General features: G+C 47.7%; 3 protein-coding genes and 1 long non-coding RNA gene across 6 annotated transcripts; 2 read left to right on the top strand and 2 right to left on the bottom strand.

The window, feature by feature from the left end:
- Positions 1–22184: 22184 nt before the first annotated feature.
- Positions 22185–32561, bottom strand: LOC122898628. Its single transcript, XR_006383015.1, has 3 exons — positions 32476–32561; positions 31936–32072; positions 22185–22324 (listed from the first exon to the last, which is right to left on the bottom strand). It is a non-coding gene; the product is annotated as an uncharacterized LOC122898628 (long non-coding RNA).
- A 458-nt stretch (positions 32562–33019) lies between these two features.
- WASF2 (WASP family member 2) lies at positions 33020–104127 on the top strand. Of its 2 annotated transcripts, none has more exons than XM_044237541.1 (9): positions 33020–33180; positions 81913–82085; positions 89559–89693; positions 90209–90362; positions 92483–92600; positions 93607–93737; positions 95881–96036; positions 98516–99030; positions 100134–104127. In XM_044237541.1, the coding sequence occupies exons 2-9, from the start codon at positions 81956–81958 to the stop codon at positions 100289–100291; spliced, it is 1497 nt and encodes a 498-aa protein (XP_044093476.1). In that variant the 5' UTR covers positions 33020–33180; positions 81913–81955; the 3' UTR covers positions 100292–104127. The 2 variants fall into 2 exon arrangements, with proteins under 2 accessions (XP_044093476.1, XP_044093477.1); XM_044237542.1 differs by lacking the exon at positions 33020–33180 and adding an exon at positions 80642–80699.
- A 7937-nt stretch (positions 104128–112064) lies between these two features.
- GPR3 (G protein-coupled receptor 3) lies at positions 112065–115224 on the bottom strand. The gene is made up of 2 exons (XM_044236343.1): positions 115166–115224; positions 112065–114088 (listed from the first exon to the last, which is right to left on the bottom strand). The coding sequence occupies exon 2, from the start codon at positions 114081–114083 to the stop codon at positions 113091–113093; it is 993 nt and encodes a 330-aa protein (XP_044092278.1). The 5' UTR covers positions 114084–114088; positions 115166–115224; the 3' UTR covers positions 112065–113090.
- A 6036-nt stretch (positions 115225–121260) lies between these two features.
- On the top strand, positions 121261–125931 carry CD164L2 (CD164 molecule like 2). Of its 2 annotated transcripts, XM_044236341.1 has the most exons (6): positions 121261–121348; positions 121812–121979; positions 122080–122151; positions 122694–122738; positions 124825–124969; positions 125348–125931. In XM_044236341.1, the coding sequence occupies exons 1-6, from the start codon at positions 121261–121263 to the stop codon at positions 125880–125882; spliced, it is 1053 nt and encodes a 350-aa protein (XP_044092276.1). In that variant the 3' UTR covers positions 125883–125931. The 2 variants fall into 2 exon arrangements, with proteins under 2 accessions (XP_044092276.1, XP_044092277.1); XM_044236342.1 differs by lacking the exon at positions 121261–121348 and having other exon boundaries at positions 121758–121979; positions 125521–125606.
- Positions 125932–127342: the final 1411 nt, after the last annotated feature.

Genomic DNA, 127342 nt, shown 5'->3' with positions numbered 1-127342 from the left:
TGGGGATTCACTGCAAAGAGTAGAGCTACAGTTTCTGGGCTGGGAGAAAGAGTTGGAGAGGGAGCTCCTGGAAAGTGAAGTTGGGGGGGCTGAGGAGAGAACAGGAGCTCAGGGAAAGGAGGGGGCTCAGTCTGTGGCTTAGTAAGGGGTGAGGAAGGCAGAGGTGCATCTTGGAGAGCAGACTTGAGAGATCTGCCAGGACCAAGGGCCCAGCCTTTGGGATGGAAGGCTCTCTGACCCTGTCCAGGTGGGTGGGGCAGGGATGGGGGGTGTCACCCTATTCTGATCTGTTCTTTCAGAAATTTCAGCCTTACCACAGCCACAGCCCTACACCTGATTGCAAAAAGCATCAAGACAATGTGGGTCCCAGATGTTTGGGTTTCACCACCATTAGTAAATACTTCCCTGTTTTTATTCCTTAAAACAATCCTTGAGGTAGAGAAGATACTCATCCCATTTATAGATGAGAAGACAGGTTCAGAGACCTGGAGTAAGTGACTTGTCCAAGATCACATGGGAAGTGGGAAGTAGTCTGAGCCTTCCTCTTTCATAACAATTTAAAGAAAAAATCCTGCTGAAAAAATTCACACAGAAAAAAGATTCGCTTAAAGGTTAAGTAAAAAACAAGAATAGGAAATCATTTCTTTAATTATGTGCCAGGTACTATTCTAAACTATATAAAATTCATGCCGTCTCCACAACAATTCTATGATAAGGCTTTATTGTAATTATTCTCCTGTTTTACAGACCGGAAACTCAACTCATAGAGAGGTAATTTACAAAGACCACTCATTGTGATAAGAGGAGAGTTCAAACCCAAATAATTTGTTGTGGAGTCTGCTTGCTTTGCTGTCCTGTTAAAAGTGAAAACCCACTCTACCCACATCCCTGGTAATAACCCACATGTCTACATTTTCAGGTCCATTCATGGAGATCAGTGGTTCTCAGTCCAGAAGTTCTGATTTCATTGGGCTGGGTGGGGTCTGGGCGATGAAATTTTTAAAAGCTTACACTGATGGTTCTGATGTGCCAAGTGGAGAACCACTAACCCAGCTATTGTGCTGAGTGTTTACACACAAGCAGCCACCTGTGTGCAAACACCTATATTTAATGTGTTATCCTAGGTGTTCAGGTGTTTGTAAGATGCTTTTCTTGTGTATGCACTGTGGTATCCATTAGTGCTTTTCACCGAGTGGCTGTAAATTACTATGGGTTTTCCGAGTGACTGTTAGAGGCACTGAAAAACACATTCATTCAACAAATATTTCTTAAGCACCTACAGGATTCCAGGCAATAGCCCAGGCACTTGGGGATGCAACAGTGAACAAAACAGATGGGGTGTCTGCCTTTGAGTGTATCATCTTTTGGAATTGACAGACTGGTCTTTTCTCTTTGCCTATGTGTGGCAGGGGGATAGCTGCCCTTGGAGGTTGCTGAAGGGTGAATGTCTAGCTGGGAGATCTTAGGAGGGTGAGACATGCTGGTTGTTATGTGCTTGGGGTGGGGGGTGGCCGGGGGCCTCTGGCCCTACTTGTAGATGTGTTAGAGAAGGAGACCTAGGGCATGTTTCTAACTTTGAATGCGTGTGGCTGCCTATGTGGCATGTGTGTAAAGAAGTGCATGAGCTAGACCTATGAAAAGGTAGACAACAGGATGAAGGGGTGTGATGGGGAAGGGCTGTGCACAAGGTAGGCACCAGCGCACATGCACACACACAAACACACATACAGCCAGCTGCTGCAAGGAGGATTCTGGTTTCCAGTCCCAGGGCACCGACTCCCAGGGCCAGGAGAACTCTGCTTCTGCTCCGGGTATGTGGAGGAGGCACAGCTGGCGCTGGAAACTCCAGAGTGGGAGGAAGGGAGGGAGAGCAAGGGAGGGAGGCTGGGGAGCCACATCCTTGATCTCTGGTCTGTTTCAGCAGTTCCGGACTTGGTGCTCTGGGTCTCTGTGTGACTCTGGGTCTCCCTCTCTCTGATGTCCGGATATTGGCATTCTCTTTCTTTCTTCTGGGTCTTGGGCTTGGAGGCTGATCACATGACTCTGGGTCACCACCTCTCCAGCCTACTTGGCTCTCTGTCCCCACTCTAAGTCTGTCTCTGCCTCCATGTCTGACTCTGTCTCCGTGTCCTTCCTTGTCCTTGCCAGGTGGGGGGAAGGGGCCCAGTGCTCAGGGAGCAGGTGTCAGCTCACTCAGGCAGCAGGGAGTGAAGCCAAGGAGGGCACAGAGCCAGCAGCCCCTGGACACACAGCCACACTCCAGGACACACTGGGGTCGCTCACAGGAACGCACAATGACATACATGGAGAGATGGGTTCTCAGGGACATATACACAGGTGCGCAGTTCAACACACTGCTAAGCCCAGAAACCCAAGGGTGCCAGACAGAGGGTCACATGCAGATACCAAGGGGTCATGAACACACAAACTGATGAAAACTTATTCAGGCACACACCAAAACAGTCACAGGCACAATCAGTGCATTTTTCTAGAGGAAAACCCAGAGCCATGGGCACACAAATGGAAACAAACATACGTACACTTTCAGTCTTGGGCAGACACACAGGCTTAAAGATAGCAGACACAATCACTCACTGGAACACAGATGTCCAAAGGCCCAGGTACACTCTGTTACACCTGAGCTATCAACATCCAGAGCCACATATATTCAGGATAGGGACGCAAATAAGCACAGACAGGCAAATACCCTCAAGGACAACAAGAACCAGGGCAAGACAGGCGCACTGAGGGACACGCCCAGCACAGGCGGAACATCCTCAGGTACACAACCCCCCTTGGGGCTCGCTCGGGAGCACCTGGGGACACGCCCACAGGCGGCGGGAGCCTGGAGTGGGGAGCAGCGCGGCCCCAGCGCACCTGGCGCCCACGGCGAGCCCCCAGGCGCCCCGAGTGTGCGTGCCCGTGCGTGCGTGCGTGCGTGCGTGCGTACCCGCCCGTGCGCGCCGCCACCTGTGGGAGGAGAGGTGCGCACTGCGCCCGGGGCTGCCCGGCTGGCTCGGCGCGGATTGCGGGGGGAGCTGTTGCCATGGAGCGCAGAGCGCGGCAGCATACTAATGGGTCGGCCAGGGGCGCTGCCCCCTGGCCAGCCGGGCTCCCTCCTCCCGCTCCTTCGTCCTGTTCCTCCGAAGTCACTCCGGGCCCGCGGCCCGGCCGTCGACCCCCACTCCAAAAGGCCGGAGCCCTGGGGGACGGTCAGGAGACCTGGCTCCCCGGACGCTTGCGGCCTCGACTTCCCGGGAGAAGGCCCAGACCCGTGGTGCGAAGCAGTGCGAGGGCGGAGCGAGGGCCTGGGATACTGCAGGGGCTGCCCCGCCTGGGCCTGGGCGCGGGCACCAAACAGGCGAGGCAGCTGGGAGCGCAGGTGCTGCCTTGGAATGGGGGTGGCTATCCTGGGAGGGTGGGAAATGAAGGGGGGAACGTAACCCTTTTGTCGCCAGAGGGCCCATCAATCTGTTGTCCTTAGGCTTGGCTGGGGGTGGGGGGAGAGCCACAAAGACACTTGACCAATCTTAGTAGTAGTACAATCCATACCCCTCTCTCCATTTTCATTGCTCCAGTGTTGGCTTGACCTGCAGGAGAGGAGGGCATCAGTTCCCAACACTTCAGTTCTGCCTGTAGTCTGCCTGGTGATGCAGTGTGCGCTGAGGACTGAGGGGACGGGGGCAGAGGCACTGGAATGGTTAACACCTCCCCATACCTCGATCCCAGTCCCAGAGTCCCCCTTTCATACAGCCTTGACCCGTGCCCCCTTAGCCCCACTCTTTTAATTGGCATGGAGGGGCAGGGTGGTACCCTGGCGATGGTACCCTGGCGGCGGGGGAGGGAGCCAGCAGAGGGTTTGCAGGTAGAGAAAGTGGGAGGGGGGCCTAATGGGGGGGAAAACCAGGCGGTTGCCTAGCAACCCCACAGCTGTCTGTTGACCTAGAAGAAGCTGCGCTGTCTTGACACAGCTGGTGTTTACATGTAACCGAGGCTCTGGCTTAGCACTTGCTTGGAGGAAAGCTGAGGCAGGGCCCTCATGGCCGCCTGGCCCTGGCCCCCGGTTGCGGGTGGGCTCCGTGCCTGCCTGCCCTCTTTGCTTCAGCTCCCACCTCAAGTCCAACCAGGAGAGAGTGGGAGGGCAGATCTCAGACCTGGAGGCTTTGGAGCTGGGGAAAGTTGATGGACACACACACACACACAACCACACACACATACTCAACCTGAGGTCTTGAACACAGAAAGGATGGGAGACTAAGAAAGGGACTAGGGAGGAGGGTGCCCAGTTTGTGCACAGATTTCAACCGGCACAGAGAACACCAACATTCTCAGGGACATGTGAACATACAGACCCACAAAATTAAACTGACTTAGGCACTCACACACACATGGGCACAGAGATGCCCACTGACACCATGATACCCAGACAGACACACCAACACAGAGAAACAAAGTAATCAAGTGGTTGAAACCCAGACACACCGACATCTTGATACAGAGGATAAACAGGTACCGACCATCCAGCGGGGACGCCTGGGTGGCTCAGTCGGTTAAGCATCTGCCTTTGGCTCAGGTCATGATCTCAGGCTCCTGGGATTGAGCCCCACATTAGGCAGGGAGCCTGCTTCTCCCCCCTGCTCCCCCTGCTTGTGCTCTCTCTCCCTCTCTCTCTTTCTCTCTCTGACAAATAAAATTTTAAAAACAAACAAACACATGACATGTATACAGTGTGTATATATACATGTATACAGAACCCCCCTCCATGTGTTCACACCAGCAACTGTCCCACGAACCCAGTTTATCCCAGCTAGAGTGTGCTGGTCTACGTCAGGGCCCCCGCATACAGAGTCACCCACACGGACACAGCGCACAGAAACCCGCAACTCTTCAAAGCTTTATTGATTGCCCAAGGCAGACAGTCACTGACACTACTGACAGAGGCAAAGACACACCCAGGAGCCCGACACGTGAAAAGGCACAGGTCCCTGAAAGACCACGGGCCCTGACTTGTCCCACCCGCTCCCACACAAATACTGTAGCACAAACACATGCCGGCCCAGGGTGTGGGCAGAGCAGAGACTCCTCCCGGCCCTGAGCGTCAGCGGCTGTGCCTTGGGGTCAGAGAGCCCAAGTGGCCCCAGGACAACTGCCAGATGAGCCCATGTGTCCTGTGCCCTGTCCCCTGACCCTCAGCTCTAGGGAGAAAACCACCAGCTCTTTTACTAGGAGCCCCCAGACGGAGGGAAAAGATCACGCTCACCACCACCACCCCCCCGCTCCACCCTGGGAGCCCCTATCTAAAGCGACGTCCTCCGGAATCCCTGGACAAAAGAGGCACTGTCCTGCTCAGATGAGCTCCTGTCTGATGGAGGCCATATCTCTCTCCCAGGCAGCTCTGGACACCACAGATAGACGGACACACACACACACGCACACGCATGCACGTGTGAGAGAGCATGTGGCAGCTCCTGGGGGGTTCTCGAGGGCCTCCTGATGGAGGTGAGCCTGGGACCTGACTTTGGAAGTCAGGGGAAGGAGTGAGCTGAAGAGAGAGCCTCCTTTTCTTACCCCAGACCCCGCCCCTCATCCAGCAGTTTCTGCTCCCCCCAGGGCCCCAGGGGCCGGCCAGGCCCCACAGCCCCAGCAGCCCAAGCAGTGAGCAGAGGAGGAGAGCGGATATTTTTAGCTTCTCTGCCACTGACATTTCGCAGCAGGCGACCTGGGGTGAAGCTGAGTGAGTGCTGAAGGCTGGGAGCAGCCGACAGCGCCTTCCCGCCCCCATGCACAAGCACACACAACTGTGCACACACACAGCCCTGTCCCCCAACACCGCCGTGCTCACATGAGGGCCGCAGCTTCAAGCCCACAGTCACACACCTAGACACACACGTGTGCACCTATGCACACACTTGGTTCACAGGCCTAAGACCTCACACACCTAGACACAACACGTGTCTATTCACACACCCAGATACACACACAGTTCATACCTAGAACCCACTTCCCACACCTGGCCAAGTGTACACACACTCCTTTGTCATTCAGTCAAGAAGGCAGATCTGGTGACGACTGAGTTTTGGCACTCTTCTAAACGCCAGGGAGACTGTGAGCGAATTCAGCAAAAATTCTCCATCCCTCGCGGAGTTTATGTTATGTTCCCGTGAGGGAAGTAGGAAGTTTGACAACAAACAAAAAACAAATAAGCAAAGTATTGCTTCAGGAACCACATGTATAACCCAATCCCCCAAAATATACAACCATACATGTGAATGGCTCCCTAACATTCGCTCCCTGACAAATACACACAACAGCACACACAGCCCGTGGCCAAGACTCACACAGACAACTCCACACCTACCTCACAACAGTCACCAACACGCACACTCTGCCACACACATCTGCAGTTACACGCTTCACAAACACTCATGCAACTCGAACACCTGACACAGGGCACAAACGTAGCCACACACACAGTGTGCAGAGCTGGACACGTTCCTTACCCACCTACGTGGAATAGAGCCTCCACAAGAGCCCATAAGTGCAGGATCACACAACTATGCCCCCCACACACACACGTGCACACCATTCCTTCAGGTCAAATTTCTCCCTCTGCCTATCGCTAACGTACACATGCACACATTCCCATAATCCTGCTCCAACCCAGTGAAGTCCAGGTCTGCTTGCCACACGCTCATGGGTAAACACAGGGACTCCTGGCACACTCACGACTCAGACACAGACACACCCCACCTGCACACTCTAAAGAGGCTACGTACCCTAAGTCAACATAGACCCGATCTCCCACCCACAGTCCCTCCCTCATTTCTCATGAGGTGATTGTGGTCACTGCAGATCACACATGAACCCAGAACACCTCCAAGACTCTGATCCTGCTGTCTCCACACCAGTCCCCAAGGGGCTCAGCGTTTGCCCCTGGTGCCCAGGCTAGAGGTGGAGGCAAAGGAGAAGCAATGCTTCTCAGATCGACTCCCTGCTCCCTCCTTCCATGTCCCTCCCCTCCTTCCTTGCTCCTTGAGTTTCTTTCCTTCTACTTCTCCATCTCCCCATCCCACCTCCCCAGTAGTCCTTGGCCCAAAACCAAATTTTCTTCTCTTCCAGGTTCTGCTGCCCTAGAAGACAATTTTTTTTTTTTTAAAGGCAAAAAAGCAAGAGTCATTGTCAAATCCTGAAGTCCTGAGAGGAAGAAAGAAAGAATGTGCCAAGGGAAGGAAGGATAGGACCAACCGGCCCATGGGCTAGCATGCACAGCTGGGAGAAGCAGCCCTGTGTGTTCCCGGGTCTGCTGTGTTACCCTGGGTCAGTGGCTATTCCTCTCTGGGTCTCCCTTCTGCCTCTGTACAAAGAGGGAGTTGCAGGGGATGATTCTGAGGCAGTGAGATTCTCAGAGGCACTCAGTGGCGGTATAAATAGGGAGAAGGCCTGGAGCCTTGGGAGTCTGATTAGAGCAAAGAAAGCCCCCTCCCCAGAGCTCCCCAACCAGAACAGCCTCCTCCTTCAGGGCCTGGTTTCTGAGAGGCCAACAGCACCCCCTGCCCCCCTAACACATATAAACACATGAGCTCCCCTCAACCCTTGGCCATGTCCTCTGCCCTCTCTGGACCTTTGGCATCCAGGCTTGTGTATCTGGGGCTCACATTTGGGCTCTGTGCCGGTGAGCCAGTCTATGTGTGCACTGTCTGTCTGTCTGTCTGGTTGCCAGCAGCCTTCAGGCGCCAGGAGGGGAGGCAGCAGTCGGGGAGGTGGGGGTGGGGAAGGAGGTAGCGTTGACAAGTTCCAATGTCTGGCTTTCCCTCCTGGAAACCCCGAGCTGGGGCTGGCCCCCCCTTCCCTTCCTGTCTCTCTCGCTCAAGCACGTCCCTTCTAAGAGCCCCTCTCTGCAGACACCCCCAGTGGAACCAAGCCCAGATCTGCTGCCAAGAAGGCCGACATTTCTTAGACTTGCCACGTTAAAGGGGCCTGCACAGGCACGCACTCCAATCCCCCCTCTGTGTCCTCCTCCTGTGCACATTCAGACGACCCGAAACACACAAAGACACGGTTGGACACAGCGGCCACCTGTGCACACAGGAGGTAGCACGTGGAGCACATCTGACCCCGGGCTCCCAGACAAGTACAAACACAGCCACGTCCTCCCCCTCCTTCCCACACTCAGCTTACCACCGACTCAGAAGCACACACGGTTCCCAGCACACGGTGCTCACAGACACTCACAAACATGATCACACACAGGGCCTCGTTGTACAGAGAAACCAATGCAAACCCATAGCATATTGTCTCCCTGCACAGCGCCCACAGCCGCCGCCGCCACCACCGTGCCCACCACCGCCATTGCCACCCCAGGCAGACGCAGCCCGGTGGCATGACGTCTGTGCCCGGTACACGCGGCCCAGCATGTCAATCCCACACAGCAGCAATCCCCTGCCTTGCTTTAGGTAACCGCTCTGACAAAGGCCACTGGGCGCAGAGACACAGCAGAGCCACACCAGGGACGTTTGGAGGAGCCCACACAGTCATGGACACATGCACACACTCACAACTACGTACGGCTTCCTCTGGGCACGCACAGCCACTGCCCCCTGGGCACAGGCAGATGAGCTTCGACTCACAATTGTGTCATTAACCTCTTGTTGACAACAACAAATTCGCAGGGGCCCCAAACACACCCAGACGGGACGTGCGTGAACTCAGGCACACGTACTGACCCTTCAGCACACACGCGGATTCCTCGTCACTCGCAGTTGGCTTCCACGTGCACACACTGCTAGACACAGCATCTCTGGGAACACAGGCATGTGTTCAGACTCAGAACACATGTAGCTTCTCCTGGTGCTTACACAGATACACAGTGACCCCCTGTGTACGCACGAGCCAGCACAAACACACACACACACACACACACACACACACACACGGCAGCATCTGTGCACGCCGAGGCAAACCCAGACTCACAAATCGCCCCCACATGCTCTTCTCTGTGTACGAAAGTATGCGTGCTCCCCACCAGACAGACCCAGCTCTCTGAAACTCACACAAGGACCCTCCAGCCCTCTGGCTCCCCACCCTAGGCTCCTGACTCCCTCCCTCGGCTGGTGAGGGTGAAGAAGGACCGGGAAGGCTGGGGGGCTGGCTCGGCCCTTGTTCCCTCCCTCTGCCGGCTGGCTCGCTCCCTCCTGTCTGGCAGAGTCGGCCAACCCAGCCCCGGCTCCAGCAGCCCTGGCTGTTCTGGGCAAACTCTCGGCGGGTTGGTCTCGGCTGATGCCGCCGCCGCCGCCGCAGCAGCAGCAGCAGCAGCAGGGGCGAGAAGGGTGCAGGCGGCTGCCAACGTGGCAGACGGCGGGCAGGGCGGCAGGAAGGAAGCTGGGCCTGTTCTGCGCCCACTCACTGGGGGAGACAAAACCAAGGGGGCTGGATGAGCAAGCGATGCAGCTGGGCAGGGGGACCCTGTGCCCAGCCTGGGCTCTGGGCCACACTGGCCCCAGATTCACTGGGTGACCTTGGGCAGCTTGCTCCCCCTCTCTGGTCCTGTTTCCTCCTTCAGTGAATAGTCTGGACTGGACACTTCTTTCATCTCCCAGACCTTGTATCCAATTCATCGCAGCAGGGAGCTCGTAGGAGGGAGACTGAGTTCACTCTGTGGCCTCAGGCGGGTCCCTCCCCACCTCGGAAACTTAGCCTTTCAGTCCAACAGTAAAAATTCCTGAAATCTATACAGTTCTCACTGTTGACAAACCATTTTCATGCTACAAAGGTAGTACCATTTTACAGATAAGCAAACTAAGGTTCAGAGAGGCCAAATGATGCACCCAAGGCTCCCCAGCAAGTGACTGGCAGAGCTGGGACAGGAGCTGGCCTTAGGAGTTTGCCTCTAAAGATCAAGGCTGCTTCCTCATCTTTCAGTCATCCCACGCCCCCACTGGTATCTGGGCTGGCCCCCCCTGAGGCTCCCCACCTCCCAGCCCTGGACCCCACCAGCGCCACCTGGTTCTGCCCTGGGGAGTGAGGGTTCAAAGGCCAGACAGGCCTCCCACCAGCATTCCAGCTGCCACTGGGAACACAGCTGTCAGCAGGGCCAAGAGAGCCAAAAGCCGCCTCCTAAGCAGACCCACATAATTGGTACATTGTCAACTCAAAAACGGAGATGCTGTGGGATCCTGGGCAAGCCACAGTCCTCTCTGGGCCTTAGTTTCTTCATCTGGCCACGGTCGATTGGACTAGACGAGTTCCAGGGGCCCTTTTGGCTTGGACGGTTGCCCAGGGAGTGACCAAGGAGAAACACAGTGGGGAGAGGCAGCTGTACCGAGGTTCCCGGTAGGCCATGGGTGTGTCTCAGGTGTCTGGACCCAAGAATCTGGCCTCTGCCTCACTTGTAGGCTGCGTTCACATCTGAGTCCTCTCTGAAGTCCCACTCAGAGAGTGTTTGCAAGATGGATGCATGGGCAGACAAGTGGACAAACAAAGGTATGAAAGACAGAAGGGAGCGGAAGCCCTCAACCAGTGTCCTAGGGGCAAAGCACCCCCTGAGGAGGAAAGAGGACAAAAGGCAGAGGGAGGCTCTCAGACTACCTACCTCCTTTGTTTATTGGACAAACCTCTCTTGAAGGTCACTCTGTCCCACCCTGCAGGGCAGTCTTTGGGGAGGACAAATGTGGGGCAGCTAGAGGAGGGTGGTCAATGCGGAGGGAGCAGTCCCTGGACTTGTGGAGGAGGCTCCTGGCTCATCTGGGAGGGGGAAGAAAAGCCTCTGGGAGCCGAGGAGTTGAGGTGTTGAGTGCAGGCTTCCAGGAGCAGTCGGAGCAAGACCTGGGAAGGGAGCGCGCTCCAGTATGTGTCCAAGTGGGTGCAATTACACTCCCATTTTGCGGATGGGGAAATCAATTCTCAGGAGCAGAGGGACAGAGCCAGGCAGTATGTCCAGGCCCGCCTGACTGCAAAGCCAGTATTTTTTTGTGCTATGCCACGCTGCCTCCCGAAGGAGTGAATTGCTAATGGTGGCATTTCAGATTTCAGATGTAGTGACAGCAAACTAGGGAAGAGGTTCTGGACAGATGGTTCCCAATCGGGTCCCTGCCTCGGGCTAGCAGAGCAGAGGGTTGTCAGGGCAAGCGAAGCGCCCGCCCCTCCATTCCTCTTGTGTGTGGGATGCAAACGGGTCCCCCCCCTCCACACTCTGCTCACCATCCCCCTCCAGCCCTTTGGCCCTGCCGGGGTGACCTGCATGAGCTCAGCTTCCCAGCAGCCCTGCGGAGGAGTCAGCCGGGGCAGAGGCTGCCTCTGCCCTCTCACGGCTTGGCAGTGCCAAGGGAGGCGGGGCCGAGGAGGGGCGGGGGAGGGGGAGCCTCGCCGCCACTAGACCTCTGGTCCTGTCCCCCAACTCAGGCGCCCCTGGGGTTTGCTGCAGAGGCCCAGCCTGGGACAGGTGGTGCGGGGCTGGGACATGCCGGTCAGGCCTGTCCCCGTTGCTGCAGCCTTGTTGAGCTGCCATTAACAAGTGGCCGGAGGTTGCCGTGTCTCCATGGAGACCAGACAGTCAGTGCGGCTCCGGGGTGAGGGCCGTGATTAGTGAGTGTCAGCTTTGCCAGCTCTGCTCTTCCCACCGCCCGCTGCTGGGCTCAGAGACAACAGGCCTGGCCCCGGGGGTGGGGGGGGTGGGGAAGCACTCCCAAGCCCGGGCCCAGGTGCTGTGTCTTTGTCTCCCCCAGTGGCTCCTCAATTCCCCCTGCCTTCCCTCCCAATCAATCTTCCACACAGCCCCCAGGGGGGGAGGCTTCTAAAACACCAGCTGAATCCTGACCTGGCCTTCCTTAAGAACTTTCCATGGCTCCTCATTCCCTCCAGGCCAAGAGTCAAATTCCTTCTCACAGCCTTCAAGGCCTTCATTCATTCATTTCTTCATTCGCTCACTCATTCCTGCAACAAATCTGGTTTGGCCCATCTGCTATGTGCCCGAGAGACTGCCAGGTACACACGGGCAGTAAAGCCAGCAAGATCCCTGCCGTCCTGAAACTTCCAATCTTGGGAGGAAGACACACTCTAGACAAAATACAAATCAATAGATACTTGATTACAGGCATGGCAAGGACTGGGAAGAAATGGAGAGGATGTGCGGGCAGAGATTAATGCAGAGGGGGCTGGCCTACCTAGGACGGTCAGCGTGACTTCCTGCGAGGGAAGCAATCCACCAGTGGGGACACGGAGGAAGAGCTTTCCAGGGAAGAGCCTGGGCCAGCACCCCAGTCTCTCTCCCGGGCCTGCTCCTCTCCCCACCCCCACCCCCATGTTTCCCTTTCTTTTTTTTTTTTTTAAGGTTTTTATTTATTTATTTGAGAGAGAGAGTATGAGTGAGGTGGGGAGGAGCAGAGGGAGAGGGAGAAGCATACTCCCCGCTGAGCAGGGAGTTGAGCAGGGAGCCTGATGCAGGGCTCAATCCCAGGACCCCAGGATTATGACCTGAGCTCAAAGCAGATGTTTATCCCACAGGCGTTTCCCCCCACCTCCCCGCCATGTCTCCTGTCTTGGTTAAAGCATCAGGCTTACTCAAGGAAGAGACCTGCAAGTTAGGGCCAATTTTGTCTCCTCATTGCTACTTCGGACCCCATCCTTTTCACCCCAATCACACCTGCCCCCTAAGGAGTTTATCCATTCACTGGCTAGTTCCTTTGTCGCTCTGATCATGCGTTGAGCGCCCCCTATGTGCTGGGCCGGAGGCTGGGCCTTGCAGATGCACCGGTGAGCAGGAAGCACACAGTCCCTGAGTCTCGTCCAGGAGACGGGCAAGTCCACAGCAGTAGGAGTAGGAGGACCTAATCTGGGACAGGGGTGCCTAGAAGAGCTTTCCAAGAGAAAGTGGCTAAACAGAGACCTGAGGGAGGGTGAGGAATTTGCTGCAGAAAGAGAAGGGGAAGGTAGCCCACGCGGAGGAAAGAGCACGTGGGCAGGCCATGTGGGCAGGCAGAAGTAAGAGAGTCAGAGTCTCCTGTGCAGGCTGGAGGGGGCCACTGGGGGACTTGAACCCACAGGGGCGCACCCTCAGATCTGCTATCCATTTCACTCCATAAGCTTTGGCTAGAATCATCTTTCTACGGTTGGCACAACCATGCCCCTTCCCAGCTCTTAAAATCCTGCTCTGTCCACAGTCTTTTAAAGTCCAAACCTTGAGGAGCAAGTGACTTGAGGCCCTGGAAACCCTCACTCCGCCTCATTTCCTCCTATCGCTTCTCCTGCCACTCCTCCTGCTGGCAGACTCTGCTCAGCCACACCCCAACAGGTCAGATCCTTTCCTGGCTCTGGGCCTTTGTCCTTGGAGTCCTTGTCCTTTGTCCTTGGAGTGCTCCCCTCCCCGAACGCCCTCCCCCACTTCTCCAGGTGAAGTTTTCATACTTTGGGGACCCAACCCAGATGGGCCTCCTCCCCAAAGCCTCTCCTGACCCCTGTCCCCAGCAAGAGTAAGTTTCTCCTCTTTGCCCCCATCACTTAATGACAGAGAGCTAATATTCAGTGGATGCTGTTTCCTCTCTGTTAGGCTTTACAGAAGTACTTCATGCTCACGATATTCTTTAGGAACGTGTCTTATCATCAGCCCCATTTTACTCATGTGAAACTGGGGCTCAGAAACTTGAAGGGACTAACCTAGTTTCCAAAGTGACAGAGGAGGGACTCAACCCCAGGCGGCTGACTGCCACAGCTCATGTGCTTAATCCCTAGGCCCCCTCACCCTCTAATAAGGTTTTCTAGCAACGTATGTGCCTTCCTGAGCAGACTAGCAGCACGTGGAGGTCAGCGTCCAAGTCCAATTCATCTAGGCTCCCCGGGATCCAGCATATGGCTCTACACACAGGAACAGGTTCAAATGTGTGTAGAGCGAATAAAAAATGAGCTAGAAGGCTACTATAGGGCTGCGCTCTGGGCACACAGACAGCTTTCCTTTTTCTTTTCTTTCTTTTTTTTTTTTTTTTAAAGATTTTATTTATTTATTTGACAGAGAGAGATCACAAGCAGGCAGAGAGGCAGGCAGAGAGAGAAGGGAAGGGAAACAGGCTCCCTGCTGAGCAGAAAGCCTGACGCGGGGCTCGATCCCAGGACCCTGAGATCATGACCTGAGCCGGAGGCAGAGGCCTAACCCACTGAGCCACCCAGGCGCCCCTCTTTTTTTTTTTTTTAAAGATTTATTTATTTATTTTGGAGAGAGAGAAAGAGAGCACATTTTGGAGAAAGAGAAAGAGGGATAGAGGGAGAGGAGAGAGAATCTCAAGCAGACTCCCTCCTGAGACCATGACCCAAGTCTAAACCAAGAGTCAGACATTCAATCGACTGAGCCACCAGGCACCCCCAAAGACAGCTTTCTGAGGATGGGTTAGACCCCTTTGTCCTGTGTGGGTCTGGTCATCATCCTGGGACAGACACTGAGCCCAGTCCAGTACCTAGCTCCTGGCCCAAAGCCAATAAGGGTCTGCTGGTGACCTCGAGATTCCCATCCCTTAGGGGACAGCCCCTTTGGAATCAGATGGATCCAGCTCTGAATCTCAGCTCTGATTTTTTTTTTTTTTTAAGATTTTATTTATTTATTTGACAGAGAGAGACACAGCAAGAGAGGGAACACAAGCAGGGGAGCAGCAGAGAGAGAGGGAGAAGCAGGCTTCTCGCCGAGCAAGGAACCCTATGCAGGGCTCGATCCCAGGACTCTGGGATCATGACCTGAGCCGAAGGCATATGCTTAACGATTGAGCCACCCAGACGCCCCACATATAGCTGTGTTACCCCAAACAAATGGCTTACCTCTCTGAGTCTCAGTTCCTTCATCTTCAAAATGGGCTCAGTAGTGCCACTTTTATTTTAATTTTTTTAAGATTTCATTTATTTATTTGAGAGAGAGAGAGACAGCATGAGGGGGGGAAGGTCAGAGGGAGAAGAAGACTCCCCATGGAGCTGGACCCTGATGCGAGACTCAATCCCGCAACTCCGGGATCATTACCTGAGCCGAAGGCAGTTGCTTAACTACTGAGCCACCCAGGTGCCCAGCAGTGGCTGCTTTTAAATGTTGGTGGTGAAGATAATGAATGGCAGCCTTTCTTATTATTCCCCACGTGTCTACTATGTGCTGTGCGGGGCTTTGTCATTTATTCTTGAGTAGTGTGACCCTTAAGCCAGGCAAATGGGGAGGCAGGAGCCCCTGCATTTCAGAGCCCACTCTGGCCCTCCTCTGCTGGGCCCTTCCCTGTGGAGCCAGGAGTCAGAGGGGGCAAGAGGCCACACCCACCTCTACCCACTTCTAAACCATCTCTGGGTTCCCAGATCCCATAATCCTTTGAGCTAGCTTCCCAGGGCCTGGATTGGTCCTTGCTGAATCCAAACCTCATTGCCAGTGTAGATTTCCTGGGCTGAGGGGTGACCAAGGGACAGCTGGTTGCTGGGAGTGGGTGAGTAGACCTTGAACTTGCTGGGGGTAGAGCATGGATGGAGTGGAGGAGAAGAAGGGCCTCTGGTACACTCTCATTAGGGACCAGCTTGCCCTTACTGATCTTTACAAATGCCCCCAAAGGAAGGAATTCCTGGTGCCATTGTAGAGAAGAAGAAACTGAGGCTCAGACTGGAGGAATGACTCCAAAGCCTGTTCATTGGCTTGGCCCTGAGGCAGCCATGCTTTATGTCTCTCATCTCACTTCATCCTCATGACAACCTTGCTGATAAAGCAATATTGGCATCCCACACTACAGATGAGGAAACTGGGGCACAGAAGGATTAGGGGACTTGTCTGAAGCCATGCAGCTTGGAAGTGCCAGAGCTGGGGGTTGAATCTTGGCAGTCCAGCTCTTAACGTTGAGCTCTTCTATCTTACCATTACCAGAGTTATAACTGGTTTCCTTAACTTGGCTGGCCACCACTCTGCCTCAGTTATCTGTCTGAGGAATGGGTACGGTAAAAATGCCTCCCACCTCCAGGCCATAAAGCCAGGAAGAGGCAGAGATGGGATCCAGGCTGAAGGGGGCCCATATGGCAGCTGCTGGGGGAGTGGGGCTTACCTCTGCTCCTCACCCCCCTGCCCTGCAGGCCCAGAATAGCTGAGCATGGCCCTGGGGGTGGCTCAGAGAGAGGCTCCTCTGGCTTGGGCTCACTACTGTGCCCTCCCTCCCAGCCTGTGGCCAGAGAACATGGAGTTTTCTCAGGGCCAGAGGCAGAGGAGGCAGCCCCCCTCTTCCTCCCCAAAGCCCAGCTGTGGGGCGGCTGCCCAAGCTCCCACCAGCCCCGCCTCTCCTACTCCCCAGCCAAGTTGCTGCTCTGTGGTCACCTGGACCCAATTTCCTCCTTCCTGCCTCCTCCCATCCCTGGGAAGCGCCCCTGGGCTGCCCTGCCAATTTCCAAAGTCTTCTCCCCCAGGAAGCCTTCTCTATCCTCCCCCCACCCCCACCCCCAGGTCTCCTACCCCTACTTGGAACACTCCAGCTCCTCTCCCTTCAGCCCCACACACAGAGAATCATCTGGACCATGAGCCCATTTTCCATTTGGTTCCTGGCTGAACATTGGGTCTCCTTGGCCAGACTGCGAGTTCTCTTCCCCAAGGCGGTTATCACATCGTGTGCTTCCCTCTCCCCCCACAGTGCCAGGTAGGGAGGAGCCCAGGGCCAGAGTGGCCCATACCCTAGGAGCTGAACCTTGGTGCTCAGATACCTGAAACCAGCATCACTGTTAAGCTTTTGAGATCTAAGTACCCCTCCTCTTAGGTGAAGAAACCTTGAAGGTGCAGGGAGGAGAAGGGACTTGCCCAAGGTCACCCAGAGGCTAGGCCAGTACTCAAACCCAGGTCTTCTGGCTCTCAGGTTTCTGACACTCGACCTGACCTGAAGCAAGTTTCTAATCCTCCCGGGTCCTCATTTTCAGGCAGGAGACCAAAAGAGTTCCCAACGATGTATTATCAGAACCTGGGGCGTTAATTCCGCCTCACTTGCCAGATCTGGAAAAGTCCCAAATCCAACCTCTCTCTATCTACCTTCATTTCATAAACAAGCAAACTGAGACCCCAATAGCAGAAGGGACCTCCTCAAGGTCACACCAAGTTGGGGCTAGAGTCAAGACTGGATTCTATGTCAAGTTCCTTGAAGAAAAATTAAGTATCACCAACTAATCCATTGATTCCACAAAGGGGTTTTGTGTGTGTGTGTGTGTGTGTGTGTGTGTGTGTGTATTTTGAGAGTCTAATAATGCTAGGCTCTATGCCGGTTGCTAAGAATATAAGGGTAAAAAAGACAGTCAAAGCTGGTAGGGATATGAGGGGGCTCCTGGGCAGGAAATGTTCTGCATCTTGATCTGGGTACATGCTACATGGGTGTGTTCAGTTTGTGAAAATTCATTGAGCTGTACATTTTGGTATGTGCACTCTTCTGAATGTATATTTCAAATAAAATTTTTTTAAGATTTTATTTATTCATTTGAGACAGATACAGAGAGAAAAAGAGAGAGCACAAGCAATGGGAGAGGCAGAGGGAGAGGGAGAAGCAGACTCTCCTCGGAGCAGGGAGTCTGATGTGGGACTTGATCCCAGGACCTGGAGATCATGACCTGAGCTGAAGGCAGATGCCCAACCATCTGAGCCACCCAGGTGCCCTTAAAAACATTAAAAAAAAAAAAAAAACAGTCACAAGCATTGAGTTTACAGAGCTACAGTATAGTAGAGGAGGTGAGATGTTAACTAATTACACCAATAATTGGTTAATTATAATTGTGACAAGCGCAACAATGAAAGTGGAGGGTGCTAAGTGCTGTGGAGTAGCCCTTAGCTCACGTCGGGGTCGTCAGGGAAGGTGTCTCAAAGGAAGTGAGGGATAAGCTGAACTGTACAGAGTGACCAGGAATTTAGAGAATAGGAATGATTCCCAACCCCTACCTTACACCACCCAAAAATTAATTCAAGATGGGGCGCCTGGCTGGCTCAGCGGTAGAGCGTGCGACTCTTGATCTTGGGGTCGTGAGTTTGAGCCCACACTGGGTGTAGTGCTTACTTAAAAAAATAAGAATTCAAGATGAATCACAAACCTAAATGTGTTAACACTATAAAACTTCTAGAAAAAGATGTATGGGAATATCTCCATGATCTTGGGATAAGCAAAAATTTCCTAGGGATCAAAAATACTAAACATAAAACAGAATTGTCAGGGGATGGGGAAAAGCATTCAAGACACAGAAAACAATGTGTGAAGGCCCAGAGGAAGGAAGAGGCAAGATATGTTAGAAAAACTGAGAAAAGGCCAGAAGCAAAGGCAGGGGAGAGTGAAGTGTGAGAGAATCCAAGAGGAGGTAGGGATCCAAGCCAGGGCCAGGGCGTTATAAGCTGGGTTAGGAACTAGAAGTTTATCCTGACAGTGGCAGGCAGGCAGAGAAGGGTTTTTTAAAGTTTCTTTTTTTCTTTTTTCTTTTCTTTCTTTTTTAATTCAAGTCATCTCTACACCCAATATGGGGCTTGAACTCACGACCCTGAGATCAAGCATCCCATGCCCTTTTGACTAAGCCAACCCGGGCATTCCAAGAGAAGGGTTTTTAGTAGGGGGAGTGGCAGGAGCAGCAATTGAAACAACAGTTAGGGATAATATGACCGTCACCTGGGTTTGCAAAATCAAGAATTACCTTATTTGATGTGCCCAGGACTACAAGATATGGTCTATGTAGAACCACGAATGAAAGGGAACATCCCCCTTTCTCCCTGCTCAGCAACAAGACAAAGCCAGGCCTGGGTTTTGCTTCCTTGCAAATCAAGATGTAGTTTTACAACTTGAAAAGTCACTTAATCCAGGTGCCAGGATGAGGCGGGGTATGGCAGGCGGGGACTTGGGGTGAGAGGCCCTGTCCTGCCAGGCCCAGCCCGGGTCTTAGAAGAGCTGGAGTCTGCCAGCTCCCACCCACACCCCAGCTCTTGCTACAGCCCCACCCACCTCACCCCTGCTCAGCACCTGGACCTACTCATATCTTCTTCCCTCTTTCCCTTCCTTGGAGGACCAAAGGGTCTCACCCGGAAGAGCCCAGAGGTCAGGAGTTTCCTTCGCCCCCTCTGCCTGCCACTCCCTGCCACCAGTATCCCCAGCACCAGGCCCCCGCAGACTCCAGCTGTCTCACCACTCAGGCCTTCTCCCTGCAAGGTGGTCACCAAGCCACGGTGACCCCCTTCAATTCAACCAACATTTACTGAGCACCTGCTGCGTGCTGGGCAGGGCCTTAAGGAAAACGGTATTTATTCCTCCTCTCCAGGAAATCTTGGGATAAGGGGGGAAAGAGAGAGCAAAATTTACAAGGGCTTTATAGAAGAGCAAATGCAAGCAAGTATAGAAAGTGAGACTGACTTCACCTGCGGAACAGGGTGTGAATATCAAGAAAAATTTCCTCTAAGAGGTGACATTTGAGCTGGGTCATAAAGAATAAGTAAAACAAACAAAAAGAAATGCTCTTTGTGACAGTGGAGAGTATAAGAATTATAGTGACCATTGTGGATGTCAGATACTGGGCTCAGCCAATACCTTCTGTATTCATTGACTCCTTACAATGACTCTGTGAAGTAGGTATTAGAAATATGCCCATTTTCTAGATGCAGTAACTCAAGGCTTAGAGAGGGGAAGTGATTTATTTACAGACTCTCACGGCTGTACTGGCAGAACCAAGACTTGAACCCGGGTCTCTCTGCTTCTGTGTTGTTGTTGTTGTTTTCCAAAGATTTTGTGTATTTATTTATTTGACAGAGAGAAAGAGATCACAAGTAGGCAGAGAGGCAGGCAGAGAGGGGGAAGCAGGCTCCCTGCTGAGCAGAGAGCCCAATGTGGGGCTCAATCCCAGGACCCTGAGATCACTACCGGAAGGCAGAGGTTTAACCCACTGAGCCACCAAGGCACCCCTGCTTCTGCGCTCTTTAACATCTACTACATAGAGTGGCTTGAACGGAGGACATGTGGAGGAGGGGGGTAGGGGGGAAAACTGGAGGGGTGGAGGCAGGGCTTGGTGGCAGAAGTCTTGGTGAGAAGTATGGGCTTTATCCAGAGAGCCGTGAGGCCAGGGAAGGCTCATTAGTGAAGGAGGGGGTAAAGAGGGACAGCACCCGCACTCAGCTTTCTACACTGAGAGCCCACTTTGAAGGAGGAGAAGTTAGAGATGGAGAAACTGGTAAAGCAGTTGCTACAAAAATCCAGGAAAAGGGGGCCTGGCTGGTTCAGTCAGTAGAGCATGTGCCTCTTGTTCTCCGGGTCATGAGTTCAATCTCCACATTGGGTAGAGAGCTTACTAAAAAAAAAATCCAAGAAAGAGATGAGGGTTGAGGGATGGAGAAGAGGAGGTACACTGAGGAGAAACCAAGCAGAACTTGGGGATGAGATGGAAGGAGTTATCAAAGATGGCCACTGGGGCTTCTGGCCCAAGTGTGCCCTCCAGAGGGAAGCCCAATAATTGGTCTTTCACAATTTATTGGGCACCCCGTTCCCCAACCATGGCTCAGCTCCACACTTGGCACCTGCAAAACTCACTCCTGGAAGGTGCTTTGTTTTTCTCCAAAATGTATCTTCCTCATCTGTTTGTGTATTCATTCACACTGAGCACCTACTGTATACTGGCTGTTCTGGGAGCTGGGGAGGAGCCGGGAACAAGCTCAGCCTGCCTTATTCGAGGGGTAATGGTTACAGCCTGGGGTCTGGATTTGAATCCCAGTTCTGCAACTCTGGTTCTCTGTCCTGGACGAACCTCCAGCTGGCTGTGACTTCAGGTAAGTCACCGAACCTCTCATTGTCTCAGGTGGCTCATCCATAAGACAGGGGAACGGACAGTCCCTGCCACAGGGACTCAGTGGGCTGGTAAGTGTAAGGTCCCCGGTACTGGGTAAGTATTGGGTGTCAGCTATTACTTGAATTCACATTGTAGTGGGGAGACAGATCCAATTACACAATTAATTATTTAATTACAACAGTGATAAATACCCTGAAGGAGCAGTGCGGTCTGGTGGTGAGGGAAGGCTTCCTAGAGCAAGGGAGGGTCCTGCTGAGCCGAGCTGAATGAGTTGGGGCTGGCCAGGTGAAGCTCGAGGAAGGAGGGAGGGTCAGGTGAGGCAGAGGGCTGTCTGAGTAGGCAGACCCTCAGGCAGAAGGAGGCGCCGAGAGAGGTCTGTATTTCTGTAACTTTACCTCTTTGGAGCCCCCACATAATGTTGAGAAGTAGGTCAGGCAAATCCTTGGCTCCCATTTTCTAGAAAGGGCACTATGGCCCAGAGAGGGACGGCGACTTAGCTGGTCTGTAACCAAGCCTCTGGGTCGATGCTCTGCCCCCACTGATCCAGGGAGCTGGAGGGGATCAGCCTGAGAAGAGGCCTTTGTCCCCGCGCCCACTGGGGTGGGAGCGGCAGGAGCGGGGGCTGCAGCTGGCCACCAGCGGCTGTGGCGGCCAGAGCTGCATTCCTTCCCCTGCCAACAGAGCAAGTCCAGGCTCATGGCAGGGGCCTGGAACGTTCTTTTTGTCTTAAAAAAAAAAAGAGAGAGAGAGAGAGAGAGAAAGAGAAAGAAGGAAAAGGAAAAGAAAAGCAACATTAAGTCTGGACTTCAAAGGACATAGCTTCCAACTGTCTCCCCTAACCCTGGGTCTCTCTCTCCCACTCCCTGGGGTAAGGCCCCCGGCAGCCAAGTTTCTGGGAAAGGGAATGAGGACTGGACTTGGAGCCCAAAGACTTTGTGGTGAGCCCTGGCTCAGCCTCCAACTTGCTGTGTGACCTCCGGTAGGTCAACAGCCCTCTCTGGGCCTGAGGGTCCCCAGCCAAACAGGGAAGGGAGGGTTGGATGACATCAGGTGGGGTGGGGAGTCCAGAAACCGGCTCCAGCCAGCTGCAGCAGCTTTGCTGCCCTTCAAGTCTGAGGCACTGGGGCCTCGGGGGTCCGGAAGCTGGGGACAGGCAGCCTTTCATCTCTGCTGGCCCAGGGTCGCTGCAGGTTGGCAGGCCCCACATCCCGAGATCGCGTTTCAGGCTGGAAGGGGCCTTCCTGTGACCTCAGCTGGCCAGCCCTACCCCTGCCCCCCTCCTCTCCGTTCTCACCAGAGGGAAGCAGGCAGCATCCCGCCCAAGGTCACCGACCAGCAAGTGGCTGTCCTTCGGCCTGCCCTTCCCTCCCACCCGAGCCAGCACCCCCCCACCCCCCCACCGGCCTCCCACAGTAAAGCCTCAGGTCTCCTGGGCCATTAGGAATCTGCCAGGCGAGGCGTGGTCTTCTTCCTCTCTCTTGTTTCTTGGCTTGTTTTCCCGGTTCTCCAACAGCCGCCTCCTGCAAAAGCCTCCGGGTGCGTGTACGGGAACATTTTTCTTTAAAAAAAAAAAAAGAGAGAGAGAGAGAAAGAGAGAGAGAGAGAGAAATGCAGCCACAGTTTGGGTAAAAAAGCAACCAACTCCTTAATCCTTCCCTATAACCTCTGGCTTCTCAGACGGGTTGGCTCAGGCTGCTGGGAGGGAAGGCCCTGTTGGGCAGAGGCCGGGGCCTGTCCCTCGCGCCCTCCTCACCGGCCTCTGCTCTCCTTCAGGGTTGGGTCTGACTTCTGGAGCCACGAGAAGCCAAGCTGCAGGGTTCGGCAGGCCTGGGAAAGCACGGGGGGGCTGAAGGGCTTGGCTGGGCCTTTTGCCCCTCTGCCTACTTGGCCGCCTTCTCCGGAGGTTACAAGACGAGGATTTTACACCCCTTGTCCATTGCCTCTGCCTCCGTTTTCATTCCTTTATTCTCCTGTCTTAGGAACCTCTGGCCTCTTCACAGCAAAGAGCCTGAATGGTATCTCCCACCTCAGGGCCTCACTGTCCGGCACCAGGCTTGGCTCTCTCTCTCTGCGGGGCCTTCCACGCTCCAAGCCTTTGTCCAGCCAGACCCACTGTCTGGTGGCCATCAGTGTCCCTGCCCGCCAAGCCCTTAATTATCTGCTGCAGCCCCAGCACCTGGGTCAGTGCTTGAAGCCTAGTAGGTACGCAGGGTCTCTGGACTGAATGGATTCAAACCGGAAATAGGACTCTAGAAATATTCAGAGTGAGCTCTCGCAGAAGGGACTCTGGATTATGATGTATCCCAGTTAAAGCCCTTTCATGCCTCCAGCTCCCTGAAAATCCAGACCGATTCTCTATTGCCACCTCTTCCCACTTGCCAGCTCTCATCAAAGGATTTCCTTTTTCCCCAAAGTGCCATCTTTCCTTTTGCCTCTGGGCCTTTGCCTGTGAAATTCCCGTTCCTTTCCACACCCCTCTCCACCTCTCACCTGGATGACTCCCTCTGGCCTATCACCCTGTCCGATTACCCAATCAGCAAACTGAGCACGTGTTTAGGGCACCAGCAAAGCAGAGACACTAAAAAAATATACATATATTATTTTTTTTAAAAATATTATTTTATTTATTGACTTATGGGGGGGTATGAGGTGGGAGGGGCAGGAGGCGAGCAGACTCCTCACTGAGCAGGGTGCCTGCCTCTTGCTGTGTGAAGCCTGATAGATCCGGGGACCCTGAGATCATGACCTGAGCCGAAGGCGGATGGTTAATCCACTGAGCCACCCAGGCGCCCCCAAATATTATTATTATTATTATTTTTTAAGATTTTATTTATTTATTTATTTATTTGACAGAGAGAGAGATCACAAGTAGGCAGAGAGGCAGGCAGAGAGAGAGGAGGAAGCAGGCTCCCTGCCAGCAGAGAGCCCGATGCGGGACTCGATCCCAGGACCCTGAGATCATGACCTGAGCCGAAGGCAGCGGCTTAACCCACTGAGCCACCCAGGCGCCCCCCAAATATTATTCTTTTAAAAAACTAATTTGATGTTCGGGGCACCTGGGTGGCTCAGTGGGCTAGGGCCTCTGCCTTCGACTCAGGTCATGATCCCAGGGTCCTGGGATTGAGCCTCACATCGGGCTCTCTGCTCAGCAGGGAACCTGCTTCCTCCTCTCTCTCTGCCTGCTTCTCTGCCTACTTTTGATCTCTGTCAAATAAATAAATAAATAAGATCGTAAAAAAAAAAACACCCTAATTTGATGTTTGATAATTAAAAAAAACATTTAAAGAGCACTCATGGGAAAAAATAGAACTTTATTGGGGTTTCTTACTCTTATAGTTAACACTGTTTTTTTTAATTGTTTTTTTTTTTTAAAGATTTTATTTATTTAATTTGACAGACAGAGATCACAAGTAGGCAGAGAGAGAGGGGAAAGCAGGCTCCCCATTGAGATGATGTGGGGTTTGATCCCAGGACCCTGGCATCATGACCTGAGCTGAAGGCAGAGGCTTTAACCCACTCAGCCACCCAGGCGCCCTGCCAGCACTGTTTTTATGGCTGGGTGGCAGTAGGTAACATCATGGGGCTCTGCTCTTTGAGTCTTAGCTTGGACATCAGCACCTCTCCAGGAAGCCTTCACTGACCCCATGACAAGTTTAGTTCTCTTTTAGGTAATCTTTTTTTTTTTTTTTTAAAGATTTTATTTATTTATTGGACAGAGAGAGATCACAAGCAGGCAGAGAGGCAGGCAGAGAGAGAGAGGAGGAAGCAGGCTCCCTGCTGAGCAGAGAGCCCAATGCGGGACTCGATCCCAGGACCCTGAGACCATGACCTGAGCCGAAGGCAGTGGCTTAACCCACTGAGCCAACCAGGCGCCCCTGGGTTTTTCTTTAATATAGATATTTTTGCTTTACTTGTGGCTTTCTGTCCCCCCCATGTCCCCCCCACCCCTGCCCCACACCAAGTCTGGAAGCATCTTCAGGGCCCAATTACTCTCTCTCCACCTCTATACCTGCAGCACATACAGTACAGGGTCTGACCCCAAATATATTACTCTCTAACCTTTATTTATCCAGTCCCCTTTGCAGGATCTGCACTACACATCACATTCTTTTTTTTTTTTTTTTTTCTGTTTTCTTTTTTTAAAGATTTTACTTATTTTTTTTTTTTTAAGATTTTATTTATTTATCAGAGAGAGAGAGAGGGAGAGAGCAAGCACAGGCAGACAGAGAGGCAGGCAGAGGCAGAGGGAGAAGCAGGCTCCCCGCTGAGCAAGGAGCCCGATGCGGGACTCGATCCCAGGACGCCGGGATCATGACCTGAGCCGAAGGCAGCTGCCCAACCAACTGAGCCACCCAGGCGTCCCAAGATTTTACTTATTTGACAGAGAGAGAGCACAAGCAGGCAGAGAGGCAGAGAGGAAGGGAAGCAGACTCCCTGCTGAGCAGAGAGCCGATGAGGGGCTTGATCCCAGGGCCCTGAGATCATGACCTGAGCCAAAGGCAGAGGCTTAACCCACTGAGCCACGCAGGTGCCCCAATAAATAAAATTTTTAGAAGAAAAAAAAAAGAACTGTATCTGAGGACCTCCTACTCACCCTTCAAGGTTCCACCCAAATGACCCCTCCTCTATGAACCTGCTCAATCCGTCAGTTGTGTTAGGTTGAGGGTTTTGTGAGCTTACAGCTCCTGCTGCAATTGGTGTCTCCCTCTTTTATGGTAATTTTTATGTACCGTAGAGGCACTTCAGTGGCTCAGTTGGTTCAGCCTCTGCCTTTAGCTCAGGTCACAATCCCAGGTCCTGGGATAGAGTCCCACATTGGGCTCCTTGCTCGGCGGGGAGCCTGTTTTTCCTCTGCCACTCACCCTGCCTATGCTCTCTCTCTCTCAAATTAATAAATTTTTTAAAAAAGATTTTATTTATTTATTGACAGAGAGAGAGAGAGATCACAAATAGGCAGAGAGACAGGCAGAGAGAGAGGGGAAGCAGGCTCACTGCTGAGCAGAGAGCCCGATGCGGGACTCAATCCCAGACCCTGAGATCATGACCTGAGCTGAAGGCAGAGGCTTAACCCACTGAGCCACCCAGGCGCCCCTCAAATAAATAAATTTTAAAAAATATATTTTTTAATTTAAATTTTATTTTATTTTATTTTATTTTAAAGATTTTATTTATTTATTTGACAACCAGAGATCACAAGTAGGCAGAGAGGCAGGCAGAGAGAGAGAGAGAGAGAGGAGGAAGCAGGCTCCCTGCTGAGCAGAGAGCCCGATGTGGCACTCGATCCCGGGACCCCGAGATCATGACCTGAGCCGAAGGCAGCGGCTTAACCCACTGAGACACCCAGGCGCACCTATTTTATTTTATTTTTTTAAAGATTTTATTTATTTATTTGAGAGACGGAGATCACAAGTAGGCAGAGAAGCAGGCAGAGAGAGAGGAGGAAGCAGGCTCCCCCCTGAGCAGAAAGCCCTATGTGGGGGGCTTGATCCCAGGAGCCTGGGATCATGACCTGAGCTGAAGGCAGAGGCTTTAACCCACTGAGCCACCAGGCACCCCAATCTTTTTTTTTTTTTTTTAATTTAATTTATTTATTTGACAGAGAGAGAGACAGCGAGAGCAAGAACACAAGCAGGGGGAGTGGGAGAAAGAAAGCAGGCTTCTCACCAAGCAGGGAGCTTGAAGTAGGGCTTGATCCCAGGACCCTGGGATCATAACCTGAGCCAAAGGCAGATAGACGTCTAATGACTGAGCCACTCAGACGTCCCTAAACTTATAAAAACTTGAAACAAATTTTTTTTTAATGTATGTATTTTCTTCCCCCACCAGATTGGGAGCTGCTGAAAAACAGAGACTCGGTGGATGGATCACTGGTCCCTAGAGCCCTGGGTTGGGCTGGCCAGAGGAGAGAGCAATGTATGCTTTTTAAAGAAACAAACTGGAGGATGTCATGACGGAGGAAAAATTCAAGCAAGATTTTGAATGTGGGGGAAGAATAACATGTACTCACTGAGGGCACAGAATCAGTGCCGATAAAAACAAATCAAAGCAACAATACCCCTGACAGCCAGTACTGAGCGTACCATAGTGTGGTGGGCAGAACGGAGATGAAGCTCTGCCTCTCACTGTCTGTGTGACCTTGGACAAGGTAGATCATCTCTCTGTGCCTCAGTTTCACCATCTATCAAAAGGGGAGATTAAGGGTACCTACCTTACCGAGAATTCAATGGGCGAGTATCCGCAAGGTGCTGAGAGCTGGGCTGGGCCAGCGTGGTGCTTGTGAGTTTGCCCCATGGCCTAGCACCTTGGCTGTGCTAGGCATTTTCATCTGGCACCCCACTTAGCCCTCACAGCCGCCTGAAAGGCAGGGCTATTTGTCCTTTTACTGAGAAATGAGGTGTGTGGGGGCCAAAGGTTCTTGCTAAGGCCAGGCCAGTCACTAGGTAAGGGACAGGAATGGGATTTGAACCCATGTCTCCCTGGCCTGCCGCCCACCCATGTTCCTTGACTGTGGCACCTGCCTGCAGGAGGAGGGGGAGGAAGAGAAGATGGCACAGTGGGAAGGCAGGGAGGCTTCCCTGAGCGGGGGCCTCCAGAGCAGAGAGGCAGGCATTTTTTTCTAGAGCTTTCATTTCCGTCTGCCTCTTCTGAGCAGGTGAAAAACCCCACAGAGGGCCCTTCATGGAGTCCTCCCCCTTTTCCTCCCCCTCCTGATGCTGCTTCATCCCCCCACGCTGGGAGGGAGGGAGGTCAGGCATGCAGCGTGGGAGATGTAGGGGAGTGGAGTGAGGAGGAAGGGGAGCATCATTCCAGATCCTTTCCCTTCAGCACCCCCCTCTCCCCATCACAAGCGCTCAGGGAGGAGAGAGCATTCCAGGTGGAAGGAATGGCAAATGCAAAGGCTGTGGATTAAGGATGTGGAGGCGGGGAAAGCCTGTGAGCTTGGCTGGAACTGAGGTTCAGGGCCCCCTGGGATTGCTCAGTGGAGAAGAACTTGTTTGACGAGAAGGAGAGAGAGAGAGAGAGATGCAGTGGACCCAGCAAGAGCTGATGATTCTAGAGGTAGGGAAGTGGCTGCAGACTGTCCTGAGCTCTGAACACACTGGTCTCCATCTTCTTCCCCTCAACCAGGGTGGTGAAGATGGGTCACTGTGATTCCTCATGGTCCTTGTGATTTGTTTTTCCCTTAACACACTGGGTTCTGCCAGCTCTATACCAGGAATTGGTTCATGGCTTTTTATGCATTCTCTCAGTGTTTTTCTCCCCAGCTGTACAATTGTTATTATTCCCTCCATTTTATGGATGAGAAAACTGAGGCTCCGCCAGGTTTTATAACTTGCTCAAGGTCACACAGGGTGTAACAGGCAGATCCTGGACCCAAACCCAGGACTTTTTCTAGAGACGGCAATTTTGCCAGCTGTACTGGTTTAGGCTGCTTTCCCCAGGGTGTTTGCCATCCCCATAGCAACAATGAGAGGCCTGCCTGTGCTGACAGCACTTCATAGTTTATGCAGGCCTTCTTTTTGCTCCTCACAACAGCCCTGTAAGCAAGCTGCTATCATCCCTATTTCATAGATAAGGAAACTGAGGCTCAGACAGGGGATGTGACTTGGCCAAGACTGTTGGTCCAGACTCAGACTCTAAACCACTTTTTGCTTTCCCTTGCAGTGGAAGAGGGTCTGTTACCTGCTCTAAGCTGCCTCGAAGGGCAGGGAACAAACAGGCAGGGGTTACTTTTCAAAACTGGTGGGAAAGGAACGGGTTTGGCCTTCAGAGCCTGGGACTTGGCTACTGGCAGTGGATAATGTCATCAGGAGGGAGGGCTTAACCTCAGGTGCAGTTAAGTCCATTCATGTTCAGAGGCTGGGTTCGAATTCCAGCTGTGCCTCCTGCAGACTGGGTGGCCTTGGGCAAGTCATTTAACCTTAGTGCTTCTTTTGCCTCATTTGTAAAATGATGGTAATGACAGGACCTCACTCATAGGGCTACTAGGAGGATTTATAAGTTAATGCATGGACAGCACTTAGCATGTGTTTGACACATAGGAAATGCTCCGTGTTAGTGCTTATTAATATGATTTCTCAAGTGTTCAGCACCATCCCCTCAGAAAGCAACTTGTCTATGTCTCTTGCCTAAAAGGAGAAACTATGGCTCTTGTTGTCAGACAATCTTCATGCAAAAGCTCCAAAATCTTACCTAGGACAGGTGGTAATGCTGATATCGACAATAATAATTATTATTAAATTACTAATAAAGTTAGAGTTAATGACAATAATACTATTAAAGTTAATATTCAACAGCTGCTTACTATGTGCCAATCACTGTGTGAAGTGCTTTGCATTTATTTATTTATTTTTTAAAAGTTTGTTTGTTTGTTTAAAGATTTTATTTATTTATTAATGGGAGAGGAGACAGCATGAGGAGAGAGGTCAGCAGGAGAAGCAGACTCCCTGCTGAGCAGGGAGCCTGATGTGGGACTCAATCCCAGGACTCCAGGATCATGACCTGAGCCAAAGGCAGTCGCTTAACCAACTGAGCCACCCAGGTGCCCCAGTGCTTTGCATTTATTATCTCATTTAACTTTCACAGTTCCGGGAGATTAAAAACAATTATGATTCCCATTTTACGGATAAGGAAACTGAGGCTCACAGAGGCAAAGTCACTTGGCTCAAGGTCACACTGCTAGAAAGTGCTATAGTTATGATTTGAACCCAGGCTTGCCTGGCTTCAAAGTCTCACAAAACAATTACGGTCAGATGACAACTCGCCCAGTGTATGGATGCTTCCATCAGCTCTCTCCCAAACTTATCTGATGGATCTGCTGCCTCGGGCTCACCTCCCTCCATGCTGGGAAGAATGAGCACCTTTTATGGAGGGCCTTCTGTGTGCCGGAACACTTTAGACACATTCCACATTGAGTCCTCACTGCCCCCCATGACACTTTATCATTATCCCCGGTTCTTAGAAAAGGAGATGAGGGGCGCCTGGGTGGCTCAGTGGGTTAAGCCGCTGCCTTCGGCTCAGGTCATGATCCCAGGGTCCTGGGATCAAGTCCCACATCGGGCTCTCTGCTCAGCAGGGAGCCTGCTTCCCTCTCTCTCTCTCTGCCTGCCTCTCTGTCTACTTGTAATCTCTGTCTGTCAAATAAACAAATAAAATCTTTAAAAAAAAAAAAAAGAAAAGGAGATGAGGCACAGAGAGGTGTGGTGACTGGACAAGGTCACACAGTCTGAAGTGAGATGCCAGAGCCAGGATGCAAACCCTGGGTTGGCCTCAAAGCTTGCATTCAGGGCCTACCAGAAAAGTACAGAGACCCTTGGAAATGAGCCTCATTTCAAAGTCAGGTTCCCTCCCCTGTAACACCTCATTTGCTTAGGCCCCTGCATGAGCTCTGTCCTCCTCATTGCCACCTATTCCAACTGGCCTGGATGCCTTTCTCTTGGCCTGCAATCCTTCTTCCAGAGACCTGCTGCCTGGTTCAGCCCCATTCACCAACTCACCCAGAGATATCACCTCTGCAGGAAGCCTCTTCTAGCCCCACCCCATTCCAACATGCACTCTCATAAACACCTTGTACTTTGCCTTCTCGTTCCTTACCAGTTTCTAACTCTATTTTGATTCATCTGGTCATTTGTTTTATGACTTACTTCCTTACTAAACTCCAAGCTCCATGAGGGTCTGTTTTGCCCACCATTGTAGCTGTACCACTGGCAGGCTGCCTATCCATAGTCAATGCTTAATAATTTTTAAAAAAAGATTTTATTATTTATTTGACAGACAGAGATCACAAGTAGGCAGAGAGGCAGGCAGAGAGAGAAGGAGAAGCAGGCTCCCTGCCGATGCGGGGCTCAACCCCAGGACCCTGAGATTATGACCAGAACTGAAGGCAGAGGCTTAACCCACTAAGCCACCAAGGCACCCCAATTTTTTTTAAAGTAAACCCTAGGGGCGCCTGGGTGGCTCAGTGGGTTAAAGCCTCTGCCTTCGGCTCAGGTCATGACCCCAGGGTCCTGGGATCAAGCCCTGTGTTGGGCTCTCCGCTTGGTGGGGAGCCTGCTTCCCTTCCTCTCTCTCTGCCTGCCTCTCTGCCTAATTGTGATTTCTGTCTGTCAAATAAATAAATAAATATAAAGTAGACCCTACACCGAACATAGGTCTCGAACTCACTGACTCTAAAATCAAGAGTCATATGCTCTACTGACTGAGCCAGCCAGGCACCCTGGTACTTAGTAATTTTTTACTGAATAGATGAATCCTTGAATGAATAGATAAATACCAGGTACTTTTTACACATGACTCATTAATTTCACAATTAACTCACTGAATCCTCACAACTGCCCTGCTGTCCCCATCTTATTTTTAATTTTTTTTTTAGCTGTGATGTGGATATACATATTTTTTTGGCACTGATGTGGATATATATATATATATATATATGAAAATTTTTAAAGATTTTATTTCTTTATTTGACACGGAGAGCGGGAACACAAGCGGGGGGGGGGGCGTGCCTCGAGCAGAGGGAGGAGGACAAGCAGGTTCCCTGCTGAGCAAGGAGCCCCATGCAGCACTAGATCCCAGAACCCCCAGATCATGACCTGAGCTGAAGGCAGATGCCTAACCAATTGAGCCACCCAGATGCCCTGCTGTCCCCATTTTAGAGAGGCCATAAATGAGGCTCAAAAAGCTATAAAGTGGTGGAGCTCGGATTCAATTTCAGGTCAGGCTAACCCAAAGACACTGACTTCTGCACAGCACCTGCTGCCTCCCAGCACCCAACGGCCACAGTCACGATTTAAATAGTCATTGGTTGTCAGACCACATGTCCCAATTTGAGCCTGGAGGTCACTGACTCAGCCAGCACTGAGGCTCTTTCAGCACCATGCACTTGGTGGTCTCCGCCCATTTAAAGGCTTAGCTGGCTCCCCCTCCCTCTCCCATCTTGGCCTCCTTCCTTTCCAGAGAGGGAAAAGGACTAGGAATTACAGCCAAGGCAGCCCTTCTGGGAAAAACAATCCTGTAATGAAAAGAGCCCTGTTCTGAGAGCAAAGAAACCTGGATTTAAGTCTTGGCATGGAGGCTGCCCTGCTGAGGGCCCGTAATGGTGTCACTGCCCCGGTGTCCTTGTTTGGGATTCTGTCTGAGTTGCTGACCCACCTGTCATACCCTACTCACCTCCTGATTCCTAGGTCCCTAGAAACAGCTAGGGCCTAGGGTAACCGGAGAGAGGGGAACTGTACTGGCATTCTCACGACACTCCCCGGAATGCTAAAGGGTTGGTGGAAGAACGTCTTTCTCAGGGGACACCAGGCCTGGGAGGAGAAATACAGAAATGGAAGACAAAAGATACAAGTTTGAGTCCTGGGGTTGTTTCAAATTCCCTAGGTGACCCAGGGTAAGTCATGGAGTTTTCAGTTTTCTCTCCTGCAAAACGAAGACAATATCCGCCTTACAGAGTTGCTCAAAAGAACTAAATGAGAGATATTCGCTAACTTGTGAATTTGTCAATGGTATCAAGCTGCAGCCTTTTATAATCAACAAGATGCACATATACCCAACTTATACCCAACTCAGGCGTGTAGCTTCAAAACGCCAGGGACATGAGGCCGACATGACTACTCCTATTTTGCAGAAGGACAAACTGAGAACCAGATAAGTTCAGGAAGTCGTCTGAGGTCGCAGAATGAGGTGATGCCTGACCAGGGTCTTGCTCACCTGACCCCGGCCTTTCAGAATCGGCTCCCAGTCCTAAGACCCCGGACCTCGCCCCGGAAGACTCGTTTAGCAGCGGGCCAGAGCCTATGACTCACTCTCCCCACCCTACTTTCGGTCGGGCCCGCTCGGGCAAAACTATCTGCAACTTGAGGGGTATCCACAGAAAGTTCATGGGTTTGGCCCCTTCCTTCCACCAAAAACCCCGGTTGTTTGAACTCTAACAAGTGAAATCCATATTTCAACACACTCTGTAGCAGTTTTTACACTTTCTTAGGTAGGACTTTCCTACTTTGAATTTAGGAGTTGACTCAGTTTAATCTCCACCCCCACTTCACTTGGTTTGCCCTCTCGCTGTTTACTCCGATTGCGGAAGTAGCTCGGGTGGAGCTCCCCAGACTGTACCCTTGAGTACGTCTTTTGCGTAGCTATTTAACTGGCATTCCACTCGGGCCAATGGAATGCCCGAAAGCCCCAGGAGGGTGGGGCAGAGAGCCAATCAGGGCCGTTGGCGGGGTGTGGCTGTGTCCCAGGGCGGGGAATCGCGTAATGGCGGACGCGGGCCGGGTGAGCGCGGCTGGGGGCGTAGCGCGCTGAGGGGGGTTTGGCTGTGTGGCATCCACGGAGGCGGCCCACGGGAAGAGACCCCGTGCGGAGAAGGGCGGCTGGTAGGCCTCTCTGTCGCTGAGGGCGACCACACGAGACCAGGTGAGCAACAAGTCCCCGCGGGCGGGCCCCGCTGTGAGGCGCCGGGCCCGGCCGCGCCGCCACCCCCCCCACCCCCTGCCTCGAGCCTCGCGGGGTCGCGGAGGATTGGGTGGCGCACCTTCTGCCGCGGACCGGCAGTGGCCGGGGGAGCGGTCAGCGCGGGGTGGCCTCTTACTCTACACTCCCCTCCCCAGGGAGGAGGTGTCCTGGAGGTCCCCTCGGAGACTTGGAGGGGCCGGCGAATCTGTGAGGCTGCGAAAGTGCCCCCATCCTGGCCTGGCGCTGGCACTAACTCGCTATGTGACCTTGGGCAAGTCACTTCCCTCTCAGGGCCTCAGTTTCCCTACTTGTAAAACGAACGCTTTGCAGGCAGTTGTACATGAGTTGGATCTCAGATGTTCTCGGAGATCTCTGGCAAGTTGTTCTCCAGGCGGAGCTTTAGTTTCCAGAGTGGGGCCATGAAGGAATTGTAGGGCTCTTTGAGATCCGTGGCCTGCTGAGTCGAAGAGTGGCGGAGAGGATTGTGTGTACGTACATGTGTGTATGTACGTATATATGTATGTGTACAGGATGGTTCTGCAGGGTAAGGAGACGAGTTGGCTAAGGGGGCTCTTCCATGAAGGCTGGATTGACCCCAGGCTATAATTAGGTAGACTCTGGTTGTCTTGGTCCTCTAGGGACCTAGAGCCTTTGAGATGGCAAAGTTTTATACACTGGGGCTCCATAGCATGGGAGGAGAGGAAAGTATCCTTGGAACCTCTTGGGGCAATGATTGAAAGTTAGTCCCCAAACAATTCAGGGGGGTTAGGAGTGGGAGGGGAAGCATTTATAGTGCTCTTCCTATGTGCCAGCCCTTGTTTAGGCTTATGTTCTTAATTTTTACAGTTGCTTTTGGGAATTTACACTTAAGGAAACCGAGTTTCAGAGAAGTTTAGTAACTTGTCCAAGGTCACACAAAACTTACCAACCAACTGTAAGGTGGTTTCCTTTGAGGATCATCAGACAAGGGGGAAGTCATTATCCATTTAAAAGAAGTTTGCTGTGTCACAAATGGAGGGAGAGGTCTGGTTCCAGACACTTGAATTGACCTCTGGCATGGAGACAGGCTGGACCTTGAACTCTGGATGGCTAATTATAAGTGCATTCCCTTTTTTCAGTCTGTGAGTTGGAAAGGACTGTTTCTAAATTGTAAAGTTATTTTAAAGTTGTCAGAACCTCAAAGAACTCAGTTTGAATCTTGAATGGGTGGCTTGTAGAAGGTCACCAACTGTTGGTGTATAGATTTGACTCTTGGCTCAGAGGGGAGCCAGCCCAGTAACTGTTTCTCCTCCCTAAATTTTCTCTGGATGACAGAAATTTCCCATTTGTTCAAATTTCTTTGGATTCCTGGAACCAAAGGTTCAGTACCCTGCCGGTGATGCAGCATAATGTTCCTTCCTTTCTTTGTGTTCCCTGTTATCTGACTTCTAGATGAGTGAAGATTGTGGACCTGGAGTCAGAGACTAGTAGTTGGATATGATAAATTGTAGCCCTTAATTTTTCTAAGCCTCCGCTTTTGGCTAATCAAAATGGTAGGACCGGCAGTGTGTATTGTTCTCATATGTCATGGTAGGGAAGAAAATTGGAAGAGGAAGTTGCTGAGAAAGCGGGCGTTTCTTAGCAGTGGAGCCAATATGTATTTCTTTGTTTGAAATTCTAAAACCAGAAAAGCAGCAACTGAAGGAGGAAGGAAGGAAAGAACTGTGAAACTCTTCTTCCAATTCAGATATCTTTAAGAGCTGTTCCTGTTGCTCCCTGTCCAAAACCCTGCTTTCACAGAAAAAGTCAATTGTAATTTGTTCAAAGTTTAGAAATTATATTCTAGAATGATACTTTATTTATTTATAATTTTTTTAAAAACTTACTTATTTGAGATAGAGCACGACCAGAGGGAGTGGCAGGCAGAGGGAGAAGCAGGCTCCCCACTTAGCCAAGGAACCTCATGCATAGGACCCAGGACACTGGGATCATGACCCCCCGCCCCGCAAAGGCAGATGTTTAACTGACTGAGCCACCCAGGCATCCCTAGAATGATAATTTTAGATATGAAACCCTTCGAGATAAATTTCTTAAAAATCAGAACATTTTACTGAGTTTCTTATTTACCAGCGGATGATTCTTTTTCTCAACTTAATTGCCAGTTGCAGTCTTTTGGTCAATATTAACTGTGATTTTTTTTTTTTTTTTTTAGATTTTATTTTATTTGACAGAGAGAGATCACAAGTAAGCAGAGAGGCAGGCAGAGAGAGAGAGAGGAAAGCAGGCTCCCCGCTGAGCAGAGAGCCCGATGTGGGGCTCCATCCCAGGACACTGAGATAATGACCTGAGCTGAAGGCAGCTGCTTAATCCACTGAGCCACCCAGGCGTCCCTTAACTGTGATTTAAATTAGTGAATTTCAGTCTAAGTAGGTTTTTTTTTTTTTTTTAAAGATTTTATTTATTTATTTGAGAGAGAGACAGTGAGAGAGAGCATGAGCGAGGAGAAGGTCAGAGAGCGAAGCAGACTCCCCATGGAGCTGGGAGCCCGATGTGGGACTCGATCCCGGGACTCCAGGATCATGACCTGAGCCGAAGGCAGTCGTCCAACCAACTGAGCCACCCAGGCGTCCCCAGTTTAAGTAGGTTTGATCTAGATACTGGATGATGTAAATATCACCATCACTTGAAAAAATATGTAAGGGTGTGTTTGAGTTTTGCATTTGTTAAAAGTCTTGTTAATGCTTTGTTTTACGGGATTGTGTATGTGTGAGTAGTTGTTAAGTCATTGAATTGAAGATCTACCTTCATTCTCTATATTAGTTACATTTTCTGTATAAGACTTAGTCTTTTTTTTTTTTTTTTAAAGATTTTATTTATTTATTTGACAGGCAGAGAGGCAGACAGAGAGAAGAGGAAGCAGGCCCCCTGCTGAGCAGAGAGCCGGACGGGGGGCTCCATCCGGACCCTGGGATCATGACCCAGGCTGAAGGCAGAGGCTTTTTTTTTTTTTTTTTAAAGATTTTGTTTATTTATTTGAGAGACAGAGAACATGACGGGGAGAAGGACAGAGGGAGAGGCTGACTCATGGATCTGGGAGCCTGATGCGGGACTCAGTCCTGGGACTCCAGGATCATGACCTGAGCCGAAGGCAGTCGGTTAGCCAACTGAGACATCCAGGCACCCTATTGGTTACTTCTTAAAACTTTTTTATTTATTATTTTAAAGAGAGAGATAATGGGGTGGGAGAGTAGAGGGAGAAGAACAAACAGACCCCACGCTGAGTATGGGGCCTGGCCACAGGACTTGATCCCACAGACCTGAGATCATGACCAAAGCCGAAACCAAGAGTCAGATGCTTTAACCAGCTGAGCCACCCAGGTGCCCCTATATATTGGTGACTTTGTTGCTGGTCCTGGCATGCATTGGGTAGAGTGGAAGAGGACCCAGATTTTTTGGTAAGGTAAATTGACTTTTTTTTTTTTTTTTAAGTGATGGTGGGGGCAGGAAGGGGCAAAGGGAGAGGGAGAGAATCTTAAGCAGGCTCCATGCCTGGCAGAGAACCCAATGCAGGGCTCTGTCTCACAACCCTGAGATCATGACCTAAGCCAAAATCTACATTCTTTTTTTTTTTTTTTTTTTTAAGATTTTATTTATTCATTTGAGAGAGAGAGAGAGAATGAGAGCGAGCATGAGAGGAGAGAGGTCAGTGGGAGAAACAGACTCCCTGCCAAACAGGGAGTCCAATGTGGGACTTGATCCCAGGACTCCAGGATCATGACCTGAGCCAAAGGCAGTCACCTAACCAACTGAGCCACCCAGGCGCCTCAAAGTTAGCATTTTTAACCAACTGAGATACCCAAGCATTCCAGCAAAATAGCTTTCTAAGATACTGACGCAGTTGGTAGATGTGGACTCATAGTTAGATCATTGCCAGTTAGTTGGTAGGATGTGATTTTGTGACTTAGGCAGGATTAGACAGAGTCTGTGTCTGCAGGCAACTGAAAGTTTTATTTCTGTGGTAGTGGTTTTACTTAGTAAGACTGATGAGGGTGACAGTTGCTAAACTGAGAATAGGTGCAAAGTGCAGTAATTGTTTGGGATTTGGGTGGGGGGGTGTTTTTTGTTGACTGAAGAAATGAGTGGTTCTTTATTTGGAAAGAGGCTCATAAGCTGTGAAATAAGATATTTTTGCTCTTCTGAACTGAACAAGATGTCATCTCCTCCATGAAGCCTGCCGAGGGAAAATTGAATGATTCCTTTGTATGTTCTCTCCTTTTTTTTAATAAAAAGAATTATTTATTTATTTATTTGACAGGCAGAGATCACAAGTAGGCAGAGAGGCAGGCAGAGAGAGAGGAGGAAGCAGGCTCCCTGCTGAGCAGAGAGCCCAATGCAGGGATCCATCCCAGGACCCTGGGATCATGACCCGAGCTGAAGGCAGAGGCTTTAACCCACTGAGCCACCCAGACACCCCCCCAAATAAAATCTTAAAAAATAATAATAAATGTATTAGAGCAGTATAGATAGATAGCTGAATTTTTATACAGATTTATGTAAATTTAGTTTCTACCACTGATTAGTGGAGTAAAGAACTACTAGACTATTACTACCTTGCATAAAAGATTTTCTCAGAAAAGCTCACAGCTGAAAAGTTTAACACCTAGAGAAAAATCAGTATTGGTTTTATAGAAAACTTGCTAGGACTTGTCAGGATTCTTTTGATAAATTTTGATGGCCCTGCATTTTTATAATTCTAAAAAAATTATGTTAAGCTAATGGGCATGTTTTTCTGAGCTCTGTGATAGGTAGATTGGTCAAGGCAATGGTTCTTGTTCCCTTGGGGCATTCATAAAATGATTACAAGTTAGTAGTAACATTTGGGGACTTCACTGTCCTTTGACCAATCCTCCACAATATAACATTATAATCATTCATATCTTAGTCACCATTAAAGTGATGTTGAATGAGTTTTTTCCTGTTCCATTTGAAGTTGTGAATGGTACTCTGGAGAATTCAAATGTATAGTTATGAATGGTATCTCAGAATAGTTACCATTTATGCAAATGAAGCACACTTCTTAACTTAGAAACCAAACAGAATTGAATTAGAAAAGAGAAGAATAGAAACAAGAATTGTTGAATGCTTGCAGAGGAAATAATGTTGAAATATAGAAATATCTCAGAAAAATTTGCTCTTCATGATTTCTACACACCAATAAAGAAAATTAGTTTGAGATTGATGGGAGAGGCTATTAAACTTTGCCCGTAATATTACTTTTCAAGCTGTTTTTCTTTTCTGGTAAAATATGAGAGTCTGAAGCATACTCTGTTAGTTGTAAGATTAATTCCGGTTGAACAGAAGTAAGGTTCTTATTTTTAGAATATAGAAGCCCTTTTGAAAAGAAGCAGTGGTTCAGCTTAGTTCCAATTTGAGTGAATATGTGTGTCTATAAGCACACATACACATATACACATGTATATATGATGTGGCTTATAGTGATACTTAAACTTCATAATCAACATAGTAAAATAATAATTCTTTTACTCTCAGGTATTCAAAAGTGAGACATTTTTCTCCCCTGATTATGCCATCATTGTAGCAAGTACTAAAAAGCAGTACAAAATGCTTTCTCTCTCTTTAAATTTTTACTTGTTTATTTATTTTTATTTATTTTTAAAGATTTTTATTTATGTATTTGACAGACAGAGATCACAAGCAGGCAGAGAGGCAGGCAGAGAGAGAGGAGGAAGCAGGCTTCCTGCTGAGCAGAGAGCCCGATATGGGGCTCCATCCCAGCACCCTGGGATCATGACCTGAGCCGAAGGCAGAGGCTTAACCCACTGAGCCACCCAGGCGCCCCTACTTATTTATTTTTGAGAGAAAGAAGCAGACTTCCTGCTGAGGAGGGAGCCTGATGCAGGACTTGATCCCAGGACCCTGGAATCATGACTTTAGCCAAGGCAGACGCTTAACCAGCTGAGGCACCCAGGTGCCCCTGAAATAATATCTTGAGAAGTTGTGTTTAACTATGTAGAAGGAGGTCTTAGGTCATGCCCATTGATGTTCCTTTTTGTTCATAATTGAGAACTCTAAATTTCCCTTTGTAGAATATTGATAGTCTTTAAAGAATAGTATTCCTGATACCAGAATCATTTGTGGAATTGTAAGAAGTAGAAGAAAAATTTTGTCCCTTTTTACTTTTAAAACTCTTTTAGCATTCATTTGCAATGAAAAATTGCAAAGCACAGTGCTCCCACTTTGGTATATACCATTACAATCACTCCCCAGCACTTAAGATAAGTTATGTTAGTAGCTTCATTTTACAGGTAAACAAGCTCAGAAAGGTTAAGTAACTTCCTTTAAGTCACTCAACTAATAAATGGTAGATTTGAGTCGAACGGTGTCTTTTTTCCCCCTTCTTTGTACTCTACAGCCTCTACGGTGTCTTTTTTCCCCCTTCTTTGTACTCTACAGCCTCTGTGTATCTATCTATCTGAAGTATAGTTGACATACAATGTTACATTAGTTTCAAGTGCACAGCATAATGATTGGATAACTTCATGCTCTCACTACAGGTATAACTACCTTCTGTCATCATAACAGGGCTATTGCAGTACAGTTGACTATATTCCCTACCTCGTACCTTTCATCCCTGTGATGTATACATTCCATATCTGGAAGCCTGTATCTCTCACTCCCCTTCACCCATTTTTTTTTTTTTTCAATTTTATTTATTTTCAGAAAAACAGTATTCATTATTTTTTCACCACACCCAGTGCTCCATGCAAGCTGTGCCCTCTATAATACCCACCACCTGGTACCCCAACCGCCCACCCCCCCCCCGCCACTGCAAACCCCTCAGATCCCTTCACCCATTTTGTCCATCCTCCCAGCCCTCTGTTCTTTATTTTTACTTTGTAATTAATTAATTGATTAATTAATTAATCAACCTATTTATTTATTTATTATTTGTCAGGGAGGACATACAAGCCAGGGGTGCACACAAGCAGGGGGGAGTGGCAGACAGAGGGCTGAGCAGGGTGCCTGCCCAGGACTCTGAGATTATGCCCTGAGCCAAAGGCAGGCATCTAACCTACTGAGCCACCCAGGCATCCCTATTTTTAATATTTAAAAAAAGATTTTATTTATTTATTTATTTGAGAGAAAGCAGAGCACGTGTGTGAAGGCACGGGTGGGGAAGGGCAGAGAGAGAGGGAGAAGCAGGCTCCACATTGAGCACAGAGCCCCAGTGGGGCTTGATCCCAGTACACTGAGATCATGACCTTAGCTGAAATTAAGTCATATGCTTAACTGACTGAGCCACCCATAGGCCTCTGTCCTTTATTTTTTAGTGGGTTTTTTTCTTTCTTTATTTGAATTTAATTAGATTTTTAATTTAATTTAATTTAATTTTTAAAAAGACTTTATTTATTTATTTGACAGCCAGAGATCACAAGTAGCCAGAGAGGCAGGCAGAGAGAGAAAGTGGGGAAGCAGGCTCCCTGCTGAGCAGAGAGCCTGCTGCGGGGCTCGATCCCAGGACCCTGAGATCATGACCCAAGCTGAAGGCAGAGGCTTAACCCACTGAGCCACCCAGCCGCCCCTTTAATTTTATTTTTTAAGAAATATTTTATTTTATTTTTATTTGACAGAGAGAAAGCACAAGCAAGGAAGTGGCAGGCAGAGGGAGAGGAAGAAGCAGGCTCCTGCAGAGCAGGGGGAGCTCTAAGTGGGACTGGATCCCAGGACCCTCGGATTGTGACTTGAGCTGAAGGCAGTCACTTAACCAACTGAGCCACCCAGTCTCCCTAATCAGATTTTTTAAAAAAACATTTTATTTATTTATTTGACAGAGATCACAAGTAGGTAGAGAGGCAGGCAGAGAGAGAGGCTGAGCAGAGAGCCCGATGTGGGGCTCGATCCTTGCACCCTGGGATCATGACCTGAGCTGAAGGCAGAGGCTTTAATCCACTGAGCCACCCAGGCGCCCCCCTAATCAGATTTTTTAATGATACAGTTTACATACTGTGTAATGGGCAGAAGCACAAGTATATAATTAGATGCATTTTGACAAGTGTAAACACGTGTAGCCAACACCCCAGTCCAGAGAGAACATTTCCATAACCTTCCAGTGTTCCCTCACACATCCTTCCAGTCTCCACTGTCTTAGGGGCAACCACTATTCTGATTTCTGTTGTTAAAAATTAATTTTGCCTGTTCTTGACTCCTACCATATGCACTCTTTTGTTTCTGAATTCTCCTGTTCAATCTACGTTTTTGTGATTCATCCACATTAATGTATGTCAGTATGGGGGCGCCTGGGTGGCTCAGTGGGTTAAGTCACTGCCTTCGGCTCAGGTTGTGACCTCAGGGTCCTGGGATCGAGTCCCGCATCGGGCTCTCTGCTCATCAGGGAGCCTGCTTCCTCCTCTCCCTCTCTGCCTGCTTGTGATCTCTCTCTGTCAAATGTATAAATAAAAATCTTAAAAAAAAAAAATGTATGTCAGTATGAAATCAGGGTTTTGATGTGTATCTAGAGTTCTTTCCAACAAACTGCTGCTCCTCTAATTTGCTTAATCTTATATCACATCCTTTCTTTTTTTTTTTTTTTTTTTTTTGCTTTGGTATTTGCATGTAATTTACTTCCCTTTTCTAATGCTTTAGATTTGTTTTTAAAATCTCTGTGAAATTGCAAAAGTAATACGTATTCATTGCAACAAATTACACAATTAGAAGTGAATAAAGAGTGAAAGTTACATTAGATTTATTTTTATTTATACCTTTTTCGAATGATGAGAATAATGAGTGCTCTTTGTAAAAAAAAATTTTTTTTAATTGCCATATCCAAAAAGTATGAAGCAGAGAATGAGAATCATCCATGATCCTACCAGTTAGCATTTATTTATTTATTTTTAAAGATTATTTATTTATTTATTTATTTAGTTCTTGACAGAGATCACAAGTAGGCAGAGAGGGGGGGGGAAGCAGGCTCCCTGCTGAGCAAGGAGCCAGGGGATCATGACCTGAGCTGAAGGCAGATGCTTAACCGACTGAGCCACCCAGGCGTTCCTATATATTATTTTTTAAAATCTGTTAGCATACAGAAGCTCCTCTGGTCTTTTTGGATACCTTTATAGGCCTTCTTTATCTCTTTTACCTTTTTTGTGCCGTGATGACCATAGCTGCACATTCTCTTCTAGGTACAGATACACTTTGGTTTGTACAAGGGCAGGATAATGTGTTCTGTGTTTCCAGAGCTTTTATAATAACAGTGTTTTGTTGCATTTTGTAGCTGTATTCAGGATAAGCTTAGGGACTCTGAAACCCTTTTCTTATATGTTGTAACAGGTAGCTTTAGAGCTCATCATCTGATAATTATAGTTTGGACTATTTTTCCATTACTGCATTACCTTATTTTTATCTACATGGAAGCTATTTTCCACATTTCTCAACACACAACTTTGTACCATCATACTTCTAGCTACTGCTGTAGAGTTATCTGCCAACAAAGAAGATTTTACTGGATAGGTTTTTTGAGATAATTTCTAAAAATGTTACTTGGGCTAAGTTTCAGCATCAATCCCTAGGGGACCCCTTTGTTTATTCATCTTTATCTATAAGGGGCCTATATCCTAACTGTCTTATTCCTGTTTCTAAATGAGTTCTCTGGGGGAAAAAGTTGGTTGGTTTTTTGTTGTTTAATTTCATTAAGCAAGGTCTACGAACAACCTGCAGCTCAAACACACAACCCCAAGATAGAGTTGCATGCTCTACCAACTGACCCAGTTGCTAGAGCGTGGTACTCTTTTTTGTTCTTTTTGTTTTGTTTTGTTTTTGTTTTAGAGTATGCTGTTTTGATCTTGGGGTCTTAAGTTTGAGCTCCATGTTGGGGGTAGAGTTTACTTAAAAAAATAAAACATGGATTGCTAAATTGGTTAAGCATCTGCCTTTGGTTCAGGTCATAATCTCAGGTCATGGGATGGAGCCCCAGCATAGCACAGGCTCCCTGCTCAGCAGGGAGTCTGCTTCTCCAACTCTGCTCCTCCCCTACCTGTGCACTCTTGCTCTCTTGGTCTCTCAAATAAATAAATAAAATCTTTTTTTTTTAAATTATCTTTTTTTAAAAAGATTTTTATTTATTTATTTATTTGACAGACAGAGATTACAAGTAGGCAGAGGCAGGCAGAGAGAGAGGAGGGGAAGCAGGCTCCCCACCAAGCAGAGAGCCCGATTTGGGGCTCGATCCCAGGACCTTGGGATCATGACCTGAGCCGAAGGCAGAGGCTTTAACCCACTTAGCCATCCAGGTGCCCTTAAATAAAATCTTTTAAAAAATAAAAGATAAAAAAATTATTGAGTCTCCTGGCTGGCTCAGGAGCTGGTACATGCAAAAGAATAAAGTTGGAACCCTGACTTACACTATAAATAAAAATTAACTCAAAATGGATCAAAGGCTTAAATATAAGGTCTAAAAATACAAAAATCTTAGAAGAAAACAGGTGTAAATCTTTACAATCTTAGATTAGGCAGTAGTTTCTTAGATATGACATCTAAAACACAAACCAAGAAAAAATAGATAAATTTCATCAAAATTAAAAATTTTTGTGCTTTATTTATTTTTTAAAGATTTTATTTATTTATTTGACAGAGAGAGATCACAAGTAGGCAGAGACACAGGCAGAGAGAGAGGGGGAAGCAGGCTTCCTAGAGCAGAGAGCCCGATGCTGGGCTCGATCCCAGGACCCTGAGATCATGACCTGAGCCGAAGGCAGAGGCTTAATTCACTGAGCCACCCAGGCGTCCCTGTGCTTTATTTTTTATTTATTTTAAAATTTTTTTTTTTTTTGAGAGGGAGAGCGCGACATGAGAGGAGAGAGGTCAACAGGAGAAGCAGACTCCCTGCCGAGCAGAGAGCCTGATGTGGGACTCAATCCCAGGACTCCAGAATTATGAACTGAGCTGAAGGCAGTCGCTTAACCAACTGAGCCACCCAGGCAACCAAAACTTTTGTGCTTTAAAGGGCATGATAAGGGGCGCCTGGGTGGCTCAGTGGGTTAAGCTGCTGCCTTCGGCTCAGGTCATGATCTCAGGGTCCTGGGATCGAGTCCCGCATCGGGCTCGCTGCTCAGCAGGGAGCCTGCTTCCTCCTCTCTCTCCCTCTGCCCGCCTCTCTGCCTACTTGTGATCTCTCTCTGTCAAAATAAATAAATAAATAAATCTTTTTTAAAAAAAATAATAAAATAAAGGGCATGATAAGGGGCGCTTAACCAACTGACCCACCCAGGCACCCTAGTATTTTATTCTTTTTGATGCTATTGTAAATGAAATTGTTTTCTTAATTTCATTTTTGGATTGTTAATTGCCAGTGCATAGAAATACAATTGATTTTGTGTATTGATCTTATATTCTGTTACCTTGGTTCTAGCAGGGTTTTTTGTTTTGTTTTGTTTTGGTAGATTTCATAGCATTTTTTTTTAAAGATTTTATTTTATTTTTTTAAGATTATATTTATTTGGGGGCGCCTGGGTGGCTCAGTTGGTTAAGCGACTGCCTTCTGCTCAGGTCATGATCCCAGTGTCCTGGGATTGAACCCCACATTGGGCTCCCTGCTCAGTGGGGAGCCTGCTTCACCCTCTCCCTCTGCTGCTCTGCCTGTTTGTGCTCTCTCACTCTGTCAAATAAATAAATAAAATCTTAAAAAAAGATTTTATTTATTTGTCAGAGAAAGAGAGTGTGCAAACAGGGGAAGTGGCAGACAGGAGAAGCAGGCTCCCTGCTGAGCAAGGATCCTGGTGTGGCATGCAGATGCTTAACCAACTGAGCTACCCAGGTGCCCCAAAGATTCTATTTTTTAATAATCTCTGCACCCAATTATGGGGCTTGAACTCATGATCCTGAGATCAAGAGTTAGATGCTCCCCCAACTGGGCCAGCCAGGCATCCCTCCTTAGCATTTTCTTTTCTTTTTTTTTTTTAAAGATTTTATTTATTTGTCAGAAAGAGAGAGAGAAAGCACACAAGCAGGCAGAGAGGCAGGCTCCCCACCAACCAAGGAGCCCGACGCGGGACTTGATCCCAGGACCCCAGGATCATGACCTGAGCTGAAGGCAGTGGCTCAACCCACTGAGCCACCCAGGCGTCCCCTTAGCATTTTCTATATACAAGATCGTGTCATCTGCAAATAGAGTTTTATTTCTTCCTTTCCAGTTTTATACCTTTTATTTCCTTTTCTGTCTGATTGACCTGGCTAGAACCTCTGGTACACTGTTAAAGTAGAAGTGATAAGACTGCACATCATAGTCTTGCCTGATCTTAGAAGGGAAAACCTGTCATATCAGAGTAATACTGGCTTCACAGAGTAAGTTCAGATATATTTGCCCTTATTACTTATGAAGCAGATTTCAGACTTCATTTCATTTGTATTTCAGCATATCTCTTTAAAATACAAGTATTCCCTCATTGGAACATATTTTTTTTTGAAGGTTTTGTTTTTATGTAATCTCTCCACGCAACATGGGACTTGAAATTACAACCCCAAGATGAAGGGTTGCATGCTCTACTGACTGAGCCAGCCAGGTGCCCCGGAACATAATTATGTTAGCGCCGCCACACCATTTTATTTATTTATTTATTTATTTTTTTAAAAAAGATTTTATGTATTTATTTGACTGACAGAGATCACAAGTAGGCAGAGAGGCAGGCAGAGAGAGACAGGGGAAGCAGGCTCCCTGCTGAGCAGAGAGCCCAATGTGGGGCTCCATCCCAGGAAACGGGGATCATGACCTGAGCCGAAGGCAGAGGCTTTAACCCACTGAGCCACCCAGGTGCCCCTCCCATGATATCTTTAAATATCCAGTCACTTAAAAGAGTTTTAAGCAGGGGGTGGGTGTGGATGATATGATTTCCTTTCCTTTTGTCTTATTTTGTTATTTTTTTGAGGGGGAGAGTGTGCGTGAGCAGGGAATGGAAGGAGAGGGGCAGAGGGAGAAGGAGAGAGAGAATCCTAAGCAGGTTCCATGTTCAGCCTGGAGCCTGACTCAGGGCTCAGTCTCATGACCCTGAGATCAAGACCTGAGCTGAAATCAAGAGTTGGTTGCTTAACTGACTGAGCCACCTAGGTGCCCCATATGATTTTCCATTTTTATTTTTATTTAATTTTAATTTTTAAAAGATCTTATTTATTTATTTAACAGAGAGAGAGGGAATACAAACGGGGAGTGGGAGAGGGAGATGCAGCAGGCCTCCTGCTGAGTAGGGAACCTGACGCGTGGCTCGATACCAGGACCCCAGGATCATGACCTGAGCTGAAGGCACCCAACAACTGAGCCATCCAGGTGCACTGATTTACATTTTTTAAAGATTTATCCAGTTGCTGCAAAGAAAATGAATTATCTGGAGGCAGGAACTGATTGCAGTGAGTAATAGAAGGCTGTTGCAGAAGTCTGAATAATGATAGAGACTTGAAATAGGTGGTGAAAGAAGAAATGGAATGAAGTAGATGTATGTAGTCAGTATATATTTTGGAGGTAGAGCAGATAGGACTTCATGATGGATTAGGTATGTGGGTCAGGGAAGAATGGAAGGATTGATTGAGCATGCCTTCCTTCTGGAAACTCTTAACCTCTACCACAAAGCATTGTTCTGATTCTCCTGCCTTCCTTGATGCTACCTTCTTTGTCAGTCTCTAAGTTGTCCTATGAACTTGCCTCTCTGTTTACGCTTTTGTGTTGGGAAGTCAACTACTCTCTCATGTCTTTAACTCCAACCTCCATGTAAAAGTCCCAAGTCTTTCTTTTCACTTCTGAACCCCAGTCCAGAATTTCTATTGGATCACTCTACCTGGGTATCCCTTCTGTACCTTCAGCTTTTCTTGGACTGTTTGCTTTGGGGAAACTATAGTCAGATTGGTACAGCTTGTCTCTCTCTGGCTTGGGAGACATGCTTACAGGTTTTTAAGCATGGGTTTTTATACCTTTTATACATGTTTTATCTAGGAAATATATTTAGCATACCTGGGCAGCATTTTCTTTCAGGACCTCGATTTCCTCATAGGTTAAAATGAGAAGAAGGCTAAGCTTATCTTCTGCTCATTCCTCACCTCCAAATCCGCTGACTTGCTGCCCTTTATTCTGACTCGCATATTTCTGTTTATTCATTCACTCTTTTAATTATTCAGCACATTTAAAAAAATATTTTATTTATTTATTTGGCAGAGAGTGGAAGTACATAAGCAGGGGGAGAGGGAGAAGTAGGCTCCCCGCTCAGCAGGGAGCCCAATGTGGGGCTCGGTCCCAGGACCCTGGAGTCATGACCTGAGCCGAAACCAAGAGTTGGATCCTCAACCAACTGAGCCACACAGATGCCCCTCAGCACATTTTAGGGCTGTGTTATATGTCTGCCAACATACCAAGCATTGGCTCCACTATTTTCCCAGTTCATCCAGATGTAAGGCTTTAGTTACTATTAACTTTCCTAAACTCCCTATCTTTTTTCATACGAAGACACTTAGGTCCTCTCCATGTCGTCTTCTACTACTGAAGTTCAGATCCTTTGTTAACCTTTGCCATGACTCTTGTCCCTAATTCTTTTTTTTTTAAGATTTTATTTATTAATTTGACAGAGAGAGACACATCGAGAGAGGGAACACAAGCAAGGGGAGTGGGAGAGGGAGAAGTAGATTTCCTGCTGAGCAGAGAGCCCGATGTGGGGCTTGATCCCAGGACTCTGGGACCATGACCTGAGCAGAAGGCAGACGCTTAAGGAATGAGCCACCCAGGTGCCCCTCTTGTCCCTAATCCTAGTCTCCCTCTCCAGCTCTCTTCCCTTCTGCTCTGCTTAAGTGAGATGTGTAACATCTTCCTAAATACTCTGTAATCTAACTCTATTTGTGTGACTCTCATCACTTACTGACTAAAAAAGGTATAAACTCGGGCTGTTTAAGATTCTGTGATCTGACCCTACTTGTCTTTCCAGCCTTGCTTCTCACTACTTTTGCAATAATATGCTCATCTTCATTCCCCAGAGATGTCTCATTATTTTATGCTTATGTGCCTCTGCTCACATTGTCTGTCCACCTCAAGTATAGTACTCCTTTTCTCATATATCCAAATCTTGCCTATTTTTAGCTTTCAATTATATGGCACTTCTCTGTGATGCTTCTGTGATTTACTTAACCAAAAGTAAACCATAACTTCGTCACTTTTTTAAAAATAAGATTTACTTATTTATTTATTTGACAGACAGAGATCACAAGTAGGCAGAGAGGCAGGCAGAGAGAGAGGGGGAAGCAGGTTCCTCGCTGAGCAGAGAGCCTGATGCGGGGCTTGATCCCAGGACCGTGGGATCATGACCTGAGCCAAAGGTAGAGGCTTTAACCCACTGAGCCACCCAGGTGCCCCAGCTTTGTCACTTTTTATTTTGTTTTATATTTGTGCACTTTTCTCATTTCTCCTATATGACGGAACTCCTTAAATAGAAACTATTTCTTGTGTCTCTATACATCCACAGTGTTGGGGCCTTTGTGTAGTAGTAACTTAGTAAATATGTGTTAAGTGGGGTAAAATTGAAGATAATGTTCCTGGAGGCAGAAAACTAGATGTAATGCCTCTTTTTTTTTTTTTTTTTTTTAAGATTTTTTCTTTATTTATCTGACAGAGATCACAAGTAGGCAGAGAGGCAGGCAGAGAGAGAGGGGGAAGCAGGCTCCCTGTAGGGCAGAGAGCCTGATGCGGGGCTCGATCCCATCATGACCTGAGCCGAAGGCAGAGCCTTAACCCACTGAGCCACCCAGGCGCCCCTAGATGTAATGCCTCTTGAGGTACTGGCCAACCTTGTGATTTTCATAAATTTTGTAGACTGAATAACTTCTGTTTCTAAAATTTTGAAGTTTTTTTTTTTTTTTTTTTTTAAAGATTGATCTTTTGGGATCCCTGGGTGGCTCAGGTGGTTAAGTGTCTGTCTTTGGTTCAGTCATGATCCCAGGGTCCTGGGATTGAGGCCCGCATCAGGCTCCTTGGTCAGCGGGGAGCCTTATCCTCCTCCCTGTGCCTGTTACTCCCCCTGTTTGCACACACTCTCTCTCTGAACAAGAAATAAACAAAATCTTTTTTTTAATTTAAGGTTTTATTTATTTATTTGAGAGAGGGAGAGAGAGAGAGCATGAGTAGGAGGAATCAGACTCCCCATTGAGCAGGGAGCCCAATGCAGGACTCCTCTAGGGACTCCAGGATCATGACCTGAGCCCAAGGCAGTCACTTAACCAAGTGAGCCACCCAGGCTCCCCAATAAACAAAATCCTAAAGAAAAAGAAAAAGATTTGTCTATTTGTTTTAAAAAAGAGAGAGAGAACAGGGTCAGGCAGAGAGAGAGGGAGAGAAGTCCTCAAGCATACTCCTTGCTAGCATGGAGCCCGCTGCAGGGGCTTGATCCCAGGACCCGGAGATCATGATCTGAGCCAAAATCAAGATTGGACACTTAACCAACTGAGCTATCTGGACACCCCTGTAAATTGAAAAACTTGTAGATAAACTTACGTATAAACTTTTAGTAATCAGTAAAAAGAAAACATTGTTTTGAAAAAATTCAAACATACATAAATTTGGAGAGGACATTGTAATGAACCTCTGTATGCTTATTGCTCAGCTTCAACAGTGATCCACCCGTGGTCTCCCATCCAAGTACTAACCAGGCCCGACCCTGCCACCCGTGGTCAATCTTGTTTCATCTGTACCACTTCGCTGCCTTCTCCCTCACCCTCTTTGGATTTTTTTTCTTTTCTTTTTTTTTTTTTAGAGAGAGAGAGAAAGAGAGTGCACATAAGCAATGGCAACTGGGTGGAGGGAGAGGGAGTTGCAGGCTCCCCGTGAGCAGGTTGCCCAGTGTGGGTGGAGGCCTCTATCCCAGGACTCTGGGATCATGACCTAAGCCCAAGGCAGATGCTTAACAAACTGATCCACCCAGGTGCACCAAGTAAAATTCATTTTAATAATTATTTTTTATTAATCCAACAGTTGTAAACTATTTTCATTTCCACATGTAATTAATATAAGGAGTATTAATGAGAAATCTTACATTTTTTTTTTAAGATTTTTTTATTGATTTATTTGACAGAGAGAGATCACAAGTAGGCAGAGAGGCAGGCAGAGAGAGAGAGGAGGAAGCAGGCTCCCTGCTGAGCAGAGAGCCCGATGTGGGACTCGATCCCAGGATCCTGAGATCATGACCTGAGCCGAAGGCAGCGGCTTACCCCACTGAGCCACCCAGGCGCCCAATCTTACATTTTCTGAAATACTGAATCTTTGTGATTTTGTGTTTTACACCTGCAGCACATATCAATTCAGGTGAACCACACTTCAAGTGCTCGATAACTGCATGTGTGTAATGACTACTTGTTGGACAGCACAGCTCTAGAGGCTTGGTCTGAGTTAGGTTTCCTGCCTTTTTTTTTTAAAGATTTTATTTATTTATTTATTTATTTGAAAGAGAGAGAGAGAGAGAGAGAGAGAGCGCCAGAGAGAGGGAACACAAGCAGGGGAGTGGGAGAGAGACAGACAGGTTTCCCGCTGAGCAGAGACCCCCCCCATGGGGAGGTCAGTCCCAGGACCCTGGGATCACGACTGGAGCTGAAGGCAGATACGTAAGGACAGCTACCCAGGCACCCCCAGGTTTCCTGCTTTGACAGTAACGCTTCATAAGTGGTGTACCGTCAGGAGGCTTATAATATTCAGATGTCTCTTTTTTTGTGTTGTAAGTCATCATGGATAATGATTACCTAGATGTTTTATGTCATTAGTTGTTTGCAAAATGATGATATTTGGTCATTATTTATTTATTTATTAGCTGAAATACTACAAAAAAGAAAAACTTTTGTTTATCAACTCTTTGGTTACCATGAGGTTTGGTTTGTACAAGAAAGGCAGGATGAATACTTGATTCTTTCCCTTTCTCCTTTATTTACAATTTTTCAAAATAGTGGGTTAGTTCCCTGACATGCTGCAAAGGGGATCAGTAGATTGTTTTTTGTTGTTGTTGTTTTTTTTTTAAAGAATCATTATGAATTTATGGGTTTTAACATTTGATATGTTTTAATTCATTGTAGTTATTCTTACTGATGTTCATTTTATTCCATCTTAGATCAATGGGGACCTCTTCACATTGGCTCATGATTTCTTCTTTTTTTGTTTGAGAGAGAGAGAGAGTGCATGAGTGTGCAAGCTGGGTTGTGGGGAGGCTGTGAGGGGGCAGCAGAGAGAGAGGGAGAGAGAGGATTTCAAGCAGACTGCACCCTCGCCATGGAGGCTGACATGGGGCTCAATGCCATGATCCTGATATCATGACCTGAGCTGATATCAAGAGTTGGGTGCTCAACCAACTGAGCCACGCAGGTGCCCAGCTTCCGATTTCTTTCTTTCTTTCTTTTTTTTTAAAGAGCACACACCCAGAGGGAGAGTGGGAGAGGGAGAAATAAACTCTCCTGAACAGGGAGCCTGATGTGAGGCTCTATCCCAGAACCCTGGGATCGTGACCTGTGCTGAATGAAGGCAGACTGAGCCTGGCACCCTCCATCTGCTGATTTCTTTTGACGTAACTGCAGTAGTCTTTGATCAGAGTTTCTTGCTTTCCAGTATAGTTCTAGACTTGTCTTGCACATTTCCTATGTGTTAGCCAAAGAGCTCTGGATCCTTTTAGTGACCACATTCTTGGCTCCTTCATTTGGTAGATGAGATAACTGAAGGCTAGAGAAGTAGAGTGATTGAACCAGGATCACACAGATTCAGCAATGTAATCTGGCATAGTACCCTAGCCTTCTGGCTCTTAGCTCTATACCGTGGCCGTTTTGTCTTGTTTCTTCTACGTAGTTTCTAGACTGATGATTTAACTCTGGGACTGATGGTTCAACTGCATTTGAGCTTCTACTCTAGCTTGTCAGGGGAAGATAGGTTTTGTGGGTCATCATTGGAGGTACAATCAAACCTCATTAATTTGGGCTAATTGGGGTAAATCCTAGTGAGAGTGTTGTCTGTTGTTTTTCTTTAGGTGCAGCTGTTTGAGTCACAGTAGCTGAAACTAGGCTAATAGTGTTACTAGGTTATTTTGTTAGGTAGAGGTCCTTGTACCTGCTTTAATGAATAGCTGAGAACGATGTGCAATTTAACTTTAATTGTATGTAAATTAGACTCCTGAAATGCTTAAAAACAGCTCATTAAACATTTCTCCCTGAAATCTTATTTATACTGTTTTCTTAGCCAGCCTTTTCTTTATTAGAGTGTGGAGGTAAACTTTATTTCAGATCTGAATTTATCTCAAGTTGCAAATGTGTGGAGTCTATATTAATAGAGGGTTGCCATAAAGTTCAGAGAATTTTAGAAAGAATATTGAGAAAGTGCAGAGGAAGAGCATCTGAAAGTCAGACATCTGGCAGTTTTGGCCAACCAGAAGGTAACTTCTTGCATTTAAAAGTAAGCTAGAAGTGCTTTTGAGTGGCATAGAGCTTTCAAAATGCTTGTTCATTTTACCTCAAAAGTAGCATTACCCTAGGGCTTCACTCAGAGACAATTGTGTATGTTAAGGGATAGAGGATCCAGGTGTGTGAGGGTTGGTGGTGTTGCCTGTTGGCTCTGTGGCCCAAAGTAAGTCACTTGACCTCTCTGAGCCTTAATTTATTCATCTATAATGAGGTAATTAAAATTGGGAGTGGTAATACATGTTCTTTTTGCATCACAGACTTTTGTGAGATTCAAATCAGCTAATTAATCAAATGACATAGTAGATATTTATTGAATTAATAAGAGATGAAATGAAAGGGGCCTTTTTAAACCAGAAGCTTTGTAAGACTATAAGCATTATTAGAATAATATACATAAGGGGTTTCTGGGTGGCTCATGGGTTAAGCATGTGACTCTTGATTTCAGCTCAGGTGATGGTCTCAGGGTCGTGGGAACTGCGCTGGGCGTGGAGCCTGCTTAAGATTCTCTCTCTCTCTCTATGCCTGCATGTCCCAGTCGGTTAAGTGCCTTTGGCTCAGGTCATGATCCCAGGGTCCTGAGATTGAGCCCCACTGCCAGCTCCTGCTTAGCAGGGAGTCTGCTTCTCCTACTCCCTCTCCCTCTTCCACTCCCTTTTCGTGTGTTCTCTCTCTCCCTCTATCAGATAAATAAATAAAATCTTTTTTTTTTTAAAGATTTATTTGACAGAGGGGCACCTGGGTGGCTCATTTGTTAGGCATCTGCCTTCGGCTCAGGTAGTAATCCCATTGTCCTGGGATTGAGCCCCACATTGGGTTTCCTGCTCCACGGGAAACCTGCTTCTCCCTTTCCTACTCCCCCTGCGTGTGTTACTACTCTTGCTCTCTCTCTGTGTCAAATAAATAGATAAATAAATAAATAAATGTCTTAAAAATTTTTATTTGACAGAGAGGGAGAGAGAGCGAGCAAGCACAAGTAGGGGGAGCAGCAGGCAGAGGGAGAAGCAAGACTCGAGGCCGGACTTGATCCTGAGACTCCAGGATCATGACCCAAGCCCAAGGCAGTAGCTTAACTAACTGAGCCACTCAGGCGCCCTAAATAAAAAGAGAAAAAGAAAAAAAAATAGAGAAGGAAGAGAGGAATAAATGTGGTAAAATGTTAGTAATTGGTGAACTTTTTTTTGTTTTTTTTTTTTAAGATTTTTTTCTTTATTTATCTGACAGAGATCACAAGTAGGCAGAGAGGCAGGCAGAGAGAGAGGAGGAAGCAGGCTCCCAGCAGAGCAGAGAGCCCGATGCGGGGCTCGATCCCAGGACCCTGGGATCATGACCCGAGCCGAAGGCAGAGGCTTAACCCACTGAGCCACCCAGGCGCCCCAGTAATTGGTGAACTTTAATGGAGGACTTAAGGGAGTCCTTTGTAATACTCTTGCAACTTTTCTCCAAGACTGAAATTATTTTAAAATAAATAGTAAAACAAACAAACAAAAAATTTCATGAGATCACAGAGCTGAAGAGTTTGTTAGGAGGGCTGAGATTTGAACTCAAGCCATTTGTTTCCAGTCCACTGTGTTTTTGATCACAGTGCTATTCTGCTGTTCTGTAAATCTGGACTGAATTTAGAAATCTGGACTGTGATTGGATCTTGAACTTTGAGCTGTTATAGCAGCCCTACTCCTGGTTCTTTAGGGATAGGATGGTGTTATAATTAATTTATTGTATAAACCAGTTCACTTTTTTGTTTTTTAACCAGTTCACTTTTTTTTTTTTTTTTAAGATTTATTTATTTGACAGAGAGATCACAAGCAGGCAGAGAGGCAGGCAGAGAGAGAGGAGGAAGCAGGCTCCCTGCTGAGCAGAGAGCCTGATGCCGGGCTTGAGACCATGACCCGAGCTGAAGGCAGAGGCTTTAACCCACTGAGTCACCCAGGTGCCCCTAACCAGTTCACTTTTAAGAGTAAAAGGAAATACTGTTAATAATTTGTGTGGGACAATTGATACAAACCAAGAAGAATGGACACCTTAAAAGGATACTGTTTGGCAGATTCCATGTTTAACAATGTGACAAGACATGATAATTGCTTCATTATAATTGAATTTTGTTTATCATGGATCCTAGTTTACACAATACAGACACTTTTTTCTCTGCCGACAAACCTCAGGCCTTCACCTGACGCATTTTCATATTCTTTCAATTTTGCTAATTCTTTTGCTTCCTTCCAGACCACTTGGGAAATACTTTGTCAAATGCCATTTCCTCCAAGACTGAAAAAATACCAATAAGAATTTCTGTAACACTTGTCCAGTTTTTAAAAATATTGGCATTTAAAACCATAAATCTCCAAACATCTTTATTAATGTGATTTCTGCAGAGAGGGACTGGTAAAATGCATCTATATTACTAGATTGACAAAGAAGTATTACTGTTGTCAATTTCCCATAGATGTTTGGAAAAACCTTACTCTATGGTGCTGAAGGCTGTATTAATGTTAGTTAAAAAGGATTATACCAGTGTAGAGTCAGAGGCAGATGTGCTGTCTCATTGATCTGTTGCCCGCGTAGTGTCCATTCCCATTTTTCTAATGATACCTATTTTCAGTTTCATTGTCCTGGAGCTCTGTCCAATTAAAGGTGTTGACCTTCACTAATGGAGGACTAGTATTTTTTGGTCAATCTCTATAAACAATTCTCTATAAACTATTCTAGTATAATCCGCTCTGGATTTTAAAGATCTAGCTATCTCTTTGTTTCTTTTTCCTCAAATGGAATATATTTAACCAAGTATACCTTCCCTAGAGCAGGAGAGGGAAAGACAGCAAGGACACTGAAATTTAAATCAGGTAGTTTTCCTTCTAGTTAGCTACTGTAGCTTAAGGTTTGGGGAAGGAGTAGGTAAAACAAATGACTAGCATAATTTTTTAAAGCCACTTAAATGACTTTTGTTTAATATATCATGAAATGTGCTTTTTTTTTTAAAATTTATTTATTTATTTATTTGACAGAGACAGATCACAAGTAGGCAGAGAGGCAGGCAGAGAGAGAGAGGAGAAAGCAGGCCCCCTGCCGAGCAGAGAGCCCGATGCGGGACTCGATCCCAGGACCCTGAGATCATGACCTGAGCCGAAGGCAGCGGCTTAACCCACTGAGCCACCCAGGCGCCCATGAAATGTGCTTTTATAGCACATTTTTATTTTTATTTATTTTTAATTTTAATTTTTTTAAAAGATTTTATTTATTTGACAGAGAGATCACAAGTAGGCAGAGAGGCAGGCAAAGAGAGAGAGGGAAGCAGGCTCCCTGCGGAGCAGAGAGCGATGCGGGGCTCAATCCAGGACCCTGAGACCATGACCAGAGCCGAAGGCAGAGGCTTGAACCCACTGAGCCACCCGGGCACCCCACATTTTTATTTTTAAAAACAACATGTGTTGGGGTATCTGGGTGGCTCGGTGGGTTAAGCTTATCTTTGGCTCAGGTCGTGATCTCAAGGTCCTGGGATCGAGCCTCACATTGGGCTTTCTGCTTGGTGGGGAGACTGCTTCCCCCTCTCTGTCTACTTCTCTGCCTACTTGTGATCTCGCTGTCAAATAAATAAATAAAATCTTTTAAAAGAAAATAGCATGTGTTGTATAGTTCAAAGCTGTTAAATTTCTTCTCATGATTTTTCTTTAAATTTAGTGAATTGCTCTATTTAAAGGGATAGATTTTTTACAACTGATTTAATGAATGAGGGGCCTCTGAAACCAGTTTTTACTTAATTTTTTAAAAAAAGATTTTATTTAATATTTTACAGAGAGAGCACAAGTAGGCAGAGCTGCAGGCAGAGGAAGACGGAGAAGCAGGCTCTCGGGTGAGCAGGGAGCCCAATGTGGGGCTTGATTCCAGGACCCTGGGATCATGACCTGAGCCACCCAGGTGCCCCAATTTTTACTTAATTTAAAAGAACCTTTATTTTATTTATTTATTTATTTATTTATTTATTAAGATTTTATTTATTTATTTGACAGAGAGAGATGACAAGTAGGCAGAGAGGCAGGTAGAGAGAGAAGGAGGAGGAAGCAGGCTCCCCGCTGAGCAGAGAGCCCGACGCGGGACTCGATCCCAGGACCCCGAGATCACGACCCGAGCCGAAAGCAGCGGCTTAACCCACTGAGCCACCCAGGCGCCCAGAACCTTTATTTTTAAAGACAACTACAAGTGTCACTCTGGTCAACCATGCATTAATCAAAATCAACTTATTAAAATAATACTGACTTGAATTATCAGTTTTGTATTTTTTAAAATATTTTTAAAAGATTATTTATTTATTTATTTGACAGAGAGGGAGAGATCACAAGTTGGCAGAGAGGCAGGCAGAGAGAGGGGGAAGCAGGCTTTTTGCCAAGCAGAGAGCCCGATGCGGGGCTCGATCCCAGGAACCTGAGACCACAACCTGAGCCGAAGGCAGAGGCTTAACCCACTGAGCCACCCAGGCGCCCCAGTTTTGTATTTTTTGATATAGGAAATCAACAAATACTTTTGAGAATACGTTATAAATGAAGGGGTAATGATCAGCATGATTGTGACATGATCCCATGTGGAAAAGAAGCCTATATTCTGGGAACACAGAGATACATGAAAATGTTGCAGTGTTGTGGACTCTTCGGATCTTTATGTCTTGGATCCTTATCCCTGCCATTATTCCATTCTTCTAGCCATTTTATCCCAGTAACAGTAATTTTTGCCACTCAGTTTAAAAAATACTATGAATACTCTCTTGGTTTATTTTGAAATTTAGATAAAATGGACAAACTCCTAGCAAAACATAACTTACCAAGATGCCTCAAGAAAAACTTGAAAATCTTTAACTATTAAATAAATTGACGTTGTAGTTATCTTTCAGAAAACACCATGCCCAGATGAATTTCAAGGTACAGTCTAAGGTTTTACTTATTTTTCCCTTTTTTCGGGTTTTTATTTACATTCCAGTGAGTTTGCATACAGTGTAGTAATAGTTTCAGATCTAGAATTTAGTGATTTCATCACTTACATACAGCACCCAGTGCTCATCGCTACAAGTACCCTCCTTAACCCATCACCCATTTAAGTCACCCTCTCTCTCCTCCAGCAACCTTCAGTGTGCTAAGAGTCTGTTTCTAGCCTAAGGTTTTAGAATCAGTTATAAATTCTACTTTTCCATGCTGTTGGAAACACCTTTAAGAAAGTAATTGCATGGTTCACATTTTCATTTCTTGGCCTTCTTGACATGGATCTTAATGTATTAAGGGGACCTAGTTGTCACAATTTATTCTTCATTAACTCCCACTCCCTTTCTTCTCTTTTGCCTTTTCTCTCATTTCCTCTTCATAGTCAGCAAGAATCAGAAAGGACCTTTTCCATTGTTTAGAGACTCATTTCCTCAGATTCTGCTCATCTTTCCACTTACCTAGTATTTTATGAGGGATTGATGGGTGACAGAAGTGCTGCTTAGCACCTTAGGATTTGAAAGATGGTACCTTCCCTCAAAGAGCTCACAGTCTATCCCTGTTACAAGTGTAATGTGGGATGGATGCTGTAATAGAGTAAAAGAATGCTATCAAAAGACTAGGGCTTGATGAATTCTTTCTAGGGAACAGGGTCATAATGGCTTTGTGGAAGCACTTCATTTGAACTGGATAGGGAAGGATTAATAACATTTCAAGAAGCAGAGGGGGGGAAAAAACGAAAACGGATAAAAGGTGGGTATTCCAGGAAGCAGGAAATGTCTTAAATAATCACAGAGACGTGAGAGTACAGGAGGGCCTCTGTGGTGAGTAGTGGCTGAAGTGTAAGCGCGCTGGAAAGCTGTGGCCATAAGGAGGCTAAAGTATGTCGATGCCAGATACTGAAGCGTTTTAAATATCATATATTTGCCCTGATCATTCCCTCTCGATTTTTCTCTCAGCCCTTCTTCTTTTCTTTTTTATTTGAGAGAGAGAGAGCATGAGAAGGGGGGGGGGGTCAGAGGGAGAAGCAGACTCCCTGTCAAGCAGGGAGCCCAATGTGGGACTTAATCCCGAGACTCCAGGATCATTACCTGAGTTGAAGGCAGTCGCTTAACCAACTGAGCCACCCAGGTGCCCCCGCTCCCTTTTTTTTCTTTTTTTAAGATTTTATTTATCTGAGAGAAAGAGAGAGCATGAGCAGGGGAAGGTGTAGAGGGAGAGGGAGAAGCAGCTCCCTACTGAGCAGGGAGCCCAATATGGGACTCAATCCCAGGATCCTGGAACCATGAACTAAGCTGAAAGCAGCCATTTAACCCGCTGAGCCACCCACGTGCCCCATTAGTCTCAGTCCTTCTAAAATCCCTAACTCACCTTCAATTCTCAGATGAATTTCAGGTTTTTCTCTTTGTCAGGTGTCAGTAAGGCTGAGTATTTGGTTATACAGTTTTACCTTAGTGCTGAAGAAGACCAATCTTTATCTGGTTAATTACTGGGAGACAGCATTCTGAATGACCTGTAGCCATTCTAGGCTTTCAGAGAAGGTATTTGATCTTGGTGTTTTGGAAAAATAAAAAGCTCTTTCCAGCCAAAAGGGTCAGGAGTGCTCAGCTTCATTAGCAGTCATCAGGGAAATGCAAATTAAAACTACAATGATACACTCTTTTATGTCCATCGAATTGGCAGAAACTAAAATCTGACAAAAGATGTTGGTAAGGATATGAAGCAGCCAGAACCTGGCAAGCAGAAGTGTAAATCATTTTGGAAAACAGTTTGGCATTATCTCAGAACTCAAGACTTAAATACCCCATGACCCAGCGATTCTACTCCTAGATATCTGTCTACCCTTAAGAACTCATCCACAGGGACGCCTGGGTGGCTCAGTTGGTTAAGCAGCTGCCTTTGGCTCAGGTCATGATCCCAGCGTCCTGGGATCGAGTCCCGAATCGGGCTCCTTGCTCGGCAGGGAGCCTGCTTCTCCCTCTGCCTCTGCCTGCCATTCTGTCTGCCTGTGCTTGCTCTCTCGCCCTCTCTCTCTGATAAATAAATAAAATCTTAAAAAAAAAAAAAAAAAGAACTCATCCACAATCACAGACCTGTACTCCTGGGGCTAATAATACATTGTATGTTTATAAAAAAATTTTTTTTTGATTATTAAAAAGAAAAAAAAAAGGACTCTTACACAGGGCGCCTGGGTGGCTCTGTCAGTTAAGTATGTGCCTTCAGCTCAGGTCATGATCCCAGAGTTCTGGGATCAAGCCCCATGTTGGGCTCCCTCACCCACTCCCCCTGCTTGTGTTCACTCTTGCTGTCTCTCTCTACCAAATAAATAAAATCATTTAAAAAAATCATAAAATTAAAAAAAAATTCTTACACATATGTATTGGGAGACATGTACAGAAATGTCCTTAGGAACATTGTTGGTGATAGCAAAACTTCCAAACTGGGAGAAATCACAGTATCTATCATCTTTAGATTGGATAAATAAATCATAGTATAGCCGTACAATAGAATACCATATAACAGTGGAAATGAGTAAATTGCAGGTATAGCAGCATGAATTAATTTCAACAAATGGTAGAGTGAAAGATTGTAGAAGAATGTGTGTTAGGTTCATGTAAAGTTTAGAAACATGGGAAACCAAACTATGTTTAGAGATAGAGATATATATCTAAAGAAAAATGAGGGAATGTTAAACATATTTCTGGATAGTGTTATCAGAGTGAAAGGGAAGGAGATAGGTTTGGGGAGAGTCATGCAGGGGACTTTAAAGCTAATGGTGATTTTCTTAGGTGACAGGGACACTGATAACTTGCTGTATCATGATTTTTTTTTTTAAGTTTGTTTATTTAAGTAATCTCTGTACCCGTTGTAGGGCTTGAACTCAGAGACCTGAAATCAAGTCACAACATACTCTTCAGACTGAGCCAACCAAGCCCCCCATCATAATTCTTTATATCTTACATGTATTTTTTTTTTAATTTTATTTATTTATTTGACAGAGATCACAGGTAGGCAGAGAGGCAGGCAGAGAGAGGAAGGGAAGCAGGCTCCCTGCAGAGCAGAGAGCTCGACGCGAGGCTCAATCCCAGAACCCTGGGATCATGACCTGAGCTGAAGGCAGAGGCTTTAACCCACTGAGCCACCCAGGTGCCCCTTACATGTATTTTTAAAAAATTTTTGTATCTACAAATTTTAAAGCATTAAGGTAAGGTGGTTGGTATTGGACCTAGTCTGGTGTGCCCCCTAGCAATACTTCCACAAACAAATTTTTCAGAATGTAAAAACTGAGGCCCAGAGAGATTAAGTAATTTAATTGTTCAAGAGGGAAAGCTTATCATTGACAGCCTGGTTTCAAACTTTGTAGAGAGAGCACTTTCTGTCATTTTATGTTGCAACTCTCCCATTATGTAGATTCTGTCGATCAATTAGAAGTGCTTCCACTTGGATTACTGCCTCAGTCTTTCACCCCTTCGTGTAGTATGTTCTCCACACTGCTGCCAGAGAGAGCTTTCTAAATGCGAATCCGATCATGTCACTCTCTGGCCTCAATCTTAAATAGTTCCCAGTAGCCTTCAGCACACCCCAAGTGCTATAGTGTGGCAGGCAAAGCTCTCTGTGCCTCGGCTTCCGTCTGCCTTATTAGCTTCATCACTCATGACTTCTTTTACTTCAGCCACACACCAAGCTATTTGCTGTTCTTGGAACATTGTTTGCCTCTGCGCACACTGCTGCCTCCATCCACAGCTGCTTCTCTTACTAAATTTTTTTGTCCTTTAAGACAGCCCGCCCCCCCCCCACTTTGTTTTGTTTTGTTTTTAAATAAAAGTACCCTTTCTTTTTTTTAAAATATATTTTTAAAAGATTTTATTTATTTATTTGACAGGGATCACAAGTAGGCAAAGAGGCAGGCAGAGAGGGGGGAAGCAGGCTCCCTGCTGAGCAGAGAGCCTGATGCGGGGCTCGATCCCAGGACCCTGAGATCATGACCTGAAGGCAGAGGCCTAACCCGCTGAGCCACCCAGGTGCCCCAAAGATACCCTTTCTTAATGACATTCTCTGCTGTCAGCCTCATCCAATCTGAGCTGGATGCTTTCATTAAAACCTTGAACTTAATGTTTTTTGCTTTTCTTTTTTAAAGATTTGCTTATTTGACAGAGACAGCAAGAAAGGGAACACAGGCAGGGGGAGTAGGAGAGGAAGAAGCTGGCTCCTCACTGAGCAGGGAGCCTGATGTGGGGCTTGATCCCAGGACCTTGGGACCATGACCCTAGCTGAAGACAGATGCCTAACAACTGAGCCACCTAGGCACCCCGAACTTAATGTTCATAGTGACACCACAGAATATTTTTGTTCCCTTTGGTAGCTTTCAAGCTTCATGAGGGCAGGGCTTTGTTGAATTTATCCCCAGTGTGTGGCACAGTGCCTGATATATAAGGTTCATGGAAGGAAGGGAGGGAGCAAAGGAAGGGAAGGAAGGAAAAAATAAGTGGATATCACTTTATGTAAGTCTAATATGTAGCTAGAAGTTGTCATTTGTTGGGGTGCCAGGTGGCTCAGTCATTAAATGTCTGCCTTTGGTTCAGATCATGATCCATGCTCCTGGGATTGAGCCCCACATCAGGCTCCCTGCTCAGTGGAAAGCCTGCTTCTCCCTCTCCCACTTCCCCTGCTTGTGTTCCCTCTCTCACCGTCTCTCTCTCTCTCTCTCTGTCAAATAAATAAATAAAAATCTTAAAAAAAAAAAAAACCTAAAAAAATAAAATAAATGCTTAAAAAAAAGTTGTCATTTGTTTGCCAGATTCTCACCAGCTCTATCTGTATTTATAAAGGTAGGAAGGAAGGGAAAGAAAGAAAGGCAGAGAGTTGGTGGGGACAAAGTATTGGGAGGAGCAAGAAGCTGATTTGGTGGGGGAAGGAAAGTTTCAGAGGACTTAGGCCTGCAGATTTTAGTGAGAGCCTGGATTTCTTTCAAGCCTGAATATGTGCTGATTTTCCTGACTTAACCTATTCTGACCGACCTTAGCCTTTTTAGAAGTGTGTCTCCTTTGGCTGGTAACTCTTACCATGATAATTTTTTTAAAAGATTTTTATTTATTTATTTGACAGAGAGAGAAAGCACACAAGCGGTGGGGAGCTGCAGGCAGAGGTACGGGAGAAGCAACCTCCCTGCTGAGCAGGGACCCCGATGTGGGGCTCGATCCCAGAATCCTGGGATCATGACCTGAGCTGAATGCACATGCCTAACCCACTGAGCCACCCAGGCACCCCAGTTTTTCCCTCTTTACATTGGAAGGTAAAAACTTTGAGGTACATGAATAAAAGGGAGGTGGCAGGTAACTCATGTTGGTTGGGGTGACCTTGGTTTTCTTGTCTGTTTTTAATTTAAAAATTTTTGTTTCTTTTTTAAATTTCTTAAAATTGTATTTATTTATTTGAGAGAGAGAAAGAGAGCATGTACATGTGGGGGAGGAGCAGAGAGAGGAAGAGGCAGACTCCCCACTGAGCAGGGAGCCCAATGACTCAGGTCTCCATCCAGGACTCTAGAGTCATGACCTGAGCCAAAGGCCAGACGCTCAACTGACTGAGCCCCCCAGATACCCTGGTTTTTAATGTCTCTGCTTTGTACCAGATTAGACCCCTGGCCATTTCCTACAAGAGTATATGTAGATCCTTTCTTGTGATCTGGTGAGCTACCAGGAATCTTAATTCTAAAACAGAGTTTGAGTTTGGGCTACTCAGATGGAGTTCTCTTCCCTCAGAAAGCAGTACTATAAGACTGGAGGGTCAGATATCTTCTCTGTCCTCACCTTCGTGAGGGCCAGAGCACAAGAGCTGCTAACTTCATTCGTTCGATTAATAGTTACTGAGCATTCTCTCTGTGCCTAGCGTGGTGGTGAGCAGTAAGATTAGAGGTGATTGATCACCAGCCTTAAAGAATTCACAATCTAGTGGGAGAGCAAGTAAGAAAATCAGTCATTTTAATGCAGTGTGGTAGGGAAGGCATGCACTGGGTGTTATGGAAGTTTAAAGAGTGTGTAGGGAGGAACATCAACTCCTTTGGGGCAAGACATGTCAAGAGACGATTTCATTTGAACTCAGTTTTGGAAGACCTTAGACGTTGTTGGGGGCAGGTGGGTGGTCACACTGGAGCAAAAGGAGGGAGGCAAGGGAGAAAACATGATGCAATGGGGAGCCATGCGAGGGTCTGTGGACTTCAGGGAAGGGTATGTATATATGAAGATGTGATAGGAGATGGGACTAGAGCCATATAAAGGGACCATATTGTGAATGACCTTTTCTACTTTCCTAAATAAAAGGAATTATCAGTAGAAGTGTTTTGATTCATCCAGTGTTAAATGTTTAGTGTTTCTCTTACTGTTGTCTCTTGAGCAACTTGAGTTTTATTGTGTTTTATTTCTTTGATTTGTTCTTTTTATGATACCTGAATTTGGAGTCCTTTTTCTTTTCATGCTTTAGATGAGTTCGCTTTGGGTACCATCTAGTCAAACCCCACACTCAGGCATTGTGGAATAGATGACGCATTCCTTTTAAGGCAGCTTGGAAGTAGGAGGATTTAAATGACCTTCAAAGACTAATGTCAGGCCCCCATGTCAATGTCACTGCAATTCATGCATGCATGGAGAGTAGGAAAGAGAACTTAATTATGGAGGAGGGGAATCGTAACCCTGCTTGAATGGGTAGTTGAAAGTCCTGGGCCCGCCCCTTACCCTCAAAAAAGGACTTTCTTACATTTGCTGCCAAAGAGGTCATAGGGAGAGCCCAGATAAATACCATCCTCCCTCTGGGGCGCGTGAGCCAGTCTTATTCTTTTGCTTTCACAGGTGCAGAATAGGTTCACCAAATAGTGTTCTGATCTCCATTGAACAGAATTTGGCATCTTACTGTCCTTCTCCAGAAAATCAATCCCTTTAAAGCATGGAACATGGCAATTTTAGGTCATCAGGCGTTTAAAGACACCTTTTTAACTTTCAAGTGCTGGCCTAATAAGATACATTTTGTACAAAAATACCAGTGTTATCAAGATGAAACTTTAATCATTTAAATCCTGAAAGGAGCTAAGTTTTAGCTGCCGGTACACCTTTTACCTGTGAAATTACTTGTCTTTTAATGGTACTGTCCTGGAGAACTGTGATCATCATCAGATATCAGCTCCATTCCTTCTGCTAATCTTTGGTAACTGTTCAGAATCCATTACAGTGTTTGGAGATGAAGGTACTAAGAGTGACCCATGTCACTATCCTTTCAGACCATAAAATAGCTTTCCATAGATAGCCTGGATCACACCAGAAGTCAGCCTTATGTAGCCAGGAACTGCTCCAGCATGGCTACAGTCTGAATGACTGAAGGAGTTAGTCATAGTCACCCTCCTCCATTTCATTAATTTATTTTGGGAAGTGGTATCCGTGTGGCAGAGCAGCGTCTTTGGTTCATTAATACAGGGTCTGAACAGGAAAATCTGTTTCAGTGAAATCCTTGAGAGTTGCTGAAAACATATAATGCTTCCTAGTACTTTATTTTTTCTTTTAAGATTTTATTTTTATGCCCACATCCAGCATGGGGCTTGAACACAACCCTGAGGCTGAGAGTCTAATGCTCAACTGACTGAGCCAAGCAGGCACCCTGCTCCTTAGTACTTTAAGTAGAACTTTTTCTTTGGAGGGAAAGTGTTGTACAAACATGGCCCTGGTTGTTAACCTGTACAACGTAAATATTTATATAGTTCTTCCTGTGTCTAAAGTTTAGAAAAAGTTCTGTGTTAAACTAAATAAAATTTTATTTTTTCTAAATATATATTCAGATCTTTTTATTTTATTTTGAGAAAGAGAGAGCATGCACCTGGGATGGCAGAGGAAGAGGGAGAGAGAACCCCAAGCAGGCTCCATGCCCAGCACTGAGCCCAACATGGGGCTCGGTCTCACGATCCTGAGATTATGACCTGAGCTGTAGTCAGGAGTCGGTTGCCTAACTGACTGAGCCACCCAGGCACTCCTCAGTAAGTGTTATTTTACAATAAGAATATATATTTAGGGTCACATGAGTGGCTCAGTCTGTTAGGTAACCGACTCTTGGTTACAGCTCAAGTCATGATCTCAGAGTCTTGAGATCGAGCCCTGTTTGGGTTCAGTGCTGGGCATGGAGCCTGCTTGGGATTCTCGCTCTCCGTCTTCCTCTGCCTCTGCCACCCATGTGTGTGAGCGCTCTCTCTCTCTCTAAAAAACAACACTCAGTGATAGATTTTGGTAGGAGGTAGAAAAACAAAGTACAGTCTTCTTAATTCTTCATCTGTGTAAGCCTTTTCCCTCCATTTTAATAGAAGTTTTTCAGGGCACACACCATGGCAGAGCCAATTTTCAAAGCACTTCATAGAGATTTATCTTTGCAATTTATTTGCCCTTGGTTACCAAAAAAGAGTAAAAACCAAAGAACCAGATGGCTGCTGAGGGAAAATGTAACAGCAAACTTGAAGGGCTAGAGACCAGAGAGCAAGGAGAATGCTTCGGGTGGTCTTAGGGAGCTAAGATGGTAGTAACAGAATATAAATTAGGTAACAGAAAACTTAGGCTACATACTTAAAAGACATTATTCTGACAAATTTTGGCTTGGAATTGTCTTTCTAAGTAATGCTTCTGTGAGGATACGAATGCCACAGAATTCATCTCTTGGCTTTTTGTCCCAGAAGGCACTAGAAACAGACCCTTTAACATGATATATGGCAGACAAGAAATACGAGTTCAGTTAGGGCAGGTGGTATTTAATTACCCCATTCTGTGGGAGTGGGGCTGTTCTCACTAAAATTTTTTGTAGGTGAAATCATAACAAAGATCCATAAGGTACAGCTTTGGTATATTTTTAAAAAGTGACCTCAGTTTCTTGAATTTTTCTAATGTCAGAGGTTAATTTAAAATATTAATGCTGAAAAGATTAATTTAAGATATTAAATCTAGGCAAGAATACATGTACATATTGTAATTACTTCCTTTTTACAATTAAAGTAATTGGATTATATTTAATGAGCTATTTACATTTAATAATTAAAAAAGACTTATCTTTTCAGTATTCCCCATATGCAGAAAGAGATGGGGGAAACACACTTCTGATATAATCATCTTTACTTGGGCTAAAAAGGGAAAACAACTATGCTTTTTTGGAAAAAGAGTCAGAAGAATATTATTTTAGAATAGACATACACAGTTTAGGAATTACCCATAGGAATATGTTTTGGTTCATTGTAAAAGAAGATAAAAGATTAGGTGCTTTAAAAAAAAAAAAAAAAGTCCCTGATGATAAGATTTGATGAGCCAAACAGTGCACAGAGAATGAAACTTAAAGTGATTTTCAGGGACCCTGTAGATAAAAGTAACTCATCAGAAGTGCCGGAACCCCAAATGCCTGGTTGTTTGAAAACAGGAGTTTGTTTGAAAAGCAGTAGCATCTGAGCATGTTCTCTGAGGCTGGCACTTTAAATGAGCCAGTGTTTATGTTGTTTAAAGTGAAAGATGTGAAGCCCCTGAGCAGCTGGCTAAAATTGGGTGTAGAGGGGGAGAAAGCAGTGTGTTATCCTCATTAACACCATTTCAGTTGGAGGGTAAATATGTCAGGAAGGCTTTCTTGTGTTAGCATGCAGTCTTTTTTTCAAGGGAAAAGAAACTAGTCTGGGTTTGGTGGCACTTGTGTGTGAAAATGAGAAATATGAGCATGTTTGTCTAACTTCTTGGTTTGGGTGTTTTGTGAAGAGTCAGTGTGATGTCATGGCAAAGGCATAAACTTTTGACAGGGTTGGACCTGAGTTTTAAAAGCTGACTGCGTGACTTTGATGAAGTTACAGGATTGCTCTTAGAACACTAGTACTTACCTTACAGTACTGTTTTGAGGATTAGAGATATATAAGGAAATGTGAATAAATACCTGGCATGTTTTAGAAATTCAGCAAACATTTATTGAACAGACATTATAATAATAGAGATATTTGAAGAATCCCACCCTTAGCTGCTGCTGTTACTACCTACTCCTGTTAAGTTTAAAGATACTTTGTTTTTCTGTTCCCGTACTCAAAGAATTGTACACTCCAAAAATCTGTACTACAAAATAGAATGTAGTAACTGCCATGAAAAAGGTTCCACATACCTCTTTGGTGCTTTTGGAAAGGGAAAAATGACTTCAGACCGGAAGAGTCAAGGAAGGCTTCTTAGAAGTGGTGACATTTGCCTTGGGCCTTTAAGATGAAAGAATTTTTTAAAAAGAAATGCCACAATCCAGATAATAGTCCCTTTGAGATTGTTTTTCTCTCAGAGTACATAAAGTGAAAATACTGAATTGATTCTTGACTATGATTTGGAATACTGATATCCTTTATCTTAATCTTTAAAATTGGCATAATGTAAGCAGAGGCCATCCATTTCTTTCCCAGCATTTGTTTCCACACTCCCAGAGAGCCTGTCTAGAAGGTAAGAGATCCACCCACTACTTGGCCTCCACTGAGACCAAAGAAAAGAGGACCAATTAGGAGAGCCCTTTGTGTAGTGTTCAATGCTGTTTAATCTGACCTGCTGTCCTTAAATTATTTCATTACTGCTGGGAGGTAAGTCTAAACAAACTCTGCATTTCTTTGAATTAATAGTAACGAGAGCTGTCAGTTACTGAGTACCTACTGGGTGTTAGATACCCCTTTAGAAGGCTCACATCTGTTATCTTATTTTTCTCTTTAGGACCATTGTATGAGATAGGTTTTATTTTTCCCATTGTACAGATGAGGTTTGGAGAAATAAACCAGTGCAAAATCATGTAACTAGTGGCTTAGGAAATCCTTGAATTTCTTGGTGGATCATGCCTCTGGGTTCACCAAGCTATATTGATTTTTGAAGGTGATAGGTACCTATATGAGTAGGAGCTTTAAGAAAATAACTTTCTATCATTGCTCTCAATTCTGATCATTCAAAAAATTAATTAAATGTTATCCAGATATGTCACATGCTTATAGTGATGGTGTGCTACCTCTTGGCAGTGCTTTCTTTGATTTTGTTTGATTTCAAGACACCTGCTTTTTCCTGTTCCTAAAAGTACTCCATAGTACATACTTGAAGATAAATTGAAATTAACCTGACTTTAAGAATTTTATAATACTTCTTTACTGTTGAGGGCCTTGCAAAATACAGTGGAAATCAACCCTGACAAAACAGGAAGCACAGGGCTGTGATCCCTGTGAGAAGGAAAATAGGGGAGGCAAGCACTGTGACTACCTTGGCTTTCTCTCTAGATGTCTCTTCTAATCATGGAGCAGGGAGGGCGATTCCTAGCAGAGCACACTAGTCTTACCTGAACTGAAGAGACATATTATAGTTCAAGGAAAGCTAAAGCAACTGAAAGCTGTGAGGATGAGTTCTGGAAAGGGGGAAGAGATAAAGACAAACTGCCTAGAAATCTGAGTCTCCTTGAATCGTTGCTGACCCCACACATGACTGGGGTCACCCTGAGGGAGATTGGGGAGGAAAGAGTGACCAGGAAGATGTGAGTTAACTGGTTCCCAGAGCAGGGAGGTGTTTGAGTTCCTACCAGCCAGAGTGGAAAGCCCATGGTGTGCTCAGTGGGAGCATCCAGTATTGATCACAGGGGACCACATCTTTGCCCTGGGGCTAAAATATCCATAGAGTATAGGCTACTCTAGAGCCACCCTAACAAAGCTTAAAAACAAGCCTCACACGTACCAAACTGAACCAAAAGTAACTTAACTGCCTACCAGAATAAAGTCCAACACATTTGAAACCAAGACAACAATACTAGATATTCAGCTTTGTAAAATCATGTCTACTATCCAATCAGAAGTCACCATATTTACCAGGAAATGTGGTCCATAACTAGGAGAAAAATCAGTACAAACAGAAATGACAGAGATGATGGAATTAGCAAAACAAGGATATTAAAACAGCGATTATAACTATGTTCAAGTATATAAAGGAAAATTAGAACATACTAATTAGGACATAAATATTGTAGCCTTCCAAATAATTAGTGGAGTAAGGTTCCACACTCTCATTGTTATTATCTTTATTCTTCCTGTGGTATTGATGGTTTGGTGAAATTTGAATATTCTCTTAAAAGTCTAAGTTCAAGAATCATCCATAGCATTTTTGGGTTGGAGAGACCTTTTATAAGTCATCTTGTCTGCCCTCTCATAATATAGAAAAAGTATATTTCATTGATTCTGAGATGTATGTTTTCTCCATATTTTAACATCTTTTGAATCTTAACACATCTCATACATGTCACAATCAAAGTGGCATCTTAGATTTGAAGAAGTGTGGTAAAACAAGCCCATTAGAATTGTGACCTTTCCATAAATTCTTAGTGGTAGAGTTCAAGACTTCTGCTTATATTACCCCCGCCCCTGCTAGAAAACCTTCCCTCTTTATTATTACTTTTTAAATGTTTGAGATGTATTTTTTTTAAGATTTTTTTTTTTTTTAAATTTATTTGACGGACAGAGATCACAAGTAGGCAGAGAGGCAGGCAGAGAGGAAGGGAAGCAGGCTCCCTGCTGAGCAGAGAGCCTGATTTGGGGCTCCATCCTAGGTCCCTAGGATCATGACCTGAGCCGAAGGCAGAGGCTTTAACCCACTGAGCCACCCAGGCGCCCCTAATATTTTATTTTTAAGTAACTTCTTTCCCCCAGTGTGGGGCTTGAACTCACAACTCCAAGATCAAGAGGTACATGCTCTACCAACTGAGCCAGCCAGATGCCCCAGATCTATTTTTTTTTAAAGATTTTATTTATTTATTTGACAGACAAAAGATCACAAGTAGGCAGAGAGGCAGGCAGAGAGAGAGGAGGAAGTAGGCTCCCTGCTGAGCAGAGAGTATGATGCGGGGCTCGATCCCAGGACCCTGGGATTATGACCCGAGCCGAAGGTAGAGGCTTTAACCCACTGAGCCACCCAGGCGCCCCCCCAGATCTATTTTTTAAATTAAGTTTTTAATTTTAATTCCAGTATAGTTAACATACAGTGTTATATTAGTTTCAAGTGTATAGCATAGCAATTCAACAGTTCTTTACATTACTCAGGATTCATCATGATAAGGGTTCTGCTCTTTGTTATATCCAAATCCTGCCCAGATCTTTATTCCCATGAGTCCGTACAGTCCTTTCAGTTCACAGTGATCTTTTCATGCTTTCTTTTTTTTTTGAAGATTTTATTTATTTATTTGAGAGAGAGAGAGAGCATGAGAGGAAAGAGGTCAGCGGGAGAAGCACACACCTTGCAGAGCAGGGAGTCCGATGTGGGACTCGATCCCGGGACTCCAGGATCATGACCTGAGCCCAAGGCAGTTGCTCAACCAACTGAGCCACCCAGGTGCCCCCTTTTCATCCTTTCTGTTGCCATCATTGAATACATCATTCATTTGATAACTGAACTTCTGTTTATTTGTTATATTGTTACTTACCTGTGGTTTTATCTTCTTCTCAATTAAATTATAAACTCATAGAGTCAGGGGACAGATTTAGTGTCTTTTAGTGTCTACTTGATAAATATTCATTGATTGATAAGGGTACTATAATTAAGTATTAATACAACTTGAAACTTATTAATAGTTTTGTTTAATGGCTGAGAGAACCACATATAAAACATTTGGAACAGTGCCTTGCACATGGTTAAATGCTAAGTACATGTAGAACTAGTACTTAAACTACTACTACTATTACTATTACTATAACAATAACTACAGCTTTTTTTTTTTTTTTTAAGTAAGCTATATGTCCAATGTGGGGTTTGAACTCACAGCCCCAAGATAAAGAGTCACATGCTCTACCAAATGAGGCAGCCAGGTACCCATCTCCATGACTATTATTATTATTATTTTGTGGGGTGCACTGTGTTAAGCATTTTATATATGCATTATTTCACGTTTCTTCACAACAACCTTACAAACTAGGAATCATTATGCTATAGCAGACTAGGAAACAAAAGATTTCACTGCTTGCCAAGGTCCCAAAGCTAAAATTTGGAATAGTGAGTTGAAACCCATTCCTCGGTGTCGTGCTGTCCATACTCTTGCTGTTCTACATCACTGCTGATTAGGTTTTGAGGGTTTGGGTGACTGCCTAGTAAACTGAGGGTAGAAAGAAAAGAATGTGTACTTACTTTCCTTTTGCTCAAGGACTTTTCCCTATAAATGTCATCTTTTGAGTGAACAGACCTTGTGAGAGGAAGTAGATATACAGTTGCCCTTTGCTGCTAACTCTTAGTTGCTGGCGGCTTGGCCATTAGTGACAGATGAGTGTGTGACACTTCTTCAGGAATGAATTCTTGTTACAGCTGGCAGAGTAGAACAGTTGTTATGGAATTGCATGGCAGTTTGCTCCATAATTCCACTCCTGGTGCTCAGATGCGGTTGTGATTTCTAGGTCTCTCTCTTACTTAGGCTGGTGTATTAATAGTCCCATCTGGGTCTGTTGCTTCTGCCTGTTCCATGACCACACGGTGTGTTTGTATGTTGCTCTGAGCTGTCAGCAGAACATTTTGCTGAATCCCCTTTTTTGTTGTTGCTCTGCAGCCTTTTTTCCCCTGGCCTTTCTCAGTTGTGTAAAGTCAGTTTCTTTTTCGGCATTTCCATCCCAGAGAGGGAGCCGTTACCCCAGAGAGAAGCTTGAAATATGAAGTGAGGCACCATAGAGATTACAATGAAGAGTTAGGGGTGCCTGGCTGACTTGGTCAGAAGAGCATGCGACTCTTGATCTCAGGGTTGTGAGTTTGAGCCCCACATTGGGTGTAGAGATTACTTAAAAATAAAATCTTTAGGGCGCCTGGGTGGCTCAGTGGGTTAAGCCGCTGCCTTCGGCTCAGGTCATGATCTCAGGGTCCTGGGATCGAGTCCCTCATCGGGCTCTCTGCTCAGCAGGGAGTCTGCTTCCCTCTCTCTCTCTCTCTCTCTCTGCCTGCCTCTCCATCTACTTGTGATCTCTCTCTGTCAAATAAATAAATAAAATCTTTAAAATAAAATAAAATCTTTAAAAAGACAAAAATAAATAAAAATGAATGAGTAGACAGCTGGCAGGATGTCAGTGCCTGATACGTGATTCAGCTCTGAATGTCTCCTTCCTCCCTCTTTTTCAAACACACCTCTGTATCTAATTTACCAGTGGTTGCTCCAGTGACTTGTCTGTAGGGATCTTAACCTAGTATAGTACTCACTGCTACTTGTAAGAACCAGGAAAAAAAGGTTACACTTAGCCCCATCCTTTTTACCTTTGTATAAGGTAGTAAAGTGGGATTAGATATTTTTCTGGAAAAACCAACAGTGTGTTCCCATATGTAGCACAAGTCTGGGTACTTAGAGAGGAATGCTTTTTTTTTTTTTTTTTTTTTTAAGATTTGTTTTATTTATTTATTTATTTAAAAAGATTTGATTTGGGCGCCTGGGTGGCTCAGTGGTTAATAAGCCTCTGCCTTCGGCTCAGGTCATGATCTCAGGGTCAGAGGATCAAGGCCCTAATCGGCCTCCCTGCTCAGCAGGGAGCCTGCTTCCCCCCCCCCCGCCTGCCTCTCTGCCTACTTGTGATCTCTCTTTCTCTGTCAAATAAATAAATTAATTAAAGATTTTATTTATTTATTTGACAGAGAGAAACACAGTGAGAGAGTACAAGCAGGAGGAGTGGGAGAGGGAGAAGCCTGTTTCCTGCTGAGCAGGGAGCCCTATGAGGGGCATGATCTCAGAAGCCTGGGATCATGACCTGAGCCGAAGGCAGACACTTAATGACTAAGCCACCCAGGCGCCCTATTTATTTATTTTAGAGAGAGAGAGAAAGAGAGACCATTTGCACAAGCAGGGGGAGGGAGAGAGAGAGAATCTCAAGCACCACACTGAGCCCCATGCGGGGTTCTATCTCACAACCCCAAGATCATGACCTGAGTGGAATCAAGAGTCAGTCACTTAACTGACTGAGCCACCCAGGTGTCCCAAGAGAAATGCATTTTGTATCTATCCTCTTACCTCAGATTTTTAGGGACCACTAACTAGAGATCGATCTCTCTCTCTCTTTTAAGATTTTATTTATTTGTGGGAAAGAGTGTGTGCATCAGCAGGCAGAGGGAGAAGCAGGCTTTCCACCAAGCAGGGAGCCTGACATGGGACTCAGTCCCAGAACCCTGGGACCATGACCCAAGCCGAAGGCAGACACCTAACCTACTGAGTCATCTAGGCACCCTTGGAGATCATTCTGTCATTGGAGATAAATAAAAAAGGAAGCTCTTATAAATGTAGGATTCTTGGGATGCGTGGGCAGCTCAGTTGGTTAAGCTGTTCCCTTCGGCTCAGGTCGTGATCCCAGGGTCCTGGGATCGAGTCCCGCATTGGGCTCCTTGCTTGGTGGGGAGCCTGCTTCTCTCACTGCCTCTGCCTGCCTCTCTGCCTGCTTGTGTGTACTCTCTCTCTCTATCTCTGGCAAATAAACAAAATCTTTTAAAAAATAAAATAAAATAAAATAAATGTAGGATTCTTTACTGGGGCTTGTATGAGTTAGTGGCATATTTCTAATCTTGGCTCTAAATGAATTGTAGAGGTTTGATACTTTTTTTTTTTTTAAGATTTTATTTATTTGAGAGAGAACGGTCTAGCACAAACTGGGGAGCAGCAGAGAGAGAGGGAGAACAGCCTCCCAACTAAGCAAGGAGCCCAATGCGGGACTCAATACTAGGGTCCTGGGATCATGACTGGAGCCAAAGGCAGATGCCCAATGGACTGAGCCACCCAGGCACCCTGATATTTTGTTTTGTTCTGTGTGTTGGGTATTTGTTTTTCAGAGCAGCTTAGTTGTTTTTCATGTTAAACTTCTGTGCAATTTTTTTTCTTTCCAGTTTTTTATTTGAATTCTAGTTAGTTAAACTCCTGTGTGAATTTAATGCTGAATTAATGGCTGTAGCTGAAAGAAATCTGGTACTTGAGTACCCACAAATACCAGGGGTAAGATTTCTCCGTTTCTGAGTAAAATCATTCAAAATTTATATGTATTCAATCAGTAAAAGTAAGCCCATTTCAATGAATAGTTTGGAGTATTTCAGACCATTGCAATTTGATGAATTGAGTATTGCTAGAAATTGGCATTAGATTGGAAATGTGAAATGAACTTTGTGTTTGTAATTGAAAGTCATCAGTGATAACATTTTTGATCCTATGTATTGTAAGTGGATAGGTTAACAGGGAACCTGGGCGGGGATAGAGATGTAAGAAATATTTTATGTGAGTAAATCTTTTCTTTGGAGACTGGAATACTTTGCAAACAAAATTTCAGTTTAATACACATCTTTTGAGCGTTTTTTTAGTGTGGCCCAAAGCTGAACTAGAAGAATGAATTGAAATTTTTTCCCCATTTGCCAGTCATCATTAGATTAAGAACTAGAATCCAGGTTTCTTCCTCTACTGTTTAAGTGTATTTTCTGGGGCGCCTGGGTGGTACAGGGGGTTGGGCCTTTGCCTTTGGCTGGGGTCATGGTCTCAGGATCCTGGGATTGAGCCCTGCACTGGGCTCTCTGCTCAGCGGGGAGCCTACTTTCCCCTCTCTCTTTGCCTGCCTCTCTGCCTACTTGTAATCTCTCTCTCTAATAAGTAAATAAAGTCTTTAAAAAAAAATGTATTTTCTTTTGGACAACCAGACGATCACACTGAAAAAAAAAAAAAAGCCTCATTTTGGCCATTTAAGAGGCCCAAAAGTGATTCCCCCCAGTTTTAGGCTTAAGAGCAGAGCTATGATTAGAGCCTAAAGAGTAATAAAGGTAAGAACAAAAGGTGGTATTGCCCCCAAAAGGTAATAGAAAGTTATGGAATTACCAGATGTGAATGGTTCTTGATAGATGTACAGTGTGCTCAAGGAGTAAAATACTGGAATTCAGAAGTCGTGTTTCCTGGGCCACTTTCCCCAGACCAAATCAAGACAAGAAGGAGCCTTAGATTTATTGAATGTAGGTTCATAGCCATTGTCATTACTTTAGGAAATTGGAAATTTCTCCTGGTTTTAGATCACAAGTAAGCCTTTTTTGTTTCTCTGTCCACTATTCGAACTCCATTCCTGTCTCGCTGTCTCTTTTAGACATTGCTCTAGTGACCTAAACTGATTTGTAATTCCTTGTGTTTGGAGGGAGTCTAGTTATATTTGTAGGTTCAGCCTCACCCTGTATTTCAGCAGGAAGTGGGCGGGTGCTTAAGTCTATAATGAGGCATTTTTCCTTGTGGTTGCTGCATGGTAGTGAGGACTGCTGTATGCAACAGTAAATTCATACTTCTTTAAACATTTTAGTAGACAGATTTAGATTACAGTAAGCCTGTGTGTTGTCTGTCATTTTGAAATAAAATTATTTGACTTTTCAATTGAAATTTTTGCACCCTTGTGGAATGCATATTCTTTAACATAAAGAAGTTTGTTTATTGAAAGAGGAAACTGGTCTACAAAGTAAAGCTCTTCTCATATGCCCCCATCCAGAGTGCTGTTAACTACAGAACAGTGGGAAATGCTGAAGTGAAAGCAGAAGTCCTAATTGCCACACATATAACATCCCCACATGTTTGCATCCCCTGCTACTGCTGATCAGCATTTTGGGGGAGGGGGAGTGTTTCAAAGAGGAACTGCCTTGAGAAGCATTTCTGTTGTTATGGTTATTGCTATAGCTCAGATACACTTACTTTTGGATGCAACCTAAGAAATTTGCAGGTGCTATCAGTGACCTTGGCTATAAATGAAGTATTATATATTTATTTATAATAAATGGCTAGTAATAAATATTACTGCCAGAATGAGCAGTCATCTGTCTTCTTTCCTGCTGGTGAAAGGAATTCAGAGTGGGATACAAATGAGTGTGTCCTGTCTCAACATGTAGCCTTCCTTCATTACCTTCTACCTCCCTCTCAGTCTTTCTCACCTCACTGCACTTCAGCCTCAGGGTGTTGGGATCAGAGTTGTAAGAATGTAGGGCAGATCTCAAAGTCTCCTTTTGACTTTGCACTGACCACATACGATATATAAATATTTCATGATAACTTCTAATTTACAGATTTGTGGAACCTTACTGTGGAAGAGACCTGAGAGAACACCTCATCCAGTTTCCACTTCAAAGCTTGAATCCCACCATGGTACTGACAGTCTAGACTGGTCCATATGCTGCCAGGCCGTGGCTAGGGAGGGATGCCTAAAGTCTTCTGTTTGTTCTCAGACTCATTCTCAAGTCCCTTAGGCTGAAAATAGCCAGGAGTAAAGATGGGGTTGCTGCTGAGTCTGGCTGCATGTCTGGAAATATTCCAGAGCCAATTTTTTCTTTAGACTTACTTGGGTAGCAGATCAGTCTGGGAGCCTCCCAGGGTGTAAATAACTTAACCTCAGGACTCTGTCTGGAACATCCTTTGGACCATTCTGTATCCTGTAGGTCCTAGTAACTAGATGGATCTAGATCCGGAGAAGGGTTTGATTCATAGCTATAATCCATCCCTCTCTACATTTCTTAAACCTGCCTCTAGCCTTGTGTTCAAAATGCAGTGGAGGTTGGATATTGGATGTTGGTCAGTGAGGAGGTTATGGCAACTTAGGTAGGAGCAAATCTAGGAATTTTAGAACTTCTTAAAAATCATCTGACTTAGTCCCTTTATTTTGCTGATGAAGCAGCTGAAGCCCAGAGTGAGAATTACATTATCTTTGGTTTAGAAGGCATTGTAGAAGTCATCCAGTCTGACCTCTCAATATCAGCATCTTACAATCTGGGAATATCTCTCCCAGCATTCTTGATAGCTGGTCATCCGGGGGATTGTCCTGCAAACTCATAACCTCTGGAGAAAACCTATTCTAATATAGAACAGCTCTAAGTAAAAGGAACTAACTAAATTGACATCTATTTCCCTGTAACTTTTATCTTCTCAGTGGTTCTAATTCCTTTCCTATGTAACATCTCCCAAGGTGTAAGACCTCAGACCCCCAAATTACAAATATCAGCATATAGTTTCCCTAATCAAAGTAAAATAGAACTGAAAAAGAACTTGATTGATACTATGAAGACAGGTCATTCACTCTTTTTTTTTTTTTTTTTTTTTAAGATTGTATTTATTTATTTGACAGAGAGAGATCACAAGTAGGCAGGCAGGCAGAGAGAGGGGAGGAAGCAGGCTCCCTGCTGAGCAGAGAACCCGATGCGGATGCTGGGGCTCCATCCCAGGACCCTAAGATCATGACCTGAGCCGAAGGCAGCCTCCTAACCCACTGAGCCACCCAGGCGCCCCCAGGTCATTTACTCTTTCATGGATCCAAAATTTCTTTTTCCAGCTGAGAACCACTGCTTTCTTAGATTTCTTCACTTTCTCTTCTGTCACTGGCACTAACATTTACCCTTTTTCATGGTACTTTTAATAAAGAAACATACGTTTTATCATTTTGTGAATATACCTGTGTTCCAGAGTATCAGGAGAAAGCAAATAGGACTTGAAAGGGCAGACTCAGCCCTGCACACTGGCTTCTCCATTCATACTTGCTAGCCGTAGTTGGCCTCTCCATTTCTATTGTCTTTTTCTTAGCCTGTGAGGAGTCCTAACTGATCTGTTTACCTCCAGCCTTCTCCTGCCCAAATATAACATCTTTGCTTCTGTTGGAATAATTTGTCTAAATGCAAATTTGACCATGTCACTTCCTTGATTCAGTGGTTTCTAAACACCCAGTACTCTACAAGTTTTCCACTAAATGACTACTGATGATAGAGGAGCCTTTCTCAACTGGATTTCCATGAGAGAATTAAACCCTAATGCCATTAGGCATCCATTGTATGTAATGTATTAACTTTTTCTCCAATGCATCTGGAATGGTGCTAGTTATGTATAGTCTTGAGGAGAATTGAGAAAATAGTCACTCTAATCATTTTCTTTGTTCTGTGGATCAGATGAGGAACTGAGTGTGAAAGAGTGGGGAGAGAATGTATGTTCTTCAGGAGATCCAGAAGCCTGGCTGGGAGCAACCTCAAAGAAAAACAAAACAAAACAAAACACACTAAATGTCATAAAAGTTTAGGGTTTCATCTTTAAATTTGTGTGACTATTGCATTCTACCACATAGAATGTCCATAGTTAAACGTGTTTAAGAAATATTTGTGAATGAACATACTGATTTTATAGGAAGGTTTCCTAGGGCCCATGGAACTACATATATAACTACCTTTTTTCTCTTAGCCCTGTAGTGGGCATTTTATATGTGTTAAATTACTTAATGTCTCTAGGAAACTTGCCCAAGATTGTACAGCTAGTAAGGTGTCAGAGTCCAGGTACTAACCCAAGTATGTTTCAACTCCACAGCTTGAAGCTGAATTAAGTCAAGAGCCTTAGAAGTTTTTTTCTAAGTTTATCTTCACCGGAATGTAGGCTTTTTTTTTTTTTTTTTTTTTTTTTAAATCCCCTTGGTCAAGTTAACTCTTGTGTTTCAGATCAAGCATAATTCTGTACTTCTTATGCTGAATATAACTAACTTTGATTATCCAAAAGGAAAATGAACAGTGACTCAGGTAATTCTATATAACGGGCAGTTTTGTCTGTCTTTGGTGGTTCTGAAACATACTAAATGGCTTTATTTATTTATTTATTTTTAAAGATTTTATTTCCTTATTTGAAAGAGAGAGAGAGAGTGGGGTGAGGGGCAGAGGGAGAAGCAGACACTCTGCTGAGCAGGGAGCTGTGGGGCTAGATCTTGGGGACTCAGGAGGGAATCATGACCTGAGCTGGAGGCAGACACTGTGCCGCTAAATGGCTTTGTTTTGTAGCAGATTTACTTTTCTAATGGCAGCTAGCTTTTTTCGTAAGAGGAAACCATCTTGCTATTGAAAACTTGGTTCCCCACCCATATGACATAGAGTTGACTCCATTTGTATCTGCTTACTCAAGGCCCTTGGGAAAGCATAAATGCTAAACTACCAAGGTATTAGAAGCATCCCCTGCCTGGCCTCCAGTTCTACATGTACCTGACCATCTGGAATCCAGTTTCCGTTAAGTGTCCAGTGAGAACGTCTGGAATGTCTTGTCAGTGGCCACGTTCAGCACAGAATTTCAAGGGGATCTGGCTTCTTTAGTTCTCTGAGAAGCTGGAACAAATACTGAAATGATTGCTAATAGAGGGAGCCACAGTGACTGTTTTCAATCCATCTCTGGCTGCACCATTGAATTTCTGGTTCCTCCAGAAAGCTTGAAATTTGGGAGTCTAAGAGCATCCAGAGGATGGTGTACAGATCCCTTTGAGGTTCAGTTTGTAGCCTCCTGCCTCCTTTCTTGTTAGAAACTCTTCACCAGGGACGCCTGGGTGGCTCAGTTGGTTGGACGACTGCCTTCGGCTCAGGGCGTGATCCTGGAGTCCCGGGATCGAGTCCCACATCAGGCTCCCAGCTCCATGGGGAGTCTGCTTCGCTCTCTGACCTTCTCCTCGCTCATGCTCTCTCTGTCTCTCTCAAATAAATAAATAAAATCTTTTAAAAAAAAAAAAAAAAAAAAAAAAAAAAGAAACTCTTCACCAGTGAGTTACTAATTGATTGCATCTTAGTACCTGTTAACCTTCTACATCATGTAAAAGAGAGGTTAGACTGGAAGGGAGAGTCCAGAGTTTGGATTAGAAAACCTGTTGAGTCAAAGGGGAACTTAGCAGAGGAACGGAATGAAAATTATTTCCTTAGACAGTAGACAAATATTCAGGAAACACCTCTGCACCCCAAAGATAGGCACAGCTGCCACACAGTGACTATTAAAGGGAGGTTCAAAGTTATGAGCAAACAGCTGATTCTCTTGGTTCTTGGGCTGTTGCTGTTGGTGACAGGAAATCTTGTTCCCCAAGCTGCTGGCTTCCTGTTTTATTTTTACTCTCAGTAGATCAGAATGTCCATAACAAGGAGCAGTCTGTTCCAAAGGGTTCTTCTCCCCCTTTGAGCCTGAAGGGTTTTTTTTTTCCCTTTTGGTCAGACAATATGTTGGTTCACTTTAAGATCTATGATATTTAGCTTGGTTTAAGCATTTTCTATTCACAATCAACTTTTTTTTTGGTGATGAGCTGGTGTTTTAAGATTTGATGTAAGTAAACCTCTGCTTTGCTTGTTCTAAAATGTGTATAGAGAAAGAGAGGGAGGGAGGAGTTTGCGATTTGGGGTATGTTACCTTTATGCTTTACCTTTTCATTTGAAGTGAACTGGCATTTCCCCTAGCATGGAAACCATTAGGTTGTTGTACATTTCTTTAGTTTCACAAGATACAGAAACAGGACCTGCCAGCCCAGTGTGCCTTTGGCTGTAGCCAGTACCTGTTTTGTTGAGACTAAAACCTCCTTCTATCCTTGTAAAGCTAGGAATTTGGTAATCTAATTCTAAAACAATAGCTCAGCATGAACCTGAAGTGGTGGGGGATTTCCTAGGGAAAGGGGCTCAGCTGACAGGATAAGGAACGGTAACCGGAAGGTTTCCGGATCTGCTCCAGACACTTCCTGCTGTCTCAAGAGCCTTTTGGCCCAGGTGTGTTGAACCGGATGTGAGAGAGAGAGAGAGAGAGAGAGAGAGAGAAAGGGAGCTGTTGGGTAGAAGAGAAAGGACTGGGGAATCTTATAGAACAGTTTGCTCAGCATCATGTTTGACATATTGAACATGTAAAGTTTTCCTTGATATTCTTTAATTTCTGTCAATGTACAGATAAAACTTTAGTAGTGTTAATAGACACTGGCAGCTAGTGTTTAATTGTGCATTAACAGTCATCTATCAGGGAAGAATTGGAGAAGTTACGTCCTGATGTAGATCAGTGGAATCAGTATTGGCAGCTTAATTCCATTGTGGAGATTATCGGATGACAGGAGCTCTTTTTTGATCCTTGTAGTTGATCATCTGGAATCTGATCGGTGCTGATTATGGACACACCAAGGATGGGATCCGTCCAGACCATTCAGAGCCTGCTGAATGGACTGTTTTCTGACCATGCCTCTTTGACTCTTGTTGGTTGGAGCGCAGTTGTTATTTTAAGGTTTTTAGGTTTTTATGCTCCCGGTGTAACTCAGCCAGCAGTCACCAGTTCAGAATTTCTAAACGTATCCAGCATGCCTTCTAATAGCAAATCTTAAAGATTGAAGGGAACGGGGTGGGAGCTTAAAAAAGAAAAAAATGATGGGGCAGAAAAGATTTTTTAAAAGCTGTTTTAGATCAGAGCAAGACAAAATGAAAAAAAAAAAAAAAAAAGACTGACACAGCCCTAGTGTGCCTGGAATTTGTGGTTGAGTAATACTTTCCTGTTATTTCTTTTCTAGGTTGTTTTTCATCATTCAGAGCATTGCCTGAAGCAGGTCCACCATGCCGTTAGTAACGAGGAACATCGAGCCAAGGCACCTGTGCCGTCAGACGTTGCCTAGCGTTAGAAGCGAGCTGGAATGCGTGACCAACATCACCCTGGCAAATGTCATCCGACAGCTGGGCAGCCTGAGTGAGTGCCGCAGAGAGCCTGTGCTTTGCCCTCAGGGGTCGTTGGTGCTCTTTATTTAGTTTCCTTCTCCTCTGTGTTCCTGTTTCTCCCCCATCTGCCTTTCCTAGGTAATGTGAAAATGTATCCCCCCACCTTCCTGAAAGAGAGGTTCCTTTTTGGTACAGATTCTTCCCCTCAACCCTTTCTTCATCTACCACCACCCTCTAGGTTCCCTCCACCTCCCCCTCCACCTGCTTCAAAAGAAATCTGTGGGAAGGGTAGCAGGAAGGGCTGCAGCAGAAACTGCAGATGGAATGACAGAGCAGAATTCTCTGTGTGTAAAGTGGGAGGTTCACAGAGCAGTATCTTGGTTGGGGAATGTGCCTGTAATTGCACGAGCTGTTCAATGTAGCTGACTTCGTTGAAGCCTCAAATGTGCCAGTAGTCTTTATCTCTCCGACACCCCCCTCCCCCCCAACTTTTCTTCCCAAAGAGGAGTAAAGCAAACATACACTCAGATTCTAGCCGACTTGTCTACCCTGGTAGACATTTAATTGTGCTGCAAGCCCCCAGGTCCAAGTTCAGGGTACAAATTACTTTTGCAGTCTCTGGGGTATTGGGAGTTTTGCAAGCTGCATTTACACACAGTGACACAAAGTGTAGCTGGAGCCATTCTTCTCTAGGAGGAAGATGGGGTTTAGTCCAGTCTGTTTTGGAGCTGAGGGAAAACCAGCTCAATGATTTTTTTTTTTTTTTAAATTGGCAAGAATGAATGAGATTGCCTTGGGTGGGGTGTATGCATGGGTTTGGATTTCACTCTGAATCAAGCTGATTTTGTTTGAAACTGAGGTATGAGAAGGGCAGATGCTTGGATAGGCTCTGCATTTGTCTAGTGCCACTCTAGCTCCCATAAGAATGTCCATCAAATTGCCATTTTAGTGATATTTCTTAGCAAAGGCATCTTGGTATGAATTATTTCAGACACTCACCCTTCCTATCGTATCACTGCTCTTAGTAAAAGCAGTGGGACATCAGGAAAGCCTGCCTTCCCCCAGATAGTATCAGGCCGTCCTTTAAAACAGGGCCCTGAGGAGACAGAGCTCTGTGACCATATGATGTATGGGGTCTGAGATTCCTAAGCCTTTACCTAGCTCACTTGATCCAGGGCTTAGGGAAACTTGGATGGGGTGTCAGGAAGAAATGAAACCCTGCCAGTGCCTGTCTTACACAAAGGAACACTGACAGCAGTGCAGCTGACGAGGAAGCACGTGAAGGTGGCAGAGAGCCTCACTGCTTCTTAAAAGCATCATTTCTGCTTCTGTCACCCTGAGAAGGCCAAATGGGTGGAAGTCAATCACACACTGGTTCCTTCTCCATAGGACAAAGGACATCTAGCTAATGATGCTTCTTACTCTCACTCGGCAGGAGTTACGCTCTCTCTCAGGTGTTTTTCCAGGGTAGTGTTGATGGATGTCATTGCTCACTCTCCCACTTGTGATCAGACCACTCCTGTCTGGAGGAAGCCAGTCTGAGGGCCAGGGTTGGTTTGTGCCTATGGAAACAAGATTTCCTCACATTGTGGCGCTAACTGACCCTTTATTCATTCAGTAAGTATGTATTGAACATATTTTATGTGCCAGATGCTGAGGGAATACAGCGATAATAAGAAATGGTCTCCACCTTCCAGGAGCTCATAATCTACCAAAGGAGACAGAAATGAATAATTCTTACTGGGAGAAGGTGAGAGGGGAACTCATATTTGTTGATTGCCTACTTTACACCAAGTTTTAGTAGGATATTGACATAGATGTCAAGTAATTCCCCTGGGGTGATCCTTTGAGAGTAGGTGGTGGTATTCCCATTTTTCAGGTGAGGAAATAAAGGCTCAGAAAAGTAGGGTGACTTGCCTAGAGAGACAGCAGCCAGTAAGAGGTAAAGTCAGACTTCCAAAGACTTTCTCAGCTCTGTCCCGTACTCTCTGTCTCTGCCAACACACTGCCCTGGTTCAGACCTCTGTTGACTTTTACCTGAATGATTGCCTTATACTCCCTTTGGCTTCCCTTTCTCTGATCAACCCTCCTAAATCTATAAACCTAAAAATCTTGTGAATCTTAAGCCTATATCCCTGCCAGAGTGGTCTGCTTAAAACACAAATCTCACTTTTTACTTTTATAATTCTCAATTGTTTGAATTTTTGAAAATTAAGACTGTTAACTTTTGCAGTTTAAAAAGTATGTGTGGTTTTGTTTTTTTTTTTTTTTTTTAAGATTTTGTTTATTTATTTGAGAGACAGAGTAGAGAGAACACAAGCAGGGAGGAGGGGAGGAGCAGAGAGAGAGGGAGCAGCAGGCTTCCTATTGAACAAGGAACCTGACGTGGGGGTTCCATCCCAGGACCCTAAGATCATGACCTGAGCTGAAAGCAAACACCCAACCAAGCCACACAGGTCCCCTTAAAAAGTGGTGGTTTTTTTTCTTTTTTTTTTTTAATGATTTTATTTCTTTATTTGAAAGAGATCACAAATAGGCAGAGAGGCAGGCAGAGAGAGAGGAGGAAGCAGGCAGCAGGCGCCCCACGGAGCAGAGAGCCCGATGTGGGGCTCGATTCCAGGACCCTGGGATCATGACCTGAGCCGAAGGCAGAGACTCCAACCCACTGAGCCACCCAGGCGCCCCTTTACTTACTTTTTATTTATTTATTTATTTATTTATTTATTTATTTATTTTTAAGATTTTATTTATTTATTTGACAGAGAGAGATCACAAGTAGGCAGAGAGGCAGGCAGAGAGAGAGAGGAGGAAGCAGGCTCCCTGCTGAGCAGAGAGCCCGATGCGGGACTTGATCCCAGGACCCTGAGATCATGACCTGAGCCGAAGGCAGCGGCTTAACCCACTGAGCCACCCAGGCGCCCTTTACTTACTTTTTAAAAGAGTTTATTTGTCAGAGACTTCACGCACACCGCCAGCAAGCCACAGCAGGGAGCTGCAGGCAGAGGGAGAAGCAGGCTCCCTGCTGAGAAGGAGCCCAGTGTGGGACTCCATCCTGGGACTCTGGGATCACGGCCTGGGCTGAAGGCAGCGGCTTAAGCAGCTGAGCCACCTAGGTGTCCCTAAAAAGTGTTTTTATTTTTTTAAGATTTTGATTATTTATTTGACAGGAAGAGAGAGGCAAGCAGAGAGAGGGGGAGAAGCAGGTTCCCCGCTGAGAAGGAGCCCAATGCGGGACTTGATCCCAGGATCCTGAGATCATGACCTGAGCCGAAGGCAGAGGCTTAAGCCAGTGAGCCACCCAGGCGTCCCTTAAAAAGTGTTTTTAAGGGACGCCTGGGTGGCTCAGTTGGTTGGACGACTGCCTTCGGCTCAGGGCGTGATCTTGGAGTCCCCGGATCGAGTCCCACATCAGGCTCCCAGCTCCATGGGGAGTCTGCTTCGCTCTCTGACCTTCTCCTCGCTCATGCTCTCTCTCACTGTCTCTCTCTCAAATAAATAAATAAATAATCTTTTAAAAAAAAAAAAGTGTTTTTAAGTAAGAGTACAGGGGCACCTGGGTGGCTCAGTCATTAAGCCTCTGCCTTCAGCTCAGGTCATGATCCCAGGGTCCTGGGATGGAGCCCTGTGTCGGGCTCCCTGGTCAGTGGAAAGCCTGCTTCTCCCTTTCCCAATCCTCCTGCTTGTATTCCTGCTCTCACTGTCTTTCTCTGTCAAATAAATAAACAAAATCTTAAAAAAAAAAAAGATTCCAGATCCTTTTAAATAAACAAACAAATAAATGTACAAATGTTAAAAATCTCCCCTGTTCCTCACTGTGGGATTGTAGAAGTTTCTTGGTCTTGCATTCGAGACTTTTCAAGACTTGCCTTCCTTTCTAATCATTTTTCTTTTTCTTTTTCTTTTTTTTAAAGATTTTATTTATTTATTTGACAGAGAGCACAAGTAGGCGGGGCGGGGGGCAGGCTCCCCACCGAGCAGAGAGCCCAACGTGGGGCTAGATCCCAGGACCCTGAGATCATGACCTGAGCTGAAGGCAGACGCTTAATGACTGAGCCACCCAGGTGCCCTCCAGTGATTTTTTTTGCAATCCATCTTCTCCCAGGGATTTTACAATCTTTAAAAAAAAAATTTTTTTTTAATGAAAAAGGAGGAAAAGGGGGGAAAAGGAAGGAAGAAAAAATGAATTATCAACTACTTGTAGTACTTCTGAGATAGATCATAGTCTCTCATGCGGTGCCCTTGCTATTGTTTCTCCTGCCTGTAGATACCTCACAGTCCTTGTAGCTGATCTTCAAGGCCTAGCTCAAGGACTTCCTCCTCCAGGCTGGACTAAGTGCTTTTCTGAGCTCCTATTACGTGCCTGTAATTACTACCTACCACATTATATTGAAAATTATCTGTATCTCTTACACTAAATTAAAAGTTCTCTGATGGCAGAAATCATGTCTTGTTTGTTCTTAAACCCCAGTGTTTATCCTGCGTAGTATCTGGCACCCAATAGAAGCTCAGTAAATGTTTGTTGAATAATTCATGCCTATATTCTCGCCACCGTTCCATGCTGTTGGTGCATAGAGAATACAGGGAAGGAGGTAATAACTCCTGTGGGGAGTCAGTGCATGGTGTGGGAGTATATGGAGAGTTAGGGAATGCTTCACAGAGGAGATAGATTTGAATCAGGCCTTGAACAATGACTAGAATTTCATCTTGCAGACAGTGGGGCAGGAATAGGCTCATATGTGCTTCACATTCATGACCTTGGCCTCATGGCCTCATGTACTACCGCCAGAAGTGCTTGGTCTGGTAGGCACAATCCGATTATGGAATGGATAAAGCACAAAACTAAAAATTCCACAGTCTTGGATTGCTCCGTGATAGCATATCCAGAGTTTTTATTTTCCCTCAGTGCAGAGAGATTGGCATTTCACATACTAGGTTGCCGTATCTTAGGAAATATAGGCACAGCCAGCCAGCCTGCACTTTTGAGTCAGTATCCTGACCACCTGGTAGGATGGAATCCTCACTTGGGTAAATTAAGAAATCATGCTGTGATATTGGGTTTTCTGAGTGTAGAGGGGCCATGCCACTGGGGGACTACTCCAAGACTCTTAGACCTGAAGCAGAAGCAGTGCCATATTTGTAAAAATCAGATTTAACCTGTTCATGTCTGCCTAAGATTCCATTTGAACAGTTCTGCTAACGGCGGGGGGGGGGGAATTGGAGACTGCTTTGGAATCTCTTGCAAAAATATGGTTGGTAACTGTTGTGAATGTCCTGATGTGATAGTGGATCTGTTTTGGTAATCTGAATGAATGAAATTTAACTCTGACCAAGGTACTTTAGTTTTCTCCTTATACAAGTGTATCACAATCCTATTTTCAGAGATTCGGGTAATATTTAGTACCTGAAGAATAGGAACTATCCTATTACTGACCGGAATTATATCTTAAATTTCCTGTAAGTGTAAAATGGCATATTTAGATAACTCATAGTCTTGAAAGTCATCTGATGTGGTTGGGCAGTTTCATTGTAACAACCTAACATTTTTGCCCATTTAATCCTATGACAATTTGGTAAGGTTGATACAGATGAGGAAATTGAGGCTGAGACATTGTGACTTGCTGAAGAGTATGTAGGTATAAATAGAAAGAACTGAGATTAACTCCAGATTTTTCTGATTGAAGTCTGCTGAGACTTACATGTATAGACCCAGGGTGGGCCTGATGTGATGACGTGAGGTGGGGAAAACTTCACACCACCTCCCTCCATCTTCAGATAGCATTCTCAGTGTTTACATGTTTATATGTTGAGGGTAAGATTTATCTTGAAAATCGCTTTCACATTCAGCCACTACTCACACTACCACTACTCCCTTCACCAAGGAGCAGGAAATCCCGGGTATTCTTGGTGCCTTAAGGATGGGTTGCTTGGGGGTTTTCTTTTCCTCGAGAATAGCTAGTCAGTTAACAGATTTTTCTTTTTTCCCCTTAGTAATCCCATTGTGGGCTCAGACTCATGACCCCAAGATCAAAAGTCACATGCTCTACCAACTGAACCAGCCAGGTGCCCTGGATAACAGATATTTTTGAGCATGGTTTATTTTTCATAAGTAATGTTGTATGTTTATCTGCTTTAGCTTTCCAATCACAGTTTTCCATTACCTGAATGAACACGATGCAGTGTGGTTTTTATAGGAACTTAGCTGTATTATGGACAGGGATCAGATAACATTGTCAGCCTGGGGAACAGAAATTCAGCTTCGTTAGCCAGTTTGTGTCTTTGAACCCAGGAGCTTCCCATGGTTGTTTAAATCACAAGATCGTTCAGTATGCAAAAACTTGTTCTTTCCTTGATTAGAAACTCCTTATTGACTAAATTTACCAGCAGTTCAAAATATGCTGTTGATTGGTCTTATCCTTACTCTCCAGGTTACACTGGGAAGGTGAGCTGCAGTTCACCATGAAGGTGCAGTTTTGGCCTTTTGACTAATATTTTCCCCCTCAAGTGTGGACTAAGCACAAACAAAGTTTAAAAGCTAAAAGTCAGAGCCTACTTAAAATAGTTCTCAGTAGTTTTTTTGGTCGGGCACCATGACCTATGCCTACCTTCACCTTGCAAGTAAGAAACTCAGTATATTGATTCATGTGTGCCGCTTTTCATTCCTAGCAAGAATGTGCTTTGTGGCTTGGAATGACAATATGGAGGTAGTGTCAAATTGCTGGTAGGTTTCTTTGGCTGCAAATTCTCATTGCATTCCAGGGTTGAAAGTACGGAACTCTTTTCTTTTTCTAAAAAATAAGATACTGTGGAAAGAGACCACTGGTATGTTTGGTTTTCAGGCAGGGCTTGAAAATTTCAGCTTTTCACTTCTTCCCTCAGATGTAGATTTGAAGGATTATAACCTAAAGCAAAGACTTCCAAAGTTGTAGGTTACAGAACATAAAATAACCTTTTCACCTTTTAGAAAAAGTTTTAACTCTCTGTTTTGAGTTGTTGATAAATTCAAGGCCCCTCAAAGATACCACAACTCATCATGGTTATTGAATGTACTTTGAAGGTTCCATTGAGGATGTAATTTTTTATTTTTCATGTAAATTGTAGACACCTACAAGGTCCTTGTAACTCCCATTCTGTTTTCAAGAACATTTTACAAGGTGCTTTTACAGAGCAGCAAGGGGCAAAGGGCTGTAGGCAAATGTGTAGACATATTGTCTACTCTTCCAGGATTAGTTTTTTGTATTGCACCTTTTGATATTATTCAGCCTGCATTGAGTTTGTGGCCATTCAGAGTTTGCCAAGAAGACTATTAGAGAACAAATGCAGACTGCTCAGGCTATGGAGGGCGCATCTCCATCTCCAAGAGCAAGCATCTGCATGTAACCCAAACTGTCCTGGAGGTGGGTGGGTTTGTGTTGGGGAGGTTGGGAATAAGATCTTTAGTAGCAAGTTTTTCTAATCATTTATGTCATTCTTATGCTCTAGTGACTTGGTTTCTTTGCTCTGTCAGGTAAATATGCAGAGGACATTGTTGGAGAGCTCTTTACTCAGGCAAATACCTTTGCCTCTCGGGTAAGTTCCCTTGCTGAGAGGGTCGACCGCCTACAAGTTAAAGTCACTCAGCTGGATCCCAAGGAAGAAGAAGGTAAGGAAGCTGAGCTCAGCATTTGCAGGCTTTGCTGAGCAGTTTCTTAAGATTTTTTTCTCCGGATTTATAAAAAAGGGATGGGAAAAAAATCACAGAGACCTATGGAGTTCTGCTTTGAAATGACACAAGCCCGGATGGTATAAAGAAACCTTTTTAGCTCTACCACACCCCCACATGCTCCCTTTCTCCCATTACCCCAGTTCTTGCTCAGATCCCCCCTCCCCCAATCGTATTTTGTTACCATAAAAGTACTTGGAAGATTCATTCCTCCTAAGGAGAGGCCTGCTAGATCTGGCCACATAGTAAACCTTTGTGTTGCCTCATTTTGTTCAGTCGTGAAATGGCTGGGCTGCTGACAGCCTTGTGGGGCTTCCCCAGAGGGGGAGAAAAAAAACCTGGCTGCAGACAGCCGCAGCCAAGAAACTGCAGCTGAGGCCTCTCAGACTGGTGTGACTCAGTGTTTGCTCAAATAGCCTGTCGTCCATTTTCTCCTGCCTTCCATCTTCTCTCAGTGTCACTGCAAGGAATCAACACCCGGAAGGCCTTCAGAAGCTCTACTATTCAAGACCAGAAGCTTTTTGACAGAAACTCTCTCCCAGTACCTGTCTTGGAAACATATAACACCTGTGATACTCCTCCACCTCTAAATAATCTGACCCCTTACAGGTAACTTCGCTAGTTCTTCCCTTTGTTGACCTGTGGTTAACAGCACTAGATTGGCATTTTAGTTAAAGATGTTTGCATCAGAGGATTGTGTCCAGAAGCTTACTACCTACCCCAGCGTTGTTTGTGGCGGCAGCAGCTAATGTTTACCATATAAACACTTGTCACTTACTATTGTTTGGTTTCTGAAATTCATAGTAAATACAATATATATTGAAAGTTTGCTCTAGCATTGCATGTTGCAGAGTTTAATTTGGTATAAGCCAGGTCCATCCTGGATTCCATCCAAGGAATTTAGTTATTACAGAACCAAAAGGAGTTTGTTACAAAGCAGTCCTAGAGCTTGCATCCCAGGGGCAGCATTCGAGCAAGGCTCCCACTTACTCTGAAACCACTAGATTACCAGATGTTTGGGTGTGTTAGTAGAGTTAGCTTTGTGGACTGGCTGCTCCAGGCCCTCAGGGTCCTTCCAAAGCTTAAGGAATAATTGGCGTTCTTCCAAATGAGTGTCGTTCACTTTGTTTAGAACATCCTTTTGACATTGCCCTCTGCTAGGACCTATACTGCTGCAGCTAAACTTGAGATAGACAACTTAAAGCCCCTCCCCCTCCAGGGGTCTGTAGTATGATCATTCTGCAGAAAACCACTGAGCAGGGGCAGAAAGTGAATATTTATCTTGCTTGTATCCATAAATATCTTTGGAACAGGTAAAAAGTAATTACAGATAGCTGGAGGCAGATGTCTTCTGCGAGACATGGGTATACTGCAAAGTAGGATATGTGTGTGTGCAGAACTCAAGGACACCCACCTGATCCAGGGAGCCTGGAAATAGGAGCGTGGAAGCTATTCACACAGATAAAAGTACACAGCATCTATCCCTTAGCGTCGATCCTGTGTTATTATTATGTAAAATTATGTTTATACCTTGGCTTTCAAAGGGGCTAGCTAGCAGAGCAGGACAGAATTTTGACTCTGTAGCCTCCATTATTTATCAAGTTGGATTTGGGCAGAGAGGTTTCAGACCAAGAAGGGAGTGTACACCTGATACTGAAGGGAGTGTGACATATGACATGGGGCTTCTGTGATAGAATAGGATAAACAAATGATATTAAGATGAAGTTTATTTTTCAGTTAATGATATTTTCCTTTTTATCATTCTCCTCTCACTTATCTGGATTTGGCCTAACAGAAATGAGCAGTGGTGTAGCTAACTCAAAACAAGATTTAATATAAAAGTTATTAGTGTTTGATTCGGAAATGCTTTCTGTGTGTCATGACAGGCCAGGGAATAGAATTGCCTTTCTAATAAATGTCCACCCCTAGCCCATGCTTTCTGGAAAGAGAGACTTAGTCATGCCAAAGTGCAGGATTCCAACCAGGACTATCAAGTCTGGTAGGTAACCCTTACATGGACACTCAGTAGCTCTCTTGGTTACTTCTGTCACAGCCACTAAATGATGGTAATTAAATCTCATCATAAAACAGCTGGCCTCTGTTCTCACTGGGGCCCCCTTGTGGTTGGGGCTAGGGTGGGGGTACTGAGCTATTCTAGAAGGGAGCAGGAGCAGGAAGGTGGATTGCTATGGTGACCTGTTTTTACAGAGCAATAACAGCTGCATACATAAACACTTTCATGCATATGTGTATCTATACATAATGTACACATGTGTGCCTTCACATACATGTACAGGCTTCAGGTGGGTGGGAAGCCACTAATGCTTCCTGGAGAGTCCTGGGGAATTGGTGGAGGAAGGAGAACCAATGGCAGAAATCCCCTCTGATGTGCCAGGATATCAGGTTATCCTCAGGGAGATGTCTGTAGCCATGCAGATCATTAGAAATAATCAGGATCCCTGCTGCTCTAGCCTGTTCTTGCCCTGACCATGCAAATTCCTCTACCAGGAATTGAAAGTAAGGCTAAGTTTCTAAAAAAGCCAGATAAATAAAGAGGTGCCATTCTGGGGGCACTGGAATGCTGATGTGAAGAGGAAATATGCAGTCAATTTGAATGACTTCTTGATTCCTCAGTGTAAAAACTGCTAACTGGTAGGTATTTGGAATATTGGATTTGGTTGGGAGCTCATCTGTCTACTGACAGCTACTTGTCTTCATTTCTATCCCAGGGACGATGGGAAAGAGGCACTCAAATTCTACACAGACCCTTCGTACTTCTTTGATCTTTGGAAGGAGAAGATGCTGCAGGACACCAAGGATATCATGAAAGAGAAGAGAAAGCATAGGGTGAGGGGAAAGGGGCCTCTGTTCTACACATCAGTAGGCACGATTGTGGAGGGGGGATAAAAAGGAAGCCAGTCTTATATGAAGTAATCATTCCGAGTGGCTGCTTGCTTGGATGCCAGGTGAAACTCTTTAAAAAATGTGTCCACTCCAAGCACAACCAAGATGAAAGTATAAATCACACCAAAAATGTGTTTGTTCCCCCTAGTGCTATTAACAATTGAGTATATTCAGGCTGAGTTTTAGAAATTGACTTTTCTATTCACCATTTATTTCTCTTGCAATTTGCACCTGACTCTGCTGGACACTCAAGCTAGGCTAGTCCCTTCCCCGCCAGTTTTGCAGCTCATTTCTCAGAGAGCAGCACAGGGCTCCACAGTGTTTGATTTACAAACAGGAACGGTTTAACACCTTCACTACTGATTGGGTAGGGCTGGGTGAGGGCATAGGCCTAATATTGGGAGCCGTTCCTCTCCCCTTAGACCTTCAGTGACGTTTGTAAGCGTATGACCAACCAGTTGCAACGTCACAATCCCATTAGCATGGCTACCGGGAGGCCCAAGAGAGCACCAGGGGCGAGTGCAGCTGAACAGGCTGAGGAACTCCTCATTGGTTGTTTGATTTTGTTTTGTTAACTGTTTCCTTATATTTGTCCCAGAGACAGTGACTGACCTTTGTGGCAGAGCAAGTAACAAATAGCTTTTTACGAACTTTCTAACAATTAGAGCTGCTCAGAAACCTGAATGAGTTACCCAGAAAGTTAGTGAGTTTCCCATCTGTAGAGGTGTCTGAGTGTTGAACTGAATGAATGTGTTTGACCTTGGGAGGTGGTTTGGACTAGATGACCTCTGGGTCACTCCAAAACTGGTAATTCTATAAATTCTCTAGTTACTGTGTGTTGTCGAGGCACGTCGTCTCTTGGGTGTGCATCCCTGAAGGTGGATGGAATTTTAATGAAGGACTTTGGAATAATGTTTTACAAAGGCTTTTCTGTTTCTTTTCATTATAGAAAGAAAAGAAAGATAATCCAAATAGAGGGAATGTAAATCCACGTAAAATCAAGACACGGAAGGAAGAGTGGGAGAAGATGAAGATGGGACAGGAGTTTGTGGAATCTAAAGAAAAGCTGGGGCCTTCTGGGTAGGTAATGCTTTCGTATTATTGGTAGCATTTCTGAAGGGCCTGGGGCCATGGGGGTAACAGCCTGGCAGCTCTGGTGTGGCACCTTTCACACCCCCCCTGAAGTCTGGCTGTGTGGCCAAGATCAATATCACTGTTAATCAGCTACCTTAACGTGCATCCATTTGGTGATAAAAATTTGCTGAATAAATCAAGAGACTCAGCAGTTTTAAATGAGATAACTGTAGTAGTTCGGAAAAGAAGGCCCACAACTTCTAGTGCCCTTGCTCTGCCAGATGCTAGTATGTCTGTGGGCCCCAAAGGAAAGACTAGAAAGAAAAGAAAAGTGGTCTTGGGAGCCCTTTGCCTCCAGAGCATTGATTTGAAGGTCAAGCCTAAGAGCTGGGCATTTCACAGGACTGGAAAGGGCCCGGTAGAGAATTTGTGCACATCACCGAAGCAACTTTTCAGTCAGCCTTTGTCAGTCTCGGGAGAGAGGCTAGCCAAGGGACTGAAAGCAGACCTCAGAGACAGTGTGGGAAAGGTCGCTTGGCCAGTATTGAGGCTATATATCTCCATCGGGAAACAGTAGATGTCAGTCTGACCCATTTCCCAATACCAAATCACACTGGAGATTTAAAAGGGGGAAAAAATGGTTTTGAGCTTGGTTTGATGCTTATCCTGGTGTCCGACCTGTGTGACATTCAAAGCCAAGTCACCACGACTGCTTGGCATGAATGTTGCCCTGGTTTTTTCTCTAAATACATTGCATCCTGGCTGTCAGAGAACCATGCCAGCCCATGCCGGGTGTCTAGGAATGATAAAAGGAAAGAGTTGAGTTGTTCTTGCTTTTAGGAATAACTCTACCATGAAAATCTTGACTTTTAAAAATCTTGACACTTCTGACACTAGTTCTTCTTGGATTAAGAGATTTGTTTTAAAGAGTGATGAAGATGGTGAAAGAAAAAAATAAACCTTTCTCTCTACAGGGAAATCAGACCCGAGGGTACCTTCATTACCTTCACCTTCCAGTAAAAGGGGCCATTTGTTCTGTGGCCCCATCCTGTTCAGACAGGCCTTGTCCTAGGTTCTGTGGCTGTAAGGCCAGAAACTTGCACGTTCAGAATGCTAGCTATTATGTATTTGGTTTTTGTTGTGTTTGTGTGTATGGAATGAGACTAGTGAAAATGAGGACTTTGCCTCCCATTTTCCTGTTGTCCAAGAAGTTTGGGATTGGGCTACATGGCTGGTCTACCTGGATGTGCTTGTTGGTGAACCTATAAAGAGATGTACCAAGCCTGCAGGGCTCCAGGCCTTGGGGATTTTCTGCATCAGAGCATCATTTGACTCGTTAGTTCCCTCCAGCTCTCTTCTCTCCGGGGTTTGTTTGAGATGAGTTCTTTAGAACCCAGCAGTAATGGAGAGAAGGGGGAGATGGAGCAGATCCAACCATCTTTTGCTGGCTGCTTTTTGTTGTATTCGTGTCATTTGGAGGTTTGTTGTTCACCCAAGGCCCAGTGTTCTGAGGGACAGGTTTGCATGAGGCACAGGCCCTAGTACCCTCCTTAAGTTGGCAGCTCATCATACTGGATAAGAGACCTGGCAGGGAGACCGAGTCTAGCTCCCACCCAGCAACTTGCATTTGTCCTTAGCTTGGTTTTGCAATCAAATGCCTCCTTGGCCTTTGAGTACTCCCGAGGCTTGCTGACCTCCACACCAGGCTGTGTGCCAGTCACGTGTTTGCAGCTCACTAGCCTTGGGGCTCAGCTTTGCCCTTTGCCACAAGACAGACTTTGGGATTTTGCGTATAGGCTGCTCTTAACATTTGGGAGAGAATTTAAAAGAACTGCTGCGTTTGACAAGGCCAGCCAACATTGGGAAAGGAGCAGCATGGTTTTGATTATCCATGTTGAATCCCATTCCTCTGAATCCAGCAGGAATAGCCGTGAGAGACTTAACAATAGAATTCAGTACTAAATTTTAATCCTGAATTTAATCCTAAAATAAGGTTTCAGAATAGCAGAAAATATATGGGAATATTCTTATTTCTTTCCTCCTAAAAGCTTTTGTATCAAATGCATTTTTGTAGGGTTTCTTAAAAAAAAAAAAAAGAGTACCACTCACACTCTTTAAATGACAGTTTTGGCATTGGGTTCATTGTCAGGTATCCACCCACCTTGGTGTACCAGAATGGCAGTATTGGCTCTGTTGAAAATGTGGACGCAAACAGCTACCCACCACCACCGCTGTCAGACTCCACTTCTCCACCTTCTCCTTCCTTCTCTGAGGACAGCTTGCCTCCCCCACCAGCAGAATTCAGGTAAATGGTGCTCTCTCTCCTGTCTACTCTGGGTGGTTACATACTCAAGAACAAAATAAGTGTACCTCGGGCTGCCTGGCTGGCTCAGTCAGTGCAGCATGCAACTCTTGATCTCAGGGTTGTGAGTTCGAGCCCTGTGTTGGGTGTAGAGATTACTTAAAAAAAAAAAAAAAAAAGTCTTAAGGTAAAAAACCCAACAAAATAATTGTTCCAAATTCAGGGCAGGACCAGTAAAAAAACTTGAAGCAGGTCTGTCTAGATAATAGAAATAATTAACATTTTATTAATTGTCTGTGAGGTGCCAGGCATTATGCCAAACACTGTATATATTGCTTCATCCTCCCAACAGCCCTCCTGAGATAGGTACCCATTTTACAGATGAGTAAATGGTGAGGCACAAAGAGGTCAATGAATTCACCTAAGGTCACACAGCCAGTCAGAGACAGGGCCTTGATCGGAAAGCAGGTCATTCTGCCTGCAGAGCCCGTATTCTTTCTTTTTTAAAACTTTTTTTTTTGGGGTAAGATTTTATTTATTTATTTGTCAGAGAGAGTGAGAGTGAGCAACAGAGTAGGCAGAGAGAGAAGCAAGCAGGCTCCCTGCCAAGCAAGGAGCCTGATGCAGGTCTCGATTCCAGGACCCTGGGATCGTGACCTGATCCAAAGGCAGATGCTTAACCTACTAAGCCACCTACGTGTCTCAAGAGAGCCTGTATTCTTTTTTTTTTTTTTTTTTAAGATTTTATTTATTATTTGACAGGCAGGCAGAGGTGGAGGGGGGTAGCAGGCTCCCTGCTGAGCAGAGAGCCCGATGTGGGGCTCAATCCCAGGACCCTAAGATCATGACCTGGGCCAAAGGCAGAGGCTTAACCCACTGAGCCACCCAGGTGCCCTGAGAGCCCATATTCTTAACAACTAGCTGTACTGGAGCAGATAGAGATTACCAACTTACCTCTTGTTTTTTCTTAGCTTTAACTCAGCATGGAATAAAGTGGTATATCGTCTGCGGTCCTTAAAATATTTAACAGACACCTTGCCTAGTTATCGAGGAACTTAGCAATCAGTCACCTTTCTACCGTGTTCTGGTTCAGTTCACTGCTGGAAAGAATGAAACAAAGGAAAAAGGGAGGTGAAACTTCAACTTTGTCCGTACTGATGTTTGGCAGAGATGTACAGGGGAAGAGTTAGAAAATGGCTGGGAAGGGGTCTGTCTGAGGAGTGTTCAGATTTCAGTGTTTGCTTACAGTTACTTTTCCCTTTCTGATGCCTGACAAATGAGAGCTTTGAAAGGTGCACTGTTCTCCGTGGACACTGTTTAATCAGAGATTAGATATGTTCAAGACCCCTCAGCCAGACACCTAGAGCAGTCCTGTAACCCCTCCCCTAACCCGGCCTCATTCTTGGTGGCTCTTGACAGCATTCCTCCCAGAGTGCTTTTGGCTGGCGGCCCTGTCAGGTGCAGCTAAGGCTTGAAGGTCTGTGGAAGGTTCCAAGATGGATGCTTTTTTCTGAGGAGTAGCTATTAGTGGAGGGTAGGCACAACGGTGGAAAAAGAAACCTTTCAGCCTCACACATGGTCTGAGACCTTACAGCTACAGCCAAGCATATCTGACCCGGGAGCGGTGCTCCTTAGTTGTCTCTCAGCCCAGGCAGTCTGGTGGCACATTCATTTCCCATCTCTGCTGACCCTCAGATCTTCATCCCTTCTCAGGACTTTCCTCATGAACACTGGAGGTGCATTTATCTCAATCTGTGACCTGTTCAGGTTTGGTCAGCTTAGCTTGGGTTTCCTGCCCTCATGAGATCTGGTGAATGGTAATAGCCTGAGGACTAGAGCCCAGTGGGTGGGGGACATTTGGATCTTTTTTTTTTTTAAAGATTTTATTTATTTATTTATTTATTTGACACACACAGATCACAGGAAGGCAGAGAGGCAAGCAGAGAGAGAGGAGGAAGCAGGCTCACTACTGAGCAGAGAGCCCAAGGCGGGGCTTGATCCCAGGACCCTGAGATCATGACCTGAGCCGAAGGCAGAGGCTTTAACCCACTGTGCCCGATGTTTGGATTTTTATTCCAGTTTTTCCTGCACGCCTTCTTGGTCCTGGTTCCACAATTAAACTGACTGTCCTAGAGGAAGGTTCAGGAGGGTGTCTTCCCTTGGAAGGAAGCTAGAAGGTTTGAGAGGGACCTAGGTGATGACCTTGGCCAACCCTTACCTGATAGAGGAATCCCAGTCTAAACTTCTTTCAAATAGCTTTTCTCAATTTCTGCTTAATCCCCCTGCTGATGAGAAGAAGCTCATTGCGTTAGAAGACTCATTGATTGTTGGTCTGTTCTGACCATTCTCAGGTGTTTTCTGTTTGAGTGAAAATGAAATGATAGCAGTCAACGAAAATGAACCTAGTTTCATAGATAAGCTTTATTAGAGATGGGTGTTGGCATGCTGAGAGTGATGGTGAGTCTCTTCTTTGTCCTTTCAGCTGCCCAGCAGACAGCAACCAAAGAGGGCCTGGCTTAGCTGGACCCAAAAGATCCAGCGTGGTCAGCCCAAGCCACCCACCACCAGCTCCTCCGCTGGGCTCTCCACCTGGCTCCAAACCCGGGTTTGCTCCACCGCCTGCCCCTCCGCCGCCTCCTCCAATGATGGGCGTTCCACCCCCGCCACCGCCTGGAGGATTTGGGCCTCCAGGGACCCCACCACCACCTTCACCCTCATCTTTCCCACCTCACCCCGATTTTGCTGCCCCTCCGCCTCCTCCCCCACCGCCCACAGCTGACTACCCAACTCTGCCACCACCTCCCTTGCCCCAACCAGGAGGAGGTGCACCTCCCCCTCCCCCCCCTCCTCCTCCTCCGGGGCCCCCTCCTTTCCCTTCCAGTGGTGCAGAAAACCCGTCTGTTGCACCACCACCGCTTTCTGATGCCACCAAGCCCAAGTCGTCCTTGCCTCCTGTGAGTGATGCCCGCAGCGACTTACTTTCAGCCATACGTCAAGGTAATTCCCAGTGCCGGGTCCAGGGCCTTGAGGCCCTGTCTTTCTGCAGCCAGGATGACTGGTTGGAGATTGGGCTAGGGGTTTCATGCCCTTGGGTGGGGACAGATAGGGAGGGACCTCAGGCCTCAGATCACCCTAAAGAAAGGCTTAACTCTAAAAATATAAAATACGTAGATTTCTTTCTACCTTAGTTTAAAGTAAAGGATTCTTGGCTTCAGAAGAGCTAGTGACTCTTGATCTTGGGGTCATGAGTTCGAGCCCCACCTTGGGTGTAGCGGTTACTTTAAATAATAAGTAAGTAAGTAAAGTTAGGGATACTTAACTTGGGTCTTTGACCTCATTGACAAGAGATATTTTGCCTGTGTTTGCATTCATTTTGTGCCTCAGAGAAAACCAAGCATCACTACCCTAGAAGGTACTTCTCTGGCCACACTCAGTCATGCCCTGTCCTCCACTTTTGTGCCTTTCATATCCGTCCTCCCTTCTCTCTTCTCTTTTCTCACCCTGTCCTCCTCGGCCTTTTTCTCCTATCCCCTTCCTTCTCTGTCTCCTTCCCTTCCTTCTTTCCCACCTTCCTGCCCTCGCTCATCATCTCACTGTTGTGGAGCATTTATTCTCTTTATGTCAGAGGTTAGGTCTGGTCCCAGTGGGTTGGAGTGGTTTCTGCTGTTTGTGAGCCTTCTTAGAACTAAAGGATTGTCTGGGGGAGAGGAGTTGGGGCAGCTGAGCTCAGCGGTAATCAGCTGGGCAGACTTCGTGCCCGGTGGGTACAGTTCGGTGACGACTCCCCACCTAGACCCTCGTGAGAAGTGCCATCCTCACCAGCCTGACAGTGTGGAGATGGAAAGAATGGCAGGCTTCCTTTTTGACACGCCTATAGCACTGGGGCCAGAATTGGATAAACCCTCACCTTTCTTTCCTTGCTTCCCCCTTTCCCTTTTTGCTTTCTCAGAGTATCTTTCTTCCCCCGACCTGTTCCCCTGACTCCGTCCACCCCTAGTCACTCCCCCTTCCTCAGGCCTGTGTGGATTCTGAGACCTGTTGAGATTGACTCACCTTCTAAACCTCTCTCTCTCTCTCTCTCTCTCTCTCTCTCACATCAGGCTTCCAGCTGCGCAGGGTTGAGGAGCAGCAGGAACAAGAGAAGCGTGATGTTGTGGGCAACGATGTAGCCACCATCTTGTCCCGTCGAATTGCCGTGGAGTATAGCGATTCGGAAGATGATTCCTCTGAGTTTGATGAGGATGACTGGTCGGATTAACTCTTGATGCCTGCTGCCCACCTCTTCTTTCTTTCCTCCTGCTGCTTTCTTTGATGCATATCCCAGCAGTCTAATGCAGGGGGAAAGGGAGGAAAAAATTTCAAGGGGCCAAAGTCTTCCTGAAGCAACCAAAGATATATCCAAGTGCTTCCTCCAAATCAACATATATTTTCCCATTTCCCCATGGACAGGTCCCCAGATTCAGTAGCTGAGATCTTCCCTCTTCTCTTCAAGTAACTGTTACATATTGAGAGAAGGAAATACTCCAAAGCAAATCCCTTCGATTGGGTTTAGATTGGAGTTAATAACTTCCTTTGGGAGCCATGTTCAACTGTGGTCTCCTTCCAAAATTCTTACCCTTCAAATAATACCAGCCATCTTCTGGTCCTAAAGCCTGCCCCTTTAGGGGCAGCCCCTATCCTTGCAGCCCCTTTCCTGCGCACCAAGAGGGCTGAGCAGGCCACATGCCCGAGCAGCCAGACTGCCACACCTTTCTGCCCTGGTCAGCAAGATGAGCTTCCCTTTGCTAAGCCATGTCTATGTCTGGACGCCCTTTATTCTAGAAGCCATGAGGCCCTAAGAAGTGTCTTCCCCTTTGCCCAGAAATGGTGCCTTTCTGAAGGCTGAGTTTGTTGCCTCCTTCCCAAGCCCTTTCTCCAGAGTGTGGTGTTCAGGTGTCCCTTAAATGGCCCTCCCTCTCTACCAGGTGCTCTAGCTACTACGGCCCAGTTCAAACTTCTAATACCCATGACCAAACTAGCCCCAATGTACAGGGATCTGACCTCTGCTGACTGTCAGGAGCCAAGCTTAGAGACTCGGAACTGCAGAACTGGTGGAACTCCTTGGAATCCTACGCCCTTAATGACGCTGAAATGTAGAAATGGGAAATGACTTCCTCTGGGTCACACTTTGGATGGTGACAGAACTCTAGAGCCCAGAATTCCCGATTCCAAGTCACCTCTGCCTTCTGGGACCAAATAGTGAGCACTTGGTAGAATCTAGGCAGAACAGTCTTGGCTCTGTGCTACTCCAGACCTCACTGTAGGTGGGAGTCCAGTAGGAGGGCTCAGAGCCAGTGCCAGGCCTATCCGTGCTGCTCAGAGCCTGTAGCCTGTCTTACAATTCTCTGCTCCCCCTTTCCTATCACCACTGAACCACATGACCTTGGGAGCTGCCCTTCTGGGGGACCAGAGGTAGTGAGAGAAGGAAGGGGATACACAGCTTTTGACAGGTGCTGTTTTCAATTCCTCTGCAACTTGTCCCCCTTTTATTTCCCCAGTTCAAGCATAGGTTCTGCCAGCTGTAGAAACTTCAGTCCCTCGGGCTCATGGCTGCCGCAGGTAGCTGCCTAGGGGGGCCTGGCAGCCGTGAGGAGGGCTGAAAGGCAGAGGGGCTCTGGCTGTCGTTTCCAGCTCCCACCTCAGCGCGTGCAGTGATGTTCCCTCCCACACTCCCCCTCTTCCCAGAGCTAATACACAGGTGCTATTATTCAGAAAAAACTGGTCAGCTTTGGCCAACAGTGAGGTTTCTTCTCTTCTGCCCTAACTATTGTGTAGCCTCTTATGCTGAAACCGGCTTCTCCTGGCTTCTCTGGCTTTCAGAGCCCTGAAACAAAGAGAAACAGGATCTGTCTCTACCCAGCACAGCAAATGGTTGTAGTAATTGCCAAAGCCCTCATAAAGCCCTCCGGCTTGAGGAGTGCGTGTAATCATGGCTACTACCGCTGTGCCCGGGCTGGCTGCTCCCCCCTGCCTCCTCTCTGTGAACTCCCAGCGCGGGGGGCCAAGCCTGTAGGGGCCCTCGTGCCCTCCTGCTGGGGCTGCTGCCGAGTGGACCCTCCTCCCCCTCCTCACATCAGGTGTCTGGCACAGGGCTGGCCTCATGCTCCGGTGCTGAGCAGTCCAGGCTGTGTGTGCTCCCGCCTGGCACATTGGAAGCTGAAGGTGCTTTCTTCAGAACCCTAAAATGGCTGTTGAAGGTGTCCCTGGCTGCAGCCCAGCAGTGGCTGGAGAGGCAGGTGGAGGGCAGTGGTTCTCCCAAACAGGAGTCCTGGGGCCTGGCCAGGCCAGGGTTTGGGCCTAACGGCTTTGACTAAATTACCCCCATCCCCCTCCGTTCCGGAAAAGGGGGAGCCAGAGCCACTCTCTATCATTCTGCTCTGACCTTGAAGGGGGTGGTATTGGCCTGGCTTCTGGAATGGACACAGTCCGCCCTGGAAAGGGCTGGGGGCAGAAGGGGGGGGAGCACTGCCTGCGGAAGGTAGGATTAGATCATTAGCTCAGTGACCTCCTAGGGTTTCGATGTGCTGTGTTCTCATCCTACAGCTGGTTTGGTAATGATCTGCAAGTCCCGGAGAGCAACAGCACAGCTCTGCCTGACGCTCTCATTAAAATCTATGCAGCCAAGCTCAGCTTTGTAGCAGCCGGCCTTGCACAGCCTCCTCAGCTCGGGGGGCTGGGGACCCAGTCAGCCGAGAGGCCCTCTGGGCTCTATTTATGCATATGTGTACCAAAAAACCAAAAAAACAAAAAAAAACCCCACTTCCTTAAACCCAGAGCCCTTTAAGATGATAAAGGACCTTATGCAGGTAATTGTGTGTCTTTAGAATCCTGTAATTGTAGAATGCAAAGTTTAGTGATACTTAAACTGGGCCGAAGCTGGGGAGTGTGTGCAGCAGAGGCTCCTGAGGACTCTTAAGTGCTGAAGGCAAGGAGCCACCTCCCTTCCCCTGTCTGCCCAGCCCCGGGGACCTGCCCCCATTCCTGCGGCCCAGGGACCCAGCTTCCATCGGCAGTGTCAGAAGTGACTTGTGGCTTTGCCATGGTTGTGAGAGGACTACATTCCAAAGGAGCGGTCACAGGGAGGGGGCAGGCTGTGTGATCCCTCGGAGGCTCAGAGCAGCTGGCCCAAGCTCCAGCTCGCCTCCAGCGGAAGCTCAAGCGCCCTCAGAAACGACCCTGGCCAATGTCACCGCAGAGCCGAGGCGGTGTTGTCAGGGCTAATGTGAAATCTCTTCCCGTGGCGCCGGTCCTCCGGCTCTGCAGCGCCAGCTTGGACAGATTGAGGTCTCTGTGGCTTTGGTGACCCTGCTTAAGCATTCCCACCGTGTCCCAGCTTTGCTCTCAGCCTGCCTCCCTCCGCAGTCCCCCTCACCTGACCTCTGGGCCTGGGGAGGGGTCCGGTGCCCCAGGGTGAGGGGCTTTTGCTCAGGAGAGATGTCCGGCCTCTTGGGGGCTTCAGGCTTTGAGCTCTCCTGGGGTCCAGCAGTCCTGGGACCAGGTGTCACTAGGAGATACGCCTCATTCTGTGCCTCAGTGAGGGCTGGGGAACAATGCTGTTACTGTATTAACTTGACTCAGTTAACTCACTTGAGAAACTAACCAATTTTTACTTCCTGTCTAGAATGATGTACATGTAGAAGCGTGAGCTGTTATGCTCCCAAAGTGCCTTGTTTTCTCTGATATGAATATATTTATAAGGACCTATTCCAGTGGATTCTGGGTGTGGTTGCCACGTCGATTTCAGGGAGTGGGCATCTGTGTAGTAGGGATACAGTCTGGAAGTGCGTCCCTCTCCCCTGAGGGTAGGATTAAACCAAATCCCTGAGGTGACCCCGTCTTCTTCACCCTACTCCTCTTAGACCCCTAGGAGGATGTCCAGTTTTTTAAAACCCTGTGGCTCCAAGCCTGGTCTCATTTTGTTTCCCTGCCAGGCCCATGTGTGGACCACATTAGCACCCGGTGACCTGAGGATTCCAAGTAATGATTTTATGTTATACATGCATATATGTAAATGCCAACATTTTAAATAATTTGATAAATCTTTGTAGCTACTCAGCCACGTCTGGCATGTGTGTGTCTGTCTCTAAGGGGAAAAGTGTTTGGAAGGGGACAACATTAATAGCCACAGGTGGTGGCCAGAGCTCTGGAGGGAGGTCTGGTTGGGGGTGGGGGGAGGCTCAAGGAGCAGGAGGCCTTGGGGTCTGGATGGTGTACCCTGTGTGGGAGGTGGAGATGAAGGCCAGAAACCATTTTGGTATAGAAGGTTGGGGGACCTAGAAGCCCAGATCCCCGGCCTTCAGCCAGCAAGGGCTGTGTGTTGGGGCCAAGGGAGAGTAGCTGTTGGCCACTTGCATCAGGCAGAAGAGGAGCACTGGCGGAATGCTGATGTTGCCTCCCAACATCTGGCCGGCATCTTGTCTGCCTCTCAGACCCAAGCAACTTACCTTAAATAGAATGATTTTCAGCGGAATCCGATAAAAAGTTTTTAGGCTGCTGTACACCCCCTCTCCTGCCTGGGAAGGCAAAGGGGCTGAGTTTCTATTCTGACCCGAAAAAATGACCTACCCAGGAAGCAACGGTTGTTCCGAGCACAGCTGCTGCGGGTGACAGTCCCTGGGGGTAATTTATGGGCAGACACCCAGTTCCAGTTCCGGGCTCAGCGGACGCAGTGGGGTGGCCCTGGGAGAGGGGCGGGGAGCAAGGTTGGTGACTCCACTGGTCACGCCTGCTCTTCAGGGAGAGAGAGTCACCCACCGTCGTCCCAGGAGAGGGGGCAGAAGTTTTGAATTGTCAGCAGTTGCTGCGCCAGCCGCTCTGAGCTCATCGCTGGAGGTGGGGGTGCAGGGGAGGGGGCGCAGCAGCCGGCTCGCCCCGGCGGAGCCCCTCGCTCCACCCTCCTGCTCAGGCCTGTGTTTAGTCAGCACTTGGCTTCCCGAGGCCGGTGACTGACAGGCAGCCAGACGCCCGCCCTGGGAGAAGACAAAATGGTGGTGTCGGGAGCCGCCCTTGCTGGGGAATTGGAGGGGAGGAATGTGGTTCTGGGAAGCAGGCGGCCCCAGCTTAAATTCCAGCTCCTCCACTTGGGAGCCGTGACCCCATGCTTCACCTCACAGGGCTAATCCTGAGAAGAATGAGCATTTGCTGAGTGCCTACTACCTGCCCAAGACTGCACACACTTTATCTCAACCTTACGAGGCAAGGGTCTCATGGCACACATGAGAAAAACAAGTTCAGAGGTTGAGCTGCCTGAGATCGTGCAGCTGGAGGCACGCTTCAAACCTGAGTCTCTTCTCAAGCCAGAGATCACACTCTGTCCACCATGCAACTGAAACAGCTTTCGGATTCTCCCCCAGTCCAGAGTCCTGATTTTCAGCGTCCTAAGCGGCAAGCTAGGGTTTTCCCTTCTGGTCTGCCCCACCCTCTGGTGCCCAAGTTTACAGGTACCTGTTGTTTTTGCTCCTGCTCCAAAGTCAAGTGGACCGGACTGAGGGCCCAACTATCCTAGACGGTGAGAGCTGGAAGTACCTCGCACCCTGAACTGCCGGGGAACACAGTGGGTCCCTAGTGCGGGTTTGGGCTTCCCGCAGGCACACCGCGCTCAGGACCCGCGCGGGCGCGGGCGCGTCCCCCACCCCCCCCCCCCCGTGAAGATTGCACGTTCAGGCACAAAGACATGCAGACACACACAAGGTGACACCTGCACACGTGAGCGGGCACACTTGAGATCCCAGGCCCAGGGACATGTGCACACACCGCACCTAGAGCCCTGCCCTTGTGCAAACAAGGACACAGATCAGCACACAGTTACAGGAACACATAATCAAAGGCCAGCCTCGCGCGGTCCTCAGGAGTCACCCCTCCCTTCGCGCTGCCGCCGCCAGTTCCTCACTGCCCCCTCCTGGCCGCCCAGTGGCCAGGGCAACCTGGCAGCTTCTCCCGTGAGTTCTGCTCTGGGTGGTTGTCAGCTAGTTCCCATCTCCATAATGAGGCTGGGAGCAGTTTCAGGCGCTCTTCATGGTCCCTCAGCCCCAGGAGATGACAGTGTCTAGTGGGAGGTCTGAAGCTGGAGGACAGAACAAAAAAAGAAAGAATGAAGGAAGGAAAGAAGGAAAAACGCTTTCACAGCCAGAAGAATCTCTCATGGTAGCATTCTCAGTACAGTGGTGGCGGGAGGCCTGCATAGACCACCCCCCACACCCTAGGCAGGCAGCCACCCGCCCTTGCCTGGGGCATTGTGTGCACCTGCTCTCACCTTTCGCAGATTTTTTTTTTTTAAAGATTTCATTTATTTATTTGATAGAGATCACAAGTAGATGGAGAGAGAGGCAAGCAGAGAGAGAGAGAGAGAGGGAAGCAGGCTCCCCGCCAAGCAGAGAGCCCGATGCGGGACTCGATCCCAGGACCCTGAGATCATGACCTGAGCCGAAGGCAGCGGCTTAAGCCACTGAGCCACCCAGGCGCCCACCTTTCGCAGATTTCAAGAGAAGCAGACCTCCCGGCCGACAAGGCAGAGGTCAGGCCTTCTAGCTCCCACATCGCTGCTCCGTCTCTGGGCCTCAGCTTCCTCACCTATTCGATGAAGAGTTAAGTTGACCGCGATGCATATGACCCTCCACCCTGGAGTCTCACCATCTTGGGACACCTCTCCCAAACGTCACATGCCTGAGTAAAGCACATCCATAAACGCGATCCCATGCATTCTTCAGGCCGGTCCTGGGAGGATTTCCAAAACAAAGCTTTTAAGTGCTATTTTATGGTTGAGGAAACCAGGCACAGAGGGGCACAGCAACTTACCCAAAGTCACACAGCAAATTGGCAGCAGGAATGGAAAGAGAAATCCTCTTCTTGTGGTCCCCAAGCTGCCTACAGAGTAGAACTCTCCCTGTGGGCTCAGGCCGAGAGCCAAGGAGATAGGAACAACAGAGACTAAAGCTAGAAGCTCCGCCCCCCCCCTTTTTTTTGGTTAAAGTTTTCCGTCTTGTTCTGTTTTGTTTAGTAATCTCTATACCCAACATGGGGTTTGAACTCACAACCCCAAGATCAAGAGTCTCATGCTCCACTGACTGAGCCAGCCAGGCGCCCCAGAATTTCTGCCCTTCTGTTGAGCCCTGAAGACCAAGGGGAACCCAACAGAGGTCCCAGGTTCCATGTTGAGATGGAGACTGCGAATCGGCAACTTGCACCCCAGGGGGTTCGACCACTCCCTACCCCTACTGGCAGTCTACGCAAAGCCAGAGGCAGGCTAAAGAGGCACCCTACTCCGTGGCCACTTAGTAGTCTGTTCATCAAGGTACCACACACGTGAGTGGTATGTGCATGTATGCCTGGACTCCACGGGTGTGTACTCACATGTCAATGCATGTTCATATGTGCCTCCAAGTACGCTTAGGAGCATATTCATAGGTCTGTGTAGGATGACATCCTAGGTATACAGGCTTGCAAGGCGTGTTTTGATGTACACGAATAAATGGTTTCTGTGTATCTGGCAGGTAAATTTATGTACATGTCAGATGTTGCTTGCACACGTACTGGGTTTGTTCATGAATGCACTTTTGGGTATGTGCGAATGTTCACATGCATTTGCGTAAAAAAGTGGAGTGAATCACGTCCATGCCCATGACAGCTGAGTGTGTGTAAATGTGTGTGCAGGGAAGGCTCCATGTGACTGTGTACCCATGACTCATAGGGGTGCCCTCTGCAGAGAATATCATGGCAGTGTTCCCCTAAGCTCTGGTACCGGTGTGCACTGCTGGCTGTAGCCAGGCACTGGGCTCGCAGCACCCCACCCGACCTCAGCATTCTATTCCCCAGACCCATCCTGCTTGGCCAATTTGCAGCCTCTCGCTCCCAGCTCCTGAGAAGGCCTGCAGCAAAGTCAAGGGGCTGGTGGCCAATTAGCGAGGGGGTTAATCAGGGATCTGGGGACCCCTGGGGGGCGGGAAGCCGAAGGCAGGCATTGAGGTTGGCAGGAGCACTTACTGCCTGTCATGGGGGTGGGGGAGGGGAGAGACAAGGAGGGGAGGCTGAGCCTGCCTGGTGGCTGGAAACCAAGGGTCTGCCTGGGAATTCGTGATTGCTGAGCACTGATAGCAGTGGGGAGCCTGTGTGACTGTGTGTGCAAAGGGGCATACATACATGCATTTGCATCCTTGAATGTGGTCCTATGTGCAATGTGTGTACCCGATGGGATACCATCTGTTTAAACATGTGCAGTCTTGTGTCTGTATATGTGGGTGTGCGATGGTGTGCAAGTGGGCCTGGGTATGCAAGCATGCCTGGACCCATGTGCACACACGTATACAAGGCCAAGCCTGTGTGTGCATACTCGTGCATGCAAGGGTATGTGCACACATCAACAAATGTGCTCCCATGCAAACACATGCACATGAAGTTGACATGGCCCGCTAATATGTGTGCAATGTTGTGTGTGTGTGTTGTGTGTGTGTGTGTGTACCAGTGTGCAGACACACCTGGCTAGACATGCATGTCCAGATGTATGTGCATGTGTGTGTTCTCTGAACGGCCTGCATGTGCCCATGTGTGTATGCCCGTAGGTCTGCACGTATACAGGTCTCAGCGTGTCAGGAGCTGGGGAATGTGGGGCTGGCGGGCTCCGGGCTCCAGGAGAGAATCTGACAGACGACCAGACTTGCCGCAGCCCCCAGCCCCGGGAGCCTGTTTTCCAGCCTGCGGAAGCTGTGAGCCCGTGAACTCATCTTATATTAATAGCTGCTGTCTCCTCACTTATTGCAGGGAGAGGCGGTCATGGCCCCGGCGGGGGCTCAGCACTCGGGGCTCCTCCCCTCCCCCACACAGGACCTGGGAAGAAGGGAGGGAAAGATGGGCCCTAGGGCTTACCCAGGCAAGAAGGCAGGGCTCAGGGCTCCAGCCCTTGCCTCCCCCAATCCATTGCCCAGCTCACCTCCCAAGCCTCTGTAGCTGGTAGTATCAGGCGTGGGGGTGGAAAAGCATCAGGGCCTTGGACACCCCCCACCCCCCAAACAACCCCCTCCCCACACACATATGTACCAGACATGCACTCACCAGTGCTGAGTAGCTCCAGGTTGAGAACCAGATGAATCTAAGGCAGTAGGAGACAGAGAAGTCTTTAGCTTGAGAGGGCAGACATGTTCCTTCTCCCTTCAGCGGAGGACACACAGCCCTGCGTTCAGGGGCCCCTATGCTGATGAAGAGGGCAAGACTTCTCTATAATATTTACTCGAGAAGTATAGCAAGGTGTTTTGTATAAACCACATCTTCATGGTCACAAGAGGACTTAGCCAAGGAGGCTTGAGGGTAGGGGTGCAGGGAGGAAGCAGAGGGTAGGGGTGCAGGGAGGACCTGAGCTGTATCTACAGAATCCTTGGAGGAGGGAGAAGCCAGCCAACCCCACCACGCACATGGGCTCCAACCCGAGGAGCAGACTGAGATATCCCTCAGGTTGAGCCCAGAACCCAAGGCAGAGAGACGCCAGATATGGACTTCCAGCAATGTCTCAGGTCCACCATACTACCAGGGGCAGGCAAACAGACTAGGGCCCACAGCGTGGCAGCCTACCCCAGGCTCTCCTAGACAAAGAGCTTTGGCTTTGCTGAGCTCTGGAGCCAGGAGCTGGGATGGGGGAGGCAAAGGGCCAAGCCTGCCAGAATAGTATGGGCACTTGGACCCTCTCCTTCTGGTCCGTCTCCCCACCCCCTTGCTGGTGGAGGCTCCTTGGGAACATGGGTGAGGCAGCAAGGAGGTCCTTCTTCACACCGCCTCTCCCAAAGGTGTGGGGGTGCCCAGAGACCTCCAACTTCTCCCCAGCCTGGGGACAGGGCTCCCTGCCCGGGGTTTCCTTGCTTGCTGTTTCTGTATTCCTCTTGAAACTCACTCCCTTACCCCAGATAGAAACAGATTTGGAGTCAAATGGACCCAAATTCAAATCCCAGTTTGGCCCTTTGCTATGTGACTTTAGGTAGATCTGTTGTCACCTTCAGTGAGGCCTTTCTTGGGATTCCTTCCTTTAAAGATTACATGTACTCCCCATGCCCTTTCCCTGCTTTATTTCTCCCCCAGGACTCTGCTCTCTGACATGACCAAATCTTAAACTTGTTTCTTTATTACAGTCTCCTCTATGAAATTGAAGTTGTCTGCAAGGAGGGCAGTGAATGAATGAGGGCTTTTTTTTTTTTTAAGATTTTATTTATTTATTTGTCAGAGACAGAGGGAGAGAGAGCGAGTGAGCACAGGCAGACAGAGAGGCAGGCAGAGGCAGAGGGAGAAGCAGGCTCCCTGCCGAGCAAGGAGCCCGATGCGGGACTCGATTCCAGGACCCTAGGATCATGACCTGAACCAAAGGCAGCTGCTTAACCAACTGAGCCACCCAGGCGTCCCGAGGGCTTTTTTGCTCAGAGCCTCAACTTCCTCTTCTGTAAAATGAGGAGAACAATACCACTCAAAGGGTCACGGTGATGTGTGAAATATTTGGGCCAAAGCTTGGCATGGAGAGGTACTTGCTGAGTGGGTGTCTTTTCCCGAGGACCTTCCAGGAAGGTGGGGAAAGAAGTCTCCCTCTGACCTGGTGGGACCCCCTGTTTTGTATTTGGAATGGAGCTGTGTGTAGCTCAGCCTAGGTCTGCCTTCCACCAGCTCTGACCCTTCCCCTGTTGGCAGGTCCACTCCCCTTGGGGTCCTGTGGCCAGTGTTGGGGAGGAGCCTTGAACACTAGGTGTAAGGGCTCTTGGCCAGGGAAATGGAGAAAGACCTGAGTCTTAGCCTGGCACAGCTGTGTGGGTTTGAGCAATGACTGTTCAACATCAGGCCTCAGTCTCCCTGTCTGTATAATGGGGGGGGGTGTTCTAAGGGTTCCTTCTCTAGGTTTTGCCTACCTGGGAGCCCTGGGAGGCTGAGAGGCCTTGCAAGCCAAGAAACAGCTTCCTCTTCAGCCACACTTCCAAAACTGTGGCTGCCCTTGCCTGGTAAACATACTCTTTCTTGTTCTGAAACACTATTACTTGGGACCCGCACACTTATGTCCTCAAATGCACACACTTACCATCACTGGCCTTTGGATAGAAAAGAAGCTCTTTCAGTTCCAGAATGACCATAGTCCCTCCAACCTCCTCCCAAATGTGGCCTCTGGCTCCAAGAATGAATCCCAACACAAATCAGGGTCCAGAATGTCCTGAGCTCCAGGCTTGGGAAGGAAGGAGAGGAGAGGCCATTGGCTAATGGAGCACAGGTTGTGGAAATGGATGTTCCCTCGGCCAGTCACTAACCCTCCCATGACCTCAGTTTTCTCATCTGTAAAATGGAGAAGATACTGCTGGTCCCATGGGAGGCTTGTTCAGCATAAAAGAGGTAACATAGGCAGTACACTCGGGGTAGTGCCTGGCACACAGTAAACACCCACAGTTAGAAGGAGCTGTTATTAAGGAGATGGATATGCTTTGAGCATCAACTTCACACCAAAGCTCCAAACAAAAGTGCATTCTCAACCGGAGAAGGGGTTAGCACCCTGGTTCCTGTCCTCAGAAAAAGATGGGATCCTTGGGATGCCTGGGTGGCTCAGTTGGCTAAGTCTCTGCCTTCTGGTTGATTCATGATCCTGGGGTCCTGGGTTGGAGTTCTGCATGGGGGCTCCCTGCTCAGCTAGGAGCTTGCTTCTCCCTCTGCCTCCCGTTCCCCCAGCTTGTGCACGTGGGTGCTCTCCTTCTGACAAATATATAAACAAAATATTAAAAAAAAGGAAAGGTAGGGTCCTTGCCTGGCAGTGCCTGGGTCTGAGCAGAGCAGAGGGGCCCATTAGCTCAGCCTCTAAAGGGGCGGGTGTGTCACCTGTCAGCCTCACTCCTCCCTGCCTCTGGAGCTTCCCCAGATCCCTCCACAGGCTCCCAGGTCCGATCTAATCCCCTGCCATTCCAGGCTCTCCGCCCACATCGGGTCCACTCCAGCCCCTCCACGCATAGAGACAGAAACAGAAACAGTCTTATCACAAAATCATTCTTTATTGAGCAATGGGTTGGGGATAGGGATAGGGGAGCACTGGAGGCCATACCCCGGTTGGCAGAGGGGTCAGGTGTTGGCTCACACCCTGCCTCCTCTAGGGCACCTCAAGGTGGGGCCTGGCCCCCAGGTCCTGGCTGTGGCGCTGGATGCCAGGCTGGAGTGGACTTGGGGTGGCGCGTGTTCTGGTCCCGGCTGCCTGGCCGGGCTGCAGTTTCCCCCGAACGGCCACCAGAGGGCAGCCGGCCCCCAGCGCAGAGGAATTCTCGGTTGCTCAGGTGATGGCTTCTTAAAAAAATAAAAAACCAGAGGCTGGTGTGTTCTCCCAGTAAACCCGAGAGGGGCGGGCCTGGGGAGAAGGCTCTGGTTTCTATGATCTCTTTGATAAAAAATAAGCAAAAATAATAACAAAATACGTGGTTTCTCTTTCTCCCTTTCCCCCTTCTAGGAACTGAGGTCAGCAATGGGGATGTGGGGACTGGGGGGTACCCTGGTATGGCCTGGATTTCAAGGTGTGGATCTCTTTTTTTTCCCCTTACCGCCCGTAAATAAATAAGTAAATAAATAGGTAAATAAATAAATTATAAATAGATACTCTTTTTGTATGTGCACATATAAATAGATACATTTTTCTTTCTTTCTCCTATCTAGGCAACTGAGTGACTAACCTCTCTGACTCTTTAGCTCGGGAACCCGAAAGTAAAGTGACATGATTAAGGTCAAAGGGGGGTGGGGGGAGATCAGGGACTTGGAATGGCACTATAAAACACCCAGCAGCATTCTGGAACTCCAAGCCAGCTGGGTTGTGGGATATTTCTGAGTGGAACCCTGGCCACCTGAACATTCTAGAACCATGGAGCCAGCGGGGCCCTGGAGGGATCTGGACAGAATCTTGTGAAACACCCGGTCCTAGAACTCCAGAACCAGCTGAGTCTTGGAGGTGTGGAGCTGGGAGGTTGGAACAAAGCCCTGGAGGACCTAACATTCTGGAATTCTGTAGTGATCAGGGCTGGAGGGTCACCAGTATAGGACTAGACGTCACTGGGGGAACGGGATCGGAAGGGGATCTTGGAAGAGGAACAACAGCAGCAGATGGCCCACAGCACCTTCTGCACGTCCTGGTTGCGGAAGGCGTAGATGATGGGGTTGATCATGGAGTTATAGGTCGCGGGGAGCAGGGTGAGATAGGTGTAGAGGGGTGGAGAGTGGGCATCACCCAGCAGGCAGTAGACAGTGAAGGGCAGCCAACAGGCGGCAAAGGCGCCAAGCACCACGGCCAGCGTGGCAATGCCCTTTCGGGTGGCCACATAGTGGGAGGCAGGCAGCAGATGCCGTTGGAGGGCAATCTGCTGGGCATGGCGGCAGACGATGCGGCAGATCTGGGCATAGAGCTGCAACATGATGCCAAACACCATGAAGAAGGCAACGGCCAGGACCACCAGATGGTTCTTGGAGAGCGGATATACCACACCACATGTGGCCCGGGCATCCAGACAGTTCCAGGCCAGCACAGGGAGCAGCCCCAGGCCCAGTGCGCCCCCCCACACTAGGGCCAGCATCACATAGGTCCGAGTCACCGTTGTCTCTGAATAGTAGGTGAGGGCATTGTACAGGGAAAGGTAGCGGTCGACAGTGATGGCCAGCAGGCTGCCCACGCTGGCAGTAAAGGCCATCGCCAGCACGCCAACCAGCACCAGGCTCATTTCCACCGAGCCAATGCAGAACACAGCAGCGAAGTGCAGGACCAGGCCCAGGCCCGCCAGCAGGTCGGCCACAGCCAGGCTGCCCACCAGCAGGAACATGGGGGCACGGAACGTGGGAGTGCCCACAATGATGGCCACCACCAGCGCGTTCTCACAGGACACCAGGGTGCCTGAGATGCACAGCACCACGTCCCAGGCCCTGGGGGAGGGCAGCGGGGCGGCTGGGCCTGTGGACCCCTCTGTTGAGCCCACGCTGCTCACATTCACGTTGCCTGAGCCGGCGGAGAGCCAAGCCAGGGGGCTGCCTGCACCCCACATCATGGTACCTGTAGGAGAAAGGCCCTGTGAGAAGCTGGCGGGCTGGGTGCTGGGCGAAAGGGTCTGAACCGGACAAGCTGCCACTCAGGATACATTGTGAGTGTGTCTCCTCAGGATACCTGATTGGGTCCCAGTGCCTTGTCCCCCACTCATGACCCAGGGCTTCTTCCAGGATACTATTGTCTCCCCCTGCCCACCCCCACCCTCACTCCAGGAGGGACCTATTTTCCTCTCACTGTACTGGGTCCTTCCACTCTCCCTTCCAACTCCCTGGGCCCCACAGGCCTCTTTCTCCCACGTGTGTGACCAGCAGAGAACCTGGTGAAGGCTACCATAAGTGGATGGGGGGCCGGTAGGATTCTGGAGATGCCAGGTAGGCCTAGGACTGGGGAAGGGAAACACATCTCTAGACTGAGGGTAGCTCTGCTCCCTCCCCATCAGGGAGGATGACGCTTAGTTTCTGAGGCTTGCCAGACCCCTCACGAGTCTCAGTATTGCCAGCCCGAGGCTCCGCCCCCAGAGAATGCGCGTGAAGCTCCCTCCAGCCCCCACCCTGCACTCCCCGGGTAACACCACCTAGAAACTCAGCCCCACCCCCAACACACACGAGCCCAGACTTCTGTCCCCGCCAGACCCCTCTTTCTGCCTGGTCCTCTGGGTCTTTGGAACAGACACCCTCTGCTGGAGGCCCGGATCCCTGAGTCAGAACCCTCCTTCTGCCCAGACACCTGGATCTTGGGCCTGACTCCGCATCCTGCCCGTGTGTCTTGATCCTTAAGTGAGACACCTCTTGCTCGGACACCTGGGGCCCTGCCTCCGATGACTCCTGCCAGCCCAATCTCAGAGGACCATCAGTCCCTCCAGGGCCTTGGGCCTTGGAGGAGAGCGCACCCACGCGGGGTCACCCAGATGACGGTTCTCAGCACCCCGGACATTGGGTCCCCGCCTGCTAACCCAGATTCTGGATTCTCGGTCTTAACCTCCGACCTCTGCCGGCCGCCGGGAGCCTGTCCGCTGGCCCTTCTCTCCAGCATCCTGCGTGCCCTTCCGGATGCCTCATGCCTGCAGCGGGGCCCCCTACTTACCTCTCGGGACCTGGTGCGGCTGGGCCGCGTGGAGGCTCTGCTCGGGTCCGGGCGGCGAAGGGTTTCCGCGGACCCGGAGAAGCCCCCGCGGCCGCGGGAGAAGCGGCGTGAGTCACCCGCCCCGCCCCGCCCCCGGCCCCTGGTTCGGTGACGTCAGCGGCCCGACGGGCCAATGGGTGCGTCGCGCCGGGGCGCAGCGCGCGTCGGCGAGGCATAGTAATGAGGCCTCGCACCGCCCGCTCCCCCATTCATAAAAAGCGACCGTGGCCGCGGCCCCGCCCCCTCCCCACTCGGCCCGCGCTGTCCTTGACGCGGCGCCCTCTGCGGGCCGGGATTTCTGGGGGAGGGGAAGCGCCGGTGGGATACCTTGGAGAAGTCTTAGGAAGGTTGCGGGGAATATATAAGGGGAAGCAGAAAGGGGCCCTGGAAAGACTGTGGGGGTGATGGGACCCTCAGGTGGCAGGGACCGACGGAATTCGGGTGACGGAGACGGAGTGATGAAGCTGAATGGGCGTCCTCCGTGAGGATGATGGGGGTTGCCAAGATGATGGGGCCCTGAGGTGATGGTGACAGCAGCACGAAGGAGCAGGGAAGTGGGTGGCAGTGACAGTATGAGCAAGGTGACAGGATCCTGGGGGATGGTGGCCATGAGACGCTGCCAAAGAAAAAGAAGCCCCCAGGGCAACCATAGCAGTGTCAGGGTGACTGTGACATGATGGAGCTCAAGGATCCCAGGGTGGCAGAGGTGATGGCAAGGGAAAGAGAAGATGGAGTGTCCAGATGATAGGACTTCAGGTCACCATGACCCTGTCACAAGTGCTGAGGTACCCAGGGGACAAAACACAGTGAAGAGGGTTGTAAGGTAGCTTGGAATGAAGATACCGGGTGACTGTGGTGAATGAGTTCCAGGGTGAGAGGGACAAGGTAGAGGGTCTGCACTGACAGTGACCAGGCAGGTGAGGTGCTGCCTGGGAAGGTCCTCGTGATGCTGGGGCTGGGATAAGGAGCTGCATGACGTCACTCATGTCAGCCCAATAGCGCCCTCCCAGCGCGGGAGGGGTGGGCCTGGCAAGATTTCAAAACCTGAATTATTTATTCAGGGATCTGGAAAGCCAGCAAGGGGGGGCACTTCCCCGAAGCAGCAGGAGAGGGGGAGCCAGGAAGAACTTGGAAGCAGAAAACCTGGCAGCACAGTCCCCAGGGCAGGCACCTCTCACAACCCCCCATCTTAGGCATTCTGGCAGGGTAGGGCACGGAGAAGGAGCTCCATCTTCCCCAGCCCTGCCTGTCCTTTGTCCCAGGGAAATACACCATTCAGCTGACTTTTCCAGAGGTGACAGATGTGCCCAGGGGGAGAGAAACTGGCTGCTTCTCCTTCCTCTGTCTCTAGCTTTGATCCTCAGTGGATCCCTCCAGGCCTGTGGGATGGTGGTGGAGGACAGGGATCAGGTTAGGGCTTCAGGAAACCAGAGGGGCTCAGATCCCAGGCCCCACTGACTTCTCCCCTGACCGTGGCACTGCTGTAGTTCCCTCAGTCAGTGTGGGGCAGGGGGAAGGAGGTGACGGGCCAGCAGCAGAGTACAAGGAAAGAGGAGAGCGTAGGGGCTGAGGAAGGTGATGCATTTCCAGTTGGATGTGGTGAGTTGGGGGTAGAGGTGGTCAAATCCTAGTTCCTGCATTTCCACGCTGTGTTACTTTGGGGGAATTTCTTCAGCACTCTGCGCCTGTCTTCTCATCTGTAAGAGAGGGTAATGTTAGTATCTACCTCAGGATTGGTGGGAGGGCCCGGCACATTCTCAGCACTGTGTTAGCTACCAGTAGCGTATCTGGCAGAAGGAGGACACCTGGAAGGCATAGGTGTGCAGGTAGTAATTGAGTTTCTAGGGCTAGATGATCTCAGTCAGTGAGCAGAAAAGCCCCAGGGAACGTCACCACTGAGGGCACAGATTGCGGGTGAATGTGTCCTTGCAAAGGGTCCTGGCCTTCCCTTCACCCAGAACCCCTTCACTTCATTCAAGCCTCTGCCTTCACGTCAACCCTGAAACAGGCTTCCCGAACCTTTGTCCTAAATCACCCCACCTGCTCTCCCCTCTTTCCTTGAGTTATTATTTCTCAGAGCTTCACATTCCTAAATTTGTGTTTATTTATGTATTTTCTTTTTTACCTCACATCAGCCTCACCAGAATATAAGCTCCATGAGGGGAGAGACTTTGTTCTGTTCCGTGCCACCACAGCACCCAGCATTACAGCAGGATGCTTGGAGTAAAAAGCAGCGTCTAGAGAAAGTGGAGAGTACTGATATGCCCAGTGTCCAGGATGGGGGGGCGCAAAAGAGAGAGCATACAGGGGCATCGGCCCCCCAGAACTCAGGTGTCCACTCTCTTCCCCATCTGAGCTGGGTTCCAGCAACTTCGCCTCTGGTCTCTGGGTCGGGAGAAGGTGGCTGGCAAGTTGGCAGGAAAGAACTATGTGAGAGATTATCTTCTGCTATTCTGAGTGGCAGTAATAGTTCTTTATTTTATTTTATTTTATTTTATTTTACAAATGTTCATAGTTAATTAATCCTCTCATGAAACATCTGCAGAGTCTTTAGTCCTTTTGGCCTGAGCCAGCAAGGGCCTGTGTGGTGCCTGACATTCTTTATTCTGTTCTCATGTCCTACTTGCTCTTTTCTTGAGGTCTTTTTCTTCTCAAGCTGACCATGTCTTGCAAGGCTGTCTTTGGGTTCATTTTTCTTTCACAATCCAAGGAATTGTAAATCACGCCCAAGCCAGTTGCTGCGCCACTGTCAACATGGGTTCTGACTCCAAATATAAAGATGACATCTGGAATGGTCTTATAATATTTTGGCTGGTTTTCCCCCAAAGTTCTGCCTTAGATACTGTTGCCTTCTCGCTGTGAAGAACATCAACGACCACATTTCCACTGAAGTAGTTGGTTGGCTAAAACTTCCTGATCCAGAGAGCCACAGGGTCGTTCCAAATGGAAGGTGATCCTCAGGCAGTCGGGGGAGGAAAAGAGTACAGTGATATTTCCAGCCATGAGAAACCCCAGACACCCAAGAGACTCAAGTGAAGCTATGGATTTTCCCACGGGCGCTCCCTCCATACTTCAAAACTGCCCGATGCCAATGGGACAATGGAGGCCATCACTGCCACCTGGGTCTCTCTTCCCCAAAGATCCGCTATCTAGAGAAAGGGCTGTCCCTTCCTCTTCTATTCTCCTCATGTCCTCTGCCCTATCTCTTTGCTTCCTCCCCACTACTGATACCCTGTCCAGTCCTTCCCACCTCCCAGGTGCCAGACCAGATGCCAGGGATTAGAACAACCCTGTATCCCCATTTCATGGGTGAAGCCTAGAGAAGCTGAAGGACTTGGCCCCAGTCACACAGTATATGGCAGAGCTGGGACGTGAAGCTGGTTTATCTGCAAATCCAGTGTGCCTTCCATTCCATCCTAAACTCACCTGGGAGTCAAGTTTGACCAGGGCTGACAACACCTGTAGTTCCCGAGGTGACCACCAGGTGGCTATGAGCGCTCGATTCCAGGTAAGACTTCTTCCCTTACCGTTCCCTCTTCAATTTGGGGAATCCCATGGGCCTAGGTCTTCATGGAAGATGGGTGTGTATCTGAGGCACAGATAATATCCACACAAGCCCCTGCTCAAGCCCCCCAAGAATCTGGGCATCGTCTGTGCACACATTCTTAACACAGACCCATTTGTTCATTCACCCGATATTTACTGACAGTTCCCTGGGCTTTGAGTGGGTGTTATGGACAGAGAGATGATCTGGCCACATCCCTGCATTTTCTTTTCTTTTTTCTTTCTTTTAATTCTTTCTTTTCTTAAGTAAACTCCATGCCACACATGGGTCTCAAACTCACAACCTGAAGACCAAGTCACATGCTCTACAAACTGAACCAGCCCAGCACCCCCACATCCCTGCATTTTCAATGTTCAGTAAAGTTTTACTGAGCATGTGCTACTTTCCGGGCATGGTTCTAGGGACAGAGGATAAGGCAATGAACAAAAATCCTTGATTTCACAGAGCACCATTCTGATGGGGAAAGATGGACAATCTACAAATAAACACTTAAGAGCGCCTGGGTGGCTCAGTGGGTTAAGCCACTGCCTTCAGCTTAGGTCATGATCTCAGGGTCCTGGGATCGAGTCCCGCATCGGGTTCTCTGCTCAGTGGGGAGCCTGCTTCCTCCTCTCTCTGTCTGCCTCTCTGCCTACTTGTGATCTCTCTCTGTCAAATAAATAAATAAAATCTTTAAAAAAAAAAAAAAAACACTTAAAATGATTCTAAGTAGGGGGCCCCTTGAGGGTCTCACAGACCAGAAGGACAGGACAAACATTCAGTCACAACATGATCCAATCTGTTTATTTAATAAACACCTACTTAGCCCTTAAGTGTAGAGGGAGTTAACTGCAGAAAAAGATAAACATGGCTCCTGCTTTCATAGAAATTACAGCCTAGGATACAAAAGAGCAATTAATTACACATTTGATATGTGTTTTTTTTTTAAGATTTTATTTATTTATTTGACAGACAGAGATCACAGGTAGGCAGAGAGGCAGGGAGGAAGCAGTCTCCCTGCCGAGCAGAGAGCCCAATGCGGGGCTCCATCTCAGGACCCCGAGATCATGACCTGAGCCGAAGGCAGAGGCTTTAACCCACTGAGCCATCCAGGTGCCCTGATACGTGTTTTGAAGGAAAAAGGAAGTATCGTGATTGAGGAAGAGAAATGGGGCAGTTTTAGGGGTCTGGGACACACTCAGGTGAAGGTGCCCAGGAAGCAGATGGACCCACTGGGTCCTGGATTCACATCCTATCCCCCCTCATTGTAACCATGTGCCTGTGGGCAGGTGATTTTACTTCTTTTTTTAAAGTTTATTTATTTATTTTCTTATTTTAGTTATCTCTACACCCATGACCCCAAAATCAAGAACCACATGCTCTTCTGACTGAGCCTGCCAGGTGCCAGATTTTATTCCTGAAGCCCACAAACTGGGAATAACAAAGCCATGCCTAGAGGGTAGTCATGGACATTAGATGAGAAGCTGCAATTAAGCTCTTAATGGAATGTATACTCTACTAAGAGTAAGAGGTCAGTAGTGTGAACTATGTATTATTAGTTACAGGTGGCAGCTGGGGATGGAACACTGGGCTGGAGATGGAGATAGGAGACCTGATGGCTTTCAGATCAGAGCCAATGGCAGAGGAATGGCCAAATTGGTCCCAGGAGAGGTGGAATAGGTCTCAGGAAGGAATTGGGCCACCAGGAAGAAGAGGGGGAAGGAGGGAAAGGAGAGGCAGCAGAGAAGGGGAAAGAGAGTGGAAATGAAAGAGAAGGGGGAAAAAAGAGGAGATGCCCTCTAAGGAACCCGAGGAGAAGATACAGAGGGGGAAGGAACAAGAAGAGGCTGGTGCCAGGGCAGGAGTTGATGCGGAAGGAAGTCTGTGGACACCTCCAATTGTCCTACTAATAATGAGACCAATAACTTGGTCAGAGGGCGTGGTGGAAAGCTGAGGGGCAGAAGAGAGTAAGGTGCAAGGGGTGAAGCGAGGTGGGCGGTCAGAGTCCAGCGGCCGGGGGAAACCATTCCCCGGGCGTGGGGCCTATTTGGGTTCACTCAACAAGGTCCAGCCTGCGGGAAAGTCACCTCGCTTCGAATCCAGATTTTGCACTGTGACCTCCGCCTACTCACTCACCTTTCCTGAGCCTTAGTTTCCTCACCTGTGAAGTAGGGATACTAACTACCCCGCGAAGTTCGGGAAGCTGCTGGCGAGGACTCCCAGGACCAGGCGTTGCTACCACACCTGGATCCCGCCCCCTTTTGTCCGAGCCCCCGCCCAGATCGCGGAACGAGGCTCGGCCAGGCCGCGCCCACCACCTACGCCCCCACATGACCCCGCCCCCGACGACCGGGCCCCACCCCGACTGGGGGCCTTGCCCCGCCCCAGAATGACCCCGCCCACCTGGCCACGCCCAGGTTGCCTGGGTCTCGCTTCCCACATCCCAGCCGAACCGAGTCCGGGAGGGACGCACCACAGCCGCTCTCCGCCGACCCCCGGCCCCGCCCCGCCCATGGCCGCGCCGGGACCCCGCGCCTTACGGGTCGCGCTCTGTGGCGGCTGCTGCTGCCTTCTCCTGTGTGTCCAGCTCGCTGTGGCTGGTAACGCGGACCAGGGTCTTGTTGGAGGCCCAGCCCGGGCAGGGGCAGGCGGAACCTGCCTTCGTCCAGCCGCCGGTTCTGGAGCGGTCTGGGCTGGGGGGCGGGGGGCTGGAGGGGACTTTTCAGAGAGTTCAGGGCTCAAGCGGTGGGTGAAGGGGGTTCTAACCATGTGTGGAGCACCGTATACAATAGGCTCCAAGTGTTTGGAAGTGAAGGGACCCCAGGTATGTCTGGGATAGGGAGCTCCACATCTATCAGGGAACCCCGGGTGTATGCAAAGGGAGGGGACTCTGGGTGAATGTGGGGGAGGTTGGGGTGTGTGCAACCGTGTGCTTGTGGAAACTCCAGGTATGTAGTGGGCCTTAGGGGATCCAGGTGAGTGTATGTGTGCAAAAGGGTGAGCACCACAGTAGCAGGGAAGGGCTGGTGCAGCTCAGTTTCAAGGAGTTGCTCCCACTCCCAGGTAAAGGAGCTCGAGGCTTTGGGCGGGGAGCTCTGCTCCGCATGAACATCTGGCCAGCTGTCCGAGGGGCCTGCAAACAGCTCAAGCTCTGTGAGCATTGTGTGGAGGGGCACAAAGCACACAATCTCTCCGGCTGCGTGTGGGAGCAGTGCCAGCCTGAGGAGCCAGGTATGGAGGTGGGCCCTCCCCAAATCGAGTGCCCCCAGTTCAGAACCCCAGGGCCTTGGGCCCTCTCCCCAAATCTCTCCCCTATACCTTCTCCCACCAGGACACTGTGTGGCCCAAGCTGAGGTGGCCAAGGAAGGTTGCTCTGTCTATAACCGCTCGGAGTCATGTCCAGGTAAGGGGACTCCTGCTGACCTAAGCTGAGTTGGAGAGAGGGGGCTGAGGTGTCCCCAGACAGAGCCTTCCCTCCAGGAAGGAACCGGCTGCTCTCGGGGAGCAGACTATGCTCACGAACACCTGGGTCCACTTTCAGTTCTTCCTTTAGCTCATTGAGAAGTTCCTTCCCCTCTCTGGCGTATTTCCCCATTTAAAAATTGGCATAGCCAAAGGATCCAGGACAGATGTGTGGAGGGGCTGGAGAAGCTAGCTCATCTAATTTAAATCAGTGAGGACTTCAGAATCCGAATTTCAGAAGAGAATGGAGGGAGGGCTTTCTGGAGGAGGTGTCATCAAAGATGACCCTTAAAAGAAATGGAGAGAGGGCACATCTGGTGGAAGGAACTGTATGAACTGAGGCTTGAAAGTATGTTAGCTGGACCTGGATCTGGAACAGGGTCCTGATGTGAGTCAGAAGTCCAGCTGTTGGCCTGGATTGGGTTCTTGGCGGGAGTCAGGGAGTGGGAGAGGTGATTTAGTATGGATTCCCTGTCTTTCCAGCTGCCCACCACTACCCCACCTATGAACCAAAGACAGTCACGACAGGTAGGTGCTACCCGGGAGGATGGGAGCGGTGGAAGGACTAGAGGGGCCAGCAAAGACAGCTGGCCTCAGGCGCTGACATGCCCTGTGACCTCAGCCCTGTGACTTCTCCTGCTGAGACTGTTCCCACATCTGTAAAGTGGGTTGGGTAATACCTCACAGAATTGCGGCTAGGATTTTACAAGCAGGTGTAGAGAGCCTAGTTCAGTGTCTGATGCATAGAAAGAGATGAGGAAGTGATGGTTCCTGTCCCTCTCCCCGGACCAGTTCTGGGAGCTCAGGCTGACCCTCTCAGGACCTGCCCTTGGTGCTGAAGCATTTGTGGCTGGCTCAGGCCACCAGGGAGGTGTAGTTCAGTGACTACCTCACAAAGCAGGCTCCTGGCAGAGCAGAAGCAAGAACTCTGCCCCTTGGTTCCCACTGCCCCTCAGGGCCCAGAGGTCACCAGGCTTGATAGGGATGACTGCAGAGGCTTTGGTTAATTAAAGCCAGAAACTTGATCTTGGAGGCTGAATTATTGATGACTCAGCTCCTTCTGGCTGAGCCCTAGATCGGTCTTGGGCAGCTCATTTCTTCCCTCTCCTACTTTTCCCCCAGTGTCCTTCTCTGGGGCTCCCTGTGGTGTAGCTGGGACCACCGTTTGCCCTTCATATTCTCCGACCCCTTACACAAGCTATACCCACCAAGAGGTGCACCCAGCTCCCAGCTGGGCCCCTCTCCACTGCCCCAGAATCACCTTCTGCCACCAGCCCTGCCCTGGCACCTGGCCTAGGGCCTGAAATCGAATCCCTAGTGGGAGTTGATGGCTAACGTGGCACAGGTGGGAGCCACCCAGACAGCCTGGCAACTGGGCGCTAAGATGGGCCTGGGCGGCGGGGGCGGGGTGGGGGGGAGGAGCAGAAATGTTTAATGTTTAGAGGACACTGTGTGACTGGCTCTGTCTTAACTGTGAGGTGACTTTGGGCGGGTCTAGTCCTCAGAACCCAGCTTCTCCCTCTGATGTACATCACATCACCTAGTCTCCATTTATGCGCTTGGTAGGGCCTGGGCCCCCACTTCTTCCTTCTGTAAGGGCTCTGACATCGGGTGACTCCAGGGTGTCAGGACTTAGGAGTATTGAAAAGGGACAGTATTATCTGCATTTTGGCTTTGAACCCTGAGAACCAAGGCCAAAAGAAACTCTGAGCCAAAGGGGTCTGGAGGCCCAGCTTCTGGGTCCATCCTTACCTCACCCGGCCAGAGTGGGATAGGGAGGCTAGAAGGGAGCTCATTGCTCTCAGGACCTTGCCGTCCTGAGCCCAGAGAGGATGTAAAAAGACATCAAGCCACAGAGCAACTGCAGCAGAGCCAGGGCTGGAGCCAAGCGCCCCCCACCCCTGCCCCCGCCACTAGCCAGGCACTGTCCCTCCCACCGGGCACTTCCCAGCTGGCCACAGGATCTGGGCCAAACTTTTTCTTTTTTTTAATTTAATTTAATTTTTTCAGTGTTCCAAGATTCATTGTTTATGCACCACACCCTGTGCTCCATGCAATCTGTGCCCTCCTTAATACCCATCACAAGGCTCACCCATCCCCTAGTTTCCCTCCCCTCCAAAACCCTCAGTTTGCTTCTCAGAGTCCACAGTGTCTCATGCTTCATCTCCCCCTCCGATTTCCCCCAATTCACTTCTCCTTTCCTTCTCCTAATGTCCTTCGTGTTATTCCTTATGCTCTGTAAGTAAGTGAAATCATATAATTGACTCTCTCTGCTTGACTTATTTCACTCAGCATAATCTCCTCCAGTCCCGTCCATGTTGATACAAAAGTTGGGTATTCATCCTTTCTGATGGAGGCATAATATTCCATTGTACATATGGACCATATCTTCTTTATCCGTTCATCTGTTGAAGGGCACCTTGGCTCTTTCCACAGTTTGGCGGCTGTGACCATTGCTGCTATGAACATTGGGGTACAGATTGGGCCGAACTTCTGAGCCTGCTGCTTGAGGCTCCCATTGTGAGGACTGGGGCCTCCAGGAGGCCTGCGCCGGTTATCGGGGTGGGGTTGGGATCCTGGTCCACAGTGACCCGCTATGACCTGCACCCTGCAGGGAGCCCCCCAGTTCCCGAAGCCCACAGCCCTGGCTTTGACGGGGCCAGCTTCATTGGGGGTGTCGTGCTGGTGCTGAGCCTGCAGGCAGCGGCCTTCTTCATCTTACGCTTCCTCAAGGCCAAGGACAGCACCTACCAGACACTGTGAGTACCTGGCCAGCCAGCAGAGTCCCAGCTCCCTTCCCCCACCCCACTCTTGCCCTTTGGGTCCCTTTTAGTGCCAGTTTTCAGTCTTTTCAACAGGGTGGCCCTAAGGGTAATGTCTTCCTCCTGACGTCACCCATGGGAACCACACCTCTCCCTCCTCAACGCATGGGGTTCCCTCTGTCCCCTGTTGGCTGGGGCCAGGACTCAGCCTGGACCTGCGTCTGAGAACGCAACTGAACCCACTTGTCTTTGTCCCTCATGCTGCCGGCAGGGAGGAGAGCCAGTAGGTGACACCCCAGGCAAGCCTTCATTTTGCAGCCCTGTGGCCACAGGCAGGAGCCTGGGACACTTGTGTGTGGTTTGGTTTTCCTCTAGGAAGGGGATCTGCCCTGAGGCCCCTGTGTGCCCGTGTGTGCAGTGGGGCGGGTTGCTGTGGCCTCCCTTAACGTGTGTGCTTCCGGCCACTGCCTGCCGTCAGGGGGTGGGGGTCTTCGCCCAGCCGAGGCAGCACCACCGCCCTGAGTGCCCTCTCTGTCTGGCCTCCGCAGAATCTGACCCCCTTCAGGCCTGGATTCCACAGGAGAAGGAGGACGAAGAGGGTGCCCTTTTTGGCCCTCTTGTAGGCACTGGGGGTGGGAAAAACTTTGGCCACCCATGTCTGGCCCCTGTGGGCTGTCAAGTAGGTTCAGTGCCTCCTGTCCCGGGCCTGGTACCTGCAGCCGAGAACATTCTTCAGCCATCTCCTGTCTTACCCATCATGTCTGCGGGCCCCCTGCCTGGCACAGGGTCTGTGCCTGCCTCTTCCCATCCGCCTGGCCTAGCACTGCCCTCAAATAAAAGAACTCTTTGCAGCACTGTGCTCCATGTCCTGCGTCTTGGGCTGTGTGTACATCTGTGGGGGGTGGGGTGAGCCATCGTCCTCTCCTTCATGAGAATTCAGCCTTGAACTGCTACTATCACCTCTCTCTCTCTTTTTATTTTTTATTTTTTTTAAGATTTTATTTATTTATTGGACAGAGAAAGAGAGCACAAGCGCGAGCAGGGGGAGCAGCAGGCAGAAGGAGAGGGAGAAGCAGGCTCCCCTCCGAGCTGGGAACCTGATTCAGGGTTCGATCCCAGGACCTTGGGATCATGACCTGAACCAAAGGCAGACACAACCAACTTAGCCACCCAGGCGCCCCAATCACCTTTTAAAACCTTTCTATTTGTTATATGTGTTTAACCCTCCCCGTGCTGTCCGGCCCTTTATAGATAAGTCTATAGAGATTCAGCAAGGTAAGTACACTTGCTCAAGATCACACAGGGGGATGGGGCAGGGCTGGACTTGGAATCTAGGTTTTTCTGCTCCAGAATAAGCAGAAGGTCAGAATTCCCCTGCAGAGGCATTTCCAGGCTCTCTCAGCAACTAAAGTTAAGTCCCCACCCCAGTGCCTGCCAAGGTGGAGATGCCCCTTGCACTCAACAGCGACTTCTGCACTACTGGCCTTCCTCACCCAGGGCTTCCTGGAAAGCCCCTGCCCTCCCGTGCCCACCTCCTCCCCAACCCCCATCCAGAAGCCCTCCCTGGCTGATAACATCCCCCATGGCTGGGCACCAGCTGGAAACAGGACACGTGGCTGAGAGGGACAGTGTTATCTGGTTTCATCCCATGATTGTCCAAGGAAGTAGAGGGACCAGAGAGGGTCATGGTGGCAGTGGCGAGGTCAGCCTGTGGAGCCCTGCAGCTCTGTGTGAATGGGAGGAAGAGATTTCCAAGCTCTGGCCCTGCTTTCCCATCTGTAAAGCAGGGTCACAGTAGGGTCTGTCTCAGTGGCATGCGGGGCAACTCAGAGCAGGTGCACGTGCTCCGTCGGCACCCAGGTCACCGTCACCCTTCCAGCTGTGTAGCCTGCATAGCCTTCAGCTTCTGTCTCCCCTAGGTCCAGCCTCTCTGCACTCCAGCTGGATGGGCTCTGAGGGACCTGGGGGGTCAGGGAGAGCCCACAAGCAGTTCCTGCTCCTCCTTGGCCTCCCAGCTCACCCGTGCCGCCACTGCCATGCAGTCCACCTCCTCACCCCCCCCATCCGAGCCCCCATCTCCGGCATCAGCCTCCCCTTTGAGCACCGCTCTCTCCATACTTGCATCTCCTTCTTGCTACCCGGCCCGTCTTGCTTTCTGCTGTTCCAAGTCTTTGCACACGCAGTTTCTCCTGCCTGGCCCCCACCCGCTTCCCCTGGCTTCGCCAGCCAGCACTTAAGTGCAGGTGGGGAGAATGCGCCTTCTTTCCAGGGCTGAGGGAGGAAATGCCCCCACCACCTTCTGGTTTTCCACTCAGTTAAGGACCTTTCTTTATCCAGGGGCACCTGGGTGGCTCAGAGGGTTAAGCCTCT

This window comes from Neovison vison, chromosome 2, assembly GCF_020171115.1.
Source record: "Neovison vison isolate M4711 chromosome 2, ASM_NN_V1, whole genome shotgun sequence".
In the NCBI taxonomy this organism is placed as follows: domain Eukaryota; kingdom Metazoa; phylum Chordata; class Mammalia; order Carnivora; family Mustelidae; genus Neogale; species Neogale vison.
Note: the sequence above shows the minus strand (reverse complement) of the source record. Positions and strands in the feature narration are given on the sequence as shown.

Excerpts from the sequence above, each read along its gene's own strand:
- WASF2 (XM_044237541.1), top strand. The coding sequence starts at position 81,956 with ATGCCGTTAGTAACGAGGAACATCGAGCCAAGGCACCTGTGCCGTCAG. Across the intron at positions 89,694-90,208 it reads GGATCCCAAGGAAGAAGAAG|TGTCACTGCAAGGAATCAAC; the intron begins GTAAGGAAGCTG and ends ATCTTCTCTCAG. Across the intron at positions 92,601-93,606 it reads AAGAGAAGAGAAAGCATAGG|AAAGAAAAGAAAGATAATCC; the intron begins GTGAGGGGAAAG and ends TTTTCATTATAG.
- GPR3 (XM_044236343.1), bottom strand. The coding sequence starts at position 114,083 with ATGATGTGGGGTGCAGGCAGCCCCCTGGCTTGGCTCTCCGCCGGCTCA.
- CD164L2 (XM_044236341.1), top strand. The coding sequence starts at position 121,261 with ATGGCCGCGCCGGGACCCCGCGCCTTACGGGTCGCGCTCTGTGGCGGC. Across the intron at positions 122,739-124,824 it reads ACCAAAGACAGTCACGACAG|GGAGCCCCCCAGTTCCCGAA; the intron begins GTAGGTGCTACC and ends TGCACCCTGCAG. Across the intron at positions 124,970-125,347 it reads GACAGCACCTACCAGACACT|GAAGGGGATCTGCCCTGAGG; the intron begins GTGAGTACCTGG and ends GTTTTCCTCTAG.